At 43.4% G+C, this 144,179-nt stretch overlaps 2 protein-coding genes and 1 long non-coding RNA gene across 3 annotated transcripts; 2 read left to right on the top strand and 1 right to left on the bottom strand.

The window, feature by feature from the left end:
* Positions 1 to 25,612: 25,612 nt before the first annotated feature.
* ALG2 (ALG2 alpha-1,3/1,6-mannosyltransferase) lies at positions 25,613 to 31,298 on the bottom strand. The gene is made up of 2 exons (XM_074945134.1): positions 30,960 to 31,298; positions 25,613 to 30,396 (listed from the first exon to the last, which is right to left on the bottom strand). Exons 1-2 carry the CDS (start codon positions 31,281 to 31,283, stop codon positions 29,494 to 29,496), a joined length of 1,227 nt encoding a protein of 408 aa, XP_074801235.1. The 5' UTR covers positions 31,284 to 31,298; the 3' UTR covers positions 25,613 to 29,493.
* SEC61B (SEC61 translocon subunit beta) lies at positions 31,140 to 41,073 on the top strand. Its single transcript, XM_074945135.1, has 4 exons — positions 31,140 to 31,771; positions 31,855 to 31,952; positions 32,403 to 32,504; positions 40,565 to 41,073. Exons 1-4 carry the CDS (start codon positions 31,769 to 31,771, stop codon positions 40,650 to 40,652), a joined length of 291 nt encoding a protein of 96 aa, XP_074801236.1. The 5' UTR covers positions 31,140 to 31,768; the 3' UTR covers positions 40,653 to 41,073.
* An 11,024-nt stretch (positions 41,074 to 52,097) lies between these two features.
* LOC141981577 (uncharacterized) lies at positions 52,098 to 143,820 on the top strand. The gene is made up of 3 exons (XR_012637837.1): positions 52,098 to 52,243; positions 140,464 to 140,703; positions 142,589 to 143,820. It is a non-coding gene; the product is annotated as an uncharacterized LOC141981577 (long non-coding RNA).
* Positions 143,821 to 144,179: the final 359 nt, after the last annotated feature.

Here is a 144,179-nt window from a genome sequence, read left to right as displayed (position 1 = left end):
ACCTAATTATCAGGTTGATTAAAACACACCAAACAAATCAACAATTCCTTAAAGTAACAGGCCATCAATTTCAATGCAAAATTCTATATTTATGTTCCTTCGTTCTCAACCTAGTACGGGGAAGCTCAAATTACTCTCAGGCTGAAACTAATGTTGAGACTACAGCTCTGATGTCAATTAAAGCATGATACCAGTCAGCTCTGTGTTCTTTGGATACTGGGCCCTGGTTCCCCGCCTGTCTGTCTGACTCATGAAAGACACCCACCCACCCCCGCCCCCAGCCTCTGCTTGAACTGAAACCAATCAGAGAAAAGACTTGCAGAAAGCAATGAAGGGCGGTGGGAGACACACTTAGATCCCTCCTGACAAGGGTGACAAGATTAAAGGCAACTCCCCCAGCTTCATCTGCATCAAAGACGGGACAGGGAGGCATCTCCATTAGCATACAGAATGGAGAACAGAGATTCCAAGGCAAGAACCGCACTGAACTCTGGGACCAGAAAAGCAGGGAAGCACTGCATCATGGGGGATCTCTGTTCCAGATGGTAATGAACCTACGCCTGTACACACCCAGCTCAGCAGTTATCAGATCAATTCTAGTAATGAATCCTTGATTGATATCCAAAATATTGAAGCAGCCTAATTGTATTGTGAGCTTCCTGGAAGGAACATCATCCATAGCCAAGAGTGATCAGCTCCTATTGTCTAGCCTAAAGAAAACCCTTGAGTCATCAGTTTACCCATAAACAAACCTAGTGTTCTCCCTTGAACCATTGTATTTTCCCTACAAAAACCCCTGCTCACACTCCAGTAGGTGTTCTGATGCATGGACTCAAACTCTGCATCGGTTCCACTGGGACTCCATCTTCTCCTGACTGATCGTGCTGGGGGCTCTGCCTGTCTCCAGCACTCAGGACCCTGAACTACCACCATCACCTGGGAACCCCGACCAGTTCACGCTTCATGGAGCAGTGAGATGCTTCTCTCTCTCTGTTTTCCTTTCTACCTCAGGTATTAATCTTTAATAATGGAACTGTTATGTTGGTTTAGGCTCTCCTTGTGTAGTTATCACTATTATTCAATAAATAACTTTTATGGTTAAGCTGGTTGCTTCTCTCTCTCTCTCTGAACTTTACTCTTCTATGTTTTTAGCTTCCCCATTTACTCTGCAGCAACGCTTCTTTTACCTAAGCTAAAGATCCCTGTAGCGCCCAAAAATACTGTGGGGTTTGCTCATCAAGTGGGTGGGATAGCGCAGTGGTTTGAGCTTTGGCCTGCTAAACCCAGGGTTGTGAGTTCAACCCTTGAGGGGGCCATTAAGGGATCTGGGGCAAAAATTGGGGATCGGCCCTGCTTTGAGCAGGGGGCTGGACTAGATGACCTCCTGAGGTCCCTTCCAACCCTGATATTCTATGATTCTACCAGAACAACTGTGACGTGAAAGTGGGGATAGGGACGTGCTGAACCCGTGACATACGAGGGTGGCAGCTTGAAAGTGCTGCTTGACCCAGTCCACGGAGTCCAGGGTCACATAAGGGTGGCAGCCTGGACGTGCTGTTCGACCCAGCCTGCTCAGGCTCACTCTATTCCGGTGCGGTACCTGTGGCACATAAGGGTGACAGCTTGAAAGTGCTGCTTGGCAAAGCCTATGGAGCCCAGGGGCATATAAGGGGGGGCAGCTTGAAAGTTCTGACTGACCCGGTCCGCTCAGACTTGCTCTGTTAATGTGTGGTTTCAGAGTAGCAGCCGTGTTAGTCTGTATTCGGAAAAAGAAAAGGAGGACTTGTGGCACTTTAGAGACTAACCAATTTATTTGAGCATAAGGTTTCGTGCATCTGATGAAGTGAACTGTAGCTCACGAAAGCTTATGCTCAAATAAATTGGTTAGTCTCTAAGGTGCCACAAGTCCTCCTTTTCTTTCTGTTAATGAAGGTGTGTGTCTGTGTGTTCATCTGGTTCTGGGGCTGGAGTTACCCAGAGTTCCCAGCAGATTTGTACATGGAAGCATACATTGATCCAGTTTCACCGTTCTGCTAGGTTAAAGCTGAAATCATACCCTGTGATTGCAGTGGAGACATACACGTACCCTAAGGGTCAATTGGTGTAAATAGGCGTAAGCTCCACTGAAGTCAAAGCAGTTGAGGAACACAGGAAATGCCATACTGGATCAGATCATTGGTCCATCTAGTCCAGTGTACTGTCACAGGTGGTGGCCAAGACCGTCTGCTTCAGAGGAAGGTGCTAGAAACCCGACATTAGCCAGTTATAGGATAACCTGCCCTCATGGAAAACTGCTTACTAACCCCCAATAGTTAGAGTTGGCTAAAGCTGTGAATCACAAATGTTTACATCCCTTCAGAAATCCTTGATTACTTATAATATTTATTATGTGGATACTCTTGTTATACAGATAAAAATCAAGTCCTTCTGGAAACCTTCTGGGATCTTGGCCTTTAACTACACATGGGGGAAGTTTAATTAATCTTTTGGTTTTCCTTATCCTATCAGAGTTTTGATGAGTTACTCTGAGCTGAATGATATTCTGTCAGAGCCTGAATATCAAAGCTAGATTCAAAATGTTTATTTTCTCTGCATGCCTCTCGGCCAGGGCTCAAATTGGGCCAGCTTGGAGAACAAGGACTATTTTCTTGAGGTGCCCTTCTTGTGCTTCAGAATCTCAGCTTTCAGTTTATTATTTTTAATTATTATTATTATTATTATCATCATCATAGTCATAGTGGATCACAAGCTAAATATGAGTCAACAGTGTAATGCTGTTGCAAAAAAAAGCAAACATCATTCTGGGATGTATTAGCAAGAGTATTGTAAGCAAGACACGAGAAGTAATTCTTCCGTTCTACTTCACACTGATTAGGCCTCAACTGGAGTATTGTGTCCAGTTCTGGGCAACACATTTCAGGAAAGATGTGGACAAACTGGAGGAAGTCCAGAGAAGAGCAATAAAAATTATTAAAGGTCTAGAAAACATGATCTATGAGGGAAGATTGAAAAAACTGGGTTTGTTTAGTCTGGAGAAGAGAAGACTGAGAGGGGACATGATAACAGTTTTTAAGTACATAAAAGGTTGTTACAAGAAGGAGGGAGAAAAATTGTTCTTCTTAACCTCTGAGGATAGGACGAGAAGCAATGGGCTTAAATTGCAGCAAGGGCAGTTTAGGTTGGACATTAGGAAAAACTTCCTAACTGTCAGAGTGGTTAAGCACTGGAATAAATTGCCTAGGGAGGTGGTGGAATCTCCATCACTGGAGATTTTTAAGAGCATGTTGGACAAACCCCTGTCAGGGATGGTCTAGATCAGAGGTGGGCAAACTACGGCCCGCGAGCCACATCCGACCCGCGGGACCATCCTGCCCGGCCCCTGAGCTCCCAGCCGGGGAGGCTACCCCCCAGCCCCTCCCCTGTTCCCCCTGCCTCGCAGCCTCACCTCGCTGCCAGCGCTCTGGCCCAATGCTCCTGCCGGGCAGGGCGGCGGCGTGGCTGTGAGCTCCTGCCGCTCTGAGTGGCATGGTAAGGGGGCGGGAAGGTGTTGGATAAGGGGCAGGGAGTCCCGGGGGGCAATCAGGGGACAGGGCGCAGAGGGTGGTTGGATGGGGTGGAGGTTCAGGGGGTGGTGGTCAGGGGACAGGGAGCAGGGGGGTTGGATGGGGGAGGTCCTGGGGGGCAGTTGGGAGGGTGTGGATAGGGGTTGGGGCAGTCAGGGGACAGGGTGCAGGTGGGGTTGGATAGGAGGTGGGGTCCCGGGGGGCAGTTAGGGGCAGGAGTCCCAGGAGGGGGCGGTCAGGGAACAAGGAGTGGGGAGGGGTGGCGTTGGATGGGCGTTCTGAGGGGGCGGGAAGTGGGAGGGGGCGGATAGGGGGCGAGGTCCAGACTGTTTGGGGAGGCACAGCCTTCCTGACCCGGCCCTCCATAAAGTTTTGCAACCCTGATGTGGCCCTTGGGCCAAAAAGTTTGCCCACCCCTGGTCTAGATAATACTTAGTCCTGCCTTGAATGTAGGGGACTGGACTAGATGACCTCTTGAGGTCCCTTCCAGTTCTATGATTATATGATTATATTATTTTAAAGTAAGCTTTTGGTTGTGACTGGGTGAAACAGCCAGGAAGGGGTTAAAGGCTACCTGCTTGTCACTTTGTTAGCCTGAGACAGTTGGAACTAGGTTTTACTTTACAGAAGATGGACTATCTGCAGTGTTCTACCCCTTCCGCATCTATCACGGGTAATTGTGTAGCTAAGACAAAGGCAGACTGAGGTTGCAAACAGTCAGGTGGTATGTATTAAGAGTAACAATAACAGGCTAGGACTTCCTGAAAACTAAGATAACACAATAACAGCTCGGTTGTTAACACAAATGATGTAAATGGGGGTGAACCCCAGAGCCCCAAACCCTATACACAATGGGGTACACAGGACTAAACAAGAAGGACTATACCATATCTTGCAGACACTGGACAGGAGAACAGGAACAGGAATACAGATGGGAACCAGGATCTCAGGGACAGGTGCCAGGAACAGGAACACAACAGGAATCGGACCTCAGGAACTTCGGTGACAGGTAAGTAGATCTTCAGTATGATTTCTTCTGTCTTCTATTCTTGATGTCATCATCCTGCGTGCTGAATGTGAATGCTATCTCTTGTGATGATGGAACAGGTGAGTGGAGGAAAGTTAAGGGAACCTTGGTAGATGTTACTGGTTCACCTTAAGTCCTAATCCCTCAGGGCTCTAGCTAATAGCAAGGCTGGTGTTCTGTGGGAGGGCTTCTGTGCCTCACTGGGATGACCTGCTTTCACAGCACCCAGAGTGCCCCTCAGAGGGTGACACTCCCTTGTATGCATTCCTTCTTGCTAGGCAGATTCTGCTGCCACAAGACACTATCTTTCCCGCCTTTTCCTTGTTTTGGTGCCAAACTCGAAAAGTTTGCCAAAAGTTGAAGGAGAAGGGATGGCAAGATGGAGGACAGGTTGTCCTTTTACCAGTCCAAAGTGGCGACTATGTACACTAAATAAATTGAACCTTTCCTACCCAACAACATGACCCAGCAGGGGACTGAAGTGAAGGGGGAGTGTCCTCCTTCCAGGACAGAGAGGCAAAGGGGAAAGGCCTCTGGGGACTGCAGCCTGCTTGGGGCAGGGGAACTGGTTGGTTTTATGCAGCAGTTTTGTTTTTGGGTCCCTGCAAGTGGCTGGTTCTTGGGAGAATATTTCTACTTATTTTTTTCCCAGTCTGACCATTGGAGCCAACAAGCCAGAAGGAAGAAGAGCACAGGAGAAGGGAACGTATGAGCTGAACCAACGTAAGAAGCCCGAAAGAGCCCAAAGGTACATCTGAGTCTCACTGAGGGGGAGCCAATCCTGTATTTAAACATAAAATTTCCTGTGAATTTCATGTAAAATTTCCTGTGAATGGCATCTCATTTTGGCATCTCATATGGGTGGAGCTTCGTTTGTGGGCAGGGCTTTGAAGAGTTCAGCTTCACTTTTTTTTTTTTTCAAATTGACCCCTGTTCTCAATACATCTTCTGTTTCTCTACACAGTGATCACTCACCTTGTCATGTCCTACTTCTCAAACTGTGCAACAGCACCTGTGAAAATGTGATAGTCAAAGAGTTTAACTTAAAAAGCTATTTGATCAATTACATTGTGGAGACCCTATATTTCCAAAGCAAATGTACTGAAAAAGCTTTTAGATTCTCACATTGAAACAAAGGGAGTTGGGATCTCTAAATATTATGGACCAATTTTTCAACAATAGCCTCTCAATGTATGAACCCAAATTTTTCCATGTGCAGTGCCAGGCACTGGAACTTTTATACCTGCAAACTAAGTATCTGGACATTTAACTATTTGACTTTGTCACATGGAAAACTGAGTTTGTGACTGTCTAAACATATGTGCCATCAAAAGTGCATTCTCTTTTATGGAGACTGCAAAATCAGAGGCTTGGCTGAAACCACTTGCAAAATATTACCCAGAGGTATCCTTTCCAGCTTTGGTTTCTTTAAACATGTAATAGCAAAGGAGACAGATGTACATGTGGTTCTGGTATATTTCCCCAAGGAATGATCTGATTCACTTGTATGTGTGTGGAAATATATTGTTGTCCTTTTAGTATGTTTTCCTTGAAGTCCTGATTGATGTGCTGCTTAGGTATATTTTTCTCATAATGAAGCTTGGCAGCTGATCGTGAATATTAATCTCTGCATACCCTGCTTTTGATAGTCACCTTTTTCATTCTAATAACACTTTCATTGAAGTCACTTTTTCATAAACATTTTCCCCATAAACCTCTATTTAAAAAGAGATTATTCAAACAGCTTTTAAACAATTAGTCTTTTGAGGGGTTTAATTGGAGAAAATAAACCTGTAGAGAATCTAACTGCACCAAAGATCTCCAGCATCCAAGATTATCTATCTGTCACCTTGTGACCTATTTCCTTCACACTACCTTTTAATTTTTGTAGCAATTATAGTGTATATGGATAATACCTATTAGCATATTTATGGTCATTGCTTCATATTTATTGTCTGCACAACTCATTAATCTTCATCTAGTGTGTGGGGCTGACAGCTCAATCTATTTTGCAATCTCTGGGCAGCAGCCATATCCAAAAAGCCTTTGTTTCTCTGTAAATAAACTGTGTTCAGGAGCAGAGGACAATGGTGCATCATACAGTGATTGACACAAGCCATGGCTGCTAATCAAAAGTAGATTTTATTACCAGCTGAGTCAAGTGCATTATGGGGCCATTGTTCTAGTGCTGTCAGGGCAAGAGCATACGTAGTCAGTCACCTTCTCAAGATGGGTTGATTGTTCTCCAAGATTAGACAGAGTTGCCTTATTATCCATCCTAGACAACAAGGCATCTCACCCAAACAGACGCCTTTGCAGAAACTGCCTGTACGTTGAATTGATTTGAATTGCTAATGCGTAATCTGTCCAGCACAGATGTGCAATGAATATTTGGATGTTGTTTTGCATGTCAGTTGAGAAGGCTGAATGATGAGGTGATGATTATTCAATGATCGGTACTGGACATTCGCCAATAGTTGAGTTTGATCACTCACACTGACAGTAATCAGATCAGCTTCCAAAGTCTCTTTTCTTCATTTTGGTGACAATTTATGTTAGAAGATAATACAACTCTCTCATAGTTAACAGAGTTGGCAGTAATTTGCACTTTTTCAAATAATTAAATTTTTCACTTTACCCAAGATAAGAAAGATATAAGCCATATGCAGCTGAGGTACATATTCCTAGACACTTGTAGAGCACTCCATTTGAAATGGTAATAGAAAGCTGTTTTGAGAAGTCCAAAAATACATTTTCATTCTTTTTTCACAAACATAGATGGCACATATTTTGTTAGTTACAAAACTGTATACTTTTAAAGATGCAGATGTATTGGGAGAAGGTAGGAAGCTTGTTATCAAAACATACTAGAAAAGTAATCCAAAATGACAAAATACTAATAATAGTTGTTAAAAATATGAATATGGCACTGTGCCTGAGCGAAAAGGTTAAAAGTGTGCCTTCTGGACTGGTGTGATACAAATAGTGCTCTGTGATTTTCATTTCTGTTCTTATCACGTCACCACTAAAACCAACATTACACAAGAATGAAAGCAGATACTTTATAATGATTCATACCTGAAAAGCAGGAAAACAATGTACATTTAGAATACAATAGCTTAGTGGCTACTTCTAGGCTATCGTCAGAAACTCTGAGATTGATGTAGACATCTCTGTTTTTTCAAGAGACACTGCAAACTTTATTCTTGCTCTCAGATACGTTTTGCATTAGATCTGTTTTCACATATTTGCACATAATGCACCTGACTGACAGGGCAGAGCTAGCATCTCCATCTGCTCAGGATCCTCAGCAGTGAACCCTTTCCAGCAGTTAGGCACCTAAACCAGGTCAGATGTTTAGTTAGCCTGTGCCCTAGCAGCTGGAACCATTTTGTGCATTCTCTTTCTCTGACTCCAGATCATACTCAATACCTCTCTCATGCTTTACTCTACATTTCCCTCTTTTGTGTGGATGCTGTGCTGCCCTCTCCCACCTATGGGAGGCTTGCATCTGGTCCTCCTGCTGCAGGGTCTGACTGGTATCAGGTTATAGGTATGATCAGAACCTGATAGGCATTCCTCCCACCCCAGATTTGAGAATCCTACTTCAGGGCCTCCAGGTCTTTGGTTTGAGCTAGGGCTCCAAGCCAATCATAAGCTTTGGGCCACATCAGTGCTTTGGCAGCTTTGAGAATGCCAACTGGCAGAAACATAGGCACCTAAAGGACTTAAGTGTCTAGGGGATTCGGTGGCACTTGAACAGTGGTTTTGAAAATGTCAGTAGTGCCTAAATGGTGGACTTAATACATCAGAGGATCTGGACCTTAACTCCCAAGCAGTGTCTCAAGCACAAGACCATTATTCGCCCCTTAAAACTCCCTCCCTTAAAACTAAAACTTTTATTTGCCAAAGTATTTACTATATCTTTGCTTTAGTTGCTTTCAAATAAATGCAAACAGTAATGTGTCTTTATTTTGAGGTCCAAATCTAAAGGTAAGGAGAACTAGGAATGCTCACAAACCTGATATGCATTTGAATAGAAAACAATATTGCACTGTATTCTGTCAAAGGAACATCTAGATACTAATGGGGGGAAACTTGTAAAACTATAATCTGCTGATTGAAAGTTCCATTTGGTCACTGTATTATACTCTTCCCACATATGAAAGTCTCTTAACTAAACTTCCAGCTTTAAGTGGTATGCACGCTTATAGCCAGAATATTTGAAAGAAAAAATGTATTAGTCGGTTCCTGGAATCTGCAGGAACAGACAAGAGTGAAACAATGACATTATGATAATAAATCCTTCAGGAACCTAGAGGGCAAGCTCATGAAGCCAGAAGATTACATATATAAGCAGCTAATTGGTTGTAGCTCTCCCCCAAGACATTATAAAGTTTTCTCTGCAAGAAATGTGGTGGAAATAAATATAAACGGTGAAGAAACTGAATTAATAGGTAAATTATTACTTACTTGTAAGAGTGCTGAGATCCTTGCTGCTATTCAAATATAATCAAAATTGCTTATTGAATGGAACGCACTGCCAAATATGCTAATTGTGAACGTTACATAACTATTTGCAATTATAACAGCCTTTAAAACCAGAGTTCATTAGTTCACAGACACTGGATGAGTAACCCAAGGATATGGCACAATGTAACAAAGAGTAGGAATTTGAAAGGGAAGTCTGACTCTCTAGCAAAGGCATTAGGGTGTTGGTACTAGTGTACATCAGGCTTAGAGGTGTTCAGAAATCATTTCAATTGAGTTATGTGCCTAGGCACTTTTGAAAATTTGCAAGATGCATATTTACATCTTTAGGCATCTCAGTATCTGGTCCTTAGTCTCTTTAAAATCTGGTCCTTAATCTCTCTAGCCCAGATTTGTAAAGGTATTTAGGCATTGCTCTACTCAGTGTGGCAAGGCCAAATGACCAGAGCCTCAAAGGTATTTAGGTGCCTATCTGCCTTATTAGGCACTTAAGTCAATCATTAGGCACTGTGGACATTCGAAACTGCTGCTCAGCTGCCTCCTAACCCCACAGGTGTCTAAATCCCCCAGGTGCCTGAGATTCTGCCAGTTAGCGCTTGCAAAGGAGCCTAAGCCCTGATGCCACCCCACAGCTAATGAGCAACTCAGAGCCACAGCTCAAGCCAAAGCCCACAGGCCCTGAAGTGGGATTTTCAACTAGATGGAGGAATGCCTAGCTCATCAGAGGGGCCCAATCCTGTAAGTGTGCTCTGAGCCTACCTATAACCTAATACCTGTCATAACCTAATACCTGTCAGACCCCCACAGCAGGAGGGTCAGATGCAGCCCACCAACAGGAGGAGGGGCAGCACAGCACCTGCACAAAAAACAGCTGGGGCCACAGGGAAATGTAAGACAAGTGTGAGAGAGATATTGAGTCAGAGCAGGCGACAGAGGAGGACAGATGGTTTTGGCTGCCAGGGCATGGGCTGCCTGAGTGTCTGACCTGATCTAGGTCACTGAAGCTGGTGGGTGTAATCACTGCTCTTCATTCAGGGTAAATGTAAAAAAATCATTTAAGTGCCTTAATGGAATAGAGAGCTGAAACAATAGGAGCTATCGCCGGTGATGAGCTGCCAAAATCTTAACAACCGGTTCCCTCTTCACCCCACGAGGGGGTCGTGGCCCACTCCCACCCCCTGGGGGACTCCTGCCCCATCCAACTCCCCGGGTTCCTTGACGCCCCCCCCCGACCCCTGCCCCATCTACCCAGCTCCCCTGTCCCCTGACTGCCCCCAGAACTGGGCAGGAGGGTCTCGTGGGCCACCATAGTGGGTGCCCCCCCTGCCCCTAAGAGCCAGAGGGACCTGCCGGGGGGCGAGGTGGGGAGTCCCGGTGGGCCTTACCTGGGGCAGCTCCCAGGAAGCATCCGGCAGGTCCCTCTGGCTCCTAGGGGTGGGGGAGCGTAGCTAGGCGGGGAGCAGATCACATCAATCACATCAAAAGTGGTGCCTTAGGCGCCAACTCTGTGGGTGCTCCAGGGCTGGAGCACCCACGGGGAAAATTTGGTGGGTTCAGAGCACCCACCGGCAGCTCCGCGCTCGGCCCCAGCTCACCTCACCTCTGCTCCGCCTCTGCCTCCTCCCCTGAATGTGCCGCCCCGCTCTGCTTCTCCAACCCCCCCAAATTTCCCGCGAATCAGCTGTTCATGCAGGAAGCTGGGGAGGGCTGAGAAGCAGGCGGCGGCTTCATGCTCAGGCCCAGGGAGGCGGAGGTGAGCTGGGGTGGGGAGCGGTTCCCCTGCACACCCCCCACCCCCGAGTTACCTGCTGTGGTGCGGGTGGCCCTCCTCGGCCCACCCCCCCCCCGACCCAACTCACCTCCGCTCCACCTCCGCCTCCTTGGGCCTGAGCACGAAGCCACCGCCTGCTTCTCAGCCCCCCGCCCCGCCCTCCCCCCAGCTTCCCATGCGAACAGCTGGTTCGCAGGAAGCCGGGGCTGGGCAGAGAAGCAGAGTGGGGCGGCGCATTCAGGGGAGGAGATGGAGGTGGAGCGGAGCAGAGGTGAACTGGGGCCAGGTGCGGGGCGGGGCGCTGCAGGTGGGTGCTCTGCACCCATCAAATTTTCCCCGTGGTGCTCCAGCCTAAAGCACCACTTTTGGTCGGTTGCCAAATTTAGAAGCCCTTTTAGAACCGGTTGTCCTTTGCGGGACAACCGGTTCTAAAAGGGCTTCTAAATTTAACAACTGGTTCTAGCGAACCGGTGCAAACCGGCTCCAGCTCACCACTGGTTATCACCCAAAACACAGACCATGCAGGACTAGTCAGGAATCTGAGCTATGTGGGTGGAAGAGGTCTCACTTGGAAATGAATGCAAACACAGGGGGCTGGATATTTTACATTATGTAAGCGGGGGAATAGTCCCGCTATTGTGGGGAACTTTCCTGGCTTTTTTCTGGCTACCCCGGTGAAGTGGGCTAGCAAAAGGATCTGAGTCCTCGCTCCCACTTCCTTTACCCAGTGGCCTCCCTGCGCTTGAGGACTCCCCTTCCACTCTCCTGTCTGGCAGAGTCCTCGTAACGCCAACAAAGCTGGGCCCAGGATTCCTGGGGGGCTCGACCCCCAACTCTGCTGTGGTCACCTAGGACAGGGGCTAGGGTGTCCCCACTCCGGGGTACTCTCTCTGCACTAGGCACTTCTCTGACCCACTGACCATTACGTACAAGTTAAAGCAAATGCAAGTTATTTAATCAACAATTAATTTTAAAAAGAATAAGGAAAAATGGGAAAGGTTAAAGGAAACACATCACCCCGCTCTGTGGCAGGGAACATCACAAACAGTGTCTCTGGAATGCCAGGGCAGTTCACAGTCTGTTCCTTGTAAGTCCTAGGCCTTCTTCTCAGGCCCTGGCTGTGCTGCAAGGATGCTGTGGGTTGGACACTTGCTCTGGTGGTGGCCACATGCTCTCAGGCTCTAAGTGGTAGGACCCTTCTTCCCAGTGTCGCCCCCACCCTGTCGGGGTTATGATCCAAGCCTGGCCTGCAGAGCCCCTTGGCTGAGGCGTCTCCCTGTGCTGGGCCCGCTGCCCAGGGTCCCCCTCGCTCTCCCCAGCTGCTCACCGCACCCAGCTCCGGACTGCTCCAGCCGCAGCTCCACCACTCGGTCTCTGCACTACTGCTGCTGCTCTGCCTCCAGCTCCCTGGGCTGCTTCTTTGGCCCCTCTGCCTCTGGTTGCTGCAGCTCTGCTCCCAGGACAGGTCTGCTCTGCAGGCTGCTTCTGTGACTCTGCTCCCAGCACTGACCTGCTTCGTGGGCTGCTTTTCTGGCCCCTCTGGCTCTGGTTGCTGCAGCTCTGCTCCCAGGGCAAGTCTGCTCTCTCTGGGTTGTGCCTCTGGCTTTGGGGCTGCAGCTCTGCTCCCAGGACAGGGGCTGCTCTCTCTGGGCTGCTTTTCTGGTCCCTCTGGATCTGGCACAGATCTGCTCCCCAGCTCAGCTTGGGCCCCTGCTTTCTCCTTAGCTCAGCCCCACTCTGTCTGATCCAGGCAAATCCAGCTCACACAGAGGATGGGACCTCCCTGGCCTCCTGACTCCCTGATTAGCCTGCCTGCCCTGTCATGCAGGCTGACCTGCAGCATTGGCCTCTCCCCATTGTTCCTGGGGTCTGTCAGTCTCAGGGTCCTGATTCCCCATCAACCCTTCCCCCTTTTTAGTACTGGGAGCTAGCAACTAAAACACCCCCACTGAATGTTAGTAAGGGGGCAACAGTCCCCTTACAATAAGAACATAAGAACGGCCATATTGGGTCAGACCAATGGCCCATCTAGTCCAGTATCCTGTCTTCTGACTGTGGCCAATGCCAGGTGCTTCGAAGGGAATGAACAGAACAAATAATTATCAAGTGATCTATCCCCTGTCGCCTTTTCCCAGCTTCTGGCAAACAGAGGCAAGGGACACCATCCCTCCCTATCCTGGCTAATAACCATTGATGGACCTATCCTCCATGAACTTATCTAGTTCTTTTTAAAACTCTCTTATAGTTTTGGCCTTCACAACATCCTCTGGCAAAGAGTTCCCCAGGTTGGCTGTGTGTTGTGTGAAGAAATACTTTCTTTTGTCTGTTTTAAACCTACTGCCTAATAATTTTGGGATGGAGTTGTGTGTATATGGCAGAGAATCAGCAAAAAGACTACAGAAGCACAGAAGGAAGGTGGGAGGAAGCCCTGAACACAGCCCTACAAGCGCTTGTAGTGTGATCCTGAGAAAAAGATAAGAGAAAGGTTTTGATTGAGTACTGGCTGGAGAGAAGCTTGGAACTGCGAACAAAGAAACTGTCTCCTACTGTTTGATTCCTACTGTGTTCAGGGAAACAGGACTTTATATACATTCTTTGTAAATAAACAAGATTGTATCAAAGAAATACCTGACTCCGTCATTAATTTCTTTTTCTAAAGGAAACAACCCACTAGGCCCTGATTATTGGTTAACCACTTTGGTCAAAAGTGGAAACAATAGGTTTGTCAAACAATTCCAAATGTTTGTGGGTGATTCTTGAAGAGAAAAGACATCCCTCCCATTTATAAAGCTTAGGTCATCCAATCATGGAGGAGACATGACATCTTTTGTCTTGGACTATGTGACCAATCACACAACACAAACAGTAAATAATGATTTCCATTGACTTTGGTGGGCTTTGAATCAGGACCCAGATAAACTATTTACTACAAATAGTTTGCATGGTGCTACAGGGATAATACTGTCAGCCACTCATTGCAAGAAAATAAAGCATCAGAGTTAAAATACTATTAGAATTTGCCTAGCTATTATCAGTGCAATGAAGAATCTTCTGCAACGTGATTTGGGAACAGAAATATTATCTATAATGTACAAAATGCATATTTCAACAGAATGGTCAATTTGAATATTAAAAACATCTGACAATAAGACATATTTGTTGCCAATATGAAGTCAATTGGCAACACTCCCATAATGTGCATATCCCATAATAATCAGGATTTTTCCATGTCTGTCAATTTGGCTTTGAACAATCTGTTGGAGTCCCATAATAGCATCCATCTAAACCAAAATGGAACCAGATTGCTGGCATGTAAAATTAAAAAGATCATAAAGGAGTTTTTAACCTAAGGGCTGGAGGAAAGCCAATAGATATGGAGGACGACATGATTCTGGCAGAGATATCCCTTAGGGGAGGATTTATCATAGAATCATAGAATATCAGGGTTGGACGGGACCTCAGGAGGTCATCTAGTCCAACCCTCTGCTCAAAGCAGGACCAATCCCCAACTAATTCATCCCAGCTTTGTCAAGCCTGACCTTAAAAACCTCTAAGGAAGGAGATTCCACCACCTCCCTAGGTAACACATTCCAGTGCTTCACCACCCTCCTAGTGAAAAAGTATTTCCTAACATCCAACCTGAACCTCCCCCACTGCAACTTGAGACCTTTACTCCTTGTTCTGTCATCTGGTACCACTGAGAACAGTCTAGAGCCATCCTCTTTGGAACCCCCTTTCAGGTAGTTGAAAGCAGCTATCAAATCCCCCCTTCATTCTTCTCTTCTGCAGATTAAATAATCCCAGTTCCCTCAGCCTCTCCTCAAAATCATGTGCTCCAGCCCCCTAATCATTTTTGTTGCCCTCCGCTGGATTCTTTCCAATTTTTCCGTATCCTTCTTGTAGTGTGGGGCCGGAAACTGCACACAGTACTCCAAATGAGGCCTCACCAACGCCGAATAGAGGGGAATGATCATGTCCCTTGATCTGCTGGCAATGCTCCTACTTATACAGCCCAAAATGCTGTTAGCCTTCATGGGAACAAGGGCACACTGTTCACACATATCCAGCTTCTTGTCCACTGTAACCCCTAGGTCCTTTTCTGCAGAACTGCTGCCTAGCCACTCGGTCCCTAGTCTGTAGCGGTGCATGGGAGTCTTCCATCCTAAGTGCAGGACTCTGCACTTGTCCTTGTTGAACCTCATCAGATTTCTTTTGGCCCAACCCTCTAATTTGTCTAGGTCCCTCTGTATCCTATCCCTACCCTCCAGCATATCTACCACTCCTCCCAGTTTAGTGTCATCTGCAAACTTGCTGAGGGTGCAATCCACGCCATCCTCCAGATCATTAATGAAGATATTTAACAAAACCGTCCCCAGGACCGACCCTTGGGGCACTCCACTTGATACCGGCTGCCAACTAGACATGGAGCCATTGATCACTACCCGTTGAGCTCGATGATATAGCCAGCTTTCTATCCACCTTATAGTCCATTATTAGAGGAGATACTCTATATCCTAGTAAAGAGGAGAGGATAGAAGTTGATAAAATACAGATAGGAATTGAAGAAACATGGGAAGACTCCCATTCACTTACATCACATGAAGGCAGTCAACTAAATATTGACAAATTTTATGAATACTTGTATACAAATGCTAAAAGTCTAAAGACTTGTGAACTTGAATGCCTGGTATTAAATGAGGATATTGACATAAAAGACCTCACAGTAACTTGGTGGACCGATCATAATCAATAGAACATGGTAATACAGGGTACAAAATATATAGGAATGACAGAGTAAATTGTGCGGGTGAGGGAGTAGCACTATATGTGAAAGAAAGCACAGAATCAAATATAGTAAAAATCTTAAACGAAACAACCTGTACCACAATCTCTATGGATCGAAATTCTATGCTTCAATAATAAGAGTATAACAGCAGGAATATACTACCGGCCACCTGACCAGGAGGGTAACAATGACTGTGAATTGCTAAGGGAGACCAGAGAAGCTACAAAAACAGAAAATGCAATAATAATAATAATCTCTTTTTTCCTAACTGAAATCTCATCCATACACACAAAATGATCGGGTTTAAATTAGCTTTTTGCAACGAAGAAAGAGACCTTGGAGTCATCGTGGATAGTTCTCTGAAAACATCGGCTCAATGTGCAGCAGCAGTCAAAAAAGCTAATAATGTTAGGAACCATCAGGAAAGGGGTAGATACTAAGACAGAAAATAGCATAATGCCACAATAGAAATCCATGGTACGCCCACACCTTGAATATTGAGTGCAATTCCGGTTGCCCCTTCTCAAAAAAAGTATATCAGAATTGGAAAAAGTACAAAGAAAGGCAAAAAATGATTCGCGGTCTGGAGCTACTTCTCTATGAAGAGAGATTAAAAAGCCTGGGTCTGTTCAGCTTGGACAAGAGACGACTAAGGGGGGATATGATCAAGGTCCATACAGTCATGAGTGGTGCGGAGAAAGTGAATCAGGAAATATTTTTTACCCTTTCACATCACAAGACCCAAGTGTCAAGCAATGAAATTAATAGGCAGCAGGTTTAAAACAAACATAAGGAAGTACTTCTTCTCGGGTTGCCAGGCGTCCGGTTTTCGAAAAGGGGCCCTGGAGGCTCTAGTCAGCACTGCTGACCGGGCCTTTAAAAGTCCGGTCGGAGGCACAGTAGGGCTAAGGCAGATTCTGCGCAGCTCCCCAGAAGTGGCCGGCATGTCCCCGTGGCCCCTAGGTGCAGGGGCAATCAGGGAGGCTCTGTGTGCTGCCCCCACCCCCAGCGCTGCCCCCACCCCCTCTGTGTCCTGCCCCCACCCCCAAGAAACATGACCAATGGGAGCTGCGGGGGCAGTGCCTGCGGGTGTGGGCAGCGCACACTGCGCAGCGCTGCCTGGCCAGTGACCGCAACTTCACCTAGGGGCTGGACATGCTGGCCAGTGACCGCAACTCCACCTAGGGGGCCGGACATGCTGGCCACTTCCGGGAGCAGTGTGGAGCCAGGGCAGGCAGGGATCCTTCGCCCCGCTGTGCTGCCACCTGGGAGCCGCCTGAGGTAAGTGCCGCCCAGCCAGACCCCGCACTCTGAAACCGCTGCCCCAGGTTGGAACCCCCTCCCGAATCCTAACTCCCTCCCAGACCCTGCACCCCCACCTTAACCCCCTTCCCCCCGCCCCCTCCTGCACCCCAAACCCCTCATCCCTGACCCCACCCCAGAGCCCACACCCCCAGCTGGAGCCTGCACCCCCTCCCACACCCCAACCCCCTGCCCTAGCCCTGAGCCCACTCCCACACTCCAAACCCTTTGGCCCCAGCCCAGAGCCCCCTCCTGCACCCCAGCCCCACCCCAGAGCTTGCACCCCCAGCTGGAGCCCTCACCCTCTCCCACACGCCAATCCCCTGCCCCAGCCCAGTGAAAGCAAGTGAGGATGGGGGACAGTGAGTGGCAGAGGGAGGGGGCTGGAGTGAGTGGGGGTGAGGCCTCAGAGAAGGGGTGGGGCCTCAGGGTAGGGGCGGGGCAGGGGGGCAGGGCAAGGGTGTTTTAGTTTTTCTGCAGTTAGAAAGTTGGCAACCCTAACTTCTTCACACAACACACAGTAAACCTGTGTAACTTCTTGCCAGGAGATGTGAAGGCCAAAATTATAACTGGGTTCAAGAAATAATTAGATACGTTCTGGAGGATAGGTCCATCAATGGCTATTAGCCAAGATGGTCAGGGATGCAACCCCATGCTCTGATTATCCCTAAGCCTCTCACTGCTAGAAGCTGGGACTGGATGACAGGGGATGGATAACTCAATAATTGCACTGTTCTATTCATTCCCTATGAAGCGTCTGGCACCGGACACTATCGGAAGACAGGCTACTGGGCTAGATGGACCAGTGGTCTGACCCAGTATGACTGTTATGTTCTTCATAATACTGTGTGAGCATTTTATTTTGAAAATAAATAAATAAATTTCACATTTAAACAAATATCCTCTCACTGTTCCTCATAAACATTCCTGTTCTTTTCTGTGGTCCTCCTCCTCCTGGACTGAAATGAATAAACTTGATATTGTTGGGGGCTAAAAATACATTTGTTAGCACAGACTAGAGTAGATTCATTTCCTCAAATGGCGTTTTCAGATTCTGTCTAGTCTAAGATTTCATTTTTTAAAAATTAAGTTTCTAGCCCCTCCTCTTAATGTAAATTAAAAATATAAATCTGGACCTGGCCTGCAAAATTGTCACCAGCTGAACAGTGACTCTTCTAAAGGTGTGAACTCATCTCTCCCCTACCCTATTCATTCCAGGGACATGTGAATTTCAAAGCCAATGGGATGCAATTTAAATGGTAACACTGGTTAGTATGGCTATTCCAAATAAAACCTCACAATGGGAATCCACCCATCTGTTAAAACATCGGCAAGGCCAGTGGTAGGCAGGAAGACCAGGATGGTAGGGTGTGATATTTGCTTATTGTTGACCCTCAGTGTATGGGAACAAGGGCCTGAACTTTTGTCTACACTATGAAATTTTGGCACTGCAAGAACTTGCCATGTTTGTTTCACACCTCATGTCCACAGTGCCGGGTTTACAATGGCACCAGTGCCACCATGGAGCCGGGCCCATGCTCATAAGGGGCCCCAGCCTACTCCACTTGCACTGCGCCCTGAGACCCCACTGGCTCCCCCCGCCCACCACTTGCTCCTCTTGGCCTGCCCGCCCCCTGGCCGAGGGCTTCTCTCCGACCCCTGGCCCCAACGCCCTGCTCCTCTCTGCCCCCTGGCCAGACCCCAGTGCACCTCCGGCTCCAGGAAGTCTCTGCTTCCCACCACCTGTGGGGCACCCGGACCTGAGCCGCTTGGGACTGGTGCAGAAGCCCGGCCAGTCTCAGCCAGGTGGGGGTGGGGGGAACAGTGTGGGGGGCTTGGCTGGGCCTCTCCAGGCAAGTGCGTTTTGAGGGAGCCCAGCCAGGGCCTGGCTGATCGCGTCACTCCCGAGGGGCCAGAGCAATTCCCCACCCCGGGACCAGCCCTGGCTATGCTGCCGTCTCAGCCTCCCAGCAGAGCAGGTGAGTGTGGCTGGGAGGCAGGGTGTGGGGGAGTGGGTCTCTGGGGTGTGGGGGGAGATGGGCTGTGAGGGGGCGTGGAAAACATGTGTTGGGGCACTAGGGAGTGGGGGTTCTGTGGGGGGTGCTGGGCAGTTGTGGTGGGGCTGTAGGCAGGGCGGCGCTGGGCAGCAGTAGTGTTGTGCAGGCCGCTCTGCATTTGTGGGGTGGGGTGGGGGAGCTCTGGGCATAGTGGGTGCAGGGGGGCTCTGGCCATAGGGAGTCAGGGGGATGTTGGGTGAGGGGGAGGGGCTGTGTGGCATGGCATGGGCCCGCCCCCCAGGGGAAGGGGCATGCTGGCAGCACAGGGCCGGGTGGGCCACTGTGTGTCTGGCAACTGACGGTTTGTAAATAGTGGCCTCGCACTGGGCTGGGCGGAGCAGGCCACCCCTGCCATGCCAAGCCCCATTGCCTCTGGCTGGCCCCTTGCTCTGGGGACTGACCTCCCCGTGCCATGCACCATTGCCCCCATTGGGGCCCACAAATATGTTTGGCGCTGGGCCCACAAAAGTTTAATCTGGCCCTGTGTGTCCACATACAAAAGTGCTTGTAAGTTTGGCCTCCATTTGCCAGATTGTGTTTCACCTAACAGAGCATTTCCTGGCCATGGGCCCTCCTCTCTCCCACACTTCTCCCTGTCTCTACTGAGGCAGTTAGTGCAACTAGGGGTGACAGGCAGGAACAGTCGTGTACTTAGGGGAATGCAAAGACTTCAGTTGTGGTTGACTCCCTGCTTAGGAGTTTTGAGGGGCAGAGGCTCTTGTCACTTACGTGTGTTCACCCATACAGGGGCCAGGCACAGCCTGTCCCTGTGATGTGGAATTTGTACTACTGCAGGGCAGTGATAAGCTTTGGGTGGTGGACTGATATACTTTGCTTATAGGTCTTTTGTGCATTAATTATTAACTGTCTACCTCTTTGGTAAACTCAGAGCCTTCAAGGCACCATCGTCTGGAGGAAGCAGCTGTCTTAAAATCCAGTGTGGAAGTCTAATGACCTAATTTACCAATTTAATGCTCTTAAAGATTTGTAACAGAAACTGTCCTTATCAGTTCTAATCTACTTTCTATGACTGTGGTAAACATCCTTCCCTTTTGTGTGGGGGAAGTGTCCTGAGGAAAGAAAGAAAGGGATTGAGGAGGATTCTAGGAGGAGAGAGAAAATTGAAGGATATCCTGGAGGCAAGAGAGAAAAAAGATCTGAATGAAGTCCTAAGAGGAGAACATACATCTGTCTGCCTGCCTTCTGGCTGTCCATTGATCATCTACTTATCTATCTAGAGTGGTTGCCACTAAAAGTCAGCATTCACAAACATTTACCACACATTGGCATCAGAATTCCATAGAATTTTCCCTGTATTTAGCATGGGAAATAAATGAGATATCACAGATACTACTGTGTTGTAGCTGTAGGTAAATGTTGACTTTTAAATGACAACTACTGCTTGTCTTTCTAGTGCTCCTAGCACTATAAAATGAAGTATTATTGTTGCCTGAGACTATCTTCTTGCTCCTGTCTTGGTTAGGTTATATTCATACAGCTCATTCTAGGATGAATACACTGAGGAGAGGAAAAATCTCACTGGCCATTTTGTAGCCTCCTTTGTTGCTACAGAGGAGATGGGGATTATTTGTATGAAGTGAAGAGGAATGTAAACTGGAAAGATAGGGGGACCTGAAGGGAGAGAGACAGAACAAGAAAACATGACATGTTGATATAAATGTAACAATTTTTCCTCACAGTGTGCACTGGGGTGGGGGTACCCAAAAACCACCCTCACTGCGTGCCCATGCACAATGCCACACTGACTGCTTTTTGTGCATTGACTTTTTCTTTCTCTACCTCCTTTTATCTCATAAAACACTTTGTAACCTTCACTCGCTACTGAAAAGCAACTCTCTCTATGATGTATATTGTAGTTGCCTAATAGCCTAAAGCAACACTATACAATAGTACAGGGAAGGAAATGAAGACTATTACAGTATCTAATTTAATTTACTGGAGGAATTTAAGAAAAATCCGACAAAAATGTAATTACCTCTTTGGAGCTGAGTGAGAGATTCCATGACAACACTCCAACTTGTTAGACTGAATTGAACATAAGAGTGGTGTAGGTGTAAACTGAAAGACAAAGGCTTCCAAAGGAATTTACAAAGGAATTACAAAGGATTCCATATTTAAAATATATTTAAGGCAGGGAAGTGACATAATCATGGTTCATTCTTCATTGAATCCTCGGCCAAGGTGACTGCTGAAAACATCTGAAAAACAAAGACTGAACCAGAGGAGAAGGACTGAGCCCAGGCTGGAAGGTTGTCTAGCCTGTGAATGAAATATCTGAAGGTTTAAACTGCAGGCAAGAGCAGCTGTCCTTCAAGAATCTCTGCAATCTCCCTAAAACAACATTTAGGGTGAGAAATTACTACTTGTATCCAGTTTCTTTAGTATTTTAAGATTAGATTGCTTTTTTGTTTTATTTGTTGGGTAATCTGCTTTGATCTGTTTGCTATTCCTTATAATCTATCTTTTGTAGCTAATAAACTTGTTTTTGTTTTCTCTAAAACCAGTTTGTGGAATTTATAACTGGGGGCAAAAAGCTGTGCATATCTTCCTCCACATGGAGGGAGGGGTGAATTTCATGAGTTTACGCTGTATAGTTCTCTGTGCAGCGCAAGACGGTACAATTTTGGGTTTACACTCCAGAGGGGGTGTGCACTTGTGTGCTGGGCAATTCCTTAGCTGAGCCTTCCCATGCACAGCTGATCTCAGCATCTGTGTGTATAGCTACAGCTGGATGTGTCCCTACCTGTGTGTGTGCTGGTAAAGTGCAATCTGAAGCCTGAGGGAGGGCTTGGCTGATTTGCCTCAGCAGTACAGTGCAAAGAAAATCCAGGCTGGTGGGTCAGGCGGGGTCAGTGGTACCCCAGTTCCAAGTGGCACCCTGGCGGCGGGGGGTGGGGTGGGGGGACGACACCTGTCATAATGTCCTGTTTTTAACTTTGTACCCTTAGGTGGAAAAGGCAGAAGTGTGTGTGTTTTGGGGAGGGGAAGACATTTTTTTAAAATCTGGGGCCAGGCCCTGTGTGTTTCATAGCCATGGAATTTTCCCTGGAATTTATCCCTTGGGTCAGAAGTATGCTCCAGAATTGCAGCTTTCATTACCTAATAGTTATAAAAAAATCTTTCTTGCGTTAATGTTTGTGAAGTTAAGCTTGAAAATATGAATCAAGTGTAAACTGATGCAGTCTTGTCTCCCTGAGTCTGAAGACAGCCTGAAATAACAGCTAAGAAGCGTGAAATCTCCCTTTCATTTCAATGTATTGCTAACTCGGGACTAGGGACCGAATGGCTAGGCAGCAGTTCTGCAGAAAAGGACCTAGGGGCTACAGTGGATGAGAAGCTGGATATGAGTGAACAGTGTGCTGTTGTTGCCAAGAAGGCCAATGGCATTTTGGGCTGCATAAGTAGGGGCATTGCCAGCAGATCGAGGGATGTGATCGTTCCCCTCTAATCAACATTGGTGAGGCCTCATCTGGAGTACTGTGTCCAGTTTTGGGCCCCACACTACAAGAAGGATGTAGAAAAATTGGAAAGAGTTCAGCTGAGGGCAACAAAAATTATTAGGGGACTGGAATACATGACTTATGAGGAGAGGCTGAGGGAACTGGGATTGTTTAGTCTGCGGAAGAGAAGAATGAGGGGGGATTTGATAGCTGCTTTCAACTACCTGAAAGGGGGTTCCAAAGAGGATGGCTCTAGACTGTTCTCAGTGGTAGCAGATGACAGAACAAGGAGTAATGGTCTCAAGTTGCAGTGGGGGAGGTTCAGGTTGGATGTTAGGAAAAACTTTTTCAGTAGGAGGGTGGTTAAGCACTGGAATGTGTTACCTAGGGAGGTGGTAGAATCTCCTTCCTTAGAGGTTTTTAAAGTCAGGCTTGACAAAGCTGGGATGATTTAGTTGGGGATTGAGCTGGGGGTTGGACTAGATGACGTCCTGAGGTCCCTTTCAACCCTGATATTCTATGATTCTATGAACTCTAAAATCTAAAAATGACCATTTAAATCCCAACGTTAACTGTTTCACGGTTGGTCATTTTAGCAGAAATATTTTAAAGGTATGGCAAAACTTCTTTATGCACCCTTACATCCACACAAAGGGGGTGCAGGGCAATGCTGAACTGGGTCCTCTGCATTATATAATGAAAAGAAGGGAGAAAATGAAATAAAAAAGGAGGAAAGCCAACAGGATACCTTCAGCTGCTGAATGTGATGTCAGTCAGAAAACACTGAGTGAGCAGAGAATGTCCCCACATTAATGATGTCCATGAAAAAGCTCTGACTCATATGGAAGTGTTTAATCATAATAAAATAATAAACACATTACTGATTCACCCTTGGAAGACTACATAATTCCTGTGTGAATTTCACAGAGGCCTCATCTTCGATAGGAAAAAAAGGTGTGTTTTTTAACTCTAACTCACTCAAGGTAAAATCCTAGGGAAGACAATGCAGCTTGTAGTTTGCAGATGAGTTGGCAGGTCAAGGTACAGATTGTGAGGGAGACTATCTTTACCTTCATCTGTTAACATATGTAAACTACAAATTGCCTTCTCTTCACTAGGATTTTCTTGACTGAGTTAACTCAAATTAAAAACACACCTTTTTAGCCTAGTGAAGATGAGGCCTTAGGGACTAGCTAATCTCCACGTTTTTTAGTTTGGGGCACTGTGCTGGGCATCAGGAAAGTTTTATATCTGCTGGGAGGTGGCACTGCATTGGGATTCATGCTTGCACCCCATTGAGAATCCTCCTTTCTCCCCAGAACTGCCCTTCCAGTGTGTCATTCTCCTTTCCTACTAGGTATCAATGCCATCTCTAGGCTGGGCACCAACAATGGCTCGGTTGCACACATCGTGACAGACAGGGCAGGGAGCAATTGACGCAGAGCTTTAACTGACCCTGTGTAGGAAGACAGGGCTGGCAGCAGGCAAGAAGTGAAGCTCTTTCTATTTCAGATTTTCTTGGGGGGTTGGAGTAAGCCATTATCTTTGTTGCACGGAAAGAGGGAACAAGACGTGGGAAGGAAGGCATATCTTGTTAGGGAGCAGAGAGAGGGAATCAAAACAAACATATTTTTTTTTCAGGCAGAATGCTGAGGACAAGTTGCACAGTCAGCCTGTGGAACTTGTTGCCATGGAATGTTGAGGAGGCCAAATGTATAACTGGGTTAAAACAAGGATTAGATAACTTCATGGAGGACAGGTCCATCAATGGCTAATAGCCAAGATAGTCAGGGACGTAACCTCATGCTCTCGGTGTTCCTAAACCTCCGACTGCCAGATGCTGGGACTGAACAACTAGGGACGGATTGCTTGAAATTGCCCTGTTCTGTTCATTCCCTTTGAAGCATCTGGCACTGGCCATTGTCAAAGACAGGATACTGGGCTAGATGGACCATTGGTCTGATCCAGTATGGCCATTCTTATGTTCAAGTAAACTTGTCTTCAGGCTACTGAAGGGTTTAGGGTCCTTTAATAAGCTTGGTAGGCAGCATAGTAACAGCTCCTCAGACTTCAGGTAGAGAAGTCTATGGCAGCTGTTGAGGGAGAATACAACCCATAAAAGTGTTTCTTGTTAAAAAAGCATATAAACTATAAGTATTTACGTGATATCTGTTCATTGTATAAAGTATTGTTGCATAAAACTACTGTGGGTACTGATTTTGTTTTTTCAGTGCAAGTGTAGTGAGAAGGACCACAGCACTAGGTGTAGCTAATTCCCCCCTTTGAACTCTCCTTTACAGGTATGTGACAGCAAGGAGGCATGGCCTCCTTGAGAGACTAACAAGGACGGACGACCATGCAGCCTACAGCATATTTATGGTCCTGATCCTACAAACACTTATTGCCCATCACAAGTACTTATTTCCAGGAGTAGTAGTCCTAGCAGCAATCTCTGCACTCAGTAGTATTTGCTGGATAGTTCCGTTTACATAACATCAAAACTTAAAAAACTCATGGCAAAGAGGAAGTTGGAGGGGATGAATGGGCTGACTGGGACCAGATCACCTGGAGCTGCTGGCTTCTCTTCCTGAAACAAATAAGTAAGCTGGTGAATGGTGGTCATGGGTTTGCTGCTCTTATAAAAGGAAGAAGGTGCAGGGTGGAAGAGAAAGTGGCCTGGACATTGAGGCACCCCAGAGAGGGAACTGAACTGCAGAGGCCCAGCTGGAGAGCTGCAGCCAGAAAGCCTGAGAAGGCGAAGACATTGTCACCTGGGAGGAGCCCTGGGGCACAGCTCCATCCCAGAGCAGGGACAAAAAGAGAGAGTGCAGGCACACACACACTTGGCCAAGGGGGCGCTCATGAGAGATGAGTGCACCCTGTTACAATAGGACAGACAGAAAACTGCTTGGGGATAAAGAAGGAGGGACATAATGTGTAGGAGAGAATAGAAGACAGCATAGTGGGGAGCAAAAGGATATTATGGGTGGAGAATGCATAAAAAGATACACGATCAGTAATAGGAAATAAAAAGCAGAGTGAAACAATATAATAAAAGATCAGGAGACAGAGAAATGTACTTTTAAAATGTTTATTAATAGAAAGTTGATTGACAATGCTTCAGTTATGAAGAGTCCACAGATGTTTTGTTCCTTTAAATTGCAGGGATGTGGGATTTCAGGGGCTCAGTGACAGATGTTTTCAAATTTCAAAAGGAAATTTTTCAATCCCTGGATGAGAACACTATGTTAATCTACTTCAATTTCAACAGCTTCCTGAGCTGAATTGGGCAGGACCTCTTTCCCTTCTAGATGCTATAGGCCTTCCCACCTAAAGGTAAGTGTCACATCCTTGGTCCATGCTCCATCCCAGCTGCTGTAGCCATATAATGATTGAAAGCTCAGCATGGACCATTATTGATTTTATAAGTATGCCATAGACTGGGTCTGCTGAGTCAAGTTCCACAATAGTCCTTAAGGATGTGAGAAGTATCACATAGACTGGGTTAGCATGGAGAGAACACAGACCAAGCCATTCTTGCCTGAGAAGAAGTGGCAGCACAGAACAAGGGGATAATGGAGACTGTTCAGAAAGTGTGTGTGTGTGTTGAAGTCCTATTAGAGGAATCACTGTACCTACAAAGCTTTTCCTGCCCAAACTAATGGGAATGAGAAGTTATACCTGCTCACACCCACTGACAAATGTATTGCTCATATAATGCTTTTTACATGAAAAGGCACACAAATTTCAGATGTAGGCTTTGACAACAAAAATGTTCTGAATTGACATGGGTTTTTTTCCCTCCTCCTTTTGGCTTTCACACTAAAAATACTACCCCTTGCACATTTTTTCATTAGTGGCTTCATTCTTGGTTTTTGAAAAATACTAGCTGTAAAAATTTCTTTTTTCTTGAAAACTGACACCCTATGGGGGGGGGGGAGTATTTACTAATTCCTCAAATATAATTTATTTTTAGGAAATAAGAACACAAGAAAATATTTTTGAAGTTTCTAATAAGTTATTTCAAATCTTTTGAGCTAGAAAAGTGTAAACTGAATTTCCTTCAAAATTTCAGGAAAAAAGCCCTTTTCCTTCCAAGAGTCCATCTTAAATTTTTGAAAACATACATTTTTTTAAGGTACAAGGGGGCTTTGTAATTACATTCTCATTACATTAACTATTCCCTGGTGCCTTTGCAATTGTCACAGAAAGAAAACAGTTTAAACGCAATGCAATACATCACCCCAGCATCACTGCAACTGTCAGTGACAATCCGATGCAACACTGCACCACGGTTGGTGCAAAGTCCAGCAAGCAATTTCAACTAAGCATATATACACCACTGACAAGTTTGCATGACTTGTATTAGTGAGTTCAATAAAATGCTGATCATTTTAAAGTTGAAGCTGCCACCAATGAATGCTATCTAGTAGATATTGGTGTACTTAACACTCAGTGTTTATTGTCAAGGCCCTGTAAGATTCATTAGACCTAAATTATGCAGCAGGGGGCTTGGATCTGTGTGGAAATAGGCACCAACCACCCCAAACTCTCTCCTCCTCTTCAGCTCTCACCCATCCATATCAATTGCCTCCTGAAGGTCTCAGTTCATTGAAAAAGGTGCCTGCTTAGCAGAACATTAGAGACCAGCTTCTCCTTCTTCCTCTTACAAGTCCTTTTCACTTTTTCACTTACTTTAAAGGGATGAATTTTTTCCTTCTAAAAACCTTTACATGTTTTAACTTTGTCAGCTTAAAGAGTCAGTGAAAGGAAAAGATGTGAAGAAGGAATGCTGAGGCTTAAGGGACAGCAGACTTCTGGCTGCATGGTGGGGGCTTACTGGAACTTCACATCAGTGGCAGAGTTGGGAATAGAATCCAAGTTGTCTGACTCTGATTCCAGTGCCCTAGCTACTGCAGCATGCAGCCTCCAGGGGATTTTATTTAGTTAAAAAGTGAGGAAGGGTAAAACAAAACATGTTACAGCAGGATTTAGACTGCAGTCTTAACAATGGAAAGGTTAAAATCTCTGCATAAATCAAACAGCAATTCAATTCTAAAATTCTGAGACCTTCTAGAGACACCTTGGAATAAAGGTTAACTATCCCAAAAGCGTACACACAGTGTGGTACACAGAGAGCCCATACAGAGTAAGTACAGAACCTAAACCTCAGAGAATTATCCAAGTTACATATCCATTTACAAAATTAAATTCAATTTTATTCCATCATATATAAATAATATATTGTAGATGAGTGGTTCTAAAACTTTTCTGCTGGTGACCCCTTTCACATAGCAAGCCTTTGAGTGCAAGCCTCGTTATAAATTAAACACGTTTTTATATATTTAACACTATTATAAATGCTGGAGCCAAAGTGGGGTTTGGGGTGGAGGCTGAGAGCTCGTGACCCCCACATGTAATAGCCTTGTGACCCCCTGAGGGGTCCCGACCCCCAATTTGAGAACCCCTGTTGTAGATGAAAAACCATATAAGACAAAGTTAAATAAAGTGAATTGGGCCTGCAAAGCTCAGTAAAATGAGTTGAGGTATTTATAAAATCTGATATTCCTTGTCCTCAGATTAATGAGCTAATATTTGCCCCCCCCCAATAGGATTTCAGACCAAAATATAACTAACTTGTATACAGTGCATAAAATATAAACTTAGAAGCAAATTTCTAGCAAGCCACAAAATGCAGTCCCTTAGAGTCTTTTCAAGTGATGTTCTGATATATAGTGGTTCTTATAGTGTACAATGTATCAAACATATCTAAGGCCTGTTTCACAGTGAAGTCTCCCTGAACAGAGAAACTTGCAGAATCTGTATCTAAGGCTGTTAGTTAACTTGATGCATTTATTTGCTCTTTGTGTGATTTTCTAAAAACAAAACAGAGGACTGTATACTTTTCTCACCATGACTTCATCCACCATCTTGGTTTTAAAAGACATAATTGAACTTTTATGCAGTGACGGACATATTACCGTCTCTTTTAAAAACTTAATTTGACATTTTGATTGTGGGAAATATTCATTCAAATTACCATTTTTGCACAACCCAAGACTATGGGGATACATCTTGAAAGGAAATGGAAGAAAAATGTCAAGGCTTTTTCCACATATCTATCTGGTTATATCAGAAAATCCACAAAGGAAAGCTGTATCAAGACATGGTTCTAATAGACAAAATGAAATTCAGTAGATGTAGACATTTAGTATAACAGCTGATATTCAACAAGATTTCAGGGACTTTTGAGGGGCAAATGGGGTTAAATCCTGGCCCCATTTTTTGTCTGAGGGATTTTGACATCCTTGGTTTCATCCTTCTCTCTTCCCTGTGCTACTGCTCCAAGAACAACAGCTAGTTACTGGGATTATGACATCAGAGATGATTAGGTGATACAATTTAAGGACAGGAGTTCTCAGACAAATAAAACAGTTTAAGACTGTTCAACATCACCAGATTACAGGCTAGCATTTAAAAAAAAAAAAAAAAACACAAAAAACCATGGGACTTTATTGCATATGTATAGCTCACTGTATTTTCAATGACCGCATCCACACCAGAATTGGCAGAGATCTGGCAGAGCCTTTCAGTAGAAATTCATTCAAGTGGAAAATTATGGTGCATAGTATTACAACAGAAGAATTGCACTGTAAAGTTAATTCATAGCAAGTGTAGAGAAGAAAGTTTAAATAAGAAAGTTAATCATCTTATACAACCTGAAGACTTGCCATAATTTTAACTTTCCCCAGTTTAAACTAGGAAGTCTAATACATTTATTAAAATATTTTTCAGTACATGATATGCAGCAAAAATTCAATGTAGTCAGTGGTAAACAAATCCACCTCAACTAAATCTTGTTATTTTGTGGCAACCGGCATGAAACAGACTATCAAAAGTGTAGTTTAAAGATTAACTCAAATTTTCTAAATATTTCAGCATCCTTGCACTAGCCTAGACGTTAGTTTAATCAACTGTCTCATGTACAAATCAGAAACATGACAAAGCAGTAAATTACACTATGGAGTGTATCTGTTATTGTGTTAATCTACATATGTATTGGTACAGCTGTTCTGTAAAAGCGTCTGAAGAAAAATTTTCTGTAACTCTTGCTCTTCCAGCTGCTCCCATTGTATTCTTTAAGGCAGGGTCTCTCACAAATTTTTCCATGGCCTCAGAAAATTGTGTTGGAAGGGGATCACACAAAAATCCTGTAAAATTATTTATAACAGATTCCAAAGGACCACCTGAATTAACTGCTATAACTGGACATCTCATATACATAGCCTCCAAAGGAACTATGCCAAAGTGTTCATTGCTTGGCGTATAAAGCACACACACACAGTTATTGAAAAGAGAGATTTTTTGTTCATCTGAAAAAGACCTCACAAAAGTGACTTGCTCGCTAATATTAAGCTTGGTCGCAACAGTCTTCAGCTCTTCATAATGTTCCACGTTTTCCAAAACCCTTTCATCATAACCACCAGCCAAAACTAGATGAACTTCATTCCACTCTTGAGCATCGAGCCTGCCACGAAGATCATGTAAAGCTTCCAGAGCTAATGCTAGGTTTTTTTTCCTTTCAAATCTATTGATTGAAAGAAACAAATATTTTTTCCCCTGGGGAATTATACTAGCTATATCTGCAGGAACAATTGTTTCAAAGGTACTGACATTCAACGAAGGGTATAGGACGTCTGGTTTAATCTGATTTAAGGATTTAAATGTATTCTTGAAGACATTAGCTGTAAAATTGCTGTTGACAACAATGCAATCTGCCATGCCAGTAGTATACTCTTCCAACCAGTCAAGTGGAGCTCTATAGATGCGTTTAAGAAAAGATTCTCTCTTGGTCAGAAGCTGATCAGGAAAGTGACAGTAAAACAAAACCTTCTTAGGAGTTCTGGCCAGCCTGAGAAGTGGGATACAAGCAGACACCTGGATAAACCGAGAGGTGGGGGTGAGAGTAAGAGACAGCACTGTTTATTCAGTCCCAGTTTCTACAATAAGATCTATTCTGGAGCGATGCTTGTGGAGTCAAAACTAAACCGTTCCCCGTGAGGAAGAAGCGGCGCGGGCTGTAATGACCCCGTGCTTACTCTCACTCGCGGCCTTCCGCAAGGGGGGGACCCTTCAGATGCTGCTGGCAAACCGCCACTCGGCGGGCTTCCCCTCTCGCTCCAGGGAGAGGTGACCCGAAGGGCAGGCGCCTTGCGGCCTCCCTTGCCCCCCACCCGCCATGACCAGCCAAACACGTGGCTGTGCGACTCGCAGCCCCACCCGTGCGGTCCGCACCCGGGCTCAGGCCCCGTGCCCAGCGAGGGGAGGCAGCGCCCTCCCGGCTCAGGGCTCACGTGACGCCCCCTCCCTCCGGTTCCCGGCTGCCAACCGGGCTGTGACCGCACAGCACCGCCCCTCCCCGCCACGGCCGTTACGGGCGCGCGGCCCCGGCAGCTCCTCGCGCTGGGCCAGAGCACGTGCTGCTGGCCCCGCCCCCGCACCTGGTCGCACACGAACACGTCCATCTCCTCCCCGCTCAGCAGCAGCACGTAGAGCGCCACGTAGGCCATGCGCAGTGTGGCGCAGAGCGCGTGGCCCCGCCCGAAGAGGCTGCGGGGCAGCCAATCCCCCACGCTCCGCACCGCGAGGCCGCGCGTCTCCGAGAAGCAGCGCGCGGGGTCGTAGTGCGCGGTCCAGATCTGCACGCGGCAGCCGCGCGCCCGCAGCGCCAGCGCCGCGTCCACTACCAGCCGCTCGGCGCCGCCCAGGCCCAGGTCCGGGTGCAGGAACAGCACGGACGGGCCCGAGCCCGGCCCCCCTGCCATGCTGGCGCCTGCACCCGCCGGAGAGGAGGCGGAGCCCGCTTCTTTTGAGCCAAGAAGTGATTCCGGGACCTGGGCTAGTCCACGTGTCACTGCAGAGAGCGCATGCGTAGCCCCGCCCTCTCGCTGTGCTGCCAGCTTGGGACACATCAGCCTTCGTCCCCCATAGGTGTCCTGGTGCTGCCTGGTTCCTTAGCCCGCGCGTCCTGTGGTGTCTCCGTTTCAGGCGGGGTTCGGGTACAGGAAGGAGACAGGACTCTGGCGGCTGGAGCCCTGAGCTCGTTTCGCTGCTCTGGAGACTGTCTCCTGAGAGGCGGGTGGAGTCAGGCAGTGTCCTAGTCGACCGCGGGGCCTTAGGAGGCCCGGGAGGCCCAGGAGGCGAGCGATCCTGGGGGCGGGGCAGCTAGACCAGGGGTAGCCGCAGCGAATTTTGGAGACGGGAGAGTTCTGAGGCCCGCGCGCGCTTCCTTGAACCCAGAGTCGCTACCATGGTGAGAGCGCGAGGCCCCGATCCCCCCTCCGCGCCGTGGCACGCGCTGGTCCCGTCTCACGCGCTGTCTCTTTCTCTCCGCAGCCCGGCCCCAGCCCCAGCGGCACCAGCGTCGGCGCCTCTGGCCGCTCCCCCAGCAAAGCGGTGGCGCCTCGAGCTGCGGGATCCACCGTCCGGCAAAGGTACCGGCGGGGGCGGACCCCGAGGTCGGGGCTCGGTAAAGCCTGGCTCCGCCGCCCGGCCTCGGCCCGATGGAGACACCGGTCGCGACAACGCGCGATAGCGCCGCCTCCTGCCCCCCCACCCCCGCCTCCCCGAGGCTGACACTTGAGCTGGGGGAGCCTCGATGGGCGTCGCTGCCCCCTGGTGCCAGCTGGGAGCGGGCGGCTGGGGGAGGGTGTCAGGCAACTTCTCGCTATGTCTGTGGCTAACGGCACTGAACCGAGCCTGGCATCGCCCTGTGGCCCCCACCCAGCGCTGAGCACGGTCACTTCGGGCCAAAGTCTGAGACCAGCACCAGGAAGAGATTGTGTGGGGTGGGGGGTTTCTTCCTGACTTCTCGGAAAGGTTGGTGGTTCTCAGCTGCTCGCTAATGCAGGTCAGGTTCTGATTCCCTTGTTCTTCCCTCCAAGGAAAAACGCTAGCTGTGGGACTAGGAGCGCAGGTCGCACTACCTCAGCAGGCACTGGTGGCATGTGGAGATTCTACACAGAGGACTCCCCTGGGCTCAAAGTGTAAGTCCCAAAAGCAGAAAGAGGGTGACAGTGTTGTTTTTAAGTCTATATACAGTAGTCCAGGCTCCCTGAGTCATTTGATCTGGCCTGCACATTATGCATGAAAATATGGGAAAACCACAATTGTCTAGATAAATCAGAAAGAATGCCTTGAGGAGACCTGGTTATAAAAGATCAATCTTGTAGGTAGATGTTTAAGTTAATACAGTACAGTCAAGATGATTACTTGAATTGTTTTTCTCTAAGGTCCCAAACCTGCAGACGTGCACGTGCTTTTCTTGAATACCATGAACAGTACTCAGAAATCAAGAGAGGTTACTCACAGTAGTAAAGCACATGCATAAGTGGTTGTAGGCTTCGGACCTAAGGCTTCATTATCTACAGTTTTTCTGGGTTTTTTTTAATGCCAATAAAAACACTATTGCAGAAATACCAAAAAAATTACACATCAATACGTACCGTTTGCAGTAATACACGCAGTCAGAAGCAACTCACTGCTAATGAGGTCCATTGGACACGGTAACTTCATTAACCACACGTCTTGAGTTAAACATAATGAAGTGACGAACATTTTAAGACACACTGGTGTTACAAGGCTAACCTTTTCAGCCTTGGCTCACACCTATGTCACAGGTTTGTTTTAGTGCTTCAACCCTGTATTTCCTTGGTCTTCTGTTGTAGGGATGAAGAAAGCCAGGTGCTCTCAATCAGTCCCTTTGCCCATTACACCATATCTTCAGCACGCAGCTTCTTAGATACCTTAAGTTGGTAATCAGAGTGGCAGGTGCTGCAGCTGGCTGTAAAAGAAAGAGCTTCCTGAGCAAGCAGCAAAAGCAATATAAAATAAAATGGCCATTCTGATAGAGCTATTAAAATACCATCCCATTCACAAACCATTTTCTCCTATACCCTTAGACCTGTAGATTTCTCACTTCTGCAAGTGTTCCTGACACTCTTGGAGATATCCTCGTCCCTTCCAAAAAAGTGATAGATCCCACCCTCATCCAGGCTTGGGTGATGGGCAAATACAGTCAAGAAATAGAGAGAAACAGCCTCTTTCCTTGTCACATGGAAACAGAAGGCAGGAATAGCATGTTATTTACCAGAGCTGTTTTTTACCAGGTAAAATCATGGTTTTTAACACCCAGGGAGAAACTAGTTAGTCCCAGTTTAAGGCCTTTTTAAGACTGTTTCATTAATGCACACCACAGTACACTTTGTTTTAGTTACATATTCAGATTGTGGTTACATGAGGCAATAGACTCAGAGATTAATTTAGAATTGTTCAGATAAAAATAAAACTGCAGAGGGCATAACATATAATTATAATACTGAATATTGGAATATTGCACAGTTTGGTTCAGTATCTTCTCAAGGAAGTTACACATGTCAGCTCATTTCAGGTTTCATTGTTACATAACCAAAAGTCAAAAACGTTTGATTAGATGAAAATGCAGAGTTTCAGGTTTGAAGCATTAAGCAATCAGAAGCATGCATAGTTGCAGACAACTGGTTGAAGTCCACTTGGGCATGTAGCATTCTGTAGCCGGAGACCAACTTTAGTTGTGGCTAGACCAAGCCTATTCTCCAGATTTGAATGGATGTATCCAGCATTTGAAAAGATTCGTTCTGTACTTGCTGGATGTTGAAATTGCACCACCAATTCTATTAAGTCAGATAGAATATCAGTATTCTTCAGATTTTCCCCACCATATTACAGGAGAAACTTTCTCCTTGATAGCAGATGAAACTACTGTGTTTTGTGTGTGTGTGTTTTTGGATACAGAGCTACTTCTATTTTAAATGCAAATGTATATCTATATATGGCAGAAAGTTGAGATTTTTTTTTTGCTGAGTAATCACTGCCTTGCAATTTCTTCTTAAAATGACAATTCCTTTCTTGCATATTTTAGATGAAGGAGGTTGGCCGACATGTGTACATGAATACTTGCCTCATGAAATTTTTGTGTACTTTTGCTTGATATGGTGCAAGATCTTCATTTATTATTAGGTTCAACCATACTTTGCATGCAACAGCAATTGTTGATGTGTCCCTTTTTGAAGTGTCAAGTGCCACAACAGCTGGTTTCAACTGATTGATCAAGTTCTTTGTTTCCCAGAAAGCCCTTTGATTATCAATTATACTGACCACTATCTTCAAGTTCTTCCTCAAGACCACTCACAATCCTGAGATAATGTAGCTGATTTTTAATATAGGTTTCCATACATGTTGTTTGAGTGTTCCATCGTATGTCACCACAGATTTGGGGTTTTACAGATCCTTGGTATTCTTTTAACCAGGCTGACGGTGATTACAAAAATACTTCTGTAAATCTACAACGTTTCATCAAAGCACTTGAGATAAGGTCTTGTCCAAGTAGATTTAGCCAAACTGTTGTCGTCTTGTTCCAAATCATTTCTTATACTGTCCATCTTTTTTTCATCTTGCATTAGTGTAACTTTTTTCCATAAAAAGAAAAGGAGTACTTGTGGCACCTTAGAAACTAACACATTTATTTGAGCATAAGCTTTCATGAAGTGAGCTGTAGCCCATGAAAGCTTATGCTCAAATAAATGTGTTAGTTTCTAAGGTGCCACAAGTACTCCTTTTCTTTTTGTGGATACAGACTAACACGGCTGCTATTCTGAAACCTGTTTTTTTCCATATAATTTGTTACTTCCACTCTCATGCTATCAGTGTCTAACGGTTCACCTGCTACCTGCTTTTTGATTGGGTGCTTTGTAGCCTGACCATAGGCAGCTGATCATTTTTTGAAAAGTTTGATGCTCAATAACTGGGGCCCTACTAAATTCACTGTCCATTTTGGTCAATTTCATGGTGATAAGATTTTAAAAATTGTGAAATATTCAGATTTAAATAGCTGAAATCATGAAGTTCATGGTGTTGTAACTGGAAAAGGAGTTGTGGGAGGGTCACAAGTTTATTTTGGGGAGGGTTGCAGTACTGCTATCCTTACGTCAGTGCTCCTGCTGGCAGCGCCTTTGGAGCTGGGCAGCTGGAGAACGGCAGTGGCTGGCTGGGAGCCCAGCTCTGAAGACAGAGCTGCCGCCAGCAGCAATGCAGAAGTAAGGATAGCATGGTATGGTATTGCCTCCCGTATGTCTGTGCTGTTGCTGGCGGCAGCTCTGCCTTCAGACCTGGGCTCCTGGCCAACAGCCGGTCTCCCAGATTAAGAAGTTTTTGTTTCAAACAATAGCATACCTCTTTTGATTGAGGCTCTTTTTTGTTTTGTTTTGTCTTCCTTATTTTTAAATTAAACAGACCACATTACTACAAAACTATTATCAAATTGCTAAATGTTTTTCAGTAATATTCATTAGTATATTCTAATAAAATTTTTTTCCTCAGTTTCCTGGTTTAAGCTTTTATTTATCAGCACTCTGTCCTAAACTAGTTTTTCCCAGGAAATTGCCAACCCTCAAAGAAGGGACTATCTGTTCCAATCTCATCAAAATGACCAAAACCCTTATCCAGAAGGAAAAATTCTTCTTTTCTCCATGCATGTTTCTGACCTCCACAGACAATTTTAGTAAATATATGAATCTGATGTCTGAGCCAGGAATTTTTCAGCATGTGGTGGTGACAGTATTTAGGTCTAAGGGAGACTGGTCAAAACAGCCACTACAAAGAAAATCACTGGTGAACCTTTGATGTCTCGCCTTTCTAAGTGTTAGTGGTCACTACCCAATAAAATAAGCTCTTCTCCAGTATACACAGGTTAGTGCTGTCCCCTTCTCTGTCTCATAGTTATGACCTGCAGCATCAGAATTTCATCAACTCCTGCCCTGCATTCTGTGCTAGTCACCAGTTCAGCAGACAAACTTCAAGGCCCTGTTTCTGAGGGGCTTCTCCCTTTCACTCTGGTTGTGAGTGTTACCAAGAAGCAATGGGCTAAAGTTGAAAATGTCTTGGCTGTTAAGGGAATGGGGGGGGGGGGGGGGAATGTTTTAATGGGAAGGATAGTCAGAGCAAAATAGTTCGCTTGAGACATGTTGCCCTCCTTCTGTGGCACTCTGAATCTGATCACTGTGAGAATGTCAAGACTATATAATAGAAATCCTGAGCAGAATGGTTTGGTTTTGATAAAACTAGATTGCGTAGAAAATCAAAGTTGACTTCACATTTATTGACTGCAGGGAACTCTAGATATGGAGTCACTGCTGTGGTTATTTAACATTTTTACTCTTATTAAGGGAATTCATCCGGCTAGTCAGAAAAAATGTTGACCTTAATGAGGGTGAGAAGCATGTGTGTGTTGGTGGGGAGAATGGTTGATCTCCTAGGTTCCAGTAAGGACCTTCCATGGGATTGGAGGAAGTGTAATGGAAAATGTAATGATTTGTCAGTACTGAATAGTTCATTTTGGGGTTTTTTTTGTAATCAGTTCTGTAAAATCTGTAAACTATAGAAGCAGGCTTTTTGGTCTCTTTGTAGCTAATGTTCCTGTGTGTTACCATTGTGGCATAACGTAATTTATGTAGTAGATGTTTACTAAATTTCTGAAGTACAATTTTTCTTTACTGAAGTTTAGTACTCCTTAACAGTGATGATAACTAGTAAGGTACCAAGTTCTTCCATGAAGACTAATGCACTTGAGAGTCTTTGGTTTTGCATATGTGTATGAAGAGACAGAGCTTATATAAGATCTGTGTCACATGCAAATTCATAAAGAGGGAACCCATAACAAAACTGTCTGCTTTAAGGAGGTCCATTTTGCCTGTCACTATATGCTGATGTACTTGCACCAAAATAAGATTAAAAAAATAAAATGCTGGTATAAAAAAACTTAAGTCTTCACACCAAGATGTCAATATGGCAAAGTTCTTTCCCACCAGAAGATTTTAATAATCTTAACTCAAGTTTATTGCATATTTCACATACATTTACACAAAATCCTTTATAAATGACGATGGGTCTGTCTTACACTCTTTTTGGTTATTGTGGTGTTGAGAGAGGTTTTTTTTTTTAACGTACCCGTTTACCAGTAGGAGCAGCTGTTTTTGATCAGTTTTGTAAATCTTCCTGATTGTGAACTTACATTGAGGCAAACCAAATGGGCTCTTAGAAAAACAAACAGTATTTCATGTGTTATTGATCCTGAGAATATAAGAAGTCTAAAATGAAATAAAAAGTTCTGTTGAGGCCATAGACAATTAGAGATCAGCTTTAGAGAAAATAGTCTGTCATCACAAATGTGGAAGAGCCAATTTGTCCTAACTGAAATATGGTAGATAGATAAATTATAATTGTTCACTGAATAGATCACCTGTTGTACTTTTGGAAAGGATGAGAAATAGGAATGGTCTGAAGATGATTTGTATTTTAATAAGGGTCAGAATGATTTATTGATTCAAGTGGCAAGTCAGATATATTTTGGAGTGGGTGGGGAGTTCCTCTTAGTTTTTGTTTTTTGTTTGTTTTTTTATGATTGTGGAATATCCTAGAGCTTAATTAATTTTATGTATTCATATTTATACTTTTGGGGTCTGGAAGTAGATTGTGAAGACGGTGGAAATGATGGATTAGCTAAGAGTTGCCTATGGAATTGCACTGTGGAATTGCAAACTAAAATATATTGCATATTTACACTTAGTTTGATTGCTAAATACATCTACGTATCTATATCCTGTTGGATAAAATTCAAGATTCTGCACAAAAAGCCAAATTGAGCTATGCATAGCAGATAGCAATTATGATTTAAAATAGTTTGAGATGAGGATGTTCAAAAGCCTGTGAATCAGAAAATTGCATGAGGAGTTGAAAAACCTTGAAGACAGTAGCATGAAGGAGATCAGTTGCTTCAGTTTCATTTTTACATTATGTTCAAGTAAGATCTGCTTGATCATAAAAACTCCATAGCATGAATCATACTTCTGGAAATCTGGTGCTGCCTCTAATGAAGGGAGATCAAGTACAGTGTTATGAGTAGAGCTGTCAATTAATCACAGTTAACTCACGCGATTTAACTCAAAAAATTAACTGTGATTAAAAAAAAAATAATAATCGTGATTAATTCCACTGTTAAATAATAGAATACCAATTGAAATTTAATACATATTTTTGGATAGTTTTTCTACATTTTCAAATATATTGATTTCTATTACAGCACAGAATACAGAGTGTACAATGCTCACTTTATATTTTTATTACAAATATTTCCACTGTAAAAATGATAAACAAAAGAAATAGTATTTTTCAGTTCACCTCATACAAGTAGTGTAGTGCAATCTCTCTCGTGAAAGTGTAACTTACAAATGTAGATTGTTGTTGTTACATAACTGCGCTCAAAAACAAAACAATGTAAAACTTTAGAGCCTACAAGTCCACTCAGTCCTCCTTCTTGTTCAGCCAATCGCTAAGACAAACACATTTGTTTACGGGAGGTACTGCTGACTGCTTCTTATTTACAATGTCGCCTGAAAGTGAGAACAGGTGTTTGAATGGCACTTTTGCAGCCGGCGTTACAAGGTATTTATGTGTCAGATGTAAAAATTTTATTAAAGCTAATTTTAAAAAAATATATAATACATAGGTTGGGAAAAGAGTGTCTGTACATCTGGGCGTAGTGATTAGATTATCCACAAATACAAAGTTCGTTTTCAAATATCGTATGATACATAGAGTACATAATCCGCAATAACTCAAATTTAGGTGAATAGATTTAACAATACAGTTTAGATAATAGAATCTGAATACTTGGGTACATCATTCATGAAAACTTGTACAGAGATTTGGTTGTGGGAAGCAAACTATCAGTAAGTGGAGATTGAGAATTAGGTGAATTAAAATACACTCTTGTTTTTTTACAGTGCAAATATTTGTAATCATAAATAAATATAAAGTGAGCACTGTACACTTTGTATTGTCTTGTAATTGAAATCAATATATTTGAAAATATAGAAAACATCCAAAAATATTTAAATAAATGGTATTTATTACTGTTTAACAGCGCAATTAATCATGCGATTAATCGTGATTAATTTTTTTAATCGCTTGACAGCCGTAGTTATGAGATGCACAGTAAGAAAATGGTGTTTTTATTGTAATGGAACACTCACGTTAATTTGCTTGGGATCCCCTTCAGGCTAGTCACAGCATAGATCAGCTAGTTTAACACAGTCTAAAATTGAAACTGTGAGAAGTTTTCCAAACAATAATACCCTAATTATAATTTCTTAAAAATAGAATTAGTGAGCCTGAAAGATTCCAACACGAAGTTCAGATTGGGAGTTTTAGATAAGGATTTATAATGGACAGAGCTTCCACTTGTGATTTTTTTCAGTGTCACTTGCAGTAAATTTAATCAAACTGAAACTGGTGTAACTATAAAAGCCTACTTGAAAAATGATTGTATCTGTTGCCTCGCTGCATTTAAAATTCTGTTCACTTCTTAAAAACTGGAGAGTTGGCTGTAAATTACTTCCCAAGCTAAAATATTCTAATTTTGAACCTAGGTTTGACTAGCTGCTAGGGGACTCTATTGTTTCTTATGCTCTATTTGTGTACAAGTATGCTCAGGTCACTAACTCAGTAGCAGACCCACCAGAATGTGAGGCGGAAACATGAATTGAAAAATGTGGAGATAAAGTTTACAATCAGAGTATTAAGATCCTGATTTCAACAAGTGATTAGTAGTGAATGACTAAATACTCCCTGTAATTGTTATAGTACAAAGGGAAGCATCCATATTCTTTCAGCAATTCAAAACTGAGGTATAAAAATTAAATCTTAGATTTCCAACTTAATGTGGCAGATACCAATTCTGAGAAAATGGTTCTTATTTCTGTTAATCTTAAAGGGTTAACTTGTACTACTAAAAGCTGCATTCCAGTAATGTTTGTATTAAAACTTTTGCAATAGATAACAAAATAATCCCCATCACTAATTTGGTGAGGGGTGCGGGGTGGGAGCAGGAAGGAGCTTTGATATTAAGTCTGTATTTACTGAGTAATTTATTTGGTTGGTTCTGCCTAACCTTCAGAACAAGATGTCTTTATGTATCGTTGAGATTTAACTGACTTTTTTTCTTTCTTTCTAGTGGTCCTGTTCCAGTTTTGGTTATGAGTCTCCTCTTTATTGCTTCTGTATTTATGTTGCATATCTGGGGCAAGTACACTCGCTCATAGACTCATCTGCATCCATATGTCTGTCAATTTAAAACATACATCTTGGACCAAAAGTATGGAGGATTTTGTTTGCTCATGGAGAGAGAATATTTGGAAAGTTTCCTGTTTGGCTATTGAGGAGTCCCTTGTCACTTTTATTTGGTATTAGTGTTGAATGAACTGTTAAATTTTTCTGTTTGTGCTGATTTTGAAGTCTTTCTGTCACAGGTCATTGCGTGTTTGCCTGTAGACTTAAAAATTACAGGTCTTGCAATAAAATTTGTATACGTAAATTGAAGCAATGCATTCTCTATTCCTCTTCTCCCCTCCCACCCCCCAACACAGCACTGTCATGAAGTATTATAAAGAGCGCTCTGAATAGTTTTGAGTAAACAGTGGTATAACAATAGTGCAAAATGGAATTTTGAATACTGTACAATATAGGTAGAAAATAAAATCTTACATCAAAGAATTGTTTTTGGAACAAAATTTGTGAGACATGAAAATATTTGAAATAACATATGCTAATGCACTTGGTCATAAACACGTAGTGTGGTTCGTGTGCTGGTAGATTGCTCCACCTCTTTGATCTGGCATTCCACAGCAAAGACCATGTAATCAGCCAGCTTTGGATCACAGAACAGCCTTTTCCCATTCTCTCTCTCTTTCTCCCCCGCCCCGCCCCCCAGTTCCCTCAATGCATATATATCTGTGCTACAATTAGAATTGCTTATATTGCACACTGTAAAACTCTTGAATGAGGACTGGTTCATTTATCTGTTTCCCTCAATATTGGGTAGAATGACTTTTAACTCACTTGCTCTTTTTTCACTTCCCTAGCCAGGTACACTTAAAACTATTGTGCAAGAGAGGCTAAATGAATGCTTTTTGGCTTCTTGGATATGTAGCCCTGAGTAAAAGAGCTGTCTTTGGGTAGTAGGCTACAGCAGCATCATAGACTCATCAATTTTAAGGTCAGAAGGGACCATAATGATCATCTAGTCTGACCTCCTCCTGCACATTGCAGGCCACAGAATCTCACCCACCCATCCTTTTTCTCTCTTTGAAAATTCTTGGTATTGAGGCTGATAACTATTTGAAAGTCATACTACCACAGAGAGAGGGCAAATATCTCCTTTTTCTCTGACAAGACATCTGGCAACTTAATTACACATGCATTTCTATTCATTAGGATTGGAGTACAAAAACAGTTAGACAGTCCCTGTGCTGGGGAGTTCACACTTGTAGCTGTTTACTGAATTCACTTTAAATAAAACAATGTGGTATTACACCACCATGGGTTTGGCTCTGGTGGCTACAGTTTCAAATTAACAGAACGAAAGTCGCCTCTGCTACTTGCTTCAGATTTAGAGCCTCCAGGAACACATGAAGACCAAGGGTGTAGTGACCACACATACATTTCCAAGTACAAGGTCTAGTCTGTTTTACAAGTTTTATTAAAGTTATGATTACCCAAGCATATAGAAATCCTCTAAAGACCTATGCACAAGTTACAAATATAGTCATACTCACATCCTTAATGATATTCAGAGGGTCTGATAGATGCCTTGCCAATTGATCATCAGAGGGATGAGTCCTGCTGGAGTTTTCCCTTAGGGAACTCATTTTACCCAATTTGGGAGCCCTCTTTTATCTTGTGATATTGACTACACATACTCTGTGCATGTGCTTCAAGGAGTCCACCCTGTTTCCTTATTTGCAGTGTCCCCCAAGAATATTGGGGTACCCCATTTTTCATAGGCTGTTTATAGTTCCTTTTATTCTCATTAGTATTTATGCACATAATGCACCCTGCGGTTAGGGCGCATGTTAGAACACTGACTACTGGGTATCTTGTAATCAAAAAATCTTGTGGTTCATTTTTCGCAATACCCCCCATTGGCACGTCTGTTCCTGTAATTTTGTGGACAGGTCAGTCTTTGGTCACTTACATCAAGCATTTCCACTGCACTTTACATACTGCATTCTTGATTCCCCAGAATTTACTTTCCTGAAATACAACATCCTTGTATGAATGCATTTGGTGAACCAATTCCATGTTCATTTGCTCCAACATTAGATATCTGTCCCCAACCGTCCATTTGTTATCACCTCTTTTGAAATGTGTAGCTAATTGGCTCATTTTATCATTCATTTATTTAGTGTGATGTTATGATTAACTAACATGTCATATATATATATATATATATCATTGTATGCTAAATAGATTTAAGTTGTAGGAGTATAATTAGGGCCCTACCAAATTTGTGGTCCATTTAGTCAATTTCACCATCATAGGATTTTAAAAATAATAAATTTCATGATTTCAGCTATTAAAATCTGAAATTTCAGGGGTGGTAATTTTAGGGATCCTGACCCAAAAAGGCGTGTGAGTGGTGGGAGGAGATGTAGTACTGCTGCCTTTGCTTCCGCACTGCTGTTGGTGGCGGTGCTGCCTTCAGAGCTGGGCAGCTGGAGAGCAGCTCTGAAGGCAGAACCGCCGCCAGCAGCAGTGCAGAAGTAAGGATAGCACGGTATGGTATCGCCACCCTTATGTCTGCCTGCAGAACTGGGCCCTCAGTGAGCAGCCGCCACTCTGGCCGCCCAGCTCTAAAGATAGTAGGCAGAAGTAAGGGTGGTTTGGTATGGTATGGCCACCCTTACTTCGGTGCTGCTGCTGGCGTGGTGCTGCCTTCAGAGCTGGGCACCCGGCCAACAGCCGCTGCTTTCCGGCCATCCAGATCGGAAGGCAGCACAGGAATAAGGGTGGCAATACTGTAACACCTCTAAAATAACCTTGTGACCCCCTGCAACTCCTTTATGGGTCAGGACCCCCAATTTGAGAAATGTTGGTCTCCCCTGTGAAATCTGTATAGTATGGGGGAAAACCACACACAAGACAGTTTCACGGGGGGAGACCAGATTTCATGGTCTGTGATGCATTTTTCATGGCTGTGAATTTGGTAGGGCTCTAAGTATAAGTTTGGTCAGTATTTAGAAGGGATAAGTATGTATTCGATATCTAAGAAGGATGGAAATGCAAAGCCCACAGGCTAAGGTCTGTAAGATGTCAGCTTAGCCGTACTGGGCCACTGTCCCTTAATGTTTTATTGCCCACATTTCAGTAGGGTTTTAGAGACCTCTGTCAAGGGGTGCCATATTTTTTCAGTTTTATGCAAATTACTTTCTCTGCTACCTTCAATTGGAAAGATCAGTTCTCCAGGTAAAAAGACTAGCAGTCCAGCAAAGAAGGCGTACTTCCTTATTTCAAATTCTCTTTATAGCATCAGACAGCCTGGGATGTGGGACGAGTTCTATCTATGGAGGAAGAACTTGGGTAAATGAATGTGAGCAGCATCAACATTAATTTACCTGTAAAAGGCCTGTTTGGTTTCGGGGGAGGAGATAAGCTGCTGCAGATAGCAGTTGGTCCACCCCGCTCCTCTTCTACCTGCCCCATCTTACCATGGAACCCAAACCCTGTGCTGCTCACGTGGTGCGGTTTCATGGAACAGAGTAATGGCAGGAGCAGAGAAATGCCATGGAGGTAGTGCCCTTGTTTAGGGCTCTACAGTGTTTTGATCATCTCCGTCAAAATAGGGATGGGAAAGGATAGGACGGTTGCCTTATGTGCCAGTCTCCATTTCTCATTAGTCTCCTCGAATTGTTGGTAAAGAGTCTAATTCAAAATCACAGAGGATATGAAATACAGTATCTCATCCTACATTATTTCCAGTTTCTGGTAACTGAATTATGAGGAACATTGAGTATTTTCTAAAATATTTGGGAATGTGTATTTTTAGACAGTGAAGTATGTTTTAAATCTGGGATTAAACACTTGCATTTATATATTCATCTAAGTCAGGGGTGGGGAACCTCCGGTCCACTGCTTCATTTCATCTGGCCCGCAGCAAGTCTCCGCGCCGTGGGCCAGAAGCCCTGAGCCTCAGCACCCCTGCAGCACTGGAGCTGCAAGTGCTGGCTTGCCTGCTGAGGGGGGAGGTTGCCAGGCTGTTAAAAGCCTGGTCGGCTCTGTGCAGCTCCCGGAAGCGACCAGCATATTCCTGCGACTCCGGAAGTGCCATGCACTACCCCCACCTCCAGCGCCGGCTCCGCAGCTTCCATGGCTGGGAACTGTGGCCCATAGGAGCTGTGGGAGTGGGGCCTGTGGGCAGCGCGCACCCCGCAGAGCCCCCTGGTCCCCCCGTCTAGGGGCCGGACATGGCAGCTGCTTTTGGGAGCAGCAAGGGCAGGTAGGGAGCCTGCGTTAGCCCCACTGCGCCGGTAACCACCTCCTAGCTGGAGCCTGAACCCCCTGGCTCGGGTCGGAACCCCCTCTTGCACCCTAACTCCCTCCCAGACCCTGCACCCCAACCCCCTGCTGGGTCACAACCACTGTGACGAGTTGGGTCACAGAGACCCCCGTGGAACTGCCACCTGATGTGCTGAGACTACCTCTGAGCCTGTTTTTCCAGCCAGCGTGGGAGTTCAGAACCCTGCCTTGTTGAGTCAGACACGTAAGCCCGCTGCAAACACAGACCCAGGTCTGAGCCACGTCCCCAAAAGTTGTAGGCTTTAACTGAAAACCACTTAGCAGGTACTCCTGTCTCCAGCACACAGATACCCAGGTCCAGACCCCAAATAAATCCGTTTTACTCTGTGTAAAGCTTATATGGGGTAAACCCATAAATTGTTCGCCCTCTATAACACTGATAGAGAGATATGCACAGCTGTTTGCTCCCCCAGGCTATTAATTACTTACTCTGGGTCAATTAATAAGCAAAAGTGATTTTTATTAAGTATAACAAGTAGGATTTAAGTGGTTCCAAGTAATAACAGACGGAACAAAGTTAGCAAGCAAAATGAAACAAAACACGCAAGTCTAAGCCTAATAAATTTAGAAACTGCATACAGGTAAATCTCACCTTTAGAGATGTTCCCACAAGCTTCTTTCACAGACTGGACTCCTTCCTAGTCTGAGTCCAGCAGTCACTCACACCCCTGTAGTTACTGTCCTTTGTTCCAATTTCTTTCAGGCATCTCTTTGGGGTGGAGAGGCCATCTTTTAAGCCAGCTGAAGACAAAATGGAGAGGCTTCCAGGACTTTTTATATTCTCTCTCTTGTGGGCAGAAACCCTTTTGTTCTTCTGTGCAAAGTCACAGCAACAAGATGGAGTTTGTAGCCACCTGGGCAAGTCATATGTACATGAACGATTCAGCTTTTTGCAGGCCGACGCCATTGTTTACATGTTAGTTTGAATGTTCCCAGGAAAGCTCAGATGTGGATTGGCGTCTCCCAAAGTCCATTGTCAGTTAAGTGTTTCTTGACTGGGCACTTACCGAGAATAGTCCTTTCTCAAGAAGCTGACCAAATGAGGCTACTTAGGATCAAACACATTTGAGATACAAGTACATAGCCAGAGTAACAGCCATGTTATGCAACAGCACTTGCATCCGATGAAGTGAGCTGTAGCTCATGAAAGCTTATGCTCAAATAAATTGGCTAGTCTCTAAGGTGCCACAAGTACTCCTTTTCTTTTTGCAAGTACATAGCCAATATTCATAACTTCAAATACAAAAATGATACACACATACAGACAGCATACTCATAACCAGCAAATGACAACCTTTCCACAGACACCCCACTTGACCTCCTCTGTAAAAGACCTGGTGCAACCATAGGACCCTGGTTGCAACAATGATCTATACGGTCACAGTTTATGTCAATAACGTCACAGCCACCTGGCCAGAACTTTTTCAAGTAAGATGCACTTAAACATGATAAAAATCAGCAAACACTTCCAGAAACTTCAACCCTCTGCCCCAGCTCTGAGCCCACTACTGCACTTCAAACCATTTGGCCCCAGCCTGGAGCCCCCTCCTGTACCTCAAACCCCTCATCCCCAGAGCCTTCACCCCCAGCGAGAGCCCTCACCTCTTCCATCCCATCCCGTTCTCTCCCTCCCCCGCCCCCCGTGGGGCTGGAGCCGTGAACTCCAGCTTGCCCTGCTGCAGGGGGAAGCCCTGAGCCTCTGTGCCCCCCGCAACAAGTCTGTGTGTCCCACGACTGATTTTTTTCTGTGGACCAGTGGCCCCTGATTGAAAAATGGTTCCCCACCCCTGTTATAAGTGTTCCGGGCACCACACTTTTTTCTGAGGTGAGATGTGTTTTATGGTCTTCCTTTTTTTAAACTTTTGGGTGGGAGGAATAACCAACCCATTCCCAGGTTTTTCACATGTAAATACATTTTTAAAATGTGTGTTAGGAATCTGAAATATAGATGCACTTATTTAATTCCTTATCATTTACCAAATTCCTTTATCTTCCAACTGGTCTATAATGGATTACTATAGTTGCTCCAGGAAGTTCCCATATCTTTACCTTGATGTGAGTCAGAAATGACAACCTTCCTGAAGTACACATCACCTTAATGAAGAAAAAGATAATATTGGGATGGGATATTAGATGGGGTGGGATCCGAGTTACCCAGGAAAGAATTTTCTGTAGTATCTGGCTGATGAATCTTGCCCATATGCTCAGGGTTTAGCTGATCGCCATATTTGGGGTCGGGAAGGAATTTTCCTCCAGGGCAGATTGGAAGAGCCCTGGAGGTTTTTCGCCTTCCTCTGTAGCATGGGGCACGGGTCACTTGCTGGAGGATTCTCTGCTCCTTGAAGTCTTTAAACTACGATTTGAGGACTTCAATAGCACAGATATAGGTGTGAGGTTTTTTGCAGGAGTGGTGGGTGAAATTCTGTGGCCTGCGTTGTGCAGGAGGTCAGACTAGATGATCATAATGGTCCCTTCTGACCTAAATATCTATGAATCTATGAATCCCTATGGTCCTGCAGGTGTGTCATTAAAAACTGAAAATTGTAATATCTCCCCTTTACCTTAAATCTCTAATGTAAATACACTATAGTCTATGTGACTCCAAACATCTAAACCAAACAGGAGGTTCTGAGAAATTTAGCTGAATAAAAATTAATAAATATTGACTTTGCCTTGCAAGCAACATCATGTTTTGCAAACCCTAGGTGGTCTGTCCTTTCCAAGGATAAAGCAAGTTGACAGATACTGACTGTAGAAGCTTTAACTTGCATATAATTTTAGGAAGTAGATCCTCAGCTGTGTAAGCTGACATAGGGCCATCAAGTTCTGCCCTTAAGAGTGTTAGATTTGTTTTATAAATTAGGTCTTAATGTGACTGGAAGATGTGCAATACAGAGTAACCTAGGAAGATTTATTTTAATGGACTGATTTCTTCTTGGCCTTCTGGGATGTGCTCCTTTTGTGGCACTAAGAATACACAACAGAGTGCAGTGGGGGGAATGAAAAATGCCTTGTTTGAAGCTGTCTGATGCTATAAGGGGAATCTGAGACCAGGAGATATAGAACTGGGGGGTTAGTGGTTAGTTTGTATTCCATTTCTACTCTGACTTTTTAAGAGAACCCGTGATCTCAACAATTTCTTAAGTAATCTATGTACCTAATCTACTCTATTTTATTACACAAGATCCAGCAGTAGTGATTCAAACTTAGGGACCATGTTTGAGAATCTTGCTTAAACACAGTTTCAGCATGGTTCCAGCAAAATGGTTCTAGCACAGCAGGGGGATCAACCTGTTTTAGGGGGGAAAAAAGTAGAAACTATGTTGTATGCTAGGTAAGTAAACCAGATCAGCCACCAAAAGTAGCAAAGTATGAGCAAAACATTTAATAACATGCAGAATATTTGTAAAGGAGTATAAAGACTTTTTTAAAAGCTCTAAACTGCAGAGAATTTTGTGATGAGGCACAATTATGTGACCATCATCTCAATAGTTTTTAGTTCAGTTGACTTATTTTACGGAGCTATCCATTCTCATAAAAGCAGCATCTCCCAGATGCTGGATCACAACCACCTGGCCAGAACTTTTTCAAGTAAGATGCACTTAAACATGATAAAAATCAGCAACCACTTCCAGAAACTGAAAAATCAGCTTGTTGATCCTGTGTCACTGATAAATAGACTGCCTTGGATAATCTTCCATCGTGTTTGTTGTTGAAAGGGCTACATAGAAGACAGTTGCTCAAGTACATGGACTCATTAGCTAAAGAAATCTGTTTCATACTGAGACTGCCCTTTGTTTGGAAACAGCAGGATTTTTTTTTTCTTTTATCACATCAGACTGGGAGTTTACCCTCCAACAAGAAACTGTCAGCTCTTTTCGTTGTCTCTTGTACCTTCCACTGTATCGCAACATCTTTGAGCCTATCAGACAGTAACACAGCATACCGTATGAATTACTCAAGACCCTTCACAGTATGTTCCTTCAGTATTATGATGTCTTTACCAAATACACAATCTCTTCTTTAGGAACGAAAATGTGGGCAGCTGGAACTGTGACATGACTTGCCCTCATCAGAATAAACCATGACATATTCAGTGCACATAAGAAAGTAAATTGAGCCACCTGTATTTTTCCATTAGTCATGTTGGTTAGAGATTAGTTGGTACTTTGCTCAATGAGGGCTACATAATTACATAGATAGACTGATAGATTCGGGGCTAGGTTGATAGATAGCTTTGTCGTGTTTTTTCTGGAAAAGTCATACAGCTCTTGTTTCCTTTAAGGTGAAGTTGCTTAAATATTGCTATACATATGACATTGATATAGATACTTACCACTTTGGTAACAGAAAGGGAAATGGTGCCATTTTCAACTGTTTACCAGTATTTATTCATATGGTAAACTCAGCTATTAAAGTGGCCATTTTCCTCTTCCTCAAAGCAAATTATATTACAATGTTAAAGGAAACACAAGCAATCTATTTCATAAGTGTGCATCAGCATGTGTTCATTTCGACATAAATCTGGTTAAAAATCCTTGTATATGTAACATCCCTTCAAATATTATTATTAATTATTATTTTATTATTTTATTTATGATTTATTTATTTACTATTACTGTGATCAAGCCTGTATTGCTCATCCAGGACCTATTGTGCTGGGGAATTCTCAAACATAGAGCAAATGACAATCTCTGCCTCCAAGACCTTACAATATAATATCTAATTGAATTTTTACTCAGACAAGTGGGGTGCTGTTCATCTATGTTTCTGGGCCAACCCAGAGCAGCACCATTAAGGGATGAATGCTAACGTGTCTGGACAGGAAACATGGGAGGGGTATTTTTAACTAAGAAACTATTTCAACCGTATATTTTAAAAATGATAAAACATGTATTTCAATTAGTTTTGTAAAAGCATTTATTTTCCTTTAAGAACGTAAGCATTTTGGGACAGGGCACTAATAGTAGTTTGGAAAACTTATGTTTTGTGCAGCACCATATATGCAGGTTTGACAGTGCTATTAATATTAATAAGAACCTTAATTAAGCTGAATTTTGGGCTTGGGCTAAAGTGTGTGTCCACTGGTTGATTTTGACCTTTTTTTAAAAAAATGGGGGGCGGGGGGAAATGGTTATATGGCTTCTGTTATTTCTTCTTTGTTTTCTGGATTTTATTCAGTGAAAAGGTGGGCATACCAAGCACAGGTGTTTTGTGAACCTTCTGCATACAGCTAATTTCTGACCTGCAGCCTCCTTGTTACTATATGCCAATCACGTACATCTGAGATTTCCAGTTATACTGAATTGTGCCAAGTAGTAGAATAGTGTTTTTATGCAGAGCGATGTCAGCTGGTGTCAACAATTAACACAACAAACCCATTTCACTAATGACAAAATCCGTGTGTGAACTCTCATCTCCAGAGATGTGGTGTGTTGATTCATTGTGCTATTTCACATAAATAATCACTCTTTGCAATTTCTAATGTGGAAGGATTTTAAAATCAGTTATTTCCTTTCACAACGTTATGTTTGAGGTTTTATCAGCCAGAATTGGAATCTGTCTAAATTATACTACTTATTTTAAAAGCCCTCAGATCTGAGACTTTTAATGTTGATATGGTGACATTCTGGTTTGTCTGGTGTGATCTTTAAATGCAGGCTCTATTCACTGAGTTGCACAAACCTAGCTCACCCATTGCTTCTTCTGGTACTACAGAGAAAAGTTAATGAATCTGCATGAGGTGTAGAAATAAGCAATTGTCTAAAATACTGAAAAGCTTCCAGAACAGGATGACAGAGGCTCAATTTAGCTCTGGAATGAGCAGGCTCAACTCTCATTGAAGTCCATGGGAGTTGCACACATGCCAGCAATGAACTGAATCCCAGTATCTATCAAATGTGCATCATTATAGTGAAGATATGACTTGATGCTGGTTAATTCTGATCAAATTCAGTTTTCTGATTGGCCAAATCTCAGGAAGCACCAGAAAATGTACCCAGTTTGGCACTGTGTACTGTATTACTGACGCTACCGAGTTCTAAATCTGAACTTTCCCCAAGTGTGAGGATGGTCAGACCTGGGTTTTTGGTTTGGTCCATTATTATAGAGAGGTTGCAGCCATGGTCTCATTGAAAGGCTGATTTTTTAACCCTTTGTAAATCACATACAAAAAAAGCTTAATGCTTTCAAATTTGGGGGAGGTTAGTGTCTTTGAGATTGATTTACAGGTGCAAGTTTATAAATGATGAACTTACAACTATGGGGCATGACATTGAGAGACTTTTGTCCAGGTACAATGAAATAACCTCCCTATGATCCACATGCAAGACCAACTTTCTCCACCAGTTCCCCTCTCCCAATATGCTGAGGTTCTGTGGAAGGTTCAGAGAGGGCTTCAAGCCTCCTTTGGTGTCTAAGGGTATCTAGCTTTGGGCACATTATCCCACCCTGACTCTTCAGGGAGAGGCTGGTTGGTCCTCCTTGTGGCTTCTGTGCAATAGGTGACTTGCTCAACCCCTCTTTTTGTAGGAACAGGTTCCAGAAGGCTCTTAAATGTTTATACTGCAATAAAAGAGCCTTGACCTGGCTGTTGCTGGTCAGATCAGTTGACTCTGGCTCACAGGGCATAGGGTGCAGGGCTAAAAATTGCAGTAGAGACATTTCGGCGTGGGCTGGAACCCAGGCTCTGAGACCCCCTTCCCCCAAGAAGGGAGGGCAGGGGCGCTGGAACAGGGGGCCATGGCGCCATCACTTTTTACCTGCCTTAAGGGCAAATGACAGGGGGAGGGGAAGGAGAGGAGCAAGGGTGGGGCCTTGGGAGGAAGAGGCAGAGTGAGGACAGGCCACAGTTCAGGCACTGGTGGCCCCTCCTGCACTTCTAGGGAGCTTCCGGTGCTCCTGTGGGAGGGTCTCAAAGTCTGGACTCCCACTTGAGCTTGAATACAGACACTGCTATTTTTAGCCCCGCAGCTTGAGCTCCACAAGCCTGAGTCAACTGACCTAGGCTCTGAGCGTTGCTGCTGTCTTTTTACTGCAATGTAGATGCACCCCTACAGTCCAACAGCTGCCAGTGCTACTGGCCCTTTAACTCACTCAGATGCCGAGATAACCCGGGCTGTCTTCTGCTGACAGGAAAGTCCCATGACAGAGACACTTTGCCAGGCATGTTCATCAAAGAAGATGTTCCCCAAAACAAAAATACAAACACAGCATGATCCCTGAAGCAAAATCAGGAAAAATAAATGACTGTAAGGAGAAGGATTTGAAATAAAACCTGGTAAGTAGGCTGGAGCTAATATTTTTCCTATGTAAATAACATTGAACCTGCTCATTTTCAGTTGCTCCCTGCTAGCGGTTCCAGCACAGCATTAGACTCTATCTGATAGCAGTATGGCCTTGCTAGGCAGTGTTGCTAGGCAGCATCGTGTGCTACATGGGGGTGGTCAGCCACCCCTGTGTGACAGTAAAGAATTAAATTAATTTTGTGTACATTACAAATATTTTTAGCTTTAATTCTGTATTGAAATAACTATGTAGCAGATTAGGAATAAATGAAAACCACTTAGAGAGGGTGTAAGCGAATTGTACACTATGGGCTTGATCCTGCACGCATTGAAGTCAATGGTATAACTCCCAGTGACTTCAGCAGAGCAGGATCAGGTGCTGTGCTGGTAATGCAGCTGGCTGTGCCTCTCAAAGCATGAGACTTAGTGCGCAGGCTGTTCAGTTTCTAGACTTGTTCTTTGCTGTAAGCCTCACTGCCTGCCAAAAAAACAACAACAAAAAATAACCCAAAACCAAAAAGCCAAACGAAAATAGCAAGTAGAAATTCTGATGTTGAGTATTATTATTACTTATTATACCATAGCACCTAGGAGGTCCGATGATGGATCAGGACCCCATTCTGCCAGGGACTGTACAAATACAGAATGAAAAAAAAAGGCCCTAACTTCAAGGATCTTACAATTTAAGTATAAGACAAGAAATAGATACAGATGGAGGGGGGGGAGTATAAGGAAACAATGAGACAATATTGGTGATAGGCACTGATTACATAAATTGAATTAGAAAAATAGCCCCATCTTCAATTTATGGTAAGGAATGAGCTTTAAAAACAATTTTTAAAAGCCTTAATTTTTAATTCTGCCCAAATTCAGTGTCTGGAGCAATGCCGAGATGAAGGCAGGTTCATGAATATGTCCTATCCTAACATAAACCCTTATCCAGTGTTTGTTCCTAGTTAGAGGTGAGGTGTTTCCATTAGGACTGTCAAGCGATTAAAAAAAATTAATCGCACGATTAATTGCACTGTTAAACAATAATAGAATACAATTTATTTAAATATTTTTGGATGTTTTCTATTTTTTCTAATATATTGATTTCAATTACAACACAGAATACAAAGTGTACTGTGCTCACTTTATATTTATTTTTTACTACAAGTGTTTGCACTGTAAAAAACAAAAAGAAATAGTATATTTCAATTCACCTAAAACAAATACTGTAGTGCAATCTCTTTATCATGAAAGTTGAACTTACAAATGTAGAATTATGTACAAAAAATAACTGCATTCAAAAATAAAACAATGTAAAACTTTAGAACCTACAAGTCCACTCAGTCCTGCTTCTTGTTAAGTCAGTCGCACAGACAAACAGGTTTGTTTACATTTGCAGGAGATAATACTGTCCGGTTCTTGATTACAATGTCACCTGAAAGTGAGAACAGGCGTTCCCATGGCACTGTTGCAGCTGGCATCGCAAGATATTTACATGCCAGATGCGCTAAAGATTCATATGTCCCTTCATGCTTCAACCACCATTCCAGAAGACATGCGTCTATGCTGGTGACGGGTTCTGCTCGATAACGATCCAAAGCAGAGCAGACCAACGCATGTTCATTTTCATCATCTGAGTCAGATGCCACTAGCAGAAGGTTGATTTTCTTTTCTGGTGGTTCTGGTTCTGTAGTTTCCGCATCGGAGTGTTGCTCCTTTATGACATCTGAAAGCATTCTCCCCACCTCATCCCTCTCAGATTTTGGAAGGCACTTCAGATTCTTAAACCTTGGGATGAGTGCAGTATCTATCCTTAGAAATTTCACATTGGTACCTTCTTTGCATTTTGTCAAATCTGCAGTGAAAGTGAACATGTGCTGTGTCACCATCCGAGATTGCTATAACTTGAAATATATGTCAGAATGTGGGTAAAACAGAACAGGAGACATACAATTCTCCTCCAAGGAGTTCAGTCACAAATTTAATTAATGCATTATTTTTTTAACAAGCATCATCAGCATGGAAGCGTGTCCTCTGGAATGGTGGCAGAAGCATGAAGGGGCATATGAATGTTTAGCGTATCTGGCACGTAAATACCTTGCAGTGCTGGCTACAAAAGTCACTTTCAGGTGACGTTGTAAATAAGAAGCAGTCAGCAGTATCTCCCGTAAATGTAAACAAACTTTTTTGTCTTAGCAATTGGTTGAATTGGAAGTAGGACTGAGTGGACTTGTAGGCTCTAAAGTTTTGCATTGTTTTGTTTTTGAGTGCAGTTATGTTACAAAAAAACAAACAAACATGCAGCCCAGAGGATGATTTGGAAATCAATTCCTCAGAGGCAAGGAGAATTAGAAGTGCCCTGGCAGGTTTGTAGTTACGAATATCCTTCCTATTTCAAGGATGGATGATTTGTACTTCGGGTGGATCCTAAAACTACTGAAACCTCATTACTGGCTGTTTATGAATAATTTTTTTGCTAACAATGTTATCTGTGTGTGAAAAAGTTTTCCAGCAAGCGATCATTCCAATTTTCTTTAAAAAACCCCATGAACTGCAACTCATTTTCTACAGCTATCGTGACACAAAGAAACACCTTGCGGTCTTTTCTGGGGCTAACATCAGACCAGATAGACAATGAAGTCAAAAGAACAGTTATTTTGTACTGTGAGACTTTCAACAGCAGAGCCTGTTTTGGAGCAAATTCTGGGCATGTATGGTAAAAGGCAGATTGCCAAAGATGCTAATCACAGGGTGCTCTGAGACAATGGGTCTGACAAAATAAAAGCTTTTAGTGACTGAATTAAGGATGCTTTATTAGAACAACCATCTGCCCATCCATATTCAGCCAGAGACTGGTCAACATATTTCAAGTAATAGTCAACTATGAAATTGGTGAATCTTCATGTTACTTGGAATTTATGTTTGCTCCATATCCAAAATATACATTGGAACTGAAATTTGTCTTGACAAATACACACAACTTAGGCCAGTTTCAGATCTTCCCTGAGACAGTTGTAAGTGTAAGGTTTACTTCCACTGTCTCCAAGGTGCACAGTATAAAAATGGAGTTAACCGACCGTTGATTGCAGATGTCATAGCCAAGTGGAATGTCACCTATGACATGCTTGGACATGTGCTGGAAAATTAATAGGATCTCATTCGTTTAATGTCCCACTAGAATCTCTCGGAGACTGTAATTCTAGTGCTGAAGTAATAAGAATAAACCGGAAAGATAACCTTTGATCAAGCCTATTTTTGTCTACATGTACACTTTGTTCACAGTAAGCTGGGGCGTAAATCTACCCTGCATTAGCCTGCCATGTGCTAAGTGTCCATGTGGACCCTGCTACTGCACCCTCAAATTCCCTAGCGCACTTTGATCCACCCCATTTTCCATTTCAATGTTAGAGCTCACAACATACGTTCTCTAAAACACCCCAGAGGTCTTGCAGCTAAACCAGAGAGCAGATTTGACATTCCTGATATTTCTAAGGTAGAAAAACGCAAGGGGGAACAATACTTTAAACCCCCCCCAATAAACCAAAAACCCTTTCAGGCCTTTTGTTTATCTAGCATAAAGAAGCAAACAAGGACACTATCTAAAAACTAACAGGCAGATTAGCTGTAAACCCCACAGGATCTGAGTTTCTTAGGCACTTTGCAGATACAATGCTATGTCTTAGATACTTAACAGAAGTTTCAGAGTAGCAGCCGTGTTAGTCTGTATTTGCAAAAAGAGAAGGAGAACTTGTGGCACCTTAGAGACTAACAAATTTATTTGAGCATAAGCTTTCGTGAGCTACAGCTCACTTCATCGGATGCATTCCGATGAAGTGAGCTGTAGCTCACGAAAGCTTATGCTCAGATAAATTTGTTAGTCTCTAAGGTACCACAAGTCCTCCTTTTCTTTTTGGTTTATTATTGGTAATTCCTGAGTCCAACGGCTGGAGAAATATATCATGAAAACACGTGGATCCCCGTCAGAACATCCCATGTTACATTTACAGTCTCCTCAAATACTTGGCCCAGAAAAAGCCTGGGGAGAAGGAATTAAATGGTTAAAATGACTGAACTGCAAGCTGTGAAATGCCTCACGTGACTCAATGGCTTTATTGTATGCAGTGTTGTAGCCGTGTTGGTCCCAGGATATTAAAGAGACAAGGTGGGTAAGATAATATCTTTTATTGGTCCAACTTCTGTTGATGAGAGAGACAAGCTTTCAAGCTTACACAGAGTTCTTCAGGTCTGGAAAATGTATTCAAAGGGTATTGTGATGCTGGCAGCCAGGTATCAGCTCTTGCTCAGACTGCAGGCACTAGCTGAGAAACTTGTGGCTGGAGAGCACACCAAGTCACGTATATGTTAGTTTTGCTCAAAATAGGTATTAATCTTGTAAGAATGTATTTAGTGTTTAGACTCTATGAAATGCTTGTAAACTTCTGCATACATTAATCTCACTTGTAATGTCAGTACTCCATGCTATAAGAAAATATGTACGTTTTGCTTTATAACTTTAAAATGTTTGCCCTGCACTTGTGAACTCAGGCACAGGAACCCCTCCCCCCGCCCTGCCTCTCCACCCTCCATCCATCCAAAAGGGCTATCAAAATCAGATGGGTCATCAAGAATCATCACAATACAAATGATTGGTTAATGGCCCTATCACACCTGGGAAATGCTACATGCAAAGAAGCTTGTCCTGTGGACTTGGAAGCTGAATGAAGGAAATAAAACAAAGTCACAGGAAATTTTTCCATCCTTTTGGCTGTTTGAACTCTGAAGGGCCAGAGACTCTAAACTGAAGCCAGAGATCCCCAGGGGTTGCCTCCTGGGTCTATCCTGAAAGACACTTTGAATTGACAAAAAGAACGAGGAGTACTTGTGGCACCTTAGAAACTAAAAAGTGTATTTGTTAGCCTCTAAGGTGCCACAAGTACTCCTCTTTCTTTTTGCTGACACAGACTAACATGGCTACCACTTTGAATTGACAGATCACTACAACTCTGTCACTCTTTGGATTTAGATGGTAACTCATTGATGTGTATGTTTGATTGCTTTAACCTCTCTTATTTCTTTTTCCTGGTTGATAAACTTTTAGATATTTTATTACAGGATTGGCTACAGGTGTGGTCTTTGATGTAAGATCTAGGGTACCAATTGATCTGGGGGTAAGTGACTGGTCTCTTGGGACTGGAAGGAACCTGAATGTTGTGTGATTTTTGGTGTAAGTGACCATTTATCACTGAGTCCAGGTCTACACGACACACTTACTTCGGTATAACTACGTCGCTGAGTGACTTTAACCCCCCCCATGAAGACAGCGCTATGTTGGCGGGAGAGCTTCTCCTTCTGACATACCTACCCCTTCCGGCACAGCTGGCATTATTAAGCTGTCAGGAGAGCTCTCTCCTGTTGGTTTAGAGTGTCTTCACCAGAAGTGCTACAGCAGCCCAGCTGCTGCGCCGATGCAAGTTTGTAGTGCCCTAAGTCCAGTTTGTATGGGTGGTGAGACCGGAAAGTTTAAGGGGACTGTCTGTGACTCTATGGTAAGACTGTTACATTGATACAAGAATTCACATTTGTTATTGGCTTGGTGAAATCTAATTATAGAACCTACCACCAGTTTGGGGTGTCTGCCCTGAGATAGACACTCAAAATCATGAGCCACTCCAGACAGCATAACAGGTATGTCTACACTACAATTAGACACCAGCAGCAGGCCCGTGCCAGTTGATTAGGGCTCGCTGGGCTTGGGCAAAGGGGCTGCTTAATTGCGGGGTAGACTTCCAGGCTTGGGCTGCAGCCTGAGATCTGGGACCCTCCCATCTTGCAGGGTCCTAGAGCCCAGGTTCTAGCCTGAGCCCAAATGTCTACACCGCAGTGAAACAGCCCCTGAGCCTGAGTCCCACAAGCCCTAGTCAGCTGGCACAGGCCAGACGTGGGTTTTTAATTGCAGTGTAGACATAGCCAGAGTGTTACAGCTAAATATAAGGTCGAACATTATCTAGCATAAGTAGTTAACGCATATTTCAAGGAATCATGCAAGGTAAAGTGGCCTGTTAACACTTCTCCAGTCATGGGGGGCGGGGGGAAAGCTGGGGGGTGGGATTAGTGGTTTATAGATTGTTGTAATAAACCATAAATTCAGTGTCTCAGTTCAGTCCATGATTTTTAGCGTCTAGCAAAGTTATGAATTTAAGCTCCCAGCCTTGTCTTTTGAACGTGTTGTGCAGGTTTCCTTTAAGGTTGAGGACTGAGAGGTCAGGTATAGAGTGATCGTTTTGTGGATAGTATTCACCCACAGGTAATATGGTGTTTTTGTCTTTTAACATTTTTCTGTGTTAGTTCATTAGCGTGTGTAGTGATTGTCTGGTTTCAGCCATATAGTTTCTATTGGGGCATTTAGTGCATTGGATGAGATACGCCACATGTTGTGATAGGCACGTGTAGTACTGATGGATTTTTAAAGGTATATTGTATGGGCTATTGATCATTATAGCAGTGGAGATATGTATCTGTTGTTTCCAGCAGGGTATGGTACTGCTTTAAGTTGGTTTGTTCTGGTCTGGGGGGAACTTGCTTCTGAGGATGAGCTTGGAGAGGCTGAGGGGTTGTTTGAAGGCCAGAAGAGGGGGTTTCAGAAAATATTTCTTTAAGGTTCCCATTGGGTATGGGTTGTAATTGCTTGATTATACCCTGTATGGGTTCCAGTGTGGGGTTGTAGGTGACAACTCGGGGTTTATGGTCAGAGGGGTTTTATTTCTGCACTTAAACAGGTTCTCATGGGGTATTTGTGTGGCCCATTCCATGATGCAATCTATTTTTCTAGTGGAGTTTCCTTGTCTAGCGAAGACAGTTTTAAGTGTGTCAAGGAGAATATCCTGGACTTTCTCCTTGAAGTCTATTCTGTAGTATCTGGGTGCTTCACTGTAGATACCAGATTTCTGGCTGTGTTTGGGGTGGTTACTGGATAGGTTGTACATAGTTGGCTGTAGGGTTCCATTTTTTAAGCTGATCATGGTGTCCAGGAAGTTGATGCTAGTGTGAGAGTATTCTAGAGAGAGTAGAATGGATGGGTGGTGGTTCTGGTGGAAATCTGTGAGGGATTTTAGGTACTCTGTCCAGAGGATGAAAATATCATCAGTGTATCTCAGGTATATTATTGGTTTCATGGTGCATTTGTCCAGAGAGTCTTCTTCAGGTGGCCGATGAAGAGGTTGACAATTAGGGAGCCATCCTAGTACCCATGGCTATTCCCATGGGTCTCCAACAGTTTGGAGACACCATTTTTGTTATTGTATGTAAACTGTTATGGGTTAGGATGAAATGGATGAGTTCAGCAATGTGTTTGGGATGAATATCTGAGTGTTGTCCATTATCTTGTAAATATCTGAGGTTGGCAGTAATGCCATCATGGTGAGGGATATTGTTGCATAAGGAGGTGACATATGTGGTGGCAAGAATGGTGTTCTGAGGGAGACTGTTAATTTTGCTGAGTTTCTGGAGGAAGTAGGTAGTGTCCTGGAGGAAGCTGGCCCTTTGCATGCTGAGTGGCTTGAGGATGGTTTCTATGAGTTCTGATATTCCTTCAGTAAGAGTGCTGGGGCCAGATATGATGGGTCTGCCTGAGTTCCCTTGTTTGTGTATTTTGGGAAGCATGAAAAAGGTCCCTGTGGTGGGTTCATGGGAGATGAGTTTGTAGAGTTTCTCTTGAGTTTTTTGGGGAAGGATTTGATGTTATCCTTACATTCTTGGGTAAATTGTGGTGTGGTGTCTTCTTTGAGTTCTTTATAGTAGGTGGTGTCAGAGAGTTGTCGGTTAGCCTCATTAACATAGTTGTCACAATTGACAACTACTGCTACGATGATCAACACCTCGCATCACACACCTTTCAAGATCCATGCATCCTACACATGGATCTCACAACATGTGGTGTACCTCATTCAGTGCACTAAATGCCCCAATAACAACTATGTGGGTGAAACCAGACAATCACTACACTCGCAAATGAACTCACCCAGAAAGTTGATAAAAAGACAAAAATACCAAACCATGTGTGAGTGAACACTTCACAAAAAACCACTCTATATCTGACCTCTCAGTACTGCTCCTCAAAGGAAACCTGCACAACATATTCAATATACAAACCTTGGAGTTTAAATTCATAACTTTGCTAGATACTAAAAATCATGGACTGAATAGAGACACTTAATGTATGGCTTATTACTGTGAGACTGCATCCCATATTTGTCATAGTGATATTATTATAATATGGTTATGGCATAATTATGGTGAATTTGTACAAGATAAGTCACGTGAGGTGTCATTGGAAAAATTATGATTTGCTGACTATGATTGTCCTATTTGTATGCATGTATCATTTTTGTATCTGAAGTTATGAATATTGACTATGTATCTGTATTTCACATGTAGTCACACCTGGGTAATAGCCACTAGTCTAAATAGCTAGTTGTAAAGGGCCTATTCAGGGTAATGGGCCATTGGAAAAAACAACAGGCCTTAGAAGAAGCTTATCCCCTACTGGGTGAGCCTTCCTGAGAACGCTCTAGACAGCATGTAAGTAATGGCTGCTATGACTCTACAAGGACATGTGACCAGGCCACATGATTCTGGACTCCATCTTGCGATGTCATTATTTTTCCACAAACTGGTCTGGGAACCAAGTTTTGAAACCAAAGGGTTCCCGCCATATGCTAAAGCTATATAAGGCAGTGATATCATCTGGGGTTCTTCACTATCATTCCCCACACACAGGAAGACTCCTGGAAACACCTGAGGACCAAAGACTGAACTGGGGGAAGTGCTGGACCCAAGATAAAGGGATTTCTAATCTCTGTGTGAAACACCTGGGGATTCCAAGCTGCAAAGCAAGTGTCACTTGTGCCTTAAGAATCTACAAGTCTGTCTGTACCATCAGTTAGGGTGCAAATCTGCTATTCATATCCAATCTATCTAGCATATTAAACTTAGGTTCCATTTTTGTTTATTTGCTAGGTAATCTGCTTTGATCTGTTTGCTATCACTTATAATCTGTCTTTTGTAGTGAATAAACTTGTTTTTGTTTTAATCTAAACCAGTGAACTTTGACTGGAGTGCTTGGGGAAAATCTCTGCTTGGTTACCACAAGTATGCATTGTTCTCTTCATATTGAGGGAGAGGCAGACTGGGTATTAAACCCATTAACACTGGCCAGATTTGACCAGGGCAGGATGGCACTGCTCTAGGGTCCTAGGTTGGGAAGCTGGTGATTAGATAGTCTGTGTGTAACTGCAGCTGGGTGTGTCCCTACCTGCGTGAATGTTGGTGAAAGTGCAGGCTGGAGGGCTTTGCAGCTTGTCACAGCAGTACAGTGTGAGAGGGAGCTCAGGCTGGTGGGTTGGGGACTCATTGCTACCCCAGTTCCAGGTGGCACTGTGGGGGGAACACGTCACAATTACAACCATCTATAACTCAATAAACCACCCCAGCATTTTTCCCTCGTGACTGGAGGGGTGTTAGCTGGTCACTTCACCTTGAATTGTCCCTTGAAATATGTGTTTACTTATGCTAAACAATCTGTTCCACCTTGTATTTAGCTGACATTCCGACTGAGTACCTTTCCCAGAGCTGAGGAAGAACTCTGTGTAAGCTTGAAAGCTTTTCTTTCTCACCAACAGAAGTTGGTCCAATAAAATACACTACCTCACCTACCTTGTGTCTCTCATTGGCTTTATTGTAAACTGGAAAAGTCATGGAATGAAAGTTGAGTTTTCATGTGCAAAGGCTCATTTTTCACTTTGTATTTAACACTATCAGACTTCAGACTTGGTATTGCCAGTGTAGTGCCTAATTAATATGCCCTTACCACACGTTTCCAACACCTGGTGTGACAGAAGAGCTTTCATGCAAAGAGACTCACTTCTGACTTTTCACACTTGATGCTGTTAGGTAAAACTGTTATTGCAAAGTCTCAGTGCAACATCAGTGGGATACACTGAAAGACAAGTTTACCACTTCAACAGGCTTTTATTGTCAAATACAAATCAACTTAAATTTTGCTTTAAAATGAGCTATGAAGAAAAGAATTAGACTTGAAAATAATAACGATGCCTGTATCCTCTCAATTTTCCCCAGGCCTGGCAATCTTTTGGCGCTTGCTGAACATAAATACAGAAAAAAAAATGGAAACTAATAATTTTCCCTGTTATGTCACAGCTCTACCAACACTCTTGTTATTCTTGCATATTTCAGAAATAAAGAAACCTTTCTAGACAAAATTCTTTATTGAACTGGAATTAAGTTTTTATAAATGTATCAATAATTTAAGGGAAAAAACACGTACGAAATTTGCATTAAAAACAAACAAACAAAAGAAATAACCCAGGCATTGGAAAGCCAGAACACTAACCGAAATTGAAACTTAATGTTAAGGGGGCGGAAAAAAATCACATTCAAGCAATTGTTCAGCATCCTTGATTTAGAAGCTTCTCTTTTCTTCACTGGCATGACACCATGCACACCTGTGCACTATGTCCTACAAGGCTGCTATTTTTACTCTCAAAAGTACACCAGTCCATACATCTTTTCCTCCACTATAGAATGAGTCAGTGAGTAAGGGTAGCAAAATTGGGCTCACTCAATGACCAATTACCAACTATTCCTTTTAGTATTGCTATCATACAGTTAATATATCTATTAACATAAGTGGAGTTAAAAATAGGACATAAAATCCCTTCCCTCTAACTACAAGGGGTAGGAGAGAGCTTGGAAAGTAACTAGTGAACTAAAGTAAGGCTAAAAGGGGCTCCAGCTATAGGGTTGCCAGAAGTCCGGTTTTCAACTGGAATGGTCCCTGGCACCACTGACTAGGCTGTTAAAAGTCCGGTTGGTGGCACAGCAGGGCTAAGGCAGGCTCAGTGCGGCTCCCGGAAGCGGCCAGCATGTCCCTGTGGCCCCTACATGCAGGGACAGCGAGGGAGGCTCCATGTGCTGCTCCTGCCCTGAGCGCATTGGCCAGGAACTGCAGCCAGTGGGAGCTGCAGGGATGGCACCTGCAGACGGGGGCAGCACGCAAAGCCCTCTGGCTGCCCCTGAACCTAGGAGTCAGAGGGACCTACCAGCCTCTTCTGGGAGCCACCTGAGGTAAGCGCTGCCTGGAGCCTGCATCCCGCACCCCAACTACCTGCCCAAGCCCTGAGCCCCCTCCCATACTCTGAATCCCTTGGTCCCAGCCCAGAGCCCCCTCCTGCACCTCAAACCCCTCATCCTCAGCCCTACACCAGATTTCACAACCCCAGCTGGAGCCCTCCCCCCTACTCCCCTGCACCCCAACCCCCTTCCCCAGCCTGGAGCCCCCTCCCACACTCTGAACACCTTGGCCCCACCCCCCAGCCTGGAGCCCCCTCCTACACCCCAAACCCCTCATCCCCGGCTCCACCCTAAACTCCGCATCCCCAGCCGGAGTCCTCACTCCCACCCCCCACACCCCAACCCCTGCCCCAGCCCAGTGAAAATGAGCAAGTGAGCGAGGGTGAGGGAGAGTGAGCACCGGAGGAAGGGAGATGGAGTGAGCTGTGGGCAGGGCCTCAGAGAAGAGGCGGGGCAGGGGCATGGCCTCGGGGCAGGGCAAGGGTGTTCAGTTTTCTGCAATCAGAAAATTAGCAACCCTATCCAGCAATGGAGTACTAATTTAGGGCAATTTGTTTTGATTAATGTATGTATTAATAAAATGTGCACATGTAGTAGAAGTAAGCAAATAATATATCGTGAATAATTTACTTGCTTAATTTTGCCTCCGTTTTTGCTTGCAGAATGTCTGCAAGCAGATCATATTTTCCTCATATTTATTCTTTATTCAATTTTACTAAACAAATGTTTTTGCATTGTTTTAAAACTTTATGCATTAAAACGTTGGCATTTTGTTATGAGTAATCTCTACTTGACAGTCAAGTGGTTCTAGTTAGTTTTCATTGGTCACATAATTATATTGCTTCCACTGACAGAGGGGAAGACTGTAACTGTTTTAAACATAAGATGTAGGCTGAAGACACCACTGGGATTTTGAATCTCTAAGGGAGAGGGAGAGGTAGCAAGGGACGGTCACAGTAGGCAAAATTAGGGATTTTTTGAAAAATGCATACTTTTTCCTTTCTGTGAAAAGGTTGGCCTTTCCTGAGGCATCATTTCTAGACAAAATCAGTTCCTGTCAGATTTGTTGACTGGGAGCAGAATTTAAATTTAATTTTCCCTCCTCTCAGTCACACTCAGTAGTTCTTTGCATGTGCACGGTCCTAGTTCAATGGGTATGTCAGCTCTTTGCCTGACTTATTTCACCATCTCTTTCAATGGGGCTCTGTTGAGGGTTTTTAGGAGTCCTGTCCTACTGCTGTGAAGCAGTGTCCCATCCTCTGTAAACTATCTGCGAGTACTCAGGTTGTGAACTTACAAGTCCATTTCCATGAGCAGCCATGTGAGAAAATTCTATATCGAATATCTGTGGGAAATGGTCACAAAATATGGGCAAGCATGGCTGAAGCAAATTCATCTTCACATGTTTTACCAATACCGGCGGGAAATTGTGTGTGGTAATCACCCAGCTTGAATTGACACATTAGAAATGCAAACAGAAAACATTAACCTTTCTCAGCCCGTATCTGCTTACCACAAATTCCTCCAGTCAGTCTAATTTTCACCCACACAGTGGTTCAAATGGAAACTATGAAGAAGAGACTCTGAGTAACAACTGAGGAGCTAGTCAGTGCATTTGCAGTTACCACTGATATGGAGATATGCTAACAATTTAAACCTTTTTATAATCCTGAAGAGCCCCTGTGGCAGCCACAATCAAGCGTAACATGTTTTTCTGCAGCGCGAGCTCTGCTTTCGGCTCTAGATTTGATTCAGTCTAGAATGGCTATTTTATCCTGTTCCATGATTGTAAATCACAGTTTAGCTCCTAAGATGCATCAGTGTAGCTACCTCCTGTACACCTTACAAAGCCCTCAGGAGTCTTTTCTCAGGCCATTCTGCTTCAGAGACTGAAGCAAAAGGTCCTTCATTCCTCTTGACTTCAGTGAGGCAAGATCAGGCTCAAAGTGTGCAGAGTCTTTCCCACAATGCTTTTGTACCATATAAAGTTCATCAGGAGGAGCCTTTCTCCGAGACCCAAATGTGCTGACAGTAATGGGATCCTAAACTGTATTATACTGTTCAGCCACTAGGTGGGGCTATGTATAAAATACCTTATTTAAGCTAACCTCACACATACCTGGCAGGACATTAAAGTCATCAATGGAAAAGACCTGAATCAAGCACTGCTGAGATGCCAATGTCCACTGATAAGGATAATGAGATTTGCTAAATATGTTCCTGGGAAAATCTGGCAGTAGCAGACACTCTGTAATGGAGCCCAGCAACGCACTCAACAACTTGTGAGCTCAAAGATGACATAAAAGTGTACGTGGATACATACAGAGCAGTGTCAGAAAAGAGACCCCAGCTACAAAAAGCAACCTCAACAGACCCACAACTTCAAGAAGTTCTAAATTATGTTAGGGTCGGCTGGCCTAACCTAAAAGACGCTAAGAAAATGACAAGAGACTCCATTGTGTTACATGGACAATTGAGTCAGATAGACTCAAGATTAAAAGTGATTGCGTTGTAATTTCAAATGAAATGAGGGGAGAATTCCTAAACCTCATCCCTGAGGGACATTAAGAATTAACTATATGCCATGAACAGGCCAAGAAATCAGTGCGGTGACCGAGCATCAGCAGGGACATAAACAATAAAGTATCCACATGTGAACATTGCAGAACTAACAGACCAACACAGCACAAGAACCTTTAACAACTCCCCTACCAGCCAAACCTTGGAAGAGACTAGCTGCAGATTTATGTGAATTCAGAGGTCATCATTACTGGCCATAGTGGACTATTTTTCCAGGTATATAGAAATAATGTACTTGAAAGACAGCATGTTGCAGTGTTATAGAGAAACTGAAGTGCACTTTTTCTCATTTTGGTATTCCAGTACAGCTCATGACGCACGATGGACCACAATTCACTGCAGCAGAATTTAAGTAATTCCAAACAAAATATGATTTTGGTCATATTACTAGTAGCCCACATTATCCACAAGTGAATGGAGAGGCTGAGAGAGCCATACAGACAGCCAAGAAAATCCTACAGCAGGAAGATCCATTCCTTGCTCTTCTGAGTTACAGATCAACACTAATAGCAGCTACTGGTTATAGTCCAGCACCACTCCTGATGGGAAGACAACTCAGAACTTCTGTCCCAGCTTTGTAAAAGAATCTATCTCCAAGGTTGCCAGACATGAAGAGAGCAGACAAATTGGATGAAAAGCTAAAAAAGCTTACAGACACTTTTACAACAGACATCACTTAGTTAGAGAACTGCTGGGTCTAGAATCTGGTGACCATGTTCATGTCAAATTGGATGGAGAAAAAGGATGGACAACTCCAGCTAAAGAACTCAGAAAGAATTCAGAGCCCAGATCATATGTGAGCAAGACAGACAGTGGAGAGTTCAACAAAAACCATCAATACCTACATTTTGTTACTCAGAAAAAACACTCAACAGAGTAAACTCTACAGATGGCAGGTAGAGAACAAGTTAAAGACGCAGAGATTCCAAACCAACCACAGCCAGCCATTGTAACTAATAGACCAAGTTGTTGACCAAGCTGTTGACCAGATGACCAAGTTGTTACGCATTTTGGAAATGTAATTAGAAAACAAGTATCTGGAACTGGGGTATCATTGAGCCCCCTTGACCCACCAGCTTGGGCTCCCTTTACACTATACTGCTGTGACCAGCCTGCCAAGCCCTTTCCCAGGCTTCAGCCTGCACTATTACCAGTACACATACAGGTAGGGACACACCCAGATGCAGTACATACAGATGCTGTGATCAGTTCTGCGCTGGAAGACATAGCTAGGGCACCTCCCAGTTCCTAAGGCACACACCTCCTCTCTGGAGTGTAAACCCAAAATTATACCCTCTTGCACTGCACAGAGAACTGTACAGCGTAAGCTCATGAAATTTGCCCCCCCTCCCTCAATGTGGAGAGGATATACAACAGCTTTCTGCCCTAAGTTATGATTTCCACACACACTGGTTTTAGACAAAGCAAAAACAATTTATTAACTACAAAAGATAGATTTTAAGTGATTATAAGGGATAGCAAACAGATCAAAGCAGATTACCTAGCAAATAAACAAAACACACAAGCTAAGCTTAATATACTACATAGATCAGATATGAATGGCAAATTCTTACCCTAAATGATGATGCAAGCAGGCAGATTCTTAAGGCACAAGCTGCCTTAGCTTTGCAGCTTGGGTTTCCCAGGTGTTCCATTCACAGGCTAAAAATTCCTTTAGCCTGGATCCAGCACTTCCACACAGTTCAGTCTTTGTTCCCTAGGACCGGGTGTTTTCGAGAGTCTCTTTCGGTGGGGAGTCAGTGAAGAACCATGATGATGTCACTCCCTTGCCTCAAATAGCTTTTGCATATGGTGGGAACCCTTTGTTTCAAAGCTTGGTTTCCACACCAGTCAGTGGAAAAACACTGGTATTCCAAGATGAAGTCCAGCACCAGGTGACCTGGTCACATGTGCCTGTAGTGTCATAGTGGCCATGAGTTAGAGGCTGTTGGTAGTATCCTCAGGAAGGCCCCCCGTGGGAGATAAACTTCTTATAAGGCCTATTGTTTTCTCTAATGTCCCTTCCCAGCCAGTCATCTAGACTGAGTACATTCTGCCTAGTGGGCGTTCCCTCGGTGTAAACCCATTTGTAATACAGATTTATAGTTAATATTCCTAACTTCAGATACAAAAATGATACATGCATACAAATAGGATAATCATATTCAGTAAATCATAACCTTTTCAATGATATCTTACGTGACCTGTCTTGCATAAAATACATCTTAGTTATGTCATAATCATATCATAATAATATCTCTATGAAGAATATGGGGTGCAGTGTCACAGTAGGAATGTAGAACTTAAAGAGAGAGATGTAATGGACTGCTAAACTGTATTATACCGGTCTGCCAGTGTGTGTAAAACACCTTATTTAAGCTAACCTCAACCATACTTGGCAGAGCATTAAAGAATTTTATAGTGAGCACATCTGGTGTGTATCTTGCTCAGATGGAAGCTCTGTAGCCAGTCCATTTCTGGCACAGGAGCATGATATCAACCCATTCCAGTCACTGTCTTTGAGGAGACTTTTTCACTGTGCAGCTAAATTAGCCATGCACATATACAGGGCAAATCGTTTGAATACACTTTGTGACTGATTGTGATCCACCCTTGCATGGGAGCATAGGGGGAAAGGGACACACAAGAAGCCCACGGAAGGAATAATCACAGTTTCTTTCCCTGGGCCCAGCACCTTTTGAAGTCAGAAACCTCTGATCAAAGTCAGTATTTTACATCCACTTTGCACTTCCATTTTCTGATTCAGTCGCATTTCTACCTTCTTTGAACTGGTGTAAATGACTGCACTAGTTACATGCTAGAAGATAATCAGGCTTCTTCTGAAGAGGGACCGCTTGACTCTTGCTTTTTTCTGTGAACAAAATACGTGGAAGGAAGGGCTGGGAAATTTTGGACCTCTGCATGGCCTGTGAAGCTGGGCCAGTGCACTAAGGGGATGAATCTTTGTTACCCTAATGAAGAAAGAATAGTAGTTACTTTGAATCAGAGTTGCTGTGTTGTGATGCGCTATGACCATATGATTTATGATGTCCTTACCTCATTCTTTATGTACTTGGGTTTTGAAAACAATGTGAACATAAGAATGTAAGAAAGGCCATACTGGGTCAGACCAAAGGTCCATCTACTCCAGTATCCTGTCTTCTGACAGCGGCCAATGCCAGGTCCCCAGAGGGAATGAACAGAACAGGCAATCATCAAGTGATCCATCCCCTGCCGCCCACTCTGGGAAACAGACGCTAGGGACAGCATCCCTGCCCATCCTGGCTAATAGCCATTGATGAACCTATTCTCCATGAACTTATCTAGTTCTTTGTTCCACCATGTTATAGCCTTGGCCTTCACAACATCCTCTGGCAAAGGTTCCACAGGTTGACTGTGCATTGTGTGAAGAAATACTTCCTTTTGTTTGTTTTAAACCTGCCGCCTACTAATTTCATTTGGTGACCTCTAGTTCTTGTATTATGAGAAGGAGTAAATAACATTTCCTTATTTACTGTCTCCACACCAGTCATGATTTTATAGACCTCTATCATATCCTCCCTTAGATGTCTCTTTTCCAAGCTGAAAAGTCCCAGTCCCAGTCTCCTCATATGGAAGCTGTTCCATACCCCTACTCATTTTTGTTGCCCTTTTCTGTATCTTTTCCAATTCCAAGATAGCTTTTTTGAGATGGGGTGACCACATCTGCATGCAGTATTCAAGGTGTGGGCGTACTATGGATTTATATAGAGGCAATATGATATTTTCTGTCTTCTTATCTATCCCTTTCTTAATGACTCCCAACATTCTGTTCGCTTTTTTGACTGCTGCTGCACATTGAGTGGATGTTTTCAAAGAACTATCCATAATGACCCCAAGATCTCTTTGTCAAGTGGTAACAGCTAATTTAGACCCCATCATTTTATACGTATGGTTGGGATTATGTTTTCCAATGTGCATTACTTTGCATTTATCAACACTGAATTTCCTCTGCCATTTTGTTGCCCAGTCACCCAGTTTTATGAGATCCCTTTGTCACTCTTTGCAGTCTGCTTTGGACTTAACTATCTTGAGTAGTTTTGTATCTGCAAATTTTGCCACCTCACTGTGACCCGTCTGTACACTGCTGCCACTTAACAGCCTTGGCTGGCGATTGAAACAAAGCTATTATTTTGTTTTGGAATTAATACAAGAAGCAGATAGATGGCGCTTTATAGATTGTTCAGTTTTGTTGTGCAAATCTTAATTACTTACCCTCATAATGCTCCTCTGGGTTGGGCAGGCAAGCATTCCCATTTTACAGATGTGGAAATTAAAGCAGAGAGGTGAAATGGTCTGCTCCATCCCCCACAGCAGATCAGTGACAAAACTGGGATTAGAATTCAGGCTTTCCCTTTCTCCCAGAGATGTATTCATTCCGCTGCACCCTGCTGCCTCCCCATTTCATTTTATAAAACAGATTGAACCTGAGCTGTGTGTATTAGAAAAACAAGATAACTGGGAAAGTATCTGGTCTCTACCACTGCTCTCACTGATAGTGGCAGGCACCAGTATCTCTTACAGCCTTCCTGCTGGTCCTTCTTGCCACTGAATTTCAAGTTTGCATCTCCCAGATTCAGAACATGTATCATTTCAGTTTAGGGGTAACAGGGGTAAGTCAAGAAGAGAGGCTGCCAAAGTGTGAAGCCTCCAGCAAACCTACACCAAGTAAGCCATGGTGAAGAGAGCCTACTGGCGAATTAGAAGACAAGGGAAGGGATCATGGATCTGTTATTAACCACAATGTTTGGAACAATAATGATTGATTTAAGGGCCTGATGAAGAGTTGAGATGGTTGTTAATATTAATTTGCTTAATTTGTTCAGACCTACTAAGAATACAGTACCCATTCCAAGCAAAACTTTCACCTGCAGGAATCTGTTAAACTGTACATGCTACTCCATCTTGTGGGGAAATCAATAACAACTTTTAAAGACACAGACATTTCTTGGCTATAAGGGGGTGGCTTTTTAATCTCTGTACTTTGCAGCACTGAACAATATTTTTAGTCTTGTGATACTTTCACTAAGTGCACAGGACTGATAAGAAATTTGTCTTGTATGAGGATTTTTGGTTTTAAAAAAATGCTGTAGGTATCATTCATTCTTTCTTTCCCCCTCTCTTCATTTTTCAAGATGGGCACCCATGACTGAGTCCACACTTTTTCTTAATCAGTGTGGTACTGAATAATGAATTCCTGTGCTCCATAAGAGAGACCCAATCCTAAAAAATGACCCTTCTCGCTCTCTCCTTCCTGTCAAGAAATCTGAACAATGTCTAGAACGGGTCCTCTGGGTTTGTTAGTATATCTATGGAGAGGTTAGATATTTAAATCAAGAGTTTGTGAGCTCTCGGGGGCATGGACTGGGACTATATTTATTCTATTTGTTTGTATAGCACCTAGCACAATGAGGTCCTGACTGGGGCTTCTGTAGACACTTTCATCAGCATCAATACCATCATAATGCAAAAGGAGTCTCTGTGAAGGGCGACAATGGTGGTGCTGAGAGTTGCCACCTGGAAGTAAATATTTGTGCAGAGTTCAGATTTCTTCAATTCAGATTACGCTTGACACCTGCCTATATATTTTGGTGCCAGAAAATGAAAATGTAGCCCCTGTTATCTCTGGCATGGAAGGATTGGTTCAGTATCCCTTGGTAAGGGACATTAATATACCTCTGTGGTAAGAGAATTTCATGAGAAGAATCTCTTTAAAGAATTGAATATAGGGGGTTGAATTGAAGGTGTAATTTTTTTGTATAAACATGAGCAACCACTAGTGCCAAATGATGCCAAACTGGAGAACATGGGCAGTGTGGGGCACAGGGCATGGTACCAAACTGGTTCTGTGCTCCATTACTGAATCTGAAAACAAGCATTTAAGCAGTACGTTGAGATTGACTCTCTGGGAGAATCTAGTTATCTGTTTATCCATAGAACAGAAAGGAAAGTGGCAGTGCAAGCATCTCACATTGACCTAAGAGTGGGCCTGTACCCTGACCTAGAGAGACCAGCTCAACACACTTGGGGGGGCAGTTCGGTTTCCATGTCCTTGGCCTCGCAGCTGACACTGCCAATTAGGATGCCAATCATCTGTTTAATATCTGAGTTGTGGCCAGTTATCTAATAGGAACTGGAGTGAGATCACCAACTCAATTCCCACAGACCACAAAAGAGTTATCAGGTTATAACAAGATTTGATCACTTGCAACCCAGTGCCAATTGGAATCTTTGCCCCGGAAGAGAGAGGTTCTTTATCATATTACCAATCCTCTGAGTGATCCGGTCTCTTGAAAGGAGTGTTCTGATAGGGCCAAATCGTTAGGAAGAGAAGGACCAGGAGCAGATATTATTTCTACTGAGGAAATAGAAGACCCCCTCAATTTCCTCTCCAACTCCAATTCTGATAGAGAATCTTGGAAACACATTGATTCTTTTGAGTTCCTATTCAGAGAGAGCTGGAAATTGACTAGAGTCTCTTCTGCCATAGGTTCTGAGGGAGACTCTGATGTTGGAGCTCCCATTCAAGATGAAGAGATTAAGGAGCAGTCATAGGTAATTGCACATCAGCCAGTGGCATTAAAAAAATAAGGGACTAATCTCCACATTTGGCCAGAAGAAAAACTCTGTATAAAGAACATACTGTACTGTACTGTACACTGGTTGGTGAATTTGTATAGCAGGCAGTTCCTTCAATGTCATAGAATCATAGAATATCAGGGTTGGAAGGGACCTCAGGAGGTCATCTAGTCCAACCCCCCGTCAAAGCAGCACCAATTCCCAACTAAATCATCCCAGCCAGAGCTTTGTCAAGCCTGACCTTAAAAACCTCGAAGGAAGGAGAGTCCACCACCTCCCTAGGTAACCCATTCCAGTGCTTCACCACCCTCCTAGTGAAAAAGTTTTTCCTAATATCCAACCTAAACCTCCCCCAATGCAATTTGAGACCTTTACTCCTTTTTCTGTCATCTGGTACCACTGAGAACAGTCTAGATCCATCCTCTTTGGAACCCCCTTTTAGGTAGTTGAAAGCAGCTATCAAATCCCCCCTTCATTCTTCTCTTCTGCAGACTAAATAATCCCAGTTCCCTCAGCCTCTCCTCATAAATCATGTGCTCCAGCCCCCTAATCATTTTTGTTGCCCTCCACTGGACTCTTTCCAATTTTTCCACATCCTTCTTGTAGTGTGGGGCCGGAAACTGCACACAGTACTCCAGATGAGGCCTCACCAACACCGAATAGAGGGGAATGATCACGTCCCTTGATCTGCTGGCAATGCTCCTACTTATACAGCTTTGAAGTTCGAGTGTGGTCGCGCGCGAGCGCTGGGAAAGAGGTCTCCCAGCGCTCCTGGTAATCCACCTCCACGAGGGGATTAGCTCTGAGCGCTGGGAGCGTGATTTTTCACACCCTTGAGCCAGCAAGTTAGAGCGTTATAAAATGTAAGTGTAGACAAGCCCTAAATAATCCCAGTTCCCTCAGCCTCTCCTCATAAGTCATGTGTTCCAGTGCCCTAGTCATTTCTGTTGCCCTCCACTGGACTCTCTCCAATTTTTCCACAACCTTGTAGTGTGGGCCCCAAAACTGGACACAGTACTCCAGATGAGGCCTCACCAATGCCGAATAGAGGGGAACAATCACGTCCGTCAATCTGCTGGCAATGCCCCTACTTATACAGCCCAAAATGCGTTAGCCTTCTTGGCAACAAGGGCATGCTGTTGACTCCTATCCAGTTTCTCGTCCACTGTAACCCCTAGGTCCTTTTCTGCAGCAGTCATGTTATGATGACTGACTGTCTCACCCTGGAGAGGAAAGCCATCAGAATTTTTTTTTACTCTGTGCAGAAAACACATGGTGCTAAAGGGGGACATGAACTGATAGAGCTTCATGTACTTGTCCCAAATACAGCAGGCACAGCACATGCTCAGTTTATTATATGAGATATTTTGTAGGAGAAGTTCCTATACCGCTTAAATCTGATTTTTTGGTTATCAAGATCTGCCATGTTTTAGGGAAATTTTAGAAGCTCTATGGGAAAGCGATGTTAATAAAATATTTTTAACTTGAGACAAACTGTCCATATGGCATCAGTTTGGTTGGGACTTTCCAGGCAGGACGCTTGAGGATCAGAAAATCACAAACTCTAGAGCCGGTTTATTGTGTCTAGCAGAGGGCAGTGGTGACACACAGAGCAGCCAGTACACTGCAGCACAGCTCTGAAAGTGCTTGTCTTTGGGGGAAGTTTCATGAAGAAGAAAGATCTGTGACGTGTTAAAATCAGGGAGAAGTTAGTAAAATAAAGGTGTCTGAAACAAAGAGGAAACCAAACTGTCTAGAAGAATGGGGAATAGCACAACCACCAAATTAAAAAAAAAAATCGTATAAGTCATTCTGATGGTATTTCCTGTGAAGTCAGAATTTGATCCCTGTGATTCTGACTGCTCTTCCCATATGTGCAGGACAGATTTAGATCAAATAAAGAAGGAAATGCTGTGAAGAAGAGGAGGACGGTTAGCAGCTTACTTCTTGGCTGCTAACATTGAATCATTAAATGCTAACAGCCAAAAGTAAAGCTGTTATTTTTCTGGTCCAACTCCCCAGCCAGGAATAAAACATTAAGCAGCTACACTGATGATGCCTTTCCATTTTTTTTTCTTTTCATAATACAAATCAGTAAGTTAAGCAGGTTTGGCTTTGGGCACACAAAGTTTAAGCCTACTTATTAGGCCACAAAATGTAGATTTCCTTGATTTAAACTTTACATACTATTGACAAGGTAAAAGTGGTCTGATGTCACCTTCCATGTCTTAAATTCATTTCTCATCTGCGGTCACTAGCCATTTTACACATATCTGAAGGACCAAAGCCTTGAAAGGAATACACCTTAAGGAAGTAGACTCCTTAGGCTGTATCTTTATTGATTGAGAATTCCGAGGGGAAGGACTAAGTTGCCCTTCCTGCACTGCTTCCTCTTACAGGTTGAAGGTTGTTTCATATATTTGCAACAATCTGTAGGAAATTTCCTGAGTAACAGCTAAATAATAATAATAATTAATAATTAATAATATCCAGCTCTTATATAGCGCTTTTCATCAGTACATCTTCAAGCACTTTAGAAAGGAGGTCAGTATAATTACCCCCATTTTACAGATGGGTAAACTGAGGCACAGAGAGGCGATGTGCCCAAGGTTACCCAGTAGGTCAGTGGCAGAGATGGCAATAGAATTCTAGTCTCCAGAGTCCTGGGCCAGTGGTCTAGTCACTAGGCCACACCGCTTACCAGGGTTATAGTAAAACCATTGTTTCACGACATATTTTAGGTGTGTGAAGACAATCAGAAAGAAAGATAAGAATTACAATGAAATGAATATACAAAGGGAAGTATAATATCAAGCCAGATTCAGCATATCATACAACATTTTATTCTTGTTCATGTTTTTATATTGTAAGAAAACTCAAAGAAAAAAGAACCAAAGAAAAGAGAAACCAGACATATGACATGAGGGGGAGATGGCACTAAGAACTCAGCATGTGTGATGGAAGAAATACCTGCAGAGCCAGAAAATTGTCATCATATAGCAATGACATCAGGCTGTAACTGTCTCCAGCATTGGTTCACCCGGCCTGTCAACAGAGCTCCCCATACACCCCACCATTCCAGAGTCACCTGTCAAATGGCTCTGAAGATGACAACCAAATGTTCTAAATTTCTGGGGTTCTTCCCTTCCTTTTTATGCTACTCATGCGAGAGCTGCCATAGCACTTAATCCACTGCCTGGTTCTCTATCTTGGGAGAAGGAGGTGATTTTCACTGTTGTAGTATTGTGACTTTGGCTTCCATTGCAAAATGTAAATTTCATCATTGTTATGTGAGAATTCCATACTGTGGGGAAAGTCAGAGACTTACATACAACATAGAAGCAATGGATAGAAAAGACTATTCCATCACCTCTAACCCCTAAGTTGACATTGCCAATGTTAGGGCATTAGCCTAAGAAGTGGGAGACCCAAGTTTGATTCCCTGCTCACTACAGATCTCCTGTGTAGCCTTGGGCAAGTTATTAGCTTCTTTGTGCCTCGGTTCCCTGCCTATAAAATGGGGATCATAGCACTTCCTTACATTGCAGGGGTGTTGTGAGGATAAATACATTGAAGAATGTGAAGAACTTTGAGATCTACTGATGAAAAGCCCAGTATAAGAGTTAAGTATTATTATTATTTTATTATTATTATTTATTATTATTATTAATTATTTGAGGAGTTGCAACAATGTTGCCTCCAAAAATATCAGTTTTGCCAATACCCATAAATTAGACACTTACTTGTCACACGGTTTGGTCCCAATGCAATAGTAGCCCTGGAATTGCCAGACTTGTTAAAATGGGTAAATAGAATTGAGAAAAAAGAAAAGGAGAATAAGTGGCACCTTAGAGACTAACCAATTTATTTGAGCATAAGCTTTTGTGAGCTACAGCTCACTTCATCGGATGCATCCAATGAAGTGAGCTGTAGCTCACGAAAACTTATGCTCAAATAAATTGGTTAGTCTCTAAGGTACCACTAGTACTCCTTTTCTTTTTGCGAATACAGACTAACACGGCTGCTACTCTGAAACCTAGAATTGAGAAGTATGCCAGACCGACTATGTGAATATGTACTTATTTAATGAAGGCCACAGAAAAAAAGTATAGAGAGGCTTCAAAATAAATGGATCCAAGACTAAAAGAGTCCCTTGACTGCACAATGGTGAAATAAAATTGGACACAGTACAAAGAAACCGTCATTGATTCCCCATCTCCACTTAATTCACCAGAAAATTAAACCCATATGTCCACAGGAGGTATGAGAGATACAGAGAGGGTCTGGATTCCTGGGTTCCCTCTTCTCTAGCCCAGCTACTTGGAATATTTGAAAAAGTTGGACATTTCTATGAAAAATGAAAAATAAAAAAAAAAGCAATTTCTTTTTGCTATGTCCCCTCTCCCTCACTCTCTCCTGCATTGTTTTGGTCAGTCTTAGACACTGGAAACCTTAGATATATCAGGGTCTGTTAAATCTCAGCAAGCACAACTTTGCACCCCTAGAGAATGCCTCTCTCAGGTCCCTTTCTCCCTGGCTCATTGTCAGACCAGCTTGACTCAGAAGAAACCCCAGCCTTGGGTAGTAAGATGGAATCCTGGCTTCATTGAAGTCAATGACAAAACTCCACTGATTTCAATGAAGTCAGGATTTCATCCAAGGTGTTGTTTTGTCACCCTCCCCCAACCCCTGCCTCTCCTGGTCTCCCCAATGTCACGCACTTACACTTTTCAGGCTCCTCCTCCCATGTGACCTTCCCCCTCAAGGGAATTTCCACAGTGTACTCTCAGAGGAAGATGACATGACAGTCATTGCATGTTTCCCAAACTCTGGATTCTATTCACAGTCTTGGTTCCTGTTTTTCCTGCGCCACTTTTACAAATTAAAGTGTTATTATGAAGGCGTAGCCCCACAATAGTTTTCTCCCAGGCCTCCTCCATGTCTTATGACCAGATAAGTGTTCCTCACTCCTAGAAGGGTCTGCTCTTTATTCTACCTTAGCAGCCAGGCTTTTGAATGTTAATTGTCTTGGCAGGAGGCAACATCTTCAATCCAGTTCTCTGTCTGTCAAGCCCCTGACTTTGAAGACAGAGAATTCATATATTCTTATAATTCTCTCTTAACATTAATCTAGTTTACATCAACTATGAATTACTGGCAGATTAGAGGCGATCTGTTACATGTATAAAAGCAGATGGTGCAATCCAGATCCCCTCCTCCTTCCTTGTGATGGCTGAAAGGAAATACTGAAACATTTCTACAGTCTCAACATTCATTGGGAGTTCACTGAACAGTCATTGAAAGCCTATTTGATACATTGGGCTGCAATATATCAATATATATATATGCATTTACTAAATCTGATATGGACTAATGCTCAGGGGTGCTGGAACAATTTGTATGGTGAAGGTGCTGAGAGAGCCACTGAACCAAACTGTAAACCCTGTATATAATAGAAACCACTTCAAGCCGGGGGGTGTTGTTCTTTTTTTCTGTGGATTACTCTGGAATGTAAGACTGACTGAAAGGAAGCTATATGCAGTGTTGTTGTTGTTGCTGTGTTGGTGCCAGGATATTAGAGTGACAAGGTGAATAACATAATATCTTTTATTGGACCAACTTCTGCTGGTGAGAGAGACAAACTCTAGAGCGACACAGAGCTCTTCTTCAGGTCTGGGAAAGGTACCCTGAGCATCACAGCTAAGTGAAAGATGGAACAGATTCTTTACCATAGGTAGTTAGCACATATTCTAAGGGATCATTAGTAACAGACCTGAAAATCCGCTGGTTAGTAATTAAACTTGCAGATGTCCATTGTCTAGCAATAGACCTCACATCTCCCTTTTTCTACACAACAGCAATCTGTGCTGTTTGTATGTTTGGGCCATGTTTGGCAAGTGCCCAGTCTTTCTCTGCTGGAAGGCTTTCTTCAAAATTTCTTTTTGAGAAAACCATCTTGTAGGTCACACACACAGGTGACTCAATTCCTTTTCATATACTTGCACTATAAATATTAAAGCTAAGTGGGAATAAAAACTTGTCTAAAGAGGAATAAGAGGTAGCTTGGATGAACATAAAAAACACCTCAAGCTCTCTTTCATTAAGCTTCTTCCACAAAAACATTAATTCTAACAGTTTTTAAAGCCCAGGGGGATAGCATAGGATGGGGCTCATCCAGGACACTGTATTCTGGAGGTACCATCAACAACCAGAAACAATGTATATATGCTCTTCTCATGCCTCAGTTTACGAAGTTTGTGGTCTGAGATTTGGAAAACCTCTTTGTGGCACACCTCCTGCCTCCTTCTGAATTGTCTGTTTTTGAGGATACTAGACAGAAGTACTTTCCACACAAACTCCAGTTGATAGCACTTATGCTCAGAGGCAGCAACTTAGGCACCCGAGTTAGTTTAAATGCTTAAAGAGTTTGGCAGGATTTTTTTACACTGAAGTGGAGCCAAACTGGGACTTATCTAAACCTGAGACTTAGGTGCCTAAATCTTGGGTTTAGGTGCCTAAGTACTTCTGTGACTCTCACCCTTAGTATCTACCAGTTGCAAAATCATTCTTATTGACTTATTTTTAAAGTTTTTAAAAAAAATACCTGTCATGATCTCTTAGCACCTGTGCACAGTCAAGAATACATTAATGTCTGCCTTAACTACAGGAGGACTCTGGGTTGAGTCTTCTAGTCAGCTGAAGACCCTGAAGATTAGCATCCCAAAGGGGACTTGCATGATAATTGTCTTAGTGCCATCCTAGGTTCTTATTTCTTGATCTTATTTATTAGGGTATAGCTTCTTTTGTGTTCAGGGGCAGTAGCCACCCACTCCTGAGTATAGGTTGCCTTGCTGGCTCCTGTCACATTCCTTCTGGGTAGAGGTCTAGTATTGATAGAGTTGGACAAACATGCCCTTGCTTTCACAAGTGTAGTTCCACTGAGTGATTTCAATGGGATTGAATGGATGTAACTGAAAGCAGGATTTGACCTTCTGTCAATTAACATGGTGCCTTTGGCAGCAATGATGGGGGAACCTAATATTATCCAGGGTCTCAGAATGAAGTGAACTGTGTGACACTGCTGTAACCAAGCACCTCAGCCATATCCTGAAAAATGACAGCATCCACCCTTCCTATCCATTTATAGTACCGCTCTGTCATAATAATATTCAGCTTAATATAAATCTCAAGAGATTGCTTAAGCCAATGTATATTTGTAAAGATCCTATGATAGAAGTTAGTATATAAAGTACAAAGTTTTATTTATTATTATTATTATCATCCTATGGTGTCTGTTAAAAATTTTCAAGAAGGCCACTTTCACTCTCATCATGTGCTGCATTTAGGCAGATACACACTTGTAAGGCCTTCTCCAAAAGGAGCAGCATATGGTGTGAGAACCAGATGCCACTGCCCACACAATAATTCTATATATTTGTTCAAGGAAATAGCCCTGATCCTCTTCCCACGCCGGAAGGAATGTTTAGAACTTAGTTGTAACTCTGCTTAACTCCCAGGAGCTGCATGCTGACACAATTGCTCTGGCTCCAGCTGGGGCTGCCACAGCTCTTTTCCTTGTGCTGCCTCTTCTCTTGCTGGTCTCCCTCCACCTGCAAAGGAACCTGCACTGCTGCTTACCTATCTCAATAATACTGGATACGCTGCCCCATCATGTTCCTCCACTGGACCCTCTCTGCTTTATGGCTTTGCTCTTTCTGGCACTTGGTATTACCCATTAAGACTCTGGCCTTTGCCCCATGGGTGAGTCAAAGATCCTGCCTGGTGACACCACAAGGTCTGACCTTTTCCCAAGTACAGCGTATACTCTACTGCCCCGAGGCGTGAATTGCATCCTCCCTCCCAACAGCTACCGGCTCTTCCTCATCATTGTTAATCAATGCCGCAAATTAAAACTTCCAGATAATATAATAAAACACCAGCTTTCACTTCTGCAGCTTCTTCCTTTCTGGGAGAACTTATTTTTTAGGTCTCCTTTATCACACTGCAGGAGTCAGTTTGTTACAGGCTCTCCTCCCAGATGTCTTTACAGCACTAGCCATCATGACAGAATATGAATTTATAGACACCAGTCCAGGTTATATCCTTGTTGTAAAAGATCTTTGGCTTGTCTTGAAATGAGATACTGATTTTCTTACGTGCTGGAGACTGTGGTTCAAGTGCAGTCCTAGTTGCCTCTCTAAAGGGGGCAGAAGAGCTCCATCTAGGAAGGCTGACTAACTTCTGGTCACATAGCATCAGTGCAGCGTCTCCTCTCTCCCAGTCTGCAGCTCTAACAAATAGAAAATAGTTGTGTCTATAAACAGTAAATATTTTGAAGAGGGAGTCTGGGATTCCTCCAGTTGAATGAACTACATCTCCCAGCAGCCACTGGGACTCAATGCAGTCTCACCAGTTTTTCTGTAAACGCCTGTAATAACAGACTCAAGTGGTATCTCTCTTGCTCTGAAATACAGGAAATCAACAAACATAAATAGTAGCACAGGATCTAGGGGTGCTGGAGGTGTGGCAATACCCTACCAGCTTGAAGTACAAGGGTGCTGTGACCTACCCGGCTTCCCACTCCAGGCACTGCAACCTGTTACACAGCATCGCAACACTGCTCAGGTTTGACCCATCTGCCCTCTGTAGATGCAGCCAGAGGTGTGGAGAGGCCAAATTTGATTGGCTTTCAGCACCTCCACTATAAAAATTGTTCCTAAACACAAGGAGTTTCAGACTTTTCTGCTGCAGGAGCACCATTGAACCAGATCTGAATATTACAGATAGCACAGCATGTGCCTAAGTGGCTTTGTACACATGACTGCAACACATAGAAGGCCCAGTCCTATAGCCATTCCTAGCCTAGAACTGCCATTGATTCAGTGTAAATTGTGTGTACAAGGCAGCTACAGGATCGGACACTTGGCGCTTCTTCATTCAGCTCAGGTGTCAAAGCACACTGGGCCTTTCCCCATTCCTTATATACTTCAGTTCCTAGGCACCACTTCCTGGCCTCCATGCATTTGTGTTCCAACTTGCAATATTTTAACATGTTATTGCATTTCATCTTTTAAAGAACTCTGAGTATTGGTGTCATAACTCTAAAGAAGTGTGTGTGCCCATTTGTAGCATGCTGCGAACAATGTCTTTGCTAGAGAGATGGTATATGGTTGTTAAAAGTCAGGATAGCACAGGAAGAAGACTTCTTTTCTCTTTCAGGTCTTATTTTGTCAAAATATCTCTCGGTAAGACTTCTAACAGGGCTTGTTTGCCCTACAGAGCCTTTGCTGGTACAGCTGTGCCAGCAGAGCTCCCTATTAGAAACAATGCATAAGCCAACAAGAGTTCTTCAGATCCCATGGCTACATCACCTCCCCAGACGACATGAGCTAAGCCGCATGGAATCTTCTGTTGACATGGTTGTGTCTATACCAGAGGTTAAGTGAGGATATCTATGTTGGCTTGTGAGTGATATTTTCCACGGTCCTAGCTGACATAGCTATGCTGGCAACACTTTGTAATGTAGACTTTGCCTGAGGTTATCAAAAATTATTTGGGAAAAATCTGCTCTTCATTAAAAACTTTACCCTTGCTTTTAAAATCTGACAATGATCAGGCTTTACAGGATTGATAAAGGTTTCCAAATATGCTTTTCCAACCTGTAGATGGTTACAGAGGAAGTGAATTAATTAGCCCCATGAATGGTATTTTCTTCAAAGCACCTAATTGGAAGTCAGCATTTAATACTGGGCTACAGCTGGCATTTCTGTCATGACAACAGAACAATGTTTATGTTGTGTATAGTAATTCAGTAATTGTGTATAGTAGATGTCATGGGGTGTATGATTAAAGGCCAGAATTAAAACATAAGATTTTAAAATTTGTCACCTTCTTGGAAAGATGAATTTAGGAGCAAAAAGACAGCGTATACATCAGATAGGCTAACCTGGGGGCTTGGAACCACAGGGGCTGGACTGCCCCACCAGATCTGTATGGGAAGGGGAACTTCCTTCTAAAGTCAAAAACCTCCAAGGAGTACATTTTAGGGAGAGCTCAGAATCCAATCCTGTGCATCCCACTGTAGAGAAACTTCCCACTGACTTCATTAAGAAGATTTTCTTGAGAGGGACATGCAGGATTTGGTCCTATTGACCAGATTTTCAAAAGTGGTGGGCAACTAGCAGCATTCATTGAATCAATGGACGCTTGGTTTCTCTGCATTCACAAGGTCCATTATTCAGTATGTTAAATAGCCATGACTCCATAAGAACAGAAGAAAATATCCTAATTAGAGATGGATGAAATTGTTCATCCGAACCCTTTTTTTGCTGAAAAATGCAGATTCAAGTCAACCAAAACATTTCACAAATTCATATCAAATTCATCAAATTGTTTCAGTCATTAAAAAAAACCCTGAACAACAAAAATTTCGAACAATATTGAAACATTCGATGTGACATTTTTCAAAACAAAAAGTTTTGCTTTCATTTAGAAATTTACTTCAATTTCATTTAAAAAATTAAAATTTTAATCAAGCTCAAAAATGAAACAAAACATTTTATTTTCGTTTGAACCAAATGTTTAGCTCAACCTGAAATAAGGATTTTTTAAAAACTTTTTGATTTTCCCCTTTATATTTTTTAAACATGTTTTGGAACAGCCAGCAAACCAAAAAATCAATTATTTGCACAGCTGGAATTCTAATAGAAAGGCTTTGCTGCAAGAAATAATTACGTTTAAAAGAGTAACACTTACTAGCTATCCGCTAAAAGATTTTTCTTTATTTGTGTGATGGAGAAGAAAGAAAGTTAAAAAAAATGTTAACAACTTTGATTTTCACAAAAGCAATAGCACAAGCTCTTTTAAAGAAATCAGCGTTAAATCAAATTCTTCCAACAAGGGCGAGTAGAAAGCCTATTAACTTCAGCTTCATTATATACAGGAGAAAGCGTAAAAGGCTTTCAAAAGTGATTGGTAATGGCAAATTAATGACAGTGTTTGAATTTATCAGTAATTATAACCAACACTAGGGCAGCGTCATTGCAATTATAGTGTCAAAAAAAGGTGGCTCTGACAGATTCAGATTCCATACATAATTGGCATACAAACATGAGCTACATTTTCAATATTAAGGTAAAGCCAGGGCTGCTACAGAATGTTACTCTTCAAATACTCGAGACTTGCATCTGCAATGTTATACTATATGCACACTGTTTTCATCTTTCCAACCGTTACTGAGTTCTAAGAGATGGGTTTTTAAACTTTTTCAGAGTGTGAATCAGCACCCCTTCCCATTCAGATTTACGCAGACGTCCTCCCCTTCTAGTCACCATCACACAGTATCCCTGTGGCAACTACAGCTGCTTATGTGGAAATGTAACAATAGGAAAATATTTAATTAGTTTTAAACTGACTTCAGCGCAATTTAGTAGCTGGAAACAAGGACCAGGCAGCTTTCTGTGAACTGCCAGTGGTCAATGGACCACAGTTTTGAGAACTGCTCTTCTAGAGCATGTGGTGGAGGTTTTTCCTTCAGCTATATCCCAAATTCAATTAAATCACAATCTGAAGTGTCCTTTCAGATTTTGTTGATACTTTCCAATAAATGCACTTCTGCTTTGTTTCCTCCAACGTGATATATTTCCCACTGCACTTCACTCAAAGATTAGTGGAGCACAAATCACTACTTCCACTTGAATATCAAATACATTTCTTTTAAGTGGGACAAGAGCCTAAATTTTATCTTGAGCAAACAGGAAAGAAAAGTACTCCATGGGATTATATACAGAATCATAGAAGTGTAGGGCTGGAAGAGACCTTGGGAGGCAGGACCAGGTATATCTAAAGTGTCCCTGACAGGTGTTTGTGTTATCTGTTCTTAAAAACTGCCAGTGATGGAGATTTCACAACATCCCTTGGTAACCTGTTCCTGTACTTTACTACCCTTAGAGTTAGAACAATTCCTCCATCCCTGTTGTACCTCTCAAAATCTTTTCCTCAAATATGCTAGTTAGAATACAATTTTCTGTCTGCCCCATTGTTTTATCCATCTTTGTAGAACTGTAAAAGCATTTCCAATAGAGAGTGAATCATTCTCTCACTTTATTATCAAAGTTTTATGTTACAGTGATCAAAAAGACCTCTAATGTCACTTTCCTCTCCATTCTCCAGTAAATCTATGAGCCTAATAGTTACCATGTTTACCTAGAGACTTTGAGGCCCTGCAGACAGTAAAGAGCCCATTATAAGACCCTACAGTCATTATTGCTTCTTTTAGAACCTTTGTGACAAGCGTCTTGCCCTCCATCCTTCAGTTTAAAATACAAAGATCATCTATATTATCAGGTCAGCTGTTCTTTCAGTGCATCAAATCATGAAAGAAAGTCAAGTAATATACAAAGCTAGGCAAATACCACAAAACAATTCAGCAGTGTGATTAGATTTGAAATAAATTAATTTTAGCTGTTCTTGTCCATGGTTTGAGGTTGCTGGGTTTTTTTAATTGTGATCATCTGTGCTCTCTGATGGCCTCACAAGTAACCAGGGAGCAAGGATCCAATTTCTATATAGTGCCATAGGCTTTCTTGTAGTGATTTTGACACTTCACCTTGTGAGACTAGAATAAATTAGGGTCCCGGTTCTGCAGTCAGACCCATGAAAATGAGACTCGGAGAAGGCACAAGATCTAGTTGCAGGATCAGAGCCCACTTAAGAGAAATTGAAGTGGTTTTCTTCCCTTTGGCTCCAGGCAGTTGGAGAAATGATCTTAGACACCTTTAATCTTTCTGCAGGGTAGCGTGGTAGTTAGGGTGACCATATTTCCCAAAGGGAAAATGGGACACTGCATGGGGCTAGCCCAATCCCTCTTTCAGCCCCCCCCGCCCCCGCCCCCATGTGGGTCTGGCCCGAACTGCTCATCTGAGTCCTCCCTGCCCCACGCAAAGGGCTGGCTCGCACAAGCCCTGCTGGCCCCCAACTTGAGCCCTGCCTTCCCCCGCCCGTTCAGGGCTGGCATTGCTGCTCACCCCCTGCATGTTCCTCCACACCCAACTTGTCCTGTTTGCTCTTGCCAGCTGATCAAGTTGGCAAGAGCAAACGGGACAGATGCCCACTTTTGCCCAAAAAAGTCAGAACGGTTTGAAAGAGGGACTGTCCCGGCCAAAACAGGATGTTTGATCACCCTAATGATAGTCCTTTGCAGCAGGTGAAGTACTGAAATCTGGAACTGTATGGAGACAGTCTGACTTGGTTAGATCTGGAGAAAAGCTGCTGGTCATGCTATTGCAGAGTATATTGCAAAGGAGGAGAAGCCTTTCTTATAGTTTCTCTCACTTCAGTGACAGAATTATACAAACGCCTTTCCCACAGCCAAGGTCATTCTGATTTAATTCTTTACCAGAAGCATTCTGCTCTTTTGCCTCCTCATTTTATCTACTACAGGATACTTATGACCCATGCTGACCTAAGAGGATTTTGTTGGGGAGGAGGGGCCAACTCATCAATGGTTGTGGACAGCATCTGATTGTACTGTCCTACCAGGTCATTGCTGCTTTGGGCCTGCAGCCGTTCAGTGTTCTCCAGAAGGCCATTCCGAAAACCAGAGGGACTCAAAGACATAACTGATTAGAATACCTCCAGCTGCGTATGGGCAATTTTCAGTTGTATTGGATACACATTTAAAAGATGATTAAAAATGTGTTTGTCATGGCTGCCATAGGCTTTTCATGTTCCATTGCTGACTCCCAGAGATAGCTGCGATGATTAACAGTTACACTATTTTTGCCACGAGCTGAAAAATTAAACGTAAGGCTGCATACGAGGCTAGAGAGCAGGCACTCAGCAACAAAACTGCCATGGCACAAATGATCAGACCAGTGAGCCCCCCTGAGAACTTAAATTCCCCTGGGGGTGAAGATAATACCCACTCCTGCAAGGTGAAAGAAAGACTAACATGTCTTGGAGTGAGCGGTTGGGATAACAAAGGTCATATCTGGCACAGCACCTACAGTCTTCAAATCAGTCCCTTGCTATCTAACCACAAATACAGCTCTAGCTATTTGCATTAAAATGAAAAAAAAAAACCACCCAGATTATTTGTGACAAAGAACAGTGTTATGACACTTGACTTAAAAAAAAATTACGTATCTGTTACCTTTGCCCTTTTCCTGATCATTCCCACCTCCCATAATGTTTCCTTCAAGATGGCATGCTAGCCACCAGTCTCAGAGATTATTCAGGTTTTAAAAAATCTATGGACAGATTTACAAATCCTTGATCAAAATATTTCGTGACTGTTGCTGGAAAAGAAACTCTCAGATATGAAAATTTTTGACATTCTAATAAATGAATATGCAAATTCTTGCTTCCCCATTCCACTAAAGACCCACTCCCAATGTTTGAAGGGGGTTGGCTTCAAACCAGTGTTATATTTACTGTACATACTGTCTCCTACGTTTTAAAAAATCCTATCAAGAGCTAGGCTTCTGTGTTTTAATTCCAAATTCATCAGACCGTTGTAAAATAATACATTTTTAAAAGTAATTCATGGTCACAGGATATTCTTTTAAATAATTTACGGCTGATTCTTTAGTGTTGCTGAGGAGTGGTGTGCATAGCTGTTTATGCAACTATAGCCTGAAGTCTATTATACAGCACCCAGAGCTCAAGCATGAGTCACACTGCAAAGTGCTGGAAGATTCAGAGATGCTTGCCGACCACAATATGAGTAGGCAGGTTGGTGAGTTTCTGCAGAATAAGAAACTTTTATGTGCCCAACATTCACTTTATGAGATTTATTTGGCATGAACAATAGTGTAGACTGTGGCTCATGGCACGGAAAATAAGACGGACATATAACTCTAATCGTTTGCTGTACCTTATTAAAAGACTTCTCCAAGTGAACATATCTCCATTCAATCATATTTTCCACTGGAAATTCCTCTTCCCTTCACTTAGCTTTCAACACATCAGGCTGTTTGTAATTTCATTTGAATATCTTGCCACAACAGGTACCTCAACTGAAACCACAGGCCGTAGCCACAAAGGGAGCGGAAACACTGTTTTAAAGATCTAGTTTCTTTCTGATAGTAAAATTGGAGCTGACTCGTTTCTTCTGCTTTCCTGGTCTTCATTGTACTTGTCAATGAAGGTGCTTTGCTCTTCATGAATAATTTTTCAAAAATCACTCTCGTGTTCTAAAATGTACCGGTTTATAATATGCTATGATTGTGATGCAAAACCCAGGATATTTTTCACTAAATCCTTCACACAAAGGGGTTGGGTCACTATTTAAAAGCTTGCTATGTGTAATTTGTCTGTATTTCATCAGCATTCTCGGCACTGTACTGACAAGCCTATGTGAGTAGATGGGGGCTTGGGGAGGGGGAGAGAAGCTGGTGTCTAAAAGCTTCATCCAGACCTACGCTTGGCAGCTCCATGCAGCAAGGAAGCAGCGACCCTGTTTTGGAACAGAAAAGTCAAATTGAAAGTGATCATAGAGATTAGAGTAGAAAGTTAACCCTTTACAGACTGTTCCTATTATTTCTGGCCATGAAGCCAAACAAACAAAGAAGAAAAGGCTTTGCATCCTTCCTTCTCCTGCTCACTATGCCTCTCCTTGCCATAGGAGCCCCATGCCACCCTCCTTCAAAGTAAGATGAGCTTGGAGCCCTGCTCTGGACTGGGTAGCACTGCAGTATCCCCCTGTAAATCATTCAGCTGAAACCCCCAGAATGCATCAGACCAAACAAACCAAGAGATGATGCTCCCAAGATTTTACGTATCAATTCAAAGGGCAAGCACTTCACGTAGTGGGGCCCAACAAGATGTAGCTGGTCTCTGAGTTCATCCTGGCAGGGGGCTGCATGTGAATTTCTGTAGGCTGGGTCTGGGTTTGGGGTGATGATAGTGACCTGGCAGCATGTGGGTGTTGAGGGTGGGAGTTGAGGTGGAGCAGGACTGGGCAATTATATAGAAAACGTGACAAAATAGAAACATAGGACATCAAAACACCTGCTCAAAACCAAAGCATTTTGGAAACACATGGTTCCTGGCCACCCTATCTCTGAAAAACATGGTAAGGATATTGGAAGCAGAAAAACTTAAATGAAACCACCTCTAACTTCGGGAGGTTCAGGCTGTGTATGGCTGTCCCTTCCCCTGCACACCCATGGTTACAGAAAGTCTTTGATCAATGTGGTTCGACTGCAGAAGTGGATGGACGGGATTGGGAAGCTTGAGCCGGGGTTCTGCATCTTGTGTGGACAGCAGAACTGGGCTATGCAGGGTCTCTCCTCGTCCCCAGCATGCAGCCACTTTTGGGGGCAGGCCAGGTGGATCTCTCCACCATCCTCCCTCTGGAGGGAGAGCCCACTGGTTTGTTGTGCTGGGGCCTGCAGTGTAAGTTGTCCAAAGCAACAAAAATCCAACTCAGCCTGTTACTTAAAATTGTTTCTAAAAGTCAGCAAAAGTTGGAGAGAAATAGATTGGTACAAATTGTGTTGTTTAAGTTAAAAGAACTGTGTGTCTGCACCTGGTAAAGTCAAGAGTTAGCATGACTGAAAAATTCTAGAAATGGGAGGAAATGTTTAAAATCAAAATCACCAGAATGTGTTTTGATTTGTTAATGTCAATGGGAGGAAACTGCCATCCCTTTTTGGACATTGTTAATCTGCAGGTCACTAAACAGGTCCTGGAGAGGTGGGACAGGATACATGTGGACTGAAAGGCAAGAGCTTTACTACCCATGTGTGCTACCCCTACCATCTCCTGGAACCCCAGAATCCACCATAACACAATTGACCCTTCATTGCCCTGATCCTGAAAGGTAGCCTGACCTGACCAGGCCAAAGAGAGGGAAACAGATGACATCACCACCTCCATCAGCTCCAGCCAAATCCTGAATGATACCCGGGATGTAATATTGGGGTCCTGCTGTCACCCCCTCCCTTATGTCTCATTTTCCTCATTTCCATATTATTTCTTCTCTTTCCTATCTCTCCCTTTGTGCCTTCTGTCCAATAAGAGTGTCCCGACTGGTGTTCACATTTTAAAAAGGATGTTGAAAAATTGGAGAGAGTACAGCGAAGAGCCACAAAAACAATTCAAAGGTTGGAAAAAAATATCTTAGCGAGAGACATTAAGAGCTCAATCTGTTTAGTGTAGAAGAAGATCAAGGGATGACTAGATTACAGTGTATAACTACTTACACAAGAAGAAAATACCAGGAATTTTTTTAATCTAGTGGAGAAGGGCACAACAATAACCAATGGCTAAATTCAAATTAGAAATAAGGCATTAATTTTTAACAGTAAGGGTGATTAACCACTGGAAGAAATTGTCACGTCCTTGGGTAGGTAGTCCCTTCTGAGACCCTTTTCTGATCCCCCAAGCATATCCCTCTCAAGTGGCAGGCCCAAACCTCCATTTCACTTTGGGATGGGATCCCACAACTTTCTGACTGACTCTCTAGGTTATACCTCCCTGGCTGCCAGCCGTGTTACATAGCAGGTACAAGTGGGCCTGGATCCTGCCAGAGTTCTCCTTTGGGAGCCTGTGGCCACTAATAATGTGCAGTGACACAGAAGCAATTTCTCTAAAAGCAGAGTATGATTTTGCCTAAATGGTACATAGAGAAGTAGGTTTAAACATAACAGAGACCTATATGCAAATTGTCTTTCCTGTGCTGGGCATTCCCTTCAAGCCCCTAAGGAGACATGATTTAGCCTTGGTGTCTCCTGCTCTCTCTCGCACCAAGTTACATCTTGTTTGCTGCTGAACCTGACTCTCAATCAGTCTGTCTGTTTGTCAACATCATGGCCTGCTGACACTTTCCCCCCTCCCTTAGTGCCATGGCCATCTTTTTAATTGTTCAGGCTCTTTTGACCTCAGGCTTAGCCTTGGGAGAAAAAAACATCTTAATCTGGATGGTGCCACCCCAGAGCCCGCACCCTCAGCCAGAGCCCTCACCCCCCCCTGCACCCCAACCCTCTGCCCCAGCCCTGAGCCCCCTCCTGCACCGTGAACCCCTCATCCCCGGCCCCACACCATAGCCCTCACCCCCAGCCAGAGCACTCATCCCCCCCCCCACATTGTGCAATATAGGGAAACTATTAAAGGCTTACTGTTTCCAGTCCATTTTTATATTATTTAAAAATATATATATTGACTTACAAGGCAGGTGGGGGGGGGGGCGACAGGACTTGGACTCATTCTGGGCACCACCAAAAATTATACAAACCTGCCGCCCATGATTATATACCAAAATCAGGCCCCATTGCACTAAGCACTATACAGACAAGTAACAGAGAGCACAGTCGTGCCTCCAAACAACTCAGAATCAAAGAGGATTCAGTACGTGGAAGAAACAGACACATGGCAGGTTGCGAGGATGAGGTCACAAAATGAACAGAGGTTAGGAGGAAAGCAGAAGTCTCAGCTCATCAATTGTCTTCCCACTTGTTTCAGTTTCCTAGGGTGTTTTTGTGTAATAATTACACACACTTTCTCAGAATTTCCTTTCCAAAAATTGTACACCATTGTAGTTCACTTCCTGGGACTTGCCTTGTCCTTAACTTGAAACCGCACGCACACATTATGATCACTGTTTTCTAGGTATTACACTTGGTACTTTCCCTCCATCCCTCCAAATAACTTGTATCCCAGAGAATAGGCAGAGGAGTTCTCTGCACCCTTGATGTTGATATTGAATAAATCTTAGAACACTGTACAAGTCCCAGCAGACTGGAAATAAAGCTAAATGTTGTACCAATACTTAAAAAGGGTAAATGGATTGACCTCAGCAACTACAGGCTGCTTAGCCTGACACTGATTCCAGGCAAAATCATGGAAAAGCTGATGGGATGCAATCAACAAATATTAAAGTATGGTCACATAAACAATGCCAATCATCAGAGTTTTATGGAAAATATGTCTTGTTAAACAAATATGATATTGTTTTTCTGCTGAGGTTACAAGCTTGGTTGAGAAAGACAACTGTGGTGACATAATCTACTTAGACTTCCACAAAGCATTTGATTTAGTACCACATGACAGTCTGATTAAAAAAAATTAGCTCTATACAAAACCGATGTAGCCCATATGAAATGGATTTAAAACTGGCTAACCAATAGAGCTCAAAAAGTAATTGTAACTGGGGCATTATCATCCTGTAGTGGCCTGCAGGGATTTGTTTTTGCTATTCAATATCTTTATCAATGATCTGGAAGAAAATATAAAATCATTGGTAGTAAAGTTTGCAAGTTTGCAGCTGACACAAATGGGTGGAGTGGTAAATAATGAAAATGACAGGTCAGTTCTGTAAAGCAATCTGGTTCACTCGGTGAACTGGACACATTTGAACAACATGGGCTCTAATACAGCCAAATGCAAAGTCATACATCTAGGAACAAAAATACAGGAAATTTTTACAGAATGGGGGTGAGGGGGGACGGGGAGGGCAGGATTAGAATCCTGGAAAGTAGTGACTCTGAAAAGGACTGGGATGGTCATTGTGAATAACCAATTGAGTATGGTCTCCCAGCGCAATGCTGTGGCCAAGAGGGCTAATGCAGTCCTTGGGTATTTAAAGGAAAAGAATATTGAATATTGAATAGGACGAGAAGCAATGGGCTTAAATTGCAGCAAGGGTGGTTTAGGTTGGACATTAGGAAAAACTTCCTAACTGTCAGAGTGGTTAAGCACTGGAAAAAATTGTCTAGGGAGGTTGTAGAATCTCCATCATTGGAGATTTTTAAGAGCAGGTTAGACAAACACCTGTCAGGAATGGTCTAGATAACACTTAGTCCTGCCACGAGTGCAGGGGACTGGACTAGATGACCTCTTGAGGTCTCTTCCAGTTCTATGATTCTATGAGTTGGGAGATGGTATTGCTTCTGTACAAAGCATTGGTAAGACCATTACTGGAATACTGTGTCCAGTTCTGGTGTGTGCACTGCTAAAAGAATTGAAAAATTGGAAAGGGCTCAGAAAAGAGCTAAAAGAGTGATGCAGTGTAGTTGTAGCTGTCCCCGGATATTAGAGAGACAAGGTGGGTGAAGTAATAGCTTTTATTGGATCAACTTCTGTTGGTGAGAAAGACAAGCTTTTGAGCCACACAGGGTATGTCTACACTGCAATGTAAGTCCAGGGTTAGCGGGACTCGAATCAGCTGACTTATGTGAGGGAACCCTGGGCTTAACCCTAATGTTATGACTTTTCTAACCTGTGCTCAAACCTAGGGCTCTGACATCCACACTGTAGTGCACAGACCTTAGTCAAAGTAACCATATCCCAGAGTTCCTAGAACCCTACCCCCATCCCCAAAATGTGACTGTTCTAACCCTAGGACCATGGTGCACTGTGGGAAAACTTCACTGCCCACCCTGCACATTGCCAGGAAGCAGCTTGCTTTGCACAAGGCTTGATCGTGTCACTCTCCATTGTAAACCAGGAGGCTGTCTGATAGTGTGCTTGCAGATCTGTGATCAGGAAAGAATGGGTTAATGCTGACCTGAGCTGCTGCCATTTGCAAAAGGGGGTGGGTTCTGCTATCGACAGAGTGGATTGCAGATTGTTGGGATAGGGAGGACTAAGGAAGTTGTCCCATGGAATTGTGGGACCTGAGTCAAGGAGGGCTGTGTCTATACTGCAAAGCAATAGGGCTCAAACCCTGGGTCCCAGTTTAATTTGAGCTCGGACCCTCCAGCCCTGCAGGGTCCTGGGACTCTGTGTCCGAGCCCTGCGTTAGCACAACTGCTGTGTAGACGCAAGAGGGTTAGGCTTGAACCTGGGCTAAAGCACGGGCGTACGTTGCAGTGTAGACATACCCATAGAGCCCTTCTTCAGATCTGGGAAAAGTACTCCAAGCATCACAACTAAATGCAATTGTTTAGCATAAGCAGTTAGCACATATTCTAAGGAACCATTCAAGGTAGAGTGGCCCAGTAACACCTCTGCAGTCATAGGAAAAAAGGGGAGGTTAATGGGTTTCAAATTGTTGTAATAAGTCATAAATCCAGTGTCTCTGTTCAGTCCATGATTGTTAGTGTTTAGCAGAATAACTCTCTTTCAGCCCTTGTTTTACTCTTATTTCAGAGTGGCAGCCGTGTTAGTCTGTATCAGCAAAAAGAACGAGGAGTACTTGTGGCACCTTAGAGACGAACAAATTTATTAGGGCATAAGCTGTCATGGGCTAAAACCCTCCTCGTTCTTTTTACTCTTCTTATTGTAAGCAATGAAATATATAGTCTGTGATTCTGGATTTAATATTGCTCCATCCAATGACAGTATGGTATTTCTTTGTGCAGTTCCTCTCACTGGAGGTTTGAGAATGCTCCACTTTCATATATTGTTATTTTGTGTAGGCAAGATCTGAATTAATTGTGTGGCATCTAGCATGTTTTTTAAAGTAACTCCCTTGATAAGTAGGAATAACTCACTAGTTGCAAAGGATGGAGGACATAGGAAGGCAGAAGGCCTCCAGTGTATTCTAACAACTCCTTTTAGAATTGTGGTATGTAGCCAGTAGGCCCATGAGTTCCTGCCATCCAGCACTGCTGGTGGTCCTCAAACACCTTGGATTGTGGGTAACAGGAAGTGTAAATCCTAGAATTTTTGCTGCCCTATGCAGGTGTTCAGAAGCTGTTTGTGCTCTCTCCTCTTCCTCCTTGCACATTCACATACCTAGCTCTCTCTGTCTTTAATCTCCTGTATTTCCTGACAATTAATGCCTACTAGTTCTAGAAAAGGGTCATTCTCCATGCTTGCACCTAGCCTATCACAAACACAGCCTGTAACTTTCTGCTAAAACCCTCTTAGCCTGGGGCAATCCCAGAAAACATGAATAATCCCTCATTCAAAAGCAAAACATCTAAGGTTAAATCCTGCTGGTATGATTTCATTGAGTTAAATGGGAATCAGATTGGACCATTAAAAAGGAAGTTGCTTGCAGGTAAATGTGATACATTTTATTGTTGATTCCATATAAGTTAATTGACTGTATTCCAGCATCTGAGGGGAAAATGGGAGGCATCAAAGTTTTGTCCCAGCAAAAAATTTGTGGAGGTTGAGATAACTGTTTATTTGTGTGGTTGAATTCAGCTTTCCAGCAGTCAAATGACTTAGCTGTATTTTCTAAGGGTACATCTTCACTACTCGCCAGATCGGCGGGTAGTGATCTATCTATCGGGGATCAATTTATTGCGTCTTGTGTAGATAGCTGAAGTTGTGTATCTTAGTTCGAACCCCCCCCATCCCCCTGCAACCCCCGCAGTGTAGCCCAGGCCTAAGACTGTGTCTTTTAGAAAGTTCACTCTTATTTGCAGCCAAGTTTTGACGCAGAAGCAGAGAATGCCTCTGGCATATTGCAGCTATCCACCAGGGAGACAGTTGCGTGAGTATGTCCGTTCCAAAGGCTTCTTGTATTTCTTCCGATGTTCTCATGACACAGGAGATTCTGTAATGATGGCGAGTATTTGTTTGAGAGGGGGTATTTAAAGGAGTTTGTAAATTTCCTTGGACAGACAGAGCTGTGAATGTCCTCACCTAGGGACGAGAAGTGGATGGATTACTATTAAAATAAGTGGGTTAGGCTCTGAAGCCTTGTCCCCCAAGAGTAGAGATTTCTGTCACATGGAGTTAAGGGAAAGTGAGTGTTTCTTTCTTTTTCCTGGGTACCTTTTGCTGCATAGGAAAGAAGTGTATCTGGGCCATGATACTTCCAAATCACCACCACGTGGCATTGGCTAGACTAGATAGAGCTGAGTCTTCAGCTTCTCTGCTAGGTTGCATTTGTTTTTTTGTTACTTTAACCTTCCACCCTGTTGCATCCATTTGTCTGTTTTGATCACCAGTTACATCCTGACACCTAGGGTATGTCATATTAAGAAATGAGTTTGAGGTTAATACCTTTTACCTCAGTTTTGCTGGCTCCTTGCTAGGGTCAGCCTTCCAGCTAAACTGAGGCATCTATACTAGGGAAAAGCTTGAGGTTAGCTCAGAGTTAGATAAAATGGATTAGTTAACCCTGACCTAATCTCGACTATTTTTGTACATGGGCATGCTCCTAGCCTGTTAACTCTTTGGGGCATGGCTTGTCTTTTGTTAGTTGTTTGCACAGCACCTTGCACAATGGAACCCTGATCCTTCACTGAGTTCCTAGGTGCTACTGTATTAGGTCTGATCTATACTACAAACTTACATCGGCATATCTTCCTAGCTTGGGGGTGTGGAAAATTCATCCCCCTGAGTTACATAGTTATACCGACCTAACCCCCTGTGTAGACAGTGTGTGTTGGAGGGAGAGCTTCTCCCATCAACATGGCTACCATCTTTCGGAGGTGGATTAACTACCCTGACGAGAGAGCTCTCTCCCATCAACATAGAGCATTTTCATGAAACTGCTATAGCAGTGCAGCTGCATTGGTGCAGCGTTTTAAGTGTAGTTGTGATATTTTGTCAGTGAGATTTGAACATAAGGGCCTGATACAAAGCTCATTGAAGTCAATGGAAAGACGTCCTTTGACATGAATGGGCTGTGGATTAGGCCTAACTGAATAATAGCTAAAGAATGAAATATGTATTTTTAAATAAAATATTATGTGGTAACAACTGAAATCATAGAATCATAGAATCATAGAATATCAGGGTTGGAAGGGACCCCAGAAGGTCATCTAGTCCAACCCCCTGCTCGAAGCAGGACCAATTCCCAGTTAAATCATCCCAGCCAGGGCTTTGTCAAGCCTGACCTTAAAAACCTCTAAGGAAGGAGATTCTACCACCTCCCTAGGTAATGCATTCCAGTGTTTCACCACCCTCTTAGTGAAAAAGTTTTTCCTAATATCCAATCTAAACCTCCCCCATTGCAACTTGAGACCATTACTCCTCGTTCTGTCATCTGCTACCATTGAGAACAGTCTAGAGCCATCCTCTTTGGAACCCCCTTTCAGGTAGTTGAAAGCAGCTATCAAATCCCCCCTCATTCTTCTCTTCTGCAGACTAAACAATCCCAGCTCCCTCAGCCTCTCCTCATAAGTCATGTGCTCTAGACCCCTAATCATTTTTGTTGCCCTTCGCTGGACTCTCTCCAATTTCTCCACATCCTTCTTGTAGTGTGGGGCCCAAAACTGGACACAGTACTCCAGATGAGGCCTCACCAGTGTCGAATAGAGGGGAACGATCACATCCCTCGATCTGCTGGCTATGCCCCTACTTATACATCCCAAAATGCCATTGGCCTTCTTGGCAACAAGGGCACACTGTTGACTCATATCCAGCTTCTCGTCCACTGTCACCCCTAGGTCCTTTTCCACAGAACTGCTGCCTAGCCATTCGGTCCCTAGTCTGTAGCGGTGCATTGGATTCTTCCATCCTAAGTGCAGGACCCTGCACTTATCCTTATTGAACCTCATCAGATTTCTTTTGGCCCAATCCTCCAATTTGTCTAGGTCCTTCTGTATCCTATCCCTCCCCTCCAGCGTATCTACCACTCCTCCCAGTTTAGTATCATCTGCAAATTTGCTGAGAGTGCAATCCACACCATCCTCCAGATCATTTATGAAGATATTGAACAAAACCGGCCCCAGGACCGACCCCTGGGGCACTCCACTTGACACCGGCTGCCAACTAGACATGGAGCCATTTATCACTACCCGTTGAGCCCGACAATCTAGCCAGCTTTCTACCCACCTTATAGTGCATTCATCCAGCCCATACTTCTTTAACTTGCTGACAAGAATACTGTGGGAGACCATGTCAAAAGCTTTGCTAAAGTCAAGAAACAATACATCCACTGCTTTCCCTTCATCCACAGAACCAGTAATCTCATCATAAAAGGCGATTAGATTAGTCAGGCATGACCTTCCCTTGGTGAATCCATGCTGACTGTTCCTGATCACTTTCCTCTCATGTAAGTGCTTCAGGATTGATTCTTTGAGGACCTGCTCCATGATTTTTCCAGGGACTGAGGTGAGGCTGACCGGCCTGTAGTTCCCAGGATCCTCCTTCTTCCCTTTTTTAAAGATTGGCACTACATTAGCCTTTTTCCAGTCATCCGGGACTTCCCCCGTTCGCCACGAGTTTTCAAAGATAATGGCCAAGGGCTCTGCAATCACAGCCGCCAATTCCTTCAGCACTCTCGGATGTAACTCGTCCGGCCCCATGGACTTGTGCACGTCCAGCTTTTCTAAATAGTCCCTAACCACCTCTATCTCCACAGAGGGCTGGCCATCTCTTCCCCATTCTGTGATGCCCAGCGCAGCAGTCTGGGAGCTGACCTTGTTAGTGAAAACAGAGGCAAAAAAAGCATTTAGTACATTAGCTTTTTCCACATCCTCTGTCACTAGGTTGCCTCCCTCATTCAGTAAGGGGCCCACACTTTCCTTGGCTTTCTTCTTGTTGCCAACATACCTGAAGAAACCCTTCTTGTTACTCTTGACATCTCTTGCTAGCTCAGATGTGCTTTGGAAGAGTGTCAGTGAATGTTAGATTAAGATGACATTACGTCTTTACACTTTTTTAAAGGTGATACAAATAATATTAAAATATTAATATTTTTGAATGAATAAATGTCAACAATTCTGACAAAATCATCCCTGGCTAAATTAGATGTAGTCACTTTATGTGTGAACCAAGTTTAAAACTTGAGTTTAGTCAATATATTTTGATAGTTTTTGCCAAATATGGTATTACTTGTAATTGACTGCCATTTTGTAATATTTGTATTTGTAATAAGCAATACAAGACTAATGAAACATGCACAATGCATTATTAATGGTCAATTATAAAATCCTCTTAATTCCATATCTTACATGATCAACCACCTCATTGTTTGACTACCTGGGATTGCACCAAGTTTTTCTCTTCAGCGGACCGCAGTGCAGTAGCATGACTCAGAAAATAATAAGAAACAAAAGGTGTAATTAAAAAGAGAATATAAAAAAAAAGCTTCTTGTCTGCAATGTTGTCTGTTCTCTCTCTAGCGCACGCACATACACAAATACACACACATGCAGGCATGCATGCGCCCTTCTTTCTCTTTCGAATGATCCCCTTCCAAACTCACCCTAAGACAAGCATCTGGCATTTGATGTGTTCGGCATATGGATCACCAGTGATACACATACAGTGCAGTTGTCCATATCTGGCACACAGGCGATTATTTGTTAGCTAATCAGCCAGTAGCCAAATTAGCAGGATGGGTTTGGGTGATTAAGTATACAGAAAGAGTGTTTGTGATCAAGTCGTGTATGCAGCTATGGGCAATATCTACAGGAGAAGAAAGGATTGTTATTGTAACCCTGGCTGTAACAAAAATTAAATCTATCGGTCCAAAGTGCATACCACTGAAGTATCCAAGTGCAGTTTCCCAAACAGTCTGCTTTGCTGCAAAAATAGTGAAGAGTTTACATGTTTGCAGTAAAGACCTGTGGTCACCGGCAGAAATTATAAGGGTCAGCTTGTAGGTTTGATATGGTGCAGAATACTGTTCACCTTGTTAATCTGTTCATTTTATATGTTTGTGTCATTTGCAATAAAATATAACTGAACATAAATAAAAGAGTGTTTTCCTTTCTCATTAACATTTTAAAGCTTACTGGCGTTGTAGAAGCTCTGCAGTGAGTTTTAAGTGAACTCTGAAATTAAAAATTCTTGCTCACCCACTGCACAGGGAAATCACTGACAACGCTAGTTGTCCAATTATCTTGGTACTATGTTATTTGGAGTCATACTTAGTTTATATATAGCTAGGAAAAAACAGGTGCAAAATATTTCCCCTTCCATAATTACAACAAATATATTGGACAAAATGTGGCACCAAGCCAATGGGAGTTTTGCTATTAACTTTAATGAAGTCAGGATTTTACCCATTGTTTTTTGGTAATATTTTGTTGGCTTTTGTTTTTCTGGATTCATTCTCTTTGTCAGTTGCCCCCTTCCCCACTTTCAAATAGCCATTCATCAAGGAGGAAAAGAGGGACATAGTCCTCCTATAAGATTCCCTGAGAGGGTTACATGACTCACCAGGGGGGATTTACAGGGGCAAATGACCATTTTGAAAACTGTCCCTGTAGGAAAGGTATTGTGGGCTTCCATGTTTACTGTCTCACAGTGATAGTTTAGGAGCAAAAACAAAACAATTTTTCTAGCTGAAATCCTGACAAACAACCTGGGATCCAAGAGTCTAGCTGTCTCCTCCCACTTCCTCTAGTTCATGCCTCACTTCCTATGATAAAGATTCTGTTCTCAGTTACATTTCTGCAATCTCTTGGACTTTGGCTCTGCAATTTCACCTCAGTTAACAATCCTGGGAATAATGTGCAAGCCAAAATAGAACCCTGCTTCAACCTCCACAGCTGCATTGGCTCTGAGGCACTTACATCATATGCATGGCCCTGCAGTGTGTGTGGTACAGCGTGGCAAGCACCCTAGGGGGTGCTTTGAGAGGGATTCTGCCTCATGGCGACAGAAATCCTCCTGGAGCTCCATGATATGCAGGGCAATGTACCTGCTGCTACATTCTGTTGCATTAAGCCCGCTCTGTGGACCTGTGTGAGGGCACAATTGATGCCCTAACTCCACCCTTCTCCAACCCCTTTCCAGTGATGCATGTGCCATATAGCCTGGCTGATCCCTGTATTTCAGAATAGATTGATGAGCCCAGATCACCTCCTCACACATAAAACATTTTAATGGATTACTAAAACCTGCCCTATACTATGTTAACGTTAATCATCTTCACCAGATGCAACAGTGGGTAAAATCCTGGCCCCACTGAAGTCAATGCAAGTTTTGCCATTGACTTCAGTGAGGCTAGGATTTCACCCAATGACTATTAAATACCTATAGCGTACAGTTAACCGAGGTCTATGTGTAAGGGGACTGTTGCCCCCTTACTAACACTCAATGGGGGTGTTTTTGGTGGTAGCTCCCAGTACTAAAAGGGGAAGGGTCGATGGGAAATCAGGACCCTGAGACTGACAGTCCCCAGGAGCAATGGGGAGAGGCCAATGCTGCAGGTCAGCCTGAATGACAGGGCAGGCAGGCTAATCAGGGAGTCAGGAGGCCAGGGAGGTCCCGTCCTCCATGTGAGTTGGATTTGCCTAGGTCAGACAGAGTGGGGCCAAGCTAAGGAGAAAGCAGGGGCCCAAGCTGAGCTAGGGAGCAGAGCTGTGCCAGATCCAGAGGGACCAGAAAAGAAGCCCAGAGAGAGCAGACCCTGTGCTGGGAGCAGAGCTGCAGCCCCAAAGCCAGAGGCACAGCCCAGAGAGAGCAGACTTGCCCTGGGAGCAGAGCTGCAGCAACCAGAGCCAGAGGGGCCAGAGAAGCAGCTCAGGGAGCTGGAGGCAGAGCAGCAGCACCAGCAGCCATGCTGAGGCACAGTGGGACTGGAGCTGGGGCTGGAGCAGTCCGGAGCCGGGTGTCGTGAGCAGCTGGGGAGAGCGAGGGGGACCTTGGGCAGTCGGCCCAGCACAGAGAGACACCTCAGCCAGGAGGCTCTGCAGGTCAGACTCGGGGGGGGTGGGGGGGGAGAATTGGTAACCTAATGGAGGAGGCGGGGACAATGCTCGGAAGAAGGGCCCTGCCACCTAGAGCCTGAGAGCGTGTGGCCACCACCAGAGCAAGTGTCCAACCCACAGCATCCCTGCAGCACAGCCAGGGCCTGAGAAGAAGGCCTGGGACTTACAAGGAACAGACTGTGAACTGCCCTGGCATTCCAGAGACGCTGTTTGTGATGTCCCCTGCCACAGAGCGGGGTGATGTGTTTCCTTTAACCTTTCCCATTTTTCCTTATTCTTTTTAAAATTAATTGTTGATTAAATAACTTGCATTTGCTTTAAATTGTATGTAATGGTCAGTGGGTCAGAGAAGTGCCCAGTGCAGAGAGAGTACCCTGGAGTGGGGACACCCTAGCCCCTGTCCCAGGTGACCACAGCAGAGTTGGGGGTTGAGCCCCCCAGGAATCCTGGGCCCAGCCTTGTTGGGGTTACGAGGACTCTGCCAGACAGGAGAGTGGAAGGGGAGTCCTCAAGGGCAGGGAGGCCACTGGGTAAAGGAAGTGGGAGCGAGGACTCAGATCCTTTCACTAGCCCACTTCACCGGGGTAGTGCAGAAGCCAGGAAAGTTCCCCACAATAGCGGGACTATTCCCCCGCTTATCTACACTCTGCCACTGGGATACATGGTGCATTCTCTGTTTCCTACTGCTCGTGTGCATGCATATTCATTTTGAACAGAAGCTGTCTAAGTCAAACCATGCATCTGATATGCAGTGCAGTCGCTCAGTATTCTTACTATGTCTGTCAGTTGCTTGCTTCCAGTCAGTGTTTTTGACTTCAAGGCTACTGACATGCCGTTACTAAAAATAATGCTTCTCAGAATGAGAGCCCTTTTCATTACACTAATTAACCTGTTAGGCTGCTACATTTCTGCTTCCTTGAGCTGCTTCCTTTCCTTGTCCTCCACAGTTATTTTCCTTCACTCAAGTACACATCTAAGGCACACCATAAGGGTATATAACTGAACCCAGTCAATGAGCACTTAAAGTACAATTCTAGGCTCATATTATGTAGCCAGTGGCAGATCACAGGAGCAGAGAAATTATAGCTGGAAAAGACCCGTAAGACCACCAAGCCTACCTCACTGCCAATGCAGAATTGTTCCCTATAGTAAATATACTAGATATTTTGTCTAGCCTCCTTTCAACTGTCCCAAGGAATGGAGCTACCAACTCTTCTCTTTGGAGATCAAGCCACACCCTAATGGATCTTACGATCAGGAAGCTTTACCCGCTGTCACTCCTGGGGACGTGCCAATGGCCCTCAGTAGAGCAGCACTGTGAGGCAGCCTCAGGCAGGGATGCCTTTCTGCCTCAGAGAACCGCTGGTACTGCTACGAGCAATATCTCTATAAGCAGAGGGTGTAATGGGGTCAGCTGAATCTGGTGGTGCCAGAGACCTTGTAGGGAAGTCTGGGAGTTTTCTCTCAAGCAATGTTTCTGAAGATAACTGAAAATTTGGCGAATTCCAAAGGCAAAAGTTTTGCCCTTCTGAGGTATTGTTCTGATGCCCAAATATCATATCTAGTGCTGGGTTAACAGTGTCTGGAGAGGTGGGAATTCCACCAGAGGCAGGGTCACCTCTCCTACCCTCCCTTCAGTTTGGTGGAAGAATTTTGTAAAGAAGCCCCTCTGGCACATCACTGTCATTTTGTCTGATAACTAAATTATCATTTCATCTCTATTTGCTCTCTGATCCCCTCTATAGAACCAGTTTCTCTTTTTCTTGCATTTTATACCTCTTTTCATGCACATAACAACCTGTGTGTCTACCCTGCAATTAAACATCAATGGGTGGCCCACGTCAGCTGATTCAGGCTCGCCTAGCTCAGACTGTGGGGCTATAAAACAGAAGTCTGGGATCAGGCTCTGGGATCGTGCAAGGGGGGAGCGGCATTTTGCTTAGTTTCCAATGCCTTTGTGTTTTCCTGGCAGGCTGATGTACACCACTCTGTACACCCTTTCTGATATGTGAAGAATTGTGTCCATTTGATGGGCCTTTAGGACTTTGTCATTGTCTGAGGCCTAGTCTACACTACAGGGTTAGGCTGACATCAGCTGCATTGCGTTGACCTAGCTGTGGAACTGTCTTCACTTATATTTGGCTCCCATCAATGTAAGTGCCTCTCTACGCTGATTTAATAACACCACCTCCCCGAGTGGCATAGAGTCATGGCCAATGTAATTAGGTCGACTGCTACAGGCTTTCGTGAGCCATCCCACAATGCCCCACATTGACAATACAATCGATACAAGTGATCCTGATGAGAATAGGCGCTGCTGACACAAGGTGCCAAGTCTGCACACACAAGTGATTTAATAACAGCAGTGGCTGTATGCAGACCTAAGTTAGGCCGACATAATTTTGTAGTGTAGACATGGCCTAAGGGTGGGTCTACACTTAAAACGCTGCATCGGTGCAGCTGCGCCACGGTAGCACTTTAGTGAAGACACTCCTATGCCTATGGGACAGCTTCTCCCATCTGCGTAATTAATGCACCTCCCCAAGAGGCAGTGGCTGTGTTGACAGGAGAAGCTCTCCCGCCGTCATAGCACTGTCTAGGCCGGGGGTTAGGCTGGTATAACTATATTGCTCAAGGGTATGGATTTTTCACACCCCTGAGCTATGTAGCTATACCAGTATAGGTCTGTAGTGTAGACCTGGCCTTAGTGTTAAAGAGCCTCTATTTGAGGACTTGTGAGAGGAGGCTCTGGGCCCGATTGCCCACTACTCTGCTCCTTGTGTAGTGATTTACACCTGTGCAAATTGTGAGTAAAACACTATCATTCTGATAAGCATTTGCACCCACTTTTTGCTTTGCACAGGCATAAATTACTGGCCAAGGCGAAAGTCACTGGGGACTTGGATCAACTCTCTCTAAAGTTCAAAGGAGCATTCATTTCCCCAGTCTATTGTGACTTTGCTGTTTTGCGCAATCAACGTGCTGAGGTTGTTAAAGCATTTAAAATCAATACCAAAGTACAAAGAGCCACACTTTCTCTTTAAACCCTTTCATCCTGTGCAGGCATTTTCTCCTCTCAAATAATATTATGGGGTGTGTAGGTTTTTCATATAAGCGTGTTTAGCCAAATCAGCGCAGAGTGCACTGATAGAGGAATGTCAAGGAAAACATAAGTGTAACATAACATTACCCAAAATAGAAGGGAGAAATAGTTACAAAAAGCCTGACAATTGTTGTAATTCTAGCTTCCTCAAATGGAATGGCTTTGATGTCAGACACAGGGAAAGAGGAAATAAAGGTTGGCATAAGTTATGACTGAAACATTCTGTTCTCACTTCCTGGTAACATTTCTACTGTGTAAAAGAAAAACATAAATGGGGTACTTTCAAAGGTACCCAGACATACAGTACTGAAGAAAGAGCAACTCCAGCTATCCACAGGACTGGTACCGCTCAGGCTATGAGAACACAAGCTTTCTCTCAATTCCCCATTCATATGTCTCAGCCTTGACCTGGCAGGATCACCAGAAAACAGAGCCTTAACTTCCACCTGAGGAAGCTGCAGAAAACTATCTGAAATAATAAAGTCCAGAATCTGGTTATGTCTGGCAAGCATCCAAGGATATTTGTCTGCTGCCTGTGTACAGAAGTACCTCCCTCTGTATATGAAGTTCAATTTCCCTGCGCCATTTCATTAGTAAGGTTAAGTAGCTTACTATTCCTGTTTTGTGGATAGGAATTCTTGTGTTAATTATGAGTGTAAGGAAGGTGGTAGTGAGTCAATGTATTAAGCCTGTAGGTTAATGTTCTGGCTAACTGGGAGCCAGTCTATGAAATTCTATTGCCATTACTCACCCTTTCTTGGCCCAGTGTCATGCCTCCAACACACAGCCACTTCCCTACACACTTGCTGTCATTTTTTTTTTTTAAACTGGTGACACCTATGCTGGTCATTTGTGACAGATCTAACTATAGCAGAAAACAACAGGAAGGTCTGAGGTGCAGAAAATTGTTCTTGTGACATATGCCCACCTGATCCTGACATATGAGCCATAAGTGATGCCAAGGAAAGTGAAAAACCCCAAGGTCCATGCCACGAAGTCACAAGGGGACTTCCTAAGCCCACTCTTGTGGAATTTAACAGAAAACAGTAACCTTGCTAGTGGGTTTTTAAACGATACCACTAAATTTAATAGAACTTTACCTATCTGCTATGAAAATGTCTAGGTTATATTATAAATTATATATAGAGCGATCACTCTCTATTAAATTAAATTCTGTAGGATTTTGGAGTAATTTCTATAGAACCATATTGATCTCATCCCTATTCAATTCTATAAGACTCTCAAAAAGGCAAATTTGCTTGGTCTTTAGGGCCAGTTAACCTGCGGATGTGGGAATAAAATCTCAATGGGTAAGCACTTTTGCAGTCTGAGATATTATTAGGTTCCCAGTAAATGTCCATATGTTTTTTAAATCCTAGAAAAGGAGATTCTTTTCTGAGGACAGATTTCAATTGGTTGATCATCTTCAAAAGAAATATCTCCCTCTGTGTATAAAACCCAGCTTTGTCATATCTGTGAGAATCTAGGTTTCTTTTCTGTACCTGCTTAGTTAAAATATATTCTTACCCAAGTCGTTGTGATCCTTTCTTAAGTATTTATAAATTGCAGTAAAATTCCATTTCCCCCTAGCTCCAATAATCTCCTCTTCTTCATGTTATACAGGTGTAAGCGTAAACTATCACACCAGCTAAAATCTTATATGCACTGATCTGTTTAATAGAGTAGCTCTTCTCCAGTCTGGTTCCAGAATTTCTAATGTAATCTCCATGAGAACCTTTACTTTTTTGTCTTTTGCTTATTTAATATTATCTGATAAATTACATTGTAAATTATGTTAAAGGGGACTAGCAAAAGAAAAAAAAGTTGACCTTTTTTTCCTTTTTGCCACTATAAATTGTATAAAGAAGGTCTGAAAGGCTTATGCTAATAAAAGAAAGGAAAAAAAGTTTTGTTTTCTTCTTATTTTTTCCATTAGAAGTTCAGGTCTTGTCTCCCCTGAAAGGGTATGTTTAGACTAGGATAAAAGGTGTGGTTTTTTTAAAACATTACCTAACACGTTTTAACTAACACATTAAAAAATCTTAATATAGAAAGGGCAGGTGGTATTTTAATGTGTTAGGTGGCTGAAATGAGCCCTAGGGTAAGTTAAACAGGTTCACCTTTTTCCTAGTCTAGACAAGGTCTATGGTGACTAGAGAACTAGTGAAATCATGACATCAGAGAAGTCAAAAGACTGAAAGCTGAACACTTGTGAAGGGAAGGGAATTTTAGTTAGACTGCGTACAACTCTTTCCTATTTATTTTTGTGAACATCTATTTAAATCCAAATTAGCCTAATGAGCATTTGGAACAAAACACATCTTTGTAAAAAATGTCTGTGTTTGTCATAAGCATTTCTAATGTGCCTCTCAGCATAGTCTTTAGGCACCAATTATTGAATTATAAACATTATGGATGAAATCCTGGCCCCACTGAAGACAATGGAGTCTTCCCATTGACTTTGATGGGCCTCAGATTTCACCCTATATATTTCTTACAGGTTGGAGGATTACTGGGGAGGAGAATGCCTGCTGTTGGCTCTCTTTTGACAGCAGCCGGTGTGAGCTAAGAGCAGAACTTCTTAAATCCATGGTCACTTGAATACAATTAATTTGAAAGAACTTTATGTACTCTAGTGGTCATTTGTCTGATTTCGACACTACTAATCCCCAGCCTTTCGGAAGCTAGTATTTTATGAGGTTTGTAATTTAAAATAATGACTTCTCCATTCTGCCCTGTACGATTTACGAAGGGACAGAAAGTCACCTGGATTTTTCCAGCGATGTGAAGTTTAGATTTTATAACTCACACACTGCCTTGTGTGTTATCATGTGATGTTCTAATTACCAGAAATCACCCATAAAGCCAAGGGAAATGTGCTGAGTGAACTGGGACATTTGAAGAACATAGGCACACTGCCTTAAAGTCAGGCATTTGATGAGACTAATGCTCTTGGCATCAAATACAGCCAGTATTATATTCATGCTGTGGTAGGGATTTCTTTTTCCATAGACCTCCTGATTGTAAAAGGGGATTCCAAAACCCACATGCGAGCAGCAAATGTGTCTCCATGTACACTGTGGAATATGGCCAGTAACAGAAACCCTTGTACTGTCCAGAGCTGCTGTACGCTGACTGGAAATTGGATAGCTATATGAATGTGGTGTATCATGGCATTCAGAAGTCATGTGAGAGAGACATCAGGGAACTGTATCTGACAGTCACATCACGACCACTCAGAGGAAGCTCAGTGCTTAAAAAAAGCATTGGATGCTTTCAGCACGACTGAACCTGGTGCTAATCTGCATACGCTTGGATTAGAAGGCATACAGCTATAAAGATGCCACTATCCAGGCACTACCCATATGTCACGCTTGTGGTGACAGATCCTAAATATTCTGTCCTCTACAGCTCTATTTCTTAGCCCAAGCAAGAAGAAGAAGCTAAAAGGCACAGTGGCAGGCACACAGCATACAGACTGCAAATCATCCCAGTTCTGATTCAGGTATTGGTGTGTCTTTAAAATCACTGATCTCTCATGCATACTGCATATGTGCACATCTTTCTCCCTTTTGAAGAAGAGAGATTATCCTTTCAGTTGGAGTTTTAGTCTTATAGCAACATTATTATGTGGGTTGACTAAATATATCACTCTTAATCAGATGCAGAATGGCATAGCCTACCTTCTTGACAGCATTATGGACCACATACCATTTGATTTAGTCTGAGGAAAGGATTGTAAATATGGAGCTTCACGCAAAGCTCACTCCTAGAACTGGGCTTCATATTCCAGTTTGAATGCAAATACACCTAAAAACGGGGCGTTGGTTGTGAATGATCAGAAAATAAACACCAGTGCTGGTGCATGTTTGTTTCTGAGTCTGAATATAAACATCAACATGCAACAAAAAGGCAGAGATTTTTAGCTAGATTGATGTGGATTGTTTTGGCCATGTGGGCCAAAAATGATGGGAAGTCCAAACATGGTAGGTCTTGCCCTGTGTAGCTGTGATGAACAAACCCAGCTTTAGCCATATGTATTCTGGGTTGCACTGGGCTTAAATTTTGTGGCTTCCTGATTTATTTCTTGCACCCCAATGATGAGTTCAGTGGTGAATTCTAATTTTTAAAGCAGCCTGAAATACATTAAAAATGTACAAAAGGAGTCCTTGTTTATTTTACCACATGAACTTGAGTAAATGAAAACCTCTTGGAGAAGACTGCATTCATATAATATGTGAGCCATTACTTTTTGAACCAGAACTAACTTTGTTGAGAGCTGCATTTCTTGGTAGTCATATGGAGTCTGCTATGTCAGAGGCTAAAATTCTCACTCAGGAGTTCGTTCACTAAGTTCAGTCTCTTGATTGGCATAGGAGTGGCAGACAAAATGGTGGTGATCAGGGTACAATTCATACATCTATTAAGCATCGCAAGCTTCTCCTTTGATCTATGCTCCATGCCTCCAAACACACAGAATGCCTTGCAGAAAATGTTCAGGGTCAGCAGTGTGGAAAGAGAGGACATTTTGTTAAAGTATGCTGCATTTTTCCTTCCAGAAGTCAAGTACATGAAACCAGTCACTGATATTGCTGTTCAAAGCATAGGTAATTACAGTTCACCTCACCGGCTTCATAAACTGTTGCTATGTTATCATTTAGGTACCTTCAGGATGGCCACACTTCACTGAACTAATACTATACCATTTCTGCTTGAATCTAGTTATCTGCTCTGTTTTCAGAGTGCAAAGTGTACAGAATTAAAACTAAATGTATGAACTTTCTGGAGTGAGGCAATCATGTACTCTAGGTACCAGTAGGTACCATTACATGAGAATCTAGCCAGTTTTATGTCCTAGGATGGACTTTTTTCCCCCCCACTTTGTGCCTTTTGACCTCACATCCGAACACAGCACCAGATTTTCAAAGGTATATAGATGCCTAAAGATGCAGATAGGCTCCTAGAGGGATTTTCTGGGAGCCTATCTACATCTTTAGGCACCAAAATACCTTCAAAAATCTGTCCCATAGTGCTCGCAAGAGGAGTTTTTAGTGATACTGAAAGGGCAGTCAGGGATTTAGTGTTATTTGTACAATCTCATAGTGCATGAGAGAGATGTCTGCACAGCATGAAGAAAATATGAGCACTGCACTGGAATGTACAGCTAAGTCGTGATTGAAATTGAGTTTTGCTAAGTGGCTCTTTAGACAGACAACCCCCCCCCCTTGGGGGGGGGGGAGGGAAAGGGGAAAGGGAAGGGTATCAACTCAAGGAGACCCATAAGCCCTAACTCAGACTAGGGTTACCAGATTGCAAGTGGGGGGTAATAGGAGCCTATGTAAGACAAATCCCCAAATATCAGACCTGTCCCTATCAAATCGGGACATCTGGTCATCCTAGCTCAAACTATGCTATAGGCCAGACAACCAGATGTGATCACTTTGTACTCTTTTCTGGAATTTACTTCATAACACCGTGTGCCAAGCTTACTATAAATTATGCAGCAGTCGTGGACCCCTGCAGGCATTATTACATGGTAACTAGTTTTTTTTTCCAGATTAATGCTGCTTAGTGTAGTTTAGAAAAAGTTGAAAAATTAAATTGTACAAAGCCCAGAGCCTACCTTGTTTGATCTTACCTTGCCTGCTATACAGTCATAACAACAGCTGCTTCAGGTGCCTGGTTGTAGCACGCTCTCAGATCCATGAAAATAAATGAGTAAGAACGGTTGTATTTACATCCAGGACACTAACAGGATACAAACAAAAATATTGTGTGGTTGAAACGAGGGCCATCCTTAGGATTTATGGGGCCCTACGCACTATTATTAAACTGGTGCCTCTATGCTTCACTGAAGGTGGTCCCCAGCCGGCACCACTGACCCCAGTGGGTTGAGGTGGCACAGCCACCACCCCCGCCCACGGATCCCCAGAACCTCCCCCACTGCTGGCACACACTGTGCTTTGCACGCAGAAGTTGCTGCGGCAGTGGGTCAAGACAGGCTTTGCGCTGTCACATGGGGGCTGCATCTTGCCAGAGCCCACGGCCCCCCTGCAGCCCCCTAGCCACTCCTGGCCAGGGCCGGCTCCAGCTTTTTTGCCGCCCCAAGCGGCAAAGAAAAAAAGAAGCAGGACCTGCCGCCGAATTGCCACCGAAGACGGAGAGAGGGAGTGAGGGACCCGCCGCCAAAATGCCACCGAAGGCGCGGACGTGCTGCCCCAATCACGGACAGAGTGCCGCCCCTTTCTATTGGCCGCCCCAGGCACCTGCTTCCTTCGCTGGTGTCTGGAGCCGGCCCTGCTCCTGACTCACCACGAGCATTTTGACAGGAAGTACCAAGCAGTAATAACAACAATAATAATACAAGTGTGTGGGTGGGTGACAGAGTGTGTGTGGGTGTGTATGTGTATGAGAGAGAGCCAGTGCGTGTGAGAGAGACAGAGAGCCCGTGTGTGTGTGTGTGAGACTGTGTGTTGGGGGACTGTGTGCCGGAGTGTGAGAGTGTGTGTGTTTGTGTGTGACAATCTGTAATGGGGGGCTGTGACTCGTGAGAGACAGAGTGTATGTGGGTGTGAGAGCCAGACTGTGTGTGTGTTCGGGAAGTGTGTGAGAGACAGTGAGCACACTGTCACTTTAAGTCCCCCCCCTTCACTCAATGACTCGTGGAAGTTTCCCGTGTCCTGTCCTGGCCCCAGCCTAGCCCCACCAGAGACTGAGTGGCGCAGGCAGGCAGGGTCCAGAGAGGGACTCCGCTCTGGGCTCCCTGGGGCGGGGGCGGCAGAGCCAGGGGAGGGAGGAAGGGGGCGGGGAGAAGCCTGCTGGCCCAGCACGGGGAAGGGCCCGGAGAAGAGAGGATTCCTGCGGCAGCCAGCGAGGGGAATGGTGCCCCAAATTTTCCGGTGCCCTATGCAGCTGCATATGCTGCGTATGCCTAGGGACGGCCCTGGTTGAAACAGAGGCTCTTTCCTCAATTAATATTCTTGCGCTTAAAGATTTATGTTTAATTTATGGACTGATTAGCCACTACATAATATTACTGCTCAGAAATAGACTCAGGTGAGCTGGTGTGCCTGTTTGATAATGGTGAGTCCAGCTGCTGTCCATAATATATCGATAGGGCAGTTTAAGGGAAACACACTTGAAGTTCAGGAAAATACTTCCTTTCAACAGCCTTCCCCAGCTTGGGAGCCCCCTCAGCCTCTTCTCTCCTCAGCATCCCTTTTTCCCATCCTTCTCTCCCTCTTGATTCCTGAGGCTCATATTCTTCTCCTTTGATCTCCCTGAATAAACTTAAGCCAGAGTAGGAAGCAGGAGGCCTGAGGCAGAGGAGGGGGCCGGGAAGTCAAAGGAAGGGTGCCTTGAGGAGGGAAGAATGTCCGTAGGCGGAGAAGAGGAGTGGTGCCTAAGACACAGATGGGCCTCTGAGCAGCAAGAAAGGTTGGTTGGGCAGCACTGCCAGCATGTAGATTAACAGCGCATTAAATCTGCACAGTAGTGCAGTGTCTGTGATTTGCTGAGTAGAGCAGAGGAATCAGCTCTGAGATAGATGAACTCAGCCTGGAGATGAAAGCAGTATGAAAATGAAGATAAAGATTTAGATAGCTAAACAAAGAGAGAGATACAAGGCCAACACTATCCAATACTTCTCTCCTCTTTCCCCCCTTCTCTCATGATATAGTTGGTGGATCCACATAGAAAGGTGGTCCAGGCCTTTGATCTGGTGAACCTCTTCCCATCCCTGGGCTCAGATCCATGAACTTGTCCTTAATCTGATCCTGGATATGCACTATCAATCAGGATATGAAAATATTTCTGCAGATTACTTGTCTCACTCACTGTTACCAACTGTTATGTATCCACCTTACAGTTCATTCTCATCACCCACCAGGGTTCCCATTATGACTGAGTTGTACCAGTGTACCACAGCATTTCAACATGAAGGGCGCCTGTATGGAATAGATGTTCAGCTATGACACAAGAAACCATAAAATGATTAGGAATTCTTTGGTGGCTTTAGTCTCACAATGATTGCTGTATTATGATAGCGCTGTTATTTCTCCAAAGAGAACACTGTGACACTAAAAGGAGGGGCATGTCCATGGTATCTAGCTGTAAGTTTCAGCTGGCCTGACCAGCCCAGTGTACCCCAACTCATTATTGTTATAATCAGTATCTAAAAGGTGTCAGGTAATATGTCATTGGAAAGATCATAATTCACTGGTTATTAATATCAGTGTGTAATGTAGGTGCAAGCACTGGATGCAAAGTTATGGACATTAACTGAAATTATAATTCTTAAAATGAGTTTGCCAGTCAAACAGGAACCACACCCCAAACAAAGTATGGGGTTTCTCCACCAGGCACTTACTTCCAAAGTACTTTGAAAGACTATGAGAATTTATTTATATATCAGATAAACAAAGCTATCAAGTGGTGGGAAGAGACAGAGTGGCTACACCCCAGCAGGGAAGGGAGACTTTATCTGAAGTATAAAGACAAAGGGGGTCTAAACCAGGGGCTTTTCTTGTGGCCACAGACTCCTGGGCAGTGACGAGGGGTGGCGGCAAAGCAGTGGCCTCTCCCTCAGGGCCACCAGCAGGGGTTGGGCCCTGCCCCACTCTGGAGCCACAAATTCTAGAGGAGCAGGCAGCCAATGAGTTCCTCACCTTCCCAGGGGTGGTGAGGCTCAGGCTTTGGGCTTCAGCCTTGGGATCGTGGGTGGCAGGCTCCAGTCATGGGGCAGGCCTTGGTCTCTGGCTGTTGGCCCTGAGCTAATCCCCCCATCCCCATTGCCCCAATCTCTGGCCGTGGGGCCCCAGCTACACAGGGGCGGGCTCCGGCCCCGGGCTCACCCCCCACACATAGCCCCTGGCCACCGCTGCCTCCCTGCAAAGATTGTACCTTACTAGATTAAGTTTTAGCCTTTTAGAATCGTATTTTGTTTTGTTTTACTTGTAATTATTTCTCTCTTCATTCCTTATACTTGAACTCACTTAATCCCATGTCTATTTTACTAATAAATGTATTTCATTTTTATCATAAACCAACTCAGTGCTGGTTTTGTCTCTTTACAGGAGCAACAAATCTTATTAATTCCCTGAGCTGTCCAGGAAAGGACTGGACACTTTAGTACATATGATGTTGGGGAAATTTCAGGACTGGGAGTGTATTGGGATCATCTTGCTGGTTGTAACTGAGGCTGGTGGAAGCCAGAGTGTGATTTGTGTTTGCTGGCAGGCTACTGAGGTCAGAGCTGCTGGACCAGGGCTGCAGCTATACTCAGATAGTCAGGGTCTGACCTGCATGCTGGTAGGCTGGTTGTGTGCAGCCCACTTCAGAAGCTATAGAAGCAAAGCATTGTGAGGCACCGGGGTTACAAGGCAGATGATGACACAATCCTCACTGGTCTGGATTTGCACCCCCAAACCCCAGCAGGACCGTGACAATCATCTATCTTCTGAATTCCACAGTTTGTATGTGATGCTGGAGTTACCTTGGAAGTTAGCTAGATGGAGCTAGAGTATCCTCATGTTCTTCCTTACTGTTTTAATATGACTGCTGGACAATCTGAGGTTATGAGGAATTCCCTAAGAACATGAAAATGGGGCTTCCACAGAGCCCTCTTGTTACTCTGGTTCCACACATGAGCCTTACTTCCCCTCCCCGACTCTCCTTGGTTTCTGGAAACTGGGTACAGGGTTTTACTTTCCCTCTATGTCTTTTAGCATAGGTAGGGAGGTTACAACTGTCCTTTCTTTTTAGCTGTTAGTGGACTAAGGGCTTTTGCTTCTGTTGCCCTATTCCTCAAGTGTATTCCACATCCTACAGAGCTGATCCAGTCGGGGTGGATTTTGGCAGTTTATTCTTATTCCACCCCCTGACATAATTCAGACAGAATTATTCCCTTCTCTTCACAATATTGACAGAAGCCCTCACTCAGCCTAAGGGTCGACATCCACCAACATCAGGGTGTTCCTCCTCCCTTGCCCTCGCCTCAGTCATCTTTTCTCAATGTCTTCACTTAAAAGATTTTGGTTAAAGTGATGTGTACACTTTATCACATCATTTTTAAATCAAACATTGTATGATTTGTTTTTATTTACAGCTGTTTGTCTTTCATGTTCCTTTTCTCTCTTCCTCTAGTCCTTTATTTCTTTCCCTGTCGCACGTATCTTGGTGAATATTTCCCTTCATATGTTTCAGTGTCTGCTTTTCTTCAGTTTAGTTTCCAGGCATTTTTCCCCAATAAATACTTTTCTACTTTTCACTTAATTGATTCTCTCTTTCTTCAGTTTCCTATTAGGACTAATATGAATTGCAAATGCCCAGCCCCTCTGACTAGCCAGCCACTTTTATTTAGGTGCCTAAATGTGGACATATGGACACAGGGGCCTAAACTTAGCATCCATGCTTAAAAACTTTGACCTAAATTCATGAGAACTTTTATAGCATCTTCTAATAGCATCATTTTAAAATTAATAACTATGTACTAGACTTCAAAATTACAGAGAGAAGAACCTATTTACTGAGTGGCACATACTTATAGACTCATTAGGAAAAATAGCCCAGCCCAAGAATCCTGTTGTGAAATGGGAAGAAGACATTGTAGCAGGAGCATAGAGTAAATCCCAAAACGTAACACCTGGAATTTGGTAAAAAACAGGCAAAATTAAAAAAAAGTAAATAAGGTAGTGGAAGCCAATGTACCAAAACTTTCCCTGAAAGGATGCAGCAAGGATAAGGGCCCAACTTCTCTAATTTGGTGTTATTCTAAGTATATTTATTAGTGGAATTGCAGTAGCATCTAGGAGCATCAGTCATGGACCAGGACTCCATTGTATTAAGTGCTGTGCACACACAGACTTTCACTGTCTACACTACCAACTTATGTCAGTATAACTATGCCACGTAGGGGTGTGGAAAAGCCAGTGTAAATCTCTAACAATCTATAGGAGCTACATGAGGCCTATCGAGCCGTATCACTTTTTGCTTCAAACTTTGAGGCAATAATAAAAACAAGAGAACATTTATTTTGGAAAGTGTGCTCAGTAAATATCTTGAAGGAAAATGTGTAGAACAGCTGGCAAATATAATGTACACCATTCCCAAAGCTGCTCACAGCCACATTTTGTCTTCGGCTGTCCTAGGCTTTACCTACCTACCTACCTATCTATCCATCCATCCATCCATCCCAGAAAACTGCAGTCCAGGGCAAAGAGGAGGTCAGTCTGTTTGTGGGGGAGCCCTGAGGGAAGTATTAGGGCAGTATGGGGTTCTGGAAGAAGGAGAAATTACAGTAGAATGGTAAAAGGCAGGGGGAGGATGGGGAAGATGTGGGTTTGAGATAGACAAAGAACAGTTATTTTTCAAATAAGCTGGAGAAATGAAAGCTGAAAGGGAGCAGATATGCATTCTTGTGAATTTTAGGTTATTTTCTTTGCATTCTTCTAGCACACCTCTAAGATATAACTGGTAAACCAAAGTGCAAGTTCCGGCCAAGGCTGTAGGTGTTAATTAAGAACTGACAAACCAGCTTACCTGTATGTTAGTTTTGTTCAAAATAGGTATTAGCATTCTAAGAAGGCATTTCGTGTTTAGACTCTATGAAATACTTGTAAATTGCTGCATACATGAATCTCACTTGTAATGTCAGTATTCCATGCTATATGTACATTTTGCTTTATAACTTTGAAAATGTTTGCTGTGAACTTGTGAACCCAGGCACAGGAATCATTCCCCTCTCCCATCCAGGAGGACTATCAAAAATTAAGTAGACCAATATAAGACGAGAGCTTTGTTAATTTCCCCATCCATCCATGGAGAAGTATGTGCAGACGGCCTCATTTCATCAGTTTGAATCCTGGAAGAGGGAAATAAAAATAATGGACATGAAGATTTTTCATCCATCTGAACAGGGCCAGAGACATTAAACCAGGGGTCGGCAACCTTTCAGAAGTGGTGTGCCGAGTCTTCATTTATTCACTCTAATTTAAGGTTTCACGTGCCAGTAATACATTTTAACGGTTTTAGAAGGTCTCTCTCTATAAGTCTATACTATGTAACTGAATTATTGTTGTATGTAAAGTAAACAAGATTTTTAAAATGTTTAAGAAGCTTCATTTAAAATTAAATTAAAATGCAGATCTTATCAGTTTAGTGCAGTGGTTCTGAACCTGGGGTGCATGCACCCCCTGGGGGTGCGAGACATGAAGATTTTTTTAGAAAGTAAACCATCGAAAACACAAATTAAGCAGAGGCACATAAGTACAAATACTTTGTTTCATCAAACCTATGTATTTATTAACATTATACATTTTTAACGATTACTGTAATATACAAACAAAGTTTTTGAGTTTTTCAGTTTTTAAGCTAATTGTAGTGTAATTTTTGATAAGGGGTGAGAGAACATACTTTGAGAACTCCAGACCATCACCGGTCTGAGTGGGGCTGGGTGTAGTGTATTAAATTGCTCCCCATAGGAATGTGCTACTTACGGTTTACTACTTTCAGCTGCCGGTCCTGATGCTCTGAGTGGCATGGTAAGGGGACAGGGAACAGGGGTGGTTGGATAGGCGTGGGAGTCCCGGGGGGCCGGTCAGGGGTGTGGATAGGGACTGGGGCAGTCAGGGGACAGGGAGCAGGGGGGCTTGGATGGGGGGCTAGAGTCCTGGGGTGTGGTTGGGGTGGGGGGTACTGGTAGGGGGTGGTCAGGAGACAAGGAGCGGGGGGGGGGGTTGGATGAGTCAGGGGTTATGAGGGGGGCAGTCAGGGGGCGGGAAGTGGGCCGGCTGTTTAGGGAGGCACAGCCTTCCCTACTGCGGCGTAGTGTATTAAATTTCTCCCCGTAGGAATGTGCTAGTTACGGTGAACTACTTACGGCTGCCAGTCCTGGTGCTCCACAACTAGCACATTCCTACGGGGAGAAATTTAATACACTACGCCGGCGGACAGAACCCCAGACCGGTCGCTCAGCCCGCCGCCAGCCTGGGGTTCCATCCGCCGGCTCCGGCCAGCCGGGGTCCCGACCGCTGGCCCCGCTCAGCCCGCCACCAGCCTGGGGTTCCATCCGCCGGCTCCGGCCAGCCGGGGTCCCGACCGCTGGCCCCGCTCAGCCCGCCGCCAGCCTGGGGTTCCATCCGCCGGCTCCGGCCAGCCGGGGTCCCGACCGCTGGCCCCGCTCAGCCCGCCGCCAGCCTGGGGTTCCATCCGCCGGCTCCGGCCAGCCGGGGTCCCGACCGCTGGCCCCGCTCAGCCCGCCGCCAGCCTGGGGTTCCATCCGCCGGCTCCGGCCAGCCGGGGTCCCGACCGCTGGCCCCGCTCAGCCCACCGCCAGCCTGGGGTTCCATCCGCCGGCTCCGGCCAGCCGGGGTCCCGACCGCTGGCCCCGCTCAGCCCGCTGCCAGCCTGGGGTTCCCTTCACCCAAGCCAGCAGCGGGCTGAGCAGGGGCAGCAGCCGGGACCCCGGCTGACGGCAGCGTGCCAGTAAAAATTGGCTTGTGTGCCACATTTGGCACGCGTGCCGCAGGTTGCCGACCCCGATATAGACGTATGGAGAGAGACCTTCTAAAAACGTTAAAATGTATTACTGGCACGTGAAACCTTAAATTAGAGTGAATAAATGAAGACTCGGCACACCACTTCTGAAAGGTTGCCAACCCCTGATCTAACCTTTCCTCCAGAGCAGAGACCAACCTTGCAAATTCTACAGGTTAAGGAAGTACTCCTTGCTCTAAGACATCATGCAGGCAAGGATCTTAGTATAATTCTAAAAAGGGATTAAACAATTATATTAATAACATCCACAATTACACTAGCTAATATATTTATAAGGGATCTATCAACCCTTATGCTTCAGGTTATAAGCCAACCTTCAATTACGTGGGGGAAGGAGGACACATTCCCCATATCAGTGTTATTGCACAATTCTCCATAATGACGGTTTTGCCACTTCCTCTGAAGCATGTGGTACTGACTACTGCTAGAAACAAGATATTGGTCTAAATGGACCATTGATCTGATCTAGTATGTCAGTTCCCATGTTCTTATTAGTGCTTGATATCTATGTTCAGGATGATTTTTACTAGATGTATAGGATTGCATTTCTCCAAGTAGAATCTCCTGTTGTCATTTTCTGGCCATATTTTTAATCTCACTCGGTCCTCAGTGAAGTCTGGCAATCTTCCCAAGTGTGGGATCTTCCCAAACTGAAGATCTGGAGATTTTTGGTATAGCAAATACTATATTTTAGTTATGAGACTCATCTCACCACGTTTCAGGTATACCCACTAAATTAGGCTATCATTGAGTAAAACTGCTAGTTCTTGTCTTTGTATAGACAATTTCATACATTCATACTTTCCTTTTTCTTCAAAATCTTTTCTTTCAGACACACTTCATTTCCTGTCTAACTTCGTATGTTAGAAATACACACCACATCATTTGAATTAAACAAAAAAATCCCCTATTCCCCTACGTATAGTTTGAAACCTATGTAAGAAGCCCTTGCCAGTTTTGCAATTGGAAGGTTGATAATTCTTTTGCTTACATGGAGGCCATTTAATCCAAACAGCTCTCATTACAAAAGGCATTTTGAGTGTTATGAATCCAAAACCCTTCCATATTGGCACATTCATCCTTTGATCTCTATCTCCTTCTCTCTTTGCTTGCACTTCAGCATATTGATGACTTTCTATCCCATGCTTAGAAATGATCTCACCGAGAGGTCTCATATATAAACTGAAAACGTGAGCACTAGACTACATCTTTAAGGGATGCCTCAGGTCAGACTCCTTAATGATGATACCACCAGTTGAACCTTATTATCTTTATATGACCTGAACCACTGCGGGCCAGTGCTAGATACACTAGCAACATCCCTTAGCTACCAAAGCACCAGCCCATGGTTGGTAATGTAAAAAACTGCTGGGAAAGCCATTGTGACCAAAATAGTTGGTTGACACTGATTTCAAACCAGCATGAAATCCTTTATGGCCCTGACAAATGCATTCTCAATTTCAAAGGATGGCCAGAACCCAGAATGGAACCTGCCTAAGGTATCACTGGTCTAATAACTGAATAGTCATTGCTTTCTTAATCGTGTTCCCCAAACGGGGAAAGATATGGATTGGGCTGTAATTGTCAAACAGTCCAATGCGGAGACAGGATACCTCTCCATGTCTCAGGGTGGTTGGCATTACCCTGGCTTTAAGTGAGGCATCGATAATGGCTGCCAATCATCTGCAAATGTAGATGACTTGGGGAATCTCTGCTTGGCTGCTACATCTCCATTCTTACTGTTCTCCTCCCCTGGGAAAAGCCAGAATTTCACTCGGGTGGCTTTGGTGCTTATTTGGTAGGTACATTTCTGTAACTGAAATGTAGGAAATTGAGTGAATGGTATCAGTGAGGTCATCTCCCTTCTGAGGTCTGCAAAATGTATACCTGCATTTTTGCACCTGTCATTCATTTGCGGCACAAATCAAATATTCAGATTTACAACTGCAATTGGCTTTTGCTGGTATAAAAATGTGGGTGCAAGGTTTGCAGGCTAATTGTCCTAGCAGAAAGGAAAAGGGCACTCACCATGGCTGGAAAGATACTTCTTTATTTCTGCACTTTAAACCTCAGTGTATTTGTAAACTGTGGGCCTGTTTCTCTTTCACTGAGGGTGTGTCTACACGGTGAGTTAGTGCACAGCAAGCCAGGGTGTGAGTAGAGAGCGCACTACTTTGCTGTGCACTAACTGGCCATGTGGACCCTGCACCTGTACACTAAAAGTTCAAATTGAAATGGGAGTATGTTAAGTGCACTACAGAATGTCTAGAGCTCTTTAGCAGGGTCCACATGACCAGTTAGTGCACGGCAAGCTAGCGCACTGTAGATTCACACCTTGGTTAGCCGTACACTATCTTTTGGCATAGACAAGCCCTCAGTCAAAGAGACACAGGCCCACAGTTTACAATTAAACTGAGTCTTAGACTGCTTTTATACCAGCATATCTGCACTGGCTTCGTGAAGCTACACCTGACCTACAGTTCTGTAAGTGAGAGGAGAATCAGGCCTTTGAATATAAAATCAGATATTTTTCTGTATAACCATTTGCTGGAGATTGAGATTAGATTAATGTGATTCACAAACTGGATTAAACTGGAAATCTCACCAGATTGCACACCTTGAAATGGCCTCCACTTCGTGAACCCTTTTGAAAGCGATAGATGTTGAATTATGTGCACAGAACAAGGTCAGAAAACAAAAGCCAAGTGTTTCAGAAAAAAGTTGTGGTTCTCCGAAAGGGACAGTCCCATCTGCTGAAGGGACTCTGAAGGCAGCTGCACACCCATGCACACCCATTACACTCTGTGTAGGAAGCATTCATGTTTCCTGTCTGAGGAGCAGAAGGATAATGTGACAAAGCCACAGTGACATTTTACTTTTTTTTTTTCAGTTTCTCTTTTCACGGCCAGACTGTGTGATTCACCAGGGTTCTTCATGAAAGTAGGAGTGGTGTGAAGAGGAAACACATAAAATTCAGCATTGAGAGAGTGGCCTTAAGCACTCTTGTCCCACAGGTCACCATGGTTTACAGGCAGAGCAATAACGGAGACAGTTAACACTCTGATGGCACAAGTCTCATGCTGAAGTTGATCAGCTGTATAATAAAGGCTTTTTGAACTCTTATGGCATGGCTGTGCAGGAGGCAAATCCATGTTTCTTTACCTCCAACATAGCATCTCCACAGTCTTGATCAGCAGATTTCTTCTGCATGGTGAATAACCTGGTTAATCTGGACTGTCTCCACTTGGTCCCTCCCAATGCAAGGAAACTGCTGAGTATGTTGCAAACAAAAATCAATCAGATTTGGACTAAGTTGTCCGTGTCAAGGCAATATCTGGAGAAGACTAATGCCATGTCTTTCTTTCTTTCTTTCTTTCTTTCTTTCTTTCTTTCTTTCTTTCTTTCTTTCTTTCTTTCTTTCGGTTTCAGCCAGCAACACTCGTAAAGGATCTGGTTGTGTTAGTCAAATTGTCTGCCACAATCTATGTTTTGTATCCTGTTCTTTCTGGTGGATAAGGGCCAGTGGGGAAGTACTGGGTCCTTTGCTGATTCAGGTTGTCAATACCTCCATAAGGAAAGGGATGCTGACTGCTTTAAAGGAAGCCTGCATTCAATCTCTGTTCAAATAACTCTCTCAGTGCTGACAATCTAACTGCTGACCAGTATCTAATCTTCCATTCTTGGTTAAAGTTATGGCAAGGCAACTGTGGATGACTCTGCTTTCCTTGACCCTTCTCAATTGGGGTCCAGTCTGGGTGTGACACACAGACTTGTCATGCTGCCTGATTATCTCCTCCTGACAATGAATAAAGACCAGTGCCCTGAGTCTCTGTTCTGATCCAGCTGCTTTGCCCCCTTCTGGTTCAGCAAGTAAGTTAGAGCAGCCTGCAGCATGTCTCCTCCCCTCAAAGCCGTATAGATAACTTATCGAGGGGCACAAACATATGATTCTGACAGGAGAAGCTGTGGATGATGGAAGAAATCGCAATATTTCATCCTGGATCTAGTTTGTAAATACTCATGCCAATATCTGTTTTCACACATGAAACTGCAAAGTGAAGATGGGTTGTGCTGACCACACAGCCCCAGTGACTCTTCAAACATCCAAAGAGAGAAAACAATATTGCGCACACACTTATTTGAGAGATAAAATATATTTACAAATACATGCTGACATACAGTGTTTCTGAAGTCACAAATAACATTTTGACGTGTGAAGTACTTACATTAGCTACGGCCTATTATGAAATTAAACCCGAGGATCTGCTTGAGGCCAGAACTAATGGACACAGCACAGAACTCAGGTTTCAGAGTAACAGCCGTGTTAGTCTGTATTCGCAAAAAGAAAAGGAGTACTTGTGGCACCTTAGAGACTAACCAATTTATTTGAGCATGAGCTTTCGTGAGCTACAGCTCACTTCATCGGATACTATGATGATGAAAGTCATGTAAGTGCCTAGATAAAGGGCATTCCAAAAGTAAAAAAAAAATCATTTAAAAAACCACTCAAGGTTGCCATTTACCTACCATTTCATTTGCAATTTATTTATTTTTAAATGGGATAAGGGATGGACATTAAGATTATTAAATCAGAGCAATGAGTGGTGCTGGGCAAGTCACAAATGTTTGGAAACCAACATACATATTCTCCAATCAGCTTTAAAATTGTTGTGCAGTATTTACAAGTAATATTGCCCCAGTCTGGTGTATGTAAGTGCTGTGGAAAGCACTCATTGATGAGACTATGTGCAAGCCACATACCACCCCAGTAACTTGTCTTTTGGTATTGGGCCATTGGCTTTTTCTTCATATATTCTCAGTTGGCTTTTTGTCACTCCCTTTCATCTAGTTTCCAAAATAACGGCCTTTTAAAAAACACATGAACACCACTTCTTCCACAAGCCTGTGTAACAATGTATCTATCTACTCTATGGGTGGGTATAAAGCACTAATCACCATGGTAGTGTACCAAAGCACGGTACTGGAATTTTAAAAAAACATCAGGGAAGCTGCCAGTAAAATCTACTACTCTTTTGAGTTTTGTGATGGAATGTAAATGTATTGTGTTGACAGAGAGGCACAAAGAAATGTCAGACTTTTTACAAAAATTTCAAATGTACCAATAGTTAAGATTTTTAGCCTCAGAAAGTATTTCATTTATTCATACTATAAGAAGTAATTCTTGTTTTCAGTGAGAGCTAAACATTTGGAGGTCGGAGTGAGTCATGACGGGAGTCCGAAATGTTCAGCTCTCATGTTTTCCGCCACTCTGAAGCAGAATCCCAGAATAGGGCCATGAACTTTTGGATTGGCATCAGATTAATACCCTCATCCGAGGGCCAGTGCGGAAGTCTGAACTGTCTATCCATATGATCTAGTTGTGAAAAAAAAATGTAGTTTTGCCCCCTCTCTAGAAGGAAGCAATAAAAATGTATTAGGGTTAACATTCAGGGAAATTATATAACTTCTTTAGGTGTCTGTGGTAGGATGAGGATTACAACTAAATAACAGTAAAGCAATAGTCTTTCAAAGTCCAGAACCTCTGGTGTCTTTGTCTATATGAGGCATTTAGCAGCAGAATGATACTGGCATAATTATACCAGTACAACTCCCAATGTGGATGCTCTTATTTGGGGGTAAGATGGCCATTTTGGTATCATAGAATCATAGAATATCAGGGTTGGAAGGGACCTCAGGAGGTCATCTAGTCCAACCCCCTGCTTAAAGCAGGACCAATCCCCAACTTTTGCCCCAGATCCCTAAATGGCCCCCTCAAGGATTGAACTCACAATCCTGCGTTTAGCAGGCCAATGCTCAAACCACCGAGCAGAGTCCTGTTCTCTTTTGTTTGCTGGAAAACAATTCCTGTTTTGTGGGTGAGAAAAGCATACCAGAGTTGGTTAACAGGATTATTATTAGATAATATTTAAATATTTTATATTAAACCATAATGTGTGCTGTTGCAAATGAGATTTAATATATTTTTATGTTGCAGTTGGTCTGCAAATTACATAAGGAGTCATTGCTCTTACACAACGGGGGGAAAGGAATTAGTGCCCTGAATCTCTTTCACATTGAGATCTATTGTCAGTTTATTAAATTCAGATTTATTGCTGACTTCCTAGCCAAAAAATAGCTGTTAGCACACTATAACATGGAGCATATATTTGAGTTCACTGAATCAAAGACATTATTAAAGAAAAAATGACTTAATGACCTGTCTGATCCAATAAATCTTGCTGTCCACATAAAACAAGACAAGAATTTATGTCTACTAAATGTGTAGGACTAATGCAGCCATGGTGGTTAGTAGCTGAAATGATTTCTTTAACAATCTGGTACTTAACCACAGGCTCTCATAATTATTTTAATTACCAATAAAAATATCTACATAAGACAATATTTGTACAGAAATACTTTCTTATATGGAATTAAAATTAAAGTACCCAGATGGTTTGAGATGTCTAAAATTGTAATTGGGCCACCAGATTTCACAACTGGTAGACAGAATCCCTTTGGACTAAGGACCTGTTTTTAAGCTGCAAGCTTGCAATGCAAAGGGAAACTACATGTTGTCTCCGTTAGAAAAGTCCCTGTTGTAACACTCCGACATAAACTTTCTGAATATTAGTTCCAAGTTCTAGAGAATCTGTAAAGTGAAATCTCTCTAACATGATTCCCCGAAATATGCTCTCTCTGCACACTGTCCAACTCAAATGTGTCTGCCTAACAGCTGGGGCATGTCTGGCAAAATGGACCCCTTACGCTGCTCTATTAATAGTCAGTTGAACGTCTGACTGAAGAAATTAGTGTTACACAGTTCTGTTGTCCACCAAACACTGTCAAAGGACACAAGTTCCATAAGCTTTTCAGTTCCTAGGTGTCCCTGATGAATTCTTTCATGTTTTATAGACACTGAGGAATATCAAGTCTGTCCACTGGAATAAACTGGACAGTGGATGTATGCATAAAACAGAGTCACCTGTGCTGCATAATTAAGGGCATACTCATTAGCAATGATTTTTACATACACCACTATTCCATCCAGCTGTGTTATTGACACAGATAATGCTGTGTCATCTTCTTCTTAGTGTATGCACAACGTGCCTTAGGTGGCACGTGACTTGGATTCACATAATCATGGATAGATTCATAGATATTTAGGTCAGAAGGGGCCATTATGATCATCTAGTCTGACCTGCATAACGCAGGCCACAGAATTTCACCCACCTCTCCTGCAAAAAACCTCACACCTATATCTGTGCTATTGAAGTCCTCAAATCGTAGTTTAAAGACTTCAAGGAGCAGAGAATCCTCTGTAGCATGGGGCACGGGGCAAGTGACCCGTGCCCCATGCTACAGAGGAAGGCGAAAAACCTCCAGGGCCTCTTCCAATCTGCCCTGGAGGAAAATTCCTTTCCGACCCCAAATATGGCGATCAGCTAAACCCTGAGCATATGGGCAAGATTCATCAGCCAGATACTACAGAAAATTCTTTTCTGGGTAACTCGGATCCCACCCCATCTAATATCCCATCACAGGCCACTGGGCCTATTTACCAAGAATATTTAATTACCAAAACCATGTTATCCCATCATACCATCTCCTCCATAAACTTATCGAGTTTAATCTTAAAGCCAGATAGATCTTTTGCCCCCACTGCTTCCCTTGGAAGGCTATTCTAAAACTTCACTCCTCTGATGGTTAGAAACCTTTGTCTAATTTCTAGTCTAAATTTCCTGGTGGCCAGTTTATATCCATTTGTTCTTGTGTCCACATTGGTACTGAGCTTAAATAATTCCTCTCCCTCTCCAGTATTTATCCCTCTGATATATTTATAAAGAGCAATCATATCTCCCCTCAACCTTCTTTTAGTTAGGCTAAACAAGCCAAGCTCCTTGAGTCTCCTTTCATAAGACAAGTTTTCCATTCCTCGGATCATCCTAGTAGCCCTTCTCTCTACCTGTTCCAGTTTGAATTCATCCTTCTTAAACATGGGACACCAGAACTGCACACAGTATTCCAGGTGAGGTCTCACCAGTGCCTTGTATAACGGTACTAAAACCTCCTTATCCCTACCGGAAATACCTCTCCTGATGCATCCCAAGACTGCATTAGTTTTTTTCACGGCCATATCACATTGGCAGCTCATAGTCATCCTATGATCAACCAATACTCCAAGGTCCTTTTCCTCCTCCGTTACTTCTAATTGATGTGTCCCTAGCTTATAACTAAAATTCTTGTTATTAATCCCTAAATGCATGACCTTACACTTCTCACTATTAAATTTCATCCTATTGCTATTACTCCAGTTTACAAGGTCATCCAGATCCTCCTGTAGGATATCCCTGTCCTTCTCTAAATTGGCAGTACCTCCCAGCTTTGTATCATCCGCAAACTTTATTAGCACACTCCAACTTTTTGTGCCAAGGTCAGTAATAAAAAGATTAAATAAGATTGGTCCCAAAACTGATCCCTGAGGAACTCCAGTGGTAACCTCCCTCCAGCCTGACAGTTCACCTTTTAGTAGGACCCGTTGTAGTTGGTTGGATAGAGTTGGTTGGAAATGTTTTACTGTTTGTGAAAACTTAAAGACACCTCCCCCAACCCCGACAATTTTTATTTCAGTTTTTGGCAACAAAACTAGCCCGGGGGGAGGGGGGGGAGACTGAAAACTGCAAAAATATGTGGCTTTGGAGTGTGTGTGTGTTTTTTTATAGGTTTTCATTTTCTGTGAAAATGTTCATTTACAACAAATAATTATCCATTGAAAACAAAACACATTTTGATGGAAAATTCTTGACCTGTCCTCATTATGAAAGTTCATGCTAACTTTTCTATAATGAAGTCCACATAAGAGAATGCAGCTGCATCTGTCAGATACTTTCACTGTTTGTAGGTCAAGTGATAACTAAATCTTTAGAGATTCACTATGAATTTTTGTTTATGTGGAGATGAGATTCAGACTCTTTTTTATATTGCTGTTAGAGGTTTGTGATCTGTTTCTGTTTTGGATACAAAGTGTAAGTGTGGCTGTGAAATTTCACACATCCATGGGACACACCTAAACATTCTTTTTTAACTATGCGTATTTTTGTTCAGTCTCAGTTTTCAATCTTGCAAGAGATGCAACAGAAAGCCAGGGCCTGTCTTCTGTTCTCTTGAAGCAACACTGCCCCAAAGCCATCCTTAGAGGCATCAGTTGAGACCCATGTGCTTTTGTCTAAATCAAAAAGTATCAGCACTGGTTAATTGATTAGAATGTACTTCAGTTCCATTCATTCACACTTGTGTTCTGTTCCCTTATGACCAGGCCTTGTAACAGTGTCTTGGGCAACACAGACTTTGCTGTCACATCTATATGAATTTTCCCAGTGCCATAAACATTCATGGCTGGGTTTCCTAGCACAACTTCACAGTGGGCCTTCCCATGACACTTTTTCAAAACTCTTCCCTGTTTGTTCCATATTCTGGCCCTTTTCTGAGCAGCACAATCACCTTCTCCTTTACCCCTGGTACAACCAACCACTTTGCTTTCCATCCTTCCTCATCCAGTGAGGCCCTAGGAGTCAATCCCCCGCCCAGCTTCCCCCATTATCTTTAGGAAGGCCTAATCCACTACAACTCCTCTTCCCTAATTCAGGTGTAGTGGGTCCTTCAGACAAGAACCGAACAGGGGGCAGAGCTGATCTTGCATTTTTGTGGTAGGCTTGAAATTCATTCTCATTTCAAACTGCCCTCCAAAAATATGAGTGCAATATCTGGTGAGCCATATACCTGGGGGCAAAAGCAAAATCCCCCATTTGTGCCCACACTGAATTGTCCATTTGTGCATTCAAGTACTTTTTGAGCACATACAGATACCAGTTTGGGTGCACAAGTGTGTGTTTTCTGCTTGCATATTTTGTGGACTCAGTTAAGGAGGCTGGCAGGAAATTTGATCCTGAAATTGTAAGTGCATGCGATAAGCTGTCCACAGCCCTTTTGCCATGCTGACCATTTACATCATGGCCCTCATGCCCACCTTTTTGCTCCCTGGCTGCATCACATTTTGTTAAATCTTTCTAGGATTCCAGATGTACTGTTGTGAGACAGAACTCATAGTCAGGCAGCAAGCAGGGGAGGGAAGGAATCCATCAAGGAGTCGGAGGAAAGACGACAGACTAGGTAGAAGACTCCCAGTAAGTGGGAGGGAAGGCAAAGTGAGATGGGCACAGGATAAGGAAAGGTAGGGGAGCTGGGCATGGGCAGAAGTAGGTCCTTCTGGGGGGAGGTAAGGAGGAAGAGGAAGAGCAGGGCTATCATAAAGAGGGAGTAAGTTTGTCTGGGAAGAAATAAGTATGGGGAGGAGTGGATCTGTCTGGGAAGTGGGACATAAGAGAGAGGTGGGCGGTTTGTTCAAGGAAGGGGAGTGAGGATGAGGGCAAGGTGGGTTGTTCTGTCTGGGAGTTAAAGCCAGGAGTACGGAGGTGAGGAACAACCCTGCCTTGAGACTGAGCGCACTGAAAGGTTTAGCTGCAGGGAGTCAGAGCAAAAGAACCCTTTTTCTTCAACAGAACAATGTCCCCCTACTTGATGGGCAATTGCTTCTATGCTGTGCCGGTCCCATTTTTCTCCTGCACTCCTTGTTTCTTCCCTAGGCCTACTTGATGCTTGAATTGTCAGGTGTTAGTTGAGAAGCAGGTCCATATTGCCTTGGAATGCCTGACTCAGAGGCAGCTCCTCTGCCTTCCTTGTCACACCTCAGTATCTCTTCTGGTGACAAAGCATCAGAGTGAAAACCCCGCTAGCTCTCAGGCCTTCACACACTCAGAGCTGCAGGGATGTATTTCATGTGTGTATTTGCCTAGGAACTGTAGCTGCTTGCATTACACTTTCTTGTATTTATTTTGGTTAGTAAGTCTGAACGTATTTCCCACAGCCTGCAATTCTCTTCTTGCTGGTTGTAGTGAATAACTTGTCTCCTAAAAAGGTCATTTTGCTGACAAAGAACTGACACTTCTCTGTTTAGAATCAAGACATGTTACTTTATTTTTTAGCATTCAATTCATGTTAGTATTAATAATAATATTACTTAGCACTAATAACATAGACGTTAGTAGCTAACTAGTACTAAGTTATTGTTAGCTACATTTGTGTGACTTCAAATATATGTCCCATAGTCAGCTGTGTAGTGGTGATTTTGGAATTGTGTAAGCTCTACCTATTGAAATATTTTAATGTGAGACTTCAGGGAAGGAGAAAGGAGAGTCCTTGGTGTCTCTTCTTTTTGTCCTGGTCTACACTACAAAGTTAGATTGATGTAAGCCGCCTTGCGTCAACCTAGTTGTGAATGTGTCTACACTTAAATTTGTCTCCCACTGATATAAGGGCCCTGTTACTGTGATGCAGTAACACCACCTCCCCGAGCAGTGTTGAGCCATGGTTGATGTACTGATGTCAACACAGTGCGAGTGTAGACACTGCATTACCTAAGTCGACCCTAACAGTCCTCTAGCTGCTGTCCCACAATGCTTTGGATTCACTGCTCTGGTCACAATTGTGAACTCCACTGCCCATGGTTACAGAGACCAGCAGGCCTCCCCCCCCTTTAAACCCTGTGAATTGTTAAAATGCCTATTCCAGATTGCCAAGCTTGGCAAGCACACCTAGCACATCTCCACTGTTGTATGCAAAAGCCCAGCTCACCATGCCGGCTACATGTTCCAGATGTGCTCCAGCTTGGAGTAGTCAGGAGATATTGGATCTCCTGGGCCTGTGGGGAGACGAGGCTGTGCAGGCACCCCTACAGACCAGCTGTAGAAACGGGGGTCATCTATGAGTCAATTGTACAGGGGATGCAGGAGAAGGAATATGACAGGGATCAGCAGCAGTGCCTCTTGAAAGCAAAGGAACTGCATCAGGCATATCAGAAAGCCAGGGAGGACAACAGTCAATCCAGTGCTGAGCCACAGACCTACTGTTTTTTCAAAGAACTACATGGTGGAGACCCCACCACCATCCCACACACCACTGTGGATACCTCAGAGGAGCCTGAGTCACAGGCCCTTGGTGTGAACAGCAAGAGTGAGGAGGAGGATGGGAAACATGCGACTGAGAGGTCCAGTATTGCTGTGAGCCAGGACCTGTTTGAGACTCCATAGCAGTCCAGTCAGTCTCAGCATTCAAGCACGGGCAAGCCAAGTGCAGGTCGGTACTAACTTACCCTACAGGCCCCTGGTGTGAACAGCAAGAGTTAAATGCACTGTTAAATAATAATAGAATACCAATTATATAAATATTTTGGGTGTTTTCCACATTTTCAAATATATTGATTTCAAGTACAACACAGTATAAAAAGTGTACAGTGTTCATTTTATATTTATTTTTATTATAAATATTTGCACTGTAAAAATAAAATAGTATTTTTCAATTCACTTAATACAAGTACTGTAGTCCTATCTCTTTATCATGAAAATTGAATACATTTTACAAATGTAGAGTTATGTACAAACAATAAATAACTGCATTCAAAAATAAAACTGTACAAAAAGTTAGAGCCTATAAGTCCATTCACTCCTACCTCTTGTTCAGCCAATCGCTCAGACAAACACATTTGTTTACATTTTCAGGAGATAATGCTGCCTGCTTCTTGTTTACAATGTCACCTGAAAATGAGAACAGGTGGTCGCATGGCACTGTTGTAGCCAGCTTTGCAAGATATTTATGGGCAAAATGCGCTAAAGACTCATATGGCCCTTCATGTTTCAACCACCATTCCAGAGGACATGCAACCATGCTGATGATGGGTTCTGCTCAATAACGATTCAAAGCAGGGCAGAGCAACGCATGTTCATTTTCATCATCTGAATCAGATGTCACCAGCGGAAGGTTGATTTTCTTTTTTGGTGGTTTGGGTTCTGCAGTTTCCGCATCAGAGTGTTGCTCTTTTAAAACTTCTGAAAGCATGGTCTACACCTTGTCCCTCTCAGATTGTGGAAGGCACTTCAGATTCTTAAATCTTGGGTTGAGTGCAGTAGCTATCTTTAGAAATTCACATTGGTACCTTTTTTGCATTTTGTCAAATTTGTGTTCTTAAAATGAACAACATGTGCTGGGTCATCATCCAAGACTCCTATAACATGAAATATATGGCAGAATGCAGGTAAAATACAGCACAGGAGATATACAATTCTCCCCCAGCGAGTTCAGTTACAAATTTAATTAACACATTTTTTTAACGAGCGTCATCAGCATGGAGGCATGTCCTCTAGAATGGTGGCCAAAGCATGAAGGGGCATATGAATGTTTAGCATACCTGGCACGTAAATATCTTGCAGTGCCGGCTACAAAAGTGCCATGTGAATGTCTGTTCTCAGTTTCAAGTGACCTTGTAAATAAGAAGCGGATAGCATTATCTCCCGTAAATGTAAACAAACTTGTTTCTCTTAGTGACTGGCTGCATGAGAAGTAGGACTGAGTGGACTTGTAGGCTCTAAAGTTTTATATTGTTTTGTTTTTGAGTCCAGTTATGTAACAAAAAAAATCTACATTTGTAAGTTGCACTTTCACAATAAAGAGATTGCCCTATGGTACTTGTATGAGGTGAATTGAAAAATACTATTTTTTCTATCATTTTTACAGGGCAAATATAGGTAATAAAAATATAAAGTAAGCACTGTACACTTTGTATTCTGTGTTGTAATTGATATCAATATATTTGAAAAATGTAGAAAAACATCCAAAATACACAATACATTTCAATTCGTATTCTATTGTTTAACAGTCTGATTAAAACTGCGATTAATTGCGATAAATTTTTTTATTGTGATTAATTTTTTTGAGTTAATCATGTGAATTAACTGCAATTAATTGACAGCCCTACTTTTAATGTAAGTCCATAGTCAAGAGATCAGAGCAGAAAAGAGGCAAAATGGAGATGCTTCCATGATCTTTTATACCTTTTCCCATGTGGAGGGAAAACACACATGCTTCGTTTGTATAAAATTATAGGTACAAGGTGGAGTCCAGGGTCACATGCCCTTGCATGCTTTGATGACTTAATAAGAGTAGCCATTACTCATATTTTGACTAAAGCATCCACAGGAAGGCTCACTGGGACAGGACAAGCATCTTCAATGGCCTGTTGTGTTTATTAATGGGCCATCAACTTGAATGGTCCATTCACAATGTGCAGGCTAGACTGGATGTAAACTACCTTGTGGATGTTACCCCAGGAGCAAACACATTTGAAATACTGGTACATAGTCAATATTCATAACTTCAGATACAAACAGGATAATCATATTCAGCAAATCATAACTTTTCCATTGACATCTTACACGATATACTTTGTACAAGATTTGTTGCAATTGTCTAACAGTGGCAATATCAATGATATACATGGTCATGTTTAATCACATAGCATCACACCACTCCATTAAGGACAACCACAGTTTCTCATGCACGGATCTATGAAAGCTTCAGTTGCTGTATATGTAAGTAAAATGGACATGAATGTTCTTTTCCCTTGTTAAGTTTGGTTCCATTAATTTATTAAGTTTTAATGTATTTGCTTTTAAATTGCACAGATCTTTCTTTGTACTGCTTTTGTTACTGAATAAAATTCTATTTGGAAAATAATTCATCTTTATGAGTCTGCAGTGTATGCTGCAGAGTGCCTAGCAGTTCAGAAAACACCCACTTACTCATTACTAGACAGTGTGACACAATTCACAGGATCAGTGACAAACAAGCAATGTAATAATCATAAATGTACAGCAAGCACCACAAAATGAATAGGTGCATTGATAGTGTGATAGTCATAGATGTACACTAAGCACCACACAATTCCTAACAGGCCCCAAAACATCAGGGCCAGGTACAGTACAGTACACAATGACGCATTACTGTGGTTCATTTTTAAGGTGCTCTTTCAAAGCCTCCCTGAGCTGTATAGCTCTGCTTTGAGTTCTTCTACTAGCCCTTACGTCTGGCTGTTCAAACTCACCAGACAGCCACTCCACCTCCACGCCGGTGGCAGTCTTCACCCTTTGCTTCACAGGTATTGTGCAGAACACAGCAGGCAGCTATAACCATTGGATCTCAGTGAAAGAAACATCCCAATCATGTGAGTAAACAATGCCAGCATCTCTTCAGTCTACCAAAAGCGCATTCAACTGTCATTCTGCACCTGCTGAGTCGGTAACTGTATCTTTCCTTAGTGCTGTCGAGGTGGCCATCGTCCAGCTTCATGAGCCAGGGAAGCCAGGGGTAGATTAGGTCCCACAGGATCACTACTGACATTTCAAACATTGCCAATGGTAATCTACTGGTCAGGAAAGAAAGTCCCTGCTTGCAGCTTCCTGAACACTTCTGTGCTCTTAAAGATGTGAGCATCATGCACCGTCCCTGACCAGCCAACAATGATACTGATGAAGTGTCTCCGCTGATCCACCAGCACTTGCATTACCATAGAAAAGTAACCCTTTCTGTTGATGTACTCTGTGGCAAGGTGTCATACTAGTGATGTGCATGCTGCCTATTGCTGCACTGCCGTTCGGGAACCCCATTCCTGCAAATCCATTCACAATGTCCTGCACACTGCCAGGAGTCACAGTCCTGTGTAGCAGAACACGATTAACGGCCCTGCTCACTTGCGTGACAACGGCTCCCACAGCAGATTTCCCATGTCCAAAATGATTTCCCACTGACAGGTAGCAATCCAGCATTGCAAGTTTCCATAGTTCGATTGCCACTCACTTCTCCACTGTAAGAGCAGCTCTCATTCTGGTGTCCCTGTGCGGGAGGGCGGGGGCAAGCTTGGCACACAGATCCAGGAATGTGGCCTTGCCCATCTGAAAGTTCTTCAGCCACTGCTTGTCATCCCAAGCCTGCAGTATGATGCCATCCCCCCAGTCAGTGCTCAGTTCTCAGGCCCAGAAGTGGCGCTCCACCATCTGCAGCTGCTCCATGAATGCTAACAACAGTCTTGAGTTAGCTCTCCCCATTTCCCACAACAATCTGTCCTCCAAGAAATCAACATTTCCCCCAGTGATTCAGTTCTTCTTATGGCTCTGCAAATACTGGAGGATCATGCATCCTGTGCTTTCAGTGCTTATGACAATAGTGCAGAGCTGTGCAGGCTCCATGTTTATGGCAGACTGCGACGAGAGCCATGGGAGTTTGTGGGATTTTTTAAAACGTCATGACAATTATGGGATATAGATGACATTATGGGATGGATACAGTTGCATGCTGGGAAGTTGACCCCTTGCTCCTAGTCCCCCCGTGTGACTCGTTTCTGTCCCACCATGCATTGCCAACACTTCCCAAAAGACAGCGTGCTGGACAGTGGTGGGTTGTACACTGGGATACCTATCATGGTGCACCTCACTATGCATCAACACACATAGGCGCTGACTCCGTGGGTGCTCTGCGGCTGGAGCACCCGCGGGGAAAAATTACCGGGTGCTCTGCACGCACTGGCAGCCAATCTCCCCTCCCCGCCCCACTTCACCTCACCGCCACCTCCGGGAGGGAGGGGGGAGGAGCGGGACTGCAGGCGCATTTAGGGGAGCAGGCGGGGAAGAGGCAGGGCTGGGGCGGGGATTTGGGGAAGGAGTCGAATAGGGGCAGGGAGGGGGCGGAGTTGGGGCGTGGACTTTGGGGAAGGGGTTGGAATGGGGGTAGGGCATGGGCGGGAGGGGGCGCGGCAGGGGTGGAGTCAGGGCCTATGTCGACAGAAACACTCCTGGTGAATATGTGCAGCACTGATGCGAGAAGTTAAGTATGCGTACACACAAGTGATATACTAATGGCAGCAGCTTTATGTCAGCATAACTTGTGGTCGCCCGGAATTCGTAGTGTAGACGTGGTCTTTACAGCCCAATGAGGTGCAGCAACAAAAGCATGCTAGAAAGCTCTCTAAAGTCACAGTGTTACCACCCATCCATCCCATCTTACTACATCTTGCCCATTGTTGAGTAAAATAGTTTAGGTCCTGAACTGATTCCAAATGGTGGCCTTTGAAAGCAAAACCCATTACTGGACAGATTAAAAGAAAAGGAGGACTTGTGGCACCTTAGAGACTAACCAATTTATTTGAGCATAAGCTTTCATGAGCTACAGCTCACTTCATCGGATGCATACTGTGGAAAGTACAGAAGAAAGTACAGATTAAGTGGGTTTGTCTTAGAAGATGCTAATTGGAAAACCTCAGTTAACAGAAGCTCATGTGGGCATCTAACTTTGCAAGTACAAACTAGCAGCTTACGTTTTTCTCTCTCTTCAGCTCTTGTCTGAGGAGCTAAGCAAGCATTCTTCATATTACTACAGTCCCCTTGCCATTTTGGGGACTTACTAAAGAGCAGTTTTCACAGGCAGCAACCCAGAAACAGCAGCTGGGAAAAATGGCAGTATAAAAAGTTTTCCTGGTAACCCTGAATGGGAGCTTGTTAGGAGGCTTTAGAAAATAGGAGAACCTGCAGGACCCCAAATCTCTGACTCACTTGGGTGCCCGAGACACACACAGCTTGTTGTGGGTGGGCCAAGGAAGAGAAGGAGAAGTGATTGATGTTCCAGGACAACCAACTGCAGCCTTAATATGGCTGGCAATTGCCCAGACATACTCACTGAGTCTGCCCAGGCAGAGTGGGAGAGGGGAAGTCATTGGCTACAGGGAATCAGCTTCCATCAGCAGGATGAAACACAGACCCATAATTGCTCTCTGAGGGGAGGCAAGAAAGGGCACAAAAAACACTGGGTCTACTGGTGCTAAAACAAGCCACAGAGCCACTTAGGAAGGAGGAAGGAGTGGACTCTGCCACTCTTAGGAAACAGAAGCACTCCAAGAGGAGACAACATTAGCATTCAGCTCCATGGATCCTTTCACAGATGCACTGTGCCATGTTTCTGACTGCTACAACCTCCCAAGTTAACCCATTCAGTGGAATCCTCGTTGTTTCTGAATCCCATTTCGAGACAGATTGTCAGCGGAGTTATCCCAGTGACTGAGAAGCCTCACATATGCAGGGCTGCAGGTGCCAAATCAAACCCCAATGTCAAATAGGTCACGTCAATCACTCAGGGGAGATAAAGGTGATTTTGTCATCGCCTATGAAATCTGGGCACAATCGTATGACTGAATGTGACGTTAGGATCACAAATTCCTGACAGGCTTTCATGTGCAAGAACAAGGAGCAGTGGTCTCAAGTTGCAGTGGGAGAGGTCTAGGTTGGATATTAGGAAACACTATTTCACTCGTAGGGTGGTGAAGCACTGGAATGGGTTACCTAGGGAGGTGGTGGAATCTGCATCCTTAGAGGTTTTTAGGGCCTGGCTTGACAGAGCTCTGGCTGGGCTAATTTAGCTTTGAGCAGGGGCTTGGACTAGATGACCTCCTGAGGTCTCTTCCAACCCTAATCTTCTATGATTCTATGCAAATGTTAAATGCTTACCTAAATATTGTATTTCATGCTCAAAACTGCGTTTCCTGGTAGGGAAAACAGACCATAGTATATAGTGCACAGCCAGCTATACAAGGTCCCAGAAGAAAGGCTAATTTCTCTGTTTCAGAGATCCACCAGCTGGAAAAACTCACTCTGCTTAATGAAAAGGTGATATATCCAGCAAGCAGGAAGGATAAACCCTACAGCACCAGATCTAGCTGTGGGCGTTTCACTAGGCATTCCTCTGTGCCAGGGAGATTAAGGATATGAAAAGAAAATGGGGGATGTCAGTAAATGTAGATGGATGCTGAGAAGGAAAAATCCTGCACCCTAGCACTATTAAGAAGCACCATCTGACTGAGCCAGGGAGATCAGTGCATAGCATATACAATATCACCCGTCACATCTCAAAAAGTGTTAGTAGCATGTTAACAACAGACCAAAAGGCACAAATACACCCTCAAATCCTTGGGCCCCAAATCAGACAACTTTGAATCACTGTATCGATGATCCCACATTGCAAGATGATGTTCACTTCACAAGATTAAAAAAAAATAGTAAAATGCTACACAGCACCTACTGTGCGATCACTGAAACTGTTTTATTCCTCACTTATGTTACCTGAGCAATGCGCTTTCCAAGGCAAGGTTTCACAAACACACAGTAATGCACAGGTAAGTACTGAACATTTATTGGCCTGCCCTGATTTTTGTCTGAACACAGGTTCACCATTTCTGAGTAGGGAGTGGGCAAAAAGGCAAATGGGGCCTGTAAGTCAAAGTAGGCCATAAACTGCAGGTATAGTATGAATAAATCAAGGTATTGATGTCTTTAGGTCATTAGTACCTGGCCCTACTGTTATGTTGTTCCAAACACAAAGAGCAATCACAAAACTTTCAGCGAGAAAGACTTACTAAAGATGAAGAGAACAACAATACCAAAAGGGACAAAAGTAGCATTTCCAGGAGAGAGTGCACAGCGTGCATCACCCATGTCAGTCTGCACTCAGCCCTGAGAACAAAAATGGCTGCTGAACACAGGGAGAGGGCTTAGACATTTAAAAGGTACAGTACACCAAAACAAATGGCATCTCAGTTTCTCAGTTACATACCCTACACCTATTACCTACCCTCTCTGCGTTGTATGTTGTGGATATTATACGGTGCTAGCAAAATCGCCAGTGTAAGAAAGTCACTTTCTCCCAACGTATTCAAAGCACTGTCTCCTACCACAGGACTTTTTCAATACTTCAACCTGATCTTCTATAAAGTATTATTTATATTTCTTATCGTTGTTTCAAATTATTAACATATTATAATTTTCAAATGGTTCATATAAAACATTAGATGAGGAGCAGATCCTTGTCACGCTGAGTCTGGTTGGCAAGTGATGCCTACGAGATACTGGAAAGTGCCCTAACATCATGCAACTTATTTTCAATGACTCAAATTATTAACTGTGTCTCTGCTACCCAGACAGACAGCTAATCAGGGGCTGCCTATGTCATATCCCAACAGGAACTGCCAGCACACCGTACACCTAGATAACCAGTAAAATAACCCAAGAATAAGCAGTAAAAATTGCATGGAAGGTCAGATGGGGGAGCAGTAGGATCATGGGCAGGGAACAGAGCAGCGGGAGCTAAACAAACATTCTTGTTGCAGGTCCCCAAGTCTCCTGTGTGATTGCAGTTTGATCTGTGAAATTCAGGTCACTTGCCAGGTTTGTGTTGCTACATTAAACAGCATTACAGTAGAAACAACATTACAATGTACAAGGCTTCAAATGAAGCAGTTGCAATACGAAATGAGTGCTACAGCCAAGAAAGGAAGAAAAAAAGAGGCACAAATATTCAAAACACATTGACTATTCAATGCTGAATTGAAAATGAAGCCAAACGGGAGGTGAGTTTAAATGTGGTACTTCCCAGGGAGAAATTATGACAGCTGATTGAAAGGGGGTACAAATCTGGGGTGTAAGTGATCATGAGCTAACTGGGAGTAAGACACCAGCTAAGGGCACTCATAAAATAGTGATGGAATTTGTAAAATGCTAAACAGAAAATAAAAGTAAGCTGTCTCTACTGCGGACGGTACTCAGAGAGAAAGGTTGCGAAATCAGGAGGCTCAAATGATCATCTATGAAACTATACACGACTGAATTTTCAAAGGGACCTCAACCTGGATATTGAACCTGTCATTTTGTTCTTGCAAATAAATCTGAATGCAGTTCTGCAGGTGCAATCAAATGTGAGCACAGGGTATAGAATGCAGCTATCTAACTATTAGATTTGTGTGTGAAAGCCTTCTAACTTTTAGTGTAGCCAACAAAATTGTGCATTTAATTAATAGCAGGCACAAAATCTGGTCCATAATCCCACAGAGACAGAACATTGCCAATAGCATAATTAAACATGACTCAAAGTGGGATTATTCTAGGAATTAAGACTTGAAAATACATACACTAGAATTCAAAAAAGAAAGTGAAAACAATGCTACCAAACAGAAGCTGATGTATACAACATCTTCAACATTTGAAAATATAATGTGGCTCTATTAACCTCTCACTGTGGTTGAGTAATGCTGGTATCAAGCTGACAGACTGCACAAAAGATCAGTTAAGGATATCAATAATTAATCACTTCGGGGCGGGGGGGGTGTTAGAGGAGCTGGGATGGTCTTTCACCTGTTTTTCTCAGGGGTCCACTATGGCCAATTAGTTTTTCCTTACCTCTGAGCAAATTTCCTAGTCCCTTTTTATTTTCTCAGGATCCTCATTGAGTGTTTATTTAATCCACTGTTTTGTGCCAAATGCCTGACTATTCACTGGAACTCACATTTTGCTGTTGGATCTTCATGTTTCACTATCATACTTCTTTTTAGACACATTTATTTCACAATTGAATAGTTCTGAAAGACTGAGCCTCCTTTTTAAAACTTTCTAAACCACATTACTTCTGGACTGAAACCTAACATGAGATGTGCCATCTCTTGAAGAATTTAAGATAATTGCAAGCAAAATGTAAAAATATTTCCAATAAATCTGAAAACCATGCTGGTCAGATAATTAGTTTGTTTGCAAAATTTCCTGTGTGTCCCACCTGTTTTTCTGATGTTAATTCTGTTTATACCAGATAAGGCTACAGATAAATTCCTTGTAGCTATTATACTTCATATATAGTACTCAAATCATCCAATGAGCACTTTTAATTCATGTTACCAACAGCACCAGAACACTTTTCATTTTGGAGACTTCCTCCTAAAGGAAAATATTGTAAGGGATGCCTCAAAAGAGAAAACAATAAAAGGTGTTAGAGGAGTTATACCCCAGATAGCTTCGCCAATTCTGTCGCATGTCCACAGCTCAAATTGGACTAGCTCACAGTAGCTCGATAAACCGAAATTTCCTCCTGATGGCAGCCATATTGGGTTAAATCCTGGCCCAACTGAAGTCAATAGAAGTTTTGCCATCGACATCAGTGGAGCCAAAATTTCATGCATTGTCTCCAGGAGCTAAGCTTTATTCCCCCTCTCCTGCCCCAATATTAACAAAGTGTAGCCAGCAATCTTCCCTCTAATTTTTTACATCCATGTGTGGAATGAATTTTGTTATGTGCACCAATATGAAGGTGATGTGTGGTGGGGGTGGGGCTGAGGGGTTTGGAGTGTGGGAGGGGGCTCAGGGCAGGGGCAGAGGGTTGGGGTGGGGGGTGAGAGCTCTGGCTGGGGCTGAGGGCTGTAGGGTGGGGCCAGGGATGAGGGTTTCAGGATGCAAGAGAGGGCTCAGGGCTGGGGCAGAGGATTGGGGTCCAGGGGGGAGAGGGCTTTGGGGTAGGGCCGAGGATGAGGGGCTCAGGGCTGGGGCAAAGGGTTGGGATGCGGGGGTTGAGGGCTCTGGCTGGGGGTGCGGGCTCTGGGGTGGGGCTGGGGATGAGGGGCTTGGGGTACAGGATGCCCTGGGGCTGCAGCAGGGAGAGAGGACTCCCTCCAGCCCTCTCTTGCCACAGCAGCTCTGGGGCTGAGGCCGGGGAAGAAGTGCCTCTCCCCACCTGTGCAACCCTTGATAGCCTGCTGCGTGGCTGCGAGGCTTAGAGGGAACTTAGGTAGCCAGTGTAGTAATGTCTGCTTCAGTCTATGGACAATTTCAAACCATATCTTTGAAAGAAGACTGTCTCTTTTCGACCCAGTGGAGCATTGATGCTGAAACATATTGGCAACAATTGATATGTCAGGATTGTTTGGGACAAATACCACCGCTTGTTTTTCCAATCCCTGCAGCCACAAGAGAGAGATAAGGAAGAGAGCTGAGTAGGATATCAGAGTAAACCAGGAGGGAGCCAACCCAAGGATTTAAGCAGAACATGCCTACTTATATTCTGAACATCTCTACAATCTACTGTGGACTGCATCACATTCTGGCAACTCAAGTGTGTGGCAACTGAGATGTGCATTCAGTCTAGAAGAGCACTGTTTCCACCCCCAATTCGACCCCAGCCTACGTCTAAGAGAACAAGAAAGGTGAGGTCTATTACCAAAGTTTGGAAGATGCTATTCCAACCCATCTTGCTAGATTAGTCAGTAGAGTCATATGCTCAGATTTGATTACAGAAACCACAATTTAAGTATACACTTTCAAGAATTTGCACCTGCAGGTCTCGTGCTCATGCAGACTCCACACCAGAAATGCATTTATGTACATGTTTAACTGTAAGCACTGAGTAGCTCCATCAACTTCAATGGGACTACTCATGTATTTAAAGTTAAGCATGTTCTTGCTGCATCACAGCCTCAATCAGGGAAGACAAAGAGTACTATGTGACTGAGCTGAGCAATCAGAGCTAAGCCATATATCTTAACTTTAAAATATTTGCATTCATAGAGGAAAAAATTCGAGAAGCTGTTTCCAGATAGCTTCGGATAATGAAAATGTTTGACGAAGAAATGATCTGATATTCAGCAAGCAGAAAGAGAGCCTGACTTCACTGGATACATTATTAACTCTCTGTCACTAGGACACACAGATCAGTGCTGTATATATTTTAAAATGGAGCATACAATGTATTTCTGCGAATGCATTGGCTAAAGAAATAGAATAAAGCATCATTCACTTCAGGTTAATGGTTCCCACGGCACTGTAGTTAGACCAATAGTTCTCAGAATACTAGACATCAGGCTTTTAGGTTTTCCATAATGGTTTACCTCCAGGCAAAGTCTGGTGCACTATTGCTGTCCATTCAAAGAGTGTACGTTCTAACCCATAATGGAGTTTTAAAAATGTTCCGAATCCTAAAGCTGGTGGTAGTGTGGTTTGTACCAATCTAAGTTCCCTTGAGGGTTAGAATGTGCACAACTGAATGCAAAATGACAGTCACAGCTGGTACAGCCAAGGTCTTATTCCACTAAACTAGTATAGTTGCATAGTGAGAATGGGAACAACATCTTTTAATCACCTTCTAAGAGTGATCATGTCCCACCCATTAAATTCCATTTCATGTTGTTCCCTGTCAAGATTAGTGACATCACTTGGAAGTGTGGGTTAGTATCTTTACTGAAGACATCCAGAGATCTGCTCTGACACTATTCCAGTTGATAACTTTAAAGTTGTTTTCATATATTTTTAAACATGTATTTAAATACTTCTCTTAAAAACCTTAAATACATATTTTAGCAGATTGCTGCAAATAGCCCTTTTAAGCTTCTTTGACAGGTCAGAGCACACCCCCTTGGATTATTAATGAGACAGGAAAGCAAAGTCTTTTCAAAGAACACAGTTCTTTTTTAAAAAAACAACGTCCTCAATGGAGCATGTATAGTTATTACCCATGTATAGTTACTACCCAGCATAACAGGCCCCGAGACACCCATATCCCAGCTAACCTATGTTATTTGAAATAATCCAATCTATATAGTAGTCTAGGATTAAATTTCCCAATTCCTATGTAATCAAATTTAGTTACGTGTTCTGAATTGTTTCAATAACACTGTACCAATTCCTAGAGACTTTTGCCTCCCCTTTAAAATGCACCTCAAGTAACCCTTATTAACAGAACTAATCAACAACTTGAACAACGATAAAACACACTAGCTTTGGAGACTATTAATAATCACCCATAAATCGCTAGAAAATGTGAAAATTACTTTTCCTTTCTAGGAATGTGTTATACTATAAATGTAATCTGCTAATCTGGATGTATGACTGTAACTCCTTCTGAACTATTCAGAGTTCAAAGTCATGCAATAAGCCAGTGCTAATGTAGATTTGCAATAAGGTCTTAAACTTGATCTGTGACCTCGAGGACAAGATAATTTGCCCATTTTTAGTTACATTTACCTTGTGGCAGGTGTCACCAAATTGCTGTTACGCCCAGTCTTCCAAGTTTTTTTGCTTTTTTGTTTTCCCTAGTGTGCAAGCCAATGGGCAGCCTTGAGAAGACTTGCAGTCTTGGGAAGATGTGTTGTTAGTTTGATTATGCAAGAATCAGCAATAAGGTTTGTTCTCTGCTAGAATCATTCTTGCTACAGAGTTGCTCTTGGAGAAGTGGACATTTGGTGTTGGACTTTGATTTCTGGAAGAAGAGATTGTCCTGCAAGTTCTTTGTGAGCATCTCTGCTCCAGGACTGGTATATATGTACAAATAGAGCAAATTACATTTAGAGTATACCCAGACTTTGGTCAATGATTTCTCATCCACTGGGAAGTTCAGCTGCAAAGCTTGAGAATTCTGCTACTGATGTTAGCAGCAAGATACTAGTGTCAGAAGAGAGGAAACACACCCAGCCCTTTCTTTGAAAAGCTGGATGCCATGTTAATGTGGTGCTCACTTTCAAAGGATTAACACAGTTTTTAAGAATCATCGTAGCTAGGTACAAGAAGTCCCAGCAGCTGTTTCTCTTCCCAGAATTGATCTGCAGGTTGGGTTTTGTTATAATTCTGAGTTACACCATCAATGGAGAAGCTCACTTCAGGGACTCTGTTTATTCAAGATCGGATTCTGTGTCATTGAGGGATGACATAAGGAACCTTCCTAACCCTTGTGAACTCCGACTTTGGAGCAGGCAGGATTGCAGACCTTGCACCGAAGGCTTGGCACTACAAAACACAACACAAGGACGGAGATATGTGGCTTGGAGCGATGCAAGCAGATATAACTACTGGGATGGAATAGAGTTAGGGTGAGCAAAAGAAACTTGAAAAACTTCCTAACAGTGAAGTCTATTGAGCTGTGTAATAACTATATCCCACAGGAACTGATAGAAACCGCAATGTGTGAATATTTTAAAACTGGACTGCTTGCAGTAGTTGATAATATGCTGAAGGGAACAATCCTGTACTGACAGGGAGAGGTGGGTTGGTGGACAAGGTGACCTGATATATCTTTCCCATCTCTGTTGTGATTTAAAGAACAAAGAAGCAAATTCTTTTCCTGGAAAAGAATCTGTAAGTTTCTATTGTTTTTAAAAAGGTTGGTGTGATAAAGGAGCATCATGTAGTAGTTCCTATTTGTTTTAATCCAGATCTGCCTACTTAGATCCAAAGTAGTGTTTGGCTTGTAATAGTCCTCTAGATTTGTTTCTGTGCAATGTCAGACATGGACAAGGTAACATTACTATGGTTCAATTTCCATATGTGGAATATTATCCCCTAAACTTGTAAGGGTCCTCATTCAGTTAATCCTACCTCTAGGGACATTTTACCAACCGGCCTGAATGACTCAAGTTGTAATATACTATATCGGCTGTATCTACAGAGAAAAGAATTTGTCTATTATAATTTCTGCTTCCACTTGCAATTAAATGACAGCACGCCCTTCTCTGCCTCCAATACGCCTTTTTATGTTTCTAGAGCAGCCACTTCCTGTGAAGGTATGTTAAAGTACATAACACACGTCCCCTGGTAGCACAGTGGAAGCAGGATTCAGAATCAGGAACAAATTCAAGCTTCTTACATTCCACGACCCTAAAGCTTCTCTTTAGTGCGCATTTGCTTTGATTGT

This window comes from Natator depressus, chromosome 2 (assembly GCF_965152275.1).
Source record: "Natator depressus isolate rNatDep1 chromosome 2, rNatDep2.hap1, whole genome shotgun sequence".
In the NCBI taxonomy this organism is placed as follows: Eukaryota; Metazoa; Chordata; order Testudines; family Cheloniidae; genus Natator; species Natator depressus.
The sequence above is the reverse complement of the archived record's forward strand: the minus strand, read 5'-3'. Positions and strand labels throughout refer to the sequence as shown.

Excerpts from the sequence above, each read along its gene's own strand:
- ALG2 (XM_074945134.1), bottom strand. The coding sequence starts at position 31,283 with ATGGCAGGGGGGCCGGGCTCGGGCCCGTCCGTGCTGTTCCTGCACCCG. Across the intron at positions 30,397-30,959 it reads ACGTGTTCGTGTGCGACCAG|GTGTCTGCTTGTATCCCACT; the intron begins GTGCGGGGGCGG and ends CGGTTTATCCAG.
- SEC61B (XM_074945135.1), top strand. Across the intron at positions 31,953-32,402 it reads GGATCCACCGTCCGGCAAAG|GAAAAACGCTAGCTGTGGGA; the intron begins GTACCGGCGGGG and ends CTTCCCTCCAAG. Across the intron at positions 32,505-40,564 it reads GACTCCCCTGGGCTCAAAGT|TGGTCCTGTTCCAGTTTTGG; the intron begins GTAAGTCCCAAA and ends CTTTCTTTCTAG.